This window comes from Heloderma suspectum, chromosome 3 (assembly GCF_057233095.1).
Source record: "Heloderma suspectum isolate Gila_16-S chromosome 3, 16-S_ref, whole genome shotgun sequence".
Lineage (NCBI taxonomy): Eukaryota > Metazoa > Chordata > Lepidosauria > Squamata > Helodermatidae > Heloderma > Heloderma suspectum.
Window position 1 is genome coordinate 204,122,948 of NC_139460.1, and position 144,179 is coordinate 204,267,126.

General features: G+C 46.3%; 1 long non-coding RNA gene across 1 annotated transcript; it reads left to right on the forward strand.

Moving 5' to 3' along the window:
- Positions 1 to 52,117: 52,117 nt before the first annotated feature.
- Positions 52,118 to 107,332, forward strand: LOC146350643 (uncharacterized). Its single transcript, XR_014788867.1, has 4 exons — positions 52,118 to 52,219; positions 52,714 to 52,774; positions 55,020 to 55,152; positions 106,325 to 107,332. It is a non-coding gene; the product is annotated as an uncharacterized LOC146350643 (long non-coding RNA).
- The last annotated feature ends 36,847 nt before the right edge of the window (positions 107,333 to 144,179 follow it).

The following is a 144,179-nucleotide window of genomic DNA, read 5'->3' on the forward strand; positions in this document are numbered from 1 at the left end:
TGATACATTCCTACGAACTGGAAAAGAACCAGGCCTAGTGATTGGCAGGCAGCCAGGCCAGCATAGATAACTTCCATCCCATCTACTGTGCCAACAGTAAGGGGGCTAACCTTGAGGTCTCGCCAGAGGCTTATCTAGCAGCCTCAAGCTTTCCTCAAGTTTCAACAGGATTGGCCCTGGGGAAAAAGTGTAACCACTAGAGAACAGGTCCAAACTGAACTCTAGACATAGGCAAGGGAATTTGCACACCACTAAACTCATCAATAGAACAATGGTCTTCTGCATTTCTAGTACAAAGTCCAGCAACAACTGGAGGGCCACACCATGCCCACCTCTGCTGTACATGAAGTAGGAGATGAGGAGTTGGCAAAGGGGAGTGGGTGGGTTGATTGGCCAGCTGAAGGCTGACATCAGCCTCCTTCCCTTTCCCTTAGCCAGCTGCCACATTCTCAATTCAGGGAGTCAGTGGAGGAGGGACATGGGTAGGGATGGCGGAGAATTCCACCACGGACTCCAATGAGGCCGTATTCTAAAGAATCTGGCCCCACGGAGTCCGTGGTGGAACAGAACACTCACCCCCACCACCCCGCGAAGTTCGCACTGGCCGGATCCTACCTGCCACCGGCTGGGTCCGGGTCCATCCGCTCACTCCGCTGCCATCTGCTGCCAGTCTGTGGATGCAAATGGCGTCCGGCATAGCGGACACCATTTGCGTCCCTGCTCTTTGCCATGATAGGCTACGTAAATCTTTACGTAACCTATCACACAAAGGGACAGGGATGCAAATGGTGTCTGCTATGCCATTTGCATCCCTGCTCTTTGCCGTGATAGGCTATGTAAAGATTTACGTAGCCTATTATGGCAAAGAGCAGGGACGCAAATGGCGTCCACTACGCCAGACACCATTTGCGTTCACAAACTAGGGATGTACGAATCACTTACCTGGTTCCGATCGGGGCATCCACTGGACGGGGAGGTGCTCCGTCCTTCCCCCCGGAATCCTTGATGGGGGGGCGATCCAATCCTCCCCCCGGAATCCTGCCTGGCCAGCTCTGCTCCGCGGCGGCTCCGTGGAACAGCCAGCCAAGGCCGTCAGCAGCCAGAGTTCCGGCAATGGACAGGCTGCTGTGGACGCGAATGGTGGCCACCATAGCAGCCACCATTTGCATTCTTCCAGGCTGCCATGATAGGCTACGTGAGTATTTATGTAGCCTATCACGGCATGCCCCCCCAAAATAACGGCATACGCAAATGGTGACGGCTACAGCGGCTGCCATTTGCGTTCCCTATTTTTCACCATTCTAGCCTACGTAAATATTTATGTAGGCAATTACGGCAAAAAAAAAAGGGAACTGCAAATATCATAGTGGGTGCTATTTGCGTTTCTTTTTCTTTTCGCCGTAAAAGCCTACGTAAATACTTACGTAGGCTAGAATGGTGAAAAATAGGGAACGCAAATGGCGGCCACTGTAGCCGCCGCCATTTGTGTAGGCTGGGTTTTTTTTGGGGGGGGGTAGCCGTGATAGGCTATGTAAATTCTTACGTAGCCTATCACAGCTTGAAGGACGGTAATGGCGGCCGCAGCAGCCTGGCCGCGGCCAGCCAGGAGACCAGCCGCCAGAGCCGCCGCTGCTGGAGCAGCCACCACTGCCAAATCTCCCTCATCCGCCCCAGGCAACTTCCATCCCGGGGGATTCCGTGGGGGGGGGCGGGGCGCAGGAGGCCATTCTGCCATGGATTCCAGTGAGGGTGGATTCTAAAGAATCCAGCCTCACTGGAATCTGTGGTGGAATTCTCTGCCATCCCTACCACAGACTGGCAGCAGACAGAAGTCCGGCAGTGTACGGACCTGGCCAGCAGCTCCATGGACTCACCACAGAGTGGAGCTGGCTAGGGAGGATTCCAGGGGGAGGAACAGATTGCCTCCCCCCCCTGCAGACCCCACAGCGGACTCAGATGAGTGGGGTTCATATACCCCTGCATGGGAGGCATGGTGTGAGGGTTGGGGGTCATGGAGGCAGCCAGAGAGAACTGAAGCAATGCAGAGCTTTTGGCCTGAACAATGCTACTCCCAGCAAAAGCATTGCTGGCTGGTGCCAAAGCATCAGGCAAGAGCCACCTGGCAGAGTCAGGGAATGCATCAGCACTCAGGAATCTTAGGGAGCATTTCCATTTTGCATACCCCATTCCACTCTCCACATGACCTCACACCACAATTACCTCATGCACCAGTCCTCTTGATGGATAGAAAGAGCAGTAGTTACACTTGCTGGCAGATAATAGTGGAGGAAAACCAGACCTTCTTTTCCCTGCCTAGGAGTGGGGGAGGAATCCATCTGAGTGGTCAAATCCACTGAGATTTTGGTGGCTCAGCCCCACAGACTCTGGCTCACTGGCCTGAAAGCTGGCCCAGCTCGACACAGGTTGAGTCAGGCCAGCTCGTGGGCCTCTGCCACCACCATTGCTGGCCACGCTGTATGCAAGTTTCTCCTTCTCCTTTTTGGGGCCCTGGGAGGGAGAAGGAGACATCTGTGCACAGTGACTCTGGCACCACAATTGCCCTCCACCACCAGCTGTGTGCTACTGCAGTGCCGTGTGGGGCCAAGCAGGGTGAAGGAGAGCCAAATGGCACAAAGCTGTGGAGGCTGGGAGTCCAGGAGTTCCAGTTGGGAGCCCATGGCTCAGCTCACAAATGCAAGCCAAGCTGGACATCTGTATCCCTATCCTCCTTTCAAAAAGACCCTCCTAATAAAAGAGTTCCTAACCAGGACTCCAGATAAATTCAACTTGAGCCAAGTATTGTAATTAAAATCATGTCTCTGTATTTTTTGCTCTAGAAGAGTTCAAGTGGAATAACCATCACCTCCTCCTTGGATATGGATATCTGCAGAAAAGTACATCATCTTCAGTGTCAAGGATTCATGCATGTCTCCCAAAACATTTTCCCCCATTGAACATACTCATAAAGAATGCCTTTCCTCGTCACCATTTCTGAAAAGTCATGCTTGAAAAAATGAGTCCTCCATGGATAGTGTGATAGATGTGTGTGTTCTACTAGGGTATCTGTCCTCAAAACAGGGAAAGCGCCCTCCCATTCATTCTTTGGGGCTTTGTATAACCGAATGAGAACAATGCTCACAAATGAAAATGTTTGAAATTAGAGATAACTGCTGAGAAGTTCCATGGATTTGATTCATGCCAAAATCATGTTTCTTTTCAATCCTGTCCAAGTTTTGCAGATCATCCAAAGCATAATAGTCAACATGAATCAAAGTTGCTTCCTCTTAGAAGGCAGCACACTTGGCTAGATCCTGCTGGAATCAGCATCAAAAGTAATCAATCACATCAGCATTTTATTAACGTTCCCCGAGAATTGCCTGAGCACATATTTCTATCGCCTTTTCATTTTCTATAGTTCCTTCCTCAGAACTCTCTATATTATATTATGGCCTGGCACAAAAAGGGATGGGCAAATGAGCAATGTTTGAACTCACCAAAATTGTCCAAACATCAGCTCAGTGCTTGTCTCTTCTCGATTTGTGCTTGCGTTTACGATCACTGTTGGTTTTGCCAGAATGGGAAAACTGCGCAAAATGAACAGCAATCAAATGGGAACACTGCAGAAAAAATCCCCAAATTTGCACATATGTCCAAAGATGTGCAAGTTTCCCCCATAGACTAAAGCTTGGGTGGTTTAAAAATGTGCACAAACTTGAATGGAGAAGCTTACGCAAATCGAACCCAAGCACGTTTGAGAATTTGCAAATATTTCCAGTGGGTGTGTTCTCCTGCTTGCGCTCACATTCAAGGTTGCCAATTCAGGCATGCATGCATATTTTGTGAGCAGAAATGAAATTCTCATAGATCTGTAAGCACAACCACAATGCTTATGTATGCTGCCTTCTCCTCTCCAGCAGGTGAATTTCACCCTCCCTTCCTTCTTTTAACACTCTTTATGGTGTAGTGTTATATCTCCACCAAGGTTAATGCTAATAATGATTATCTTCTAGGTAGGGTTTGCAAACCAACTTCAAACTCTGCCATAAAGCCAAACATGGTTAGCATTTGGTACAGACATGATGCTGCACCACACTTAACTCTGAAAAGAAAACAGAGGAGGCATTTCCATGGGAGCCTACCGAATGCTTCCTATTTCTTACAATTTGATTAAGAGATTGGGAAACGTCACGTCTGCAACAAGCCAATATCAATGTCTTCGGTAAGTGTTTTTTTTCATAGCTAAGGAGCACCAGGCTGTTTTTCCAGTCATTTCTCTTTGACTATCGCTTGGAATGTGCCTGCCGATGCACCAAACATCACAGCACATGCTACCAGTTTGAGAATGCCATTCTGTAAGGGTACGGGATACCCAGGGTGTTTTGAATGCTGTTTACCATGGTCACCAAATCTGTGGTTGGTAGTAAAACAAATCCTTTTCTTTTCTTTTTTTTACAACTTTGGCTTTTGGTGCATAGGTTACATTAGGGATGGATGAGCCCATCTCTGTCTGGGGTGGGGGAAGCTCGACAAACTGCCCCTCAGCTCACCCAGCCCAGGCCTGCTTGGCAAGCTTCCTTGCTTGCCCCGCCTGCCTGCGAGCTGCAAGAGCTGCCCCTCTTCCTCATGCTGGCTGTCAAGGGCCGGCACGGGGAAGGGGGGCCTGGGTGGCCAGCCCCCAACCTCTCGCCCTGTCCTTCTCAAGGGGAGGCCAGGGTGAGAGCGCTGGGGTGCCACCATCGCCCTTCTTTGTGGCGCCAGCTGTCAGGGGCTGGCACAGGGAAAAGGGGCCTGGGCAGCCAGCCCCCAGCCTCTTGCTCTGGCCTCCAGCAGGTGGGGGGGAAGAAGAGGATAGGTCCCTCCTTCTTCCCTCCATCCCCACCTGCTACACTGGCAGCGGCAAGGGACAAACTGGTCATTTTCCATAAGGCCAGGAAAACTGCCACTGTAGCAAGGATGGGGGAAGGAAGAGAGGTGCTGCCTTCTTCCCCTCTCCTTGCCGAGGAAGCAGGCACCCAAGGTCTTGCCCGACTCAGCACTCCATGAGTTCGGCAAGAGCTCAGGTCCACAAGCTGGTGTCCAGTAGGGATGTACGAAAGTCACTTACATGTTCGCGGATTATGTTGATGGTGGGGGGGAGGCGTTCCGTCCTTCCCCCCAGAATCCTTGCCAGGGGGGAGGTGCTCCGTTCCCCCCCCCCCGGAATCCTCCGCGGCCGGCTGTGCTCCGCGGCAGCTCTGTGGAGCAGCTGGCCAGGCCCGGCCAGGCCAGAGCCATCCACAGCCGGATTTCCGGCCATGGAGGGCTCTGGGGGGGGGGGAACACTTACGCAAATGGTGGCAGCTACGGCCACCGCCATTTGCGTTCCTTATTTTTGCCCTCTTAATCTACATAAATATTTACATAGACTGTGACAGCGAAAATCAAGGGGAACGCAAATAGCGTAGCGGGCGCTATTTGCATCCCTTTTTGATTCCCCATTTTAGCCTACATAAATATTTACGTAGGCTAAAATGGTGAATCAAAAAGGGATGCAAATAGTGCCTGCTACGCTATTTGCGTTCCCCTTGATTTTCGCCGTCATAGTCTATGTAAATATTTACGTAGATTAAGAGGGCAAAAATAAGGAATGCAAATGGCGGCGGCCGTAGCTGCCGCCATTTGTGTATGCAGTTTTTTTTTTAACCCACCCAGCCATGATAGGCTACTTAAAGATTTACGTAGCCTATCACGTCGTGTTTTTTAAAAAAAAAACCTAGTCATGATAGGCTACATAAATCTTTATGTAGCCTATCACGTCTTTCTTTTTCTTTCTTTTTTTTATTTTACAAGAGTGGAAATGGCGCCGCCAAAGCCGCCGCCGGAGCTGCCGCTGCCTGGAAGCCGCCGCCACCACCCCAGGTGAGTCTCGTCCCGGGGGGGGATCCGCGGGGGGGCGGGGGGTGGCAGGCCGTTCCGCCACGGAGTTCAGGGGTCCGAATGCACTGGCATTCGGCCTCACCGTGATCCGTGGCGGAATTCTCTGCCATCTCTAGGTGTCCAGGGGCCTGAACCAGCAACTACTTGCTTTGAGCCCCAACCAGACGCTCGCACCATCCCTAGATTACATCATCAACATTTGCCAGCTTGAAGAAAGGTATAAGTGCTTTCTCATGCACAAATCAATCAGAGTTGGAAACAGTACAGAGCTGAAAGATACTCAGCATTGCCTTGGGTAAACTGTGCTTCGCTCTCTTGAGTCACATAGTTATGAACCTCATTAAAAACTGTTTTCAGCTGGAAGTGCAAAGAGGAGTCACTGCATGCCCCTGAGACTGGTCTCAATTTGGAAACCCTCCAACTGTGCACCTTCCTTCCATCTCCTTTTCACTTTCCCAGCATTGTTTCCTCTGCCATCACCATGACATATTTGGCACGCTTTGCCTCATAGCTCCTCACAAAGTCTGTCAGCCTTCTCTCTAATTTCTTTCAAAGTAGAAACACAAATATTTACAATTTCTGCAGCTTCAGCCTAAATGCATCTCCTTGCTCAGTAGTGCTGAGTTGCCGGGAGCAAAAACAGACAGCACCTCCCTCACTGGAAGAGCTCTACCCACACAGTCGGTGTCGGCACATTGCCCTTGTAAAAGACACTGCTTCCGTTTTGAAGTCTGCTGGCACTACAGATTGTCTTGGAGGTTTTATAATTCAGAACATCCATTATCTTTTCAAAGTTCTGACACGTATCAGTAGCAGTGGCCAAATGGCCTGTGCATCTTAGCTCCAAAAGCTGTACCAGGGCATTGCCTGAGTAAACATATGGGGCACATGCACCCTGAAGCACCCCTGCAGATGGTTGACCCTTCTGATATACCACCTGAGCCATGAGGCTCAATGTGGCTCACGGTAAGGCTATTCCTGATTCATGCCATGAGAGGGATGACCCCGTTTTGTATGATTTAGGAGGAATGCATTGCTTTGGTGGGGATACCTTCATCTCAAGCTTTTTGCTCTGGGTCTTGCTCAGTTGTTCAAAGGAATTTGTACAACATCTATCCATTCCTTCATTACATTTCTATACCACCCACTAGCCAAAGTTCTTTACAAAGACGAAACCCCTAAAAATGCAATAAAGTAATGCAATATAAAACCATGGGCATACAAAATATAAAACGACTCTACACGATCAACAAGAAAATCTTTCAGTGCCACCATTAGCATATGCATAATGAGCCAGGGAGCCATGACCAGCACTGCCATGTACAGGCAGTTCATGTATTGCTAGGAACATTATGCACGCCACTATTTTGGTGATACCTATTTTTTTTCTGAATCTGCTCGGTAACTAATAGGGTGTGACACTCTTTCTCCACTGCTGACTACTGTTTCTCTTCCTCCCATGTACACATTGCAATAACATGAGATTTGGATGAGCGCTGCATGAAAAATCCTCTTTTGCTGTCTTGAGCAGTCTTCCAGTTATTACAACAAACACCATCAGAGAAAGGTGGTGCCCAGTTTTCCTCCTTTGTATATTTTCTGCAAGGGTAGCAGAAATCCTTGTCAATGAAAATTGAGTTTTCCAGCCAGGGATGTCCGTTGTACCAATTACAATTAAAGCATCACTCCTTGTCTCCAGTTTGGGATATTGGATCACTGAGGGGGTGCAGGTGTATAGGTTGTGTGCTATCTACTTTGGCACATTTTCCCTATGAATGTGATCTGTGGAATAATCATCTTCATCCCCATTGTACAGGACTTAGACTGTGTAGCAGAGCAGAAAGTTACTTGCTGAGAACCAAGCTTTATTAAAAAAAAAATACCTGTCCGTGAATGATAGAAGAAAACCCAAAGGGGGAACTGGAATTGTACACAATTTCAGTGGTTTAAAGCCGCCTGTACAGAGTAGGGATGGCGGAGAATTTCTCCCCGAAACTTCGGGGGGCCGAGCGCCAACGTGTTCGGCCCCCCGAACAAGTTTCAGGGAGAAATCCTCTGACCCCCCCACCCCCCGCACCCCCCCCCAGGACGGGACTTACCTTCACCGAATGTCCCTCCCGGCGGCGGGTCCGGCTGGCAGTTCGGCGGGTGTTCGAGCGGGGCATGTTCGCCGCCATTGCAATAAAAGAAAAAAAAACGCCCCCTGATAGGCTACGTGACGATTAACGTAGCCTATCACGGCTAGATTTGCAAAGTCAGCCGTGATAGCCTACGTCAATCATCACGTAGCCTATCACGGGTGACTTAAAAAAAAAAAGTGTGTACGGATAATGGCGGCCCCCATAGGGAGCCGCCATTCCCCTTCCTTATTTGGTCGCTGTAGTCTACGTAAAGATTTACGTAGACTACGGCGAAAATAAGGGCAACGCTATTTGCGTTGCCCTTATTTTCGCCATAGTCTACGTAAACATTTACGTAGACTACAGCGACTAAATAAGGAACGCGAATGGCGGCTCCCTATGGGGGCCGCCATTAGCGTACGCACTTTTTTTTTTTTTAAGTCACCCGTGATAGGCTACGTGACGATTGACGTAGCCTATCACGGCTGACTTTGCAGATCTAGCCATGATAGGCTACGTTAATCGTCACGTAGCCTATCGGGGGCGTTGTGTTTTTTTTCAAACTTTCGCGTTCGCGGCCGGGCGAGGAGGGAAGCCTCCTCCCCGGCCTGAATTTCGGCCGAGGCGAGGCAGGAAGCCACCCCCCGGCCTGAATTTCGGCCGGGGCAAGGCGGGAAGCCTCCCCCCCGGCCTGAACTTCGTGGGGGGAGCAGCGAAGCACCTCCCCCCCACCGCGAACGTCCTTCGACAACAGGTAAGGGACTTTCGTCCACCCCTAGTACAGAGTGCCCAAGAATCTGTACACAATACTGAGAGAGCCACCCACAGCCAGTCTATATAGACCAGGGGTGCGCAACCTTTACAGCCCCGTGGGCCACAAGTGATGCTGGGTCAGGGGCTGCACACATGCATGGGCATGCACAAGCACACACACATCCCTGTGATCCTGATACAGATCACTCTTTCCTCACTGCTAGCCCCAGCAGAAAAAAAGTGATCTTTATGAAGATTGCTGGAGGAGAGGGTGGAGAGCCTTCTCTCCAACCCCACCCCCAGCGATCCTGAAACAGACCACTCCAAAAGAGCAATTTGTATTGGGATCACTGGGGAGGAAATTCAGCTGTGGGGGGGCATCCTTGGGGGTCTCATTGAAGGCCTTGGGTGGGTGAATATGGTGCCCCCAAGCTGCAGGCTGTGCACCCATACTATGGACAATTCAACAAGGAAATTGTAAAAGGTAAGGTGAGAGAAGTCTCATGACCAATGAACCTATATTTTATAACACCTCCTCTGCCCTTCCTCTGTCCATCCTTGGAAGAGGAGGGGGAGAGAGCTCCCTTTCCCCCATCACACTGGCAGTGACAACAGGCTCAGCTAGCCAGCATTTTACTCTTCTGTCTGCTCTGCTTCTCCCCTGACTTCTCCTCTCCTTGGGGTTCCCCCACACTTCTGCCACTGGGCCACACACACAGCTCTTCCTCCTCCACCTGAGGTGAGCACAACACTGGGATCCTGGCTCACTCACAGTAGTGCAAGGGCTGGCCAAGGAAGGATCTCCAACTGTGTGGCATTAGAATTGGCTGCACTTCCTGTAGGAGCCACCTACTCAGATACTTCATGGTTGGAGATCTTGGCCTGATCCTTGCACTGCTGTGCGCAATCCAAGAGGAGCCCAACACTTGCATTGGGAGGGAAGGACTTGGAGATGCACATGGCCCAAGTGGCAACACCACTCACCCTGTGGGTAGGCAACTGAGAGCACCAGATGGGCCCAGAATCTGTTTATATGGCCCAGGTTGCATATACTTATATCAGGTCTTTTAATGGAATCAGGGTCTTTTAATGACAAACCACCACTAAGTTACAACTCCTTCCCCCATAGCTTGTAATGAAACTTTTCAATGCAAAGACAGTTTCCCCCCAACCCCATTGCCATCCCTGTGGCAGAATATTTCTCTTTTCCAAAGTGACACTGAATTCAGCAAACCAATAATTATCCTAGCCAATTATGCCAGGAAAATTGACTGCAGAGAAGTTGTGCCACTTGTTTCATCCATGTGACAGAAAGTTTCTCTCACCCTAGGTGAAGTGGAGTTCAGCCAGTCCAATGATCCTTTTAGGGATGTATGAAAGTGACTTACCTTTCGTGGATTATGTTGATGGTGGGGGGAGGGGTTCCGTCCTTCCCCCCAGAATCCTGGCCAGGGGGGAGGTGCTCCGTTCCTCCCCCCGGAATCCTCCAACGGCCGGCTGTGCTTCGTGACCATCCGCAGCTGGATTTCTGGCCGTGGAGGGCTCTGGGTAAAACAACAACAACAACCACATACGCAAATGGCAGCGGTTACAGCCGCCGCCATTTGCGTTCCTGCTTTTTGGCCACCTTAATCTATGTAAATATTTACGTAGACTATGACGGCGAAAATCAAGGGGAACGCAAGTAGCGTAGCGGGCGCTATTTGCGTCCCTTTTTCATTCACCGTTTTAGCCTACGTAAATCTTTACATAGGCTAAAATGGTGAATCAAAAGGGGATGCAAATAGCGCCCGCTACGCTATTTGCGTTCCCCTTGATTTTCGCCGTCATAGTCTACGTAAATATTTACGTAGTTTAAGACGGTAAAAAGAAGGAACGCAAATGGCGGCGGCCGTATCTGCCGCCATTTGCATATGCGTGTTGTTGTTGTTTTAAACCCACCCCCAACTATGATAGGCTATGTAAAGATTTACATAGCCTATCATGTCTTTTTTTTCTTTTTTTTTAAACCTAGCCATGATAGGCTACGTAAATCTTTACGTAGCCTATCACATCTTTTTTTTTTTTTTCACAAGCCTGGAAATGGCGGCAGCGGCAGCTGGTCGGAAGACCGCCCGCTGCCGGAGCCGCTGCCGGAGCCGCTGCCGGAGCCACTGCTGCCCGGAAGATCCGCCCCAGGTAAGTCTTGTCCTGGGGGGGATCTGTGGGGGGGGTGGCAGGCCGTTCCGCCACAGATTTCAGGGGGCCGAATGCACTGGCATTCGGCCTCACCGAGATCTGTGGCGGAATTCTCTGACATCCCTAGATCCTTTGTGGGGAAAACAAAATCCCAGTTCTTGCTGTTTGGACCAGGAAAGAGCTACAGTGTGTGTATATATATTAGTTAAGGAAAGCAATGGTAAAGCAAGAATTGTATCCTACAAAAGGCACCTGGGACCCTGAGGGGCAAAACAATGTGTTTTATGGACCTCAGTTTCAAGTATTTATTTATTTATTTATTTATTACATCAGCAAATCTGTTGCTTTGTTTCATCAAAGCAAACACAATGTCTGGAAGGAGTTCTGTCAAGGGACCCATCCCGCGAAATACCTCACGTCTTTTTTGTTTTGTTTTCCTGTCTTCCTTAAATATTTCATACTGATCACAAATTAAAAGACAAGTAATGAGCAAAATAACACACTTGGGATGTCAATCTTCTTTGCATCCAAGTTGTTGCTAAGAGTAGAACAAGGCATGTCAATGCAAACTAGGCCACCACCAAAAACAGCAATGCCATACTGAGGTCCCATATATCTGTGGATGGAACTAAGTATGGAGCAGTAAAGAGCAGAGGGCCACAGGCCTTCTGAGCTCAAGATCAGTTGAGGTGGGGCACCTGAAGGTCTAATCTTGAGGAGGAATCCAAGGTACCTGTGGAATGGCAGCAGACTCAGAGCCAGCAGGTCAGGATCAAGGAGACAGAAGATGCCACTCTAGGACAGGGGTGCAGATCTTCAGGCCCAAGGGCCAAAACTGGCCCACTTGGGGTCCCAATGCAGCCATCCAGGGTTCCACAAAGGCTTCCACCCTATTTTCCCTCACTGTCACTGTTGTGCAGTCTCCCCCACCCCCTTAGAAAGGTTGAAACGCCTCTCCTAAGGCTTAGTTACTGGCAGGAAGAACGTCATGCTAAAATATGCTGCTATTTTGGCCACACCCCTTTTGCCATCTGCCCTACCCATCACTAGAATGTGGCCCCTGAGGGCGTCTCCAAAATGGAATTTGGCCTTTCAGCTGAAAGAGGTTCAACACCCATGCTTTAGAATCTGTATTTTAAACTCCTGTACTGCTGCTAGGTTTTATTGTGGTTGTATTGTTATATTGTGGTTTTAATGTTCTATATATTTTAAATTGTTTTATTGTGTGTTGTTTGGTTTTAGTTTTTGTGAACCGCCCAGAGAGCTTCGGCTATTGGGCGGTATAGAAATAAATAAATAAATAAATAAATAGAATTTGTCTCTCTGCTCACCAAGCTGGAAAGAGTCCACATGATTCTACTTAAGTGAGGCTGACTCTGTCACCTAGAGATCCTTTGGGCCCTACTGATACAAAATGCCGGTGCTTTGCCTTAGCTGCTGGATGACAGCCTGGTGTCAGACACAGAAGACAGTATTGTTGCCTGGGGAAAGCCCCAGCCTAACCTGGAATGGAAGCCTTTATTCCTCTTCCATGTCAGGGCAAACCAATGACTGGTCTGGGTTGCAGGAACATCCCAGAGCCTTGGAAAACTTCACAGCCTAAGGAGCATGCCAGCCTGCTGCCCATGTGGTTTTACCACACATGGGGCATCAGTATGCAGATGTGTAGCTTCTCAGTTCTATCTTGGCAACTGATAACAAAGCATAACGGTAGGGATATTCACACAATGCCTCTGCATATGTCCACCAAATGCATGAGGGGGGTGGCATCATTCTTGCTACCCTCACCTGCTGGGTGCCAACAGTATGGGTAAATGTCTCCTCCACCCCACCCCCCGATGGCTAAGAGAAGCTTTGGGAGGATTTAAGTTGGGGAAATGGATTCGCATCATGGCCCAATGCAAATCAAGAATAGACATCAGGAGATCCGATTGTGGATATCCCATGTAGTTTGGCTCTTAGTCACTCGCTGCACAGAAGATAAAGGATGATGAAGCAATTTTCACGTGGGAGGCTGACGTTTCCTCTCTTGCACTGTTTATGTGACTGCCTTATCACTGTCAATGCAGACGGGAAGCAGAGCGCTCTTTGTGATGAGAATGAATATGATCTCTAGCCAATGTTAGGTTTCTAACCAACAGTAGTTTTTACATTCGCATTACAGACTCATTGGGGCAAAGGGCCATTCAAGCCTCACGCAAGAACATCTCCAATGAAATGGTTAAGGGGCAGTGCCAATAAGCTGAAAAGCTGTTTCAAAGAAGCTGGGCCCATGACACTGCACCAAGTTCCATGCTGCCAGAGGCAGGACAGCCAGATATTGTTTGATCAAAACGAGTTCGACCACCTGCTCAGTGGTGTGTACAACTCTCTTGTTGTACAAACACAGAAAGTCTTTTATTGATTGCCCCAGTTTCTAGCACTGTCTGTATCACTCCCATCTGGGTATCCTTCGCATATACGAGGCTCCCCTATACCAGAGACAATCCCCTTAGGCTGTCTTTTAAGCCAGGTTAAGACAATTGGACCTCCTGTCCTTTTGGAAGGAAAGGATGGTAGATGCTGTGGTAGATGAGATTTCTCTTCTCACCACTCCCAATATGGAGGACGTCCCTTTGGATGCCCATATCCTCTCCCACAGGGTCCCTTTAAAACACCAGCACTGCTCACTTTCACCCCTGCCTTGGTAAGGTTGACACTGTCATGGGTATAAGGTGCTCTCCATATCATCTTTCTCCCTCCTAGCACACTGCTGTTGCTTCTTACTAGGCCTTTCCCTTTGTTTGTGGGCTCTTTCTTCTTCACATTCTTCTGCCCTGGTTTTCTGTCTGTGGAAACTCAGCTGATGCTTAACCTGCTCTGCCCTTCTACTGTTTCATTCTTCTTTCCTCTCTCCATGGTTCTTCAGTTCTGGCTCCTCCTCCAAGCCTGCCTGACCTAGGCCCAGGCCAGGAAGTCTCCTCCACTGGAGAAGAGTCTGAGGCAGAAGGCCCTGCCCCCGACTCCAGCATCCCCATCGGCACACATTACAGCCCTGCAGGGGCCACACCAGGCCCTTCGGCAACAGTGGCCCTTGAGGCACCCATGGACAGGCCTCTTGATGAACTGACCTCACTCATGGAATCAGAGGAGGAAGCTGAATGACCACCCAGCCCTAGAGAGCATTGGACTGCATTGACAGGTGCAGTCGCAGTGACCTCCTGTCAGCAAAGCACACTCTTGAGGGCCCAAAGAATACTGTCCCCTTGGAAGTAGGAGTGCTTATCAGAAGTAGGAAGGTCCTTAAGAGTATGGGACTTCTCAGGAGCAGGAAGTCTGGTGGACTCAGTTTTTACTGTTTGCAGCTGGGTCTGGGTGAGGCTCAGGACCAGGCTATATAAGCCCTCATTTCCAGCCTGTCTGCTGCTGGAACAGTACAAGCCCTATGCCATGTAAGCCTCAGCTGTACTGCCCATGCATTTGACTGCCAACTTTGCCTTGATCCTGAGGTCATCCTCATCTCTTTGTTTTCTCCTTTGTCTTTGACCCTGGCTTTGCTGAACAACCCAGCCATGGGCCAAGCTCAAGCAGGACAAGCCTAGTTCACCCAGAGCTCCTCCCATGTCATTCCCAGCTACTTTCCTCACTATGCCCTTACTTGCCTTCTCCTAAGGAAGGATGGATGCACCTCCGTCCACTCCCTTCAGGTGGGTGTCAAGCCATCCTCGCTGCCCTGCCTGTGCAAACTGCGCTGCGGGAGTTGGAGGACAGCTCGGCAATCAGCCAAGAAGCACTGCAAGGCTGTCTATCTGTTACTGAGCTCCAATTGTACACAGAAGTCACAGCTTGGGTTACTTCAGCCCTTTACACTGCAATCTTGAGTCATTGCCCCTTTAAGGCAGGCATAGATCCCACTTTACATATGTGGAAGAAACCAAGCCATGCTTGTGCACACAGCTGCAGCTCAGCAAGGGGATGGGTAGCCTCACAGCACTTCCTGCTGGTCACTGAGCAGACAAGTGCCCCCGCAGCCCCGTGAGCAGGGTCCGGGTGGCCAGACAGGGTGGGGGGAGTGCAATGGATTCCTGTGCCATCCCTACCTCCTCCTTACTATTACCCTGCCACTTCGGTCTCTTTCCATTCTAAACTTGCCTCCCTGAACAATTGTTGGTCAATGTAAAAAAGCCTCCTGGCCAGCAAGTGGCCATGCCTCCTTGCCTCTCCCTACTGTAGCTTCTGCCTAGTTCTGCACTGGGGTCAGCAAACCCTCATTGCTTGGCCTGCCTGTGGCCATCAAGGTCTGCCACCACTCTGGTACAGCTTTTGCACTGGGATGGCAATGTGGGGGCAGCCCCCAGCCCCAACCCCTGAAAAAGGGCAAGAAAGTGATACTGGTCCTGAGAAGTAGCGATGATTCAAAATCCACATTTCCTAGCTCGAAATGACAGTTCTTGGCAGGCCCCTTATGCTCACCTCAATACAAGGCAAGCATTACAAAATTCTTCTCTGACTCAGATTAAAATATGAGCCAGAAAGTAACTTATACAGTATCAGCCATGGGAAACTGTTCAAGTAGCCCATGGGATCATGCTCTGATGGTTTTTCCATATAAGCTAGCCATTTTCCTTGGTTTGGATTCTGATGTGACCAGTGCTTAGGGATGGCAGAGAATTTCTCCCCGAATCTTCGAGAGGCCGAATGCCAACGCATTTGGCCCCCCGAAATTGGTGGGGAAATTCTCTGCCGGCCCCCCGCACCCCCCCGGGATGGACCTTACCTCCTGCGAATGTCCCTTCCGGCGGTGGGTCCCGGCGGCATTTCGGCGACATTTCGGCGGGGGAGGTGGCAGCAGCCAGTCTCCCGACTGGCTGCTGCCGCCGCCATTACAAAATAAAAAACTAAAAACACACACACACACACACACCCCGTGATAGGCTACGTGATGATTTACATAGCCTATCCAGGGATGGCAGAGAATTTATCCCCAAATCTTCGGGAGGCCGAATGCCAACGCATTCGGCCCCCCGAAATTGGTGGGGAAATTCTCTGCCGGCCCCCTGCACCCCTCCGGGATGGGACTTACCTCCTGCGAATGTCCGTCCTGGCGGCGGGTCCCGGCGGCGGTTCGGCAGCGGTTTGGCAGGGGCGGGGGCAGGGGCCGGTCTCCCGACCGGCTGCCGCCGCCGCCATTACAAAATAAAAAACTAAAAAAACACACACAAACACTCCCGTGATAGGCTACGTGACGATTTACGTAGCCTATCACGGCTAGATTTCCAAAGTCAGCCATGATAGGCTACGTAAAACATCACGTAGCCTATCACGGGTGACTTTGGGAAAAAAAACGCATACGCAAATGGCGGCGGCCCATGGGTGCCACCATTTGCATTCCTTATTTTGGCACGTCTAGTCTACGTAAACATTTACGTAGACTACGGCGAAAATAAGGGCACGCTATTTGCGTTGCCCTTATTTTCGCCATAGTCTACGTAAATCTATGTAGACTAGATGTGCCAAAATAAGGAACGCAAATGGCGGCGCCCATGGGCTGCTGCCATTTGCGTACGCGCTTTTTTTTTCCCCAAAAGTCACCCGTGATAGGCTTCATGACGATTAACGTAGCCTATCATGGCTGACTTTGCAAATCTAGCCGTGATAGGCTACGTTAATCGTTACGTAGCCTATCACGGGTTTTTGTTTTGTTTTGTTTCTTTACTTTTTCTTTCACAGCCAGGGAGATTGGGCGCTTCTCCCTGGCCTGAATTTCGGCTGGGCGAGGCGGGGTGCCTCCCCCCCCGCCTGAACTTTGAGGGGAGAAGCGAAGTGCCTCTCCCCCACCGTGAAAAAAGCTTCAGGACAAGGTAAGTCCCTTTCTTACATCCGTACCTGTGCTCTCTCACAGGAACATAATTAGAGTTCTTCTGGATCAGATCAAAGGCCTGTCTAACTCAAATCCACTTTTAAAGCCTTCTTAAGTCGACGGCTACCCTCACATTTTGCGATAGCAAATCCCATAATTTAACTATGTGGTGTGTGTGAAGAAGCATGCAAGCTATGACTCAACGCATCACCGAAGGGGACCGTGTGCTGAATCACAGCTTGCTGAACTCAGGGAAATGGCCCCTTCAACAAGCTAGGAACAAGTAGGGATGGCGGAGAATTTCTCCCTGAATCTTCAGGGGGCCGAGCACCAGCACATTCAGCCCCCCAAAATCGGTGGTGAAATTCTCCGCCCCCCCACCCCCCCGGGATGGGACTTACCTTTGGCGAATGTCCCTCCCGGCGGCGGGTCCCGGCGGCAGTTCGTCGGCCTTTCGTCGGGGGCAGGGGCAGCAGCCGGTCTTCCGACCGGCTGCCACTGCCGCCATTACAAGGTAAAGTGTTAAAAAAAAACCAACAACCCGTGATAGGTTACGTAACGATTAACGTAGCCTATCATGGCTAGATTTCCAAAGTCAGCCGTGATAGGCTACGTAAATCGTTACGTAGCCTATCACGGCTGACTTTGGAAAAAAAAAAAAAGCGCATACGCAAATGGTGGCGGGCTATGGGCGCCGCCATTTGTGTTCCTTATTTGGTCCCAGTAGTCTACATAAAGATTTACGTAGTGCTGTAACTTCTCCATGATTCCACACATGCTTGGCCTCTCCCAGCCCCCCTCCAGGGCATTGCACCCCCCAAAGCCCAGGCAGTTTGGCCCACCGGCTTGGATGCTAGGCACTGGTGAAATTTGAGTTTTTCCAGGAAAACTCCCAAAGCAAAGAGCTGTAACTTCTCCCTGTTTCCATGGATGTGCGTGACACCTGGTCCCCTCCCAGCCCCTCTCGAGGGCATCCCACTTGTAAAATTCCAGGCACTTCAGCTCACTGGCTTATGAGCAAGGTGCAGGTGAAATTTGAGTTTTTCCAGGAAAACTCCCAAAGCAAAGAGCTGTAACTTCTCCCCATCTCTGCCCCTGCCAACACTCTGAAGATGCCTCATATTGCACTGAATTGCTTTGCCACACAGTGGACTGTTACTGGAATAAGAAGGTAATTAATATACAGTAAATACTATGTGTCTCGTGCCTTTTAAACATTGCCTTGAAATGTGAATGTATAAGTATTGGTGGAACTACAACCTAGCATGCACACACACATGGACACAGACACACAAGAGCTAAAGAAAAGCAGAACTACCTAAGCAAATGACAGGTGTCTTTAATTTATCATTTTATATTTCATGTTCTTTTAGGGAAGGCAGGATAACTTCAAGAAATACAGGGCAACGGTGCAGGCGATTAGATAACACCAAATCAAACCCTGGTTTTTGTTTTTTAAATCCTTCTTTAATTTCTGTTTGAGGAATATCAACACAGAGAAGACACAGACAGTTCATTTCAGCACGCGGGGGGCGGGGGACAACAAACACTACACACATAGGCTGTTATAATATGCCTTTCTTTAAGAATTTAGAAAGAAAGAAAAGACTAAATGTTTGAATATGACTTAAAGGGGGGGGACATGCCCAGAAATCAATGTTTGTTTTTAAAAATCGAAATAAGACTGGACTTATAAAAATCTAAAAGACACAGAGTTGACTGACAAAAATGACAAGGAAATAGAACGGAGAAAGCAGAAGTAAGGGTCAATATTACACAACAAATGCAGCCTTTTCTGGAGTCCAAAACTGAGATGAACAAACAAGCACAGCAATGGTGGGGGAGGGGGAGCATAGCAGCAACTTGCAAGGAAAAGCTATGCTAGTTTGAAAAAATATGGAACGGAGAGGTGGATCTAGGGATGTATGAAAATCCCCTCACCTGGCTCCGCCGGGTTCTGCTGGGGGGGGAGGCTCTCCATCCCTCCCCCCGGAATCCTTGCCGGGGGGGAGGAGCTCCGCACCTCCCCCCCGGAATCCTGGCCAGCTGGCTCCACTCTGCGGGGATTCCGCGGAGCCGCCAGCCAGCTCTGCCAGCAGCCGGACATCTGGCCACTGGCTAGCAGGGACGCAAATGGCAGTGGCCATAGCCGCCGCCGTTTACATCCCTGTAGTCAGCTGTGATAGGCTACGTAAAGACTTACATAGCCTATCATGGCTGGCTTAAAAACAAACAAACACGCGTACACAAAAGGCAGCGGCTACAGCCGCTGCCATTTGCGTTCCTTATTTTTGGCTGTCTTAGTCTACGTAAATATTTACATAGACTAAGACGGCGAAAATAAGGGGGAATGCAAATAGCGTCTGCTACCCTTATAAATATTTATGTAGACTAAGACAGCGAAAAATTAGGAACGCAAATGGCGGCGGCCATAGCCGCCACCATTTGCGTACACTTTTTTTTTTTAAGCCAGATGTGATAGGTACATAAGTCTTTACGTAGCCTATCACGAATGGGAAGAGAGAAAAAAAAAGACTGCAAATGGCGGCGGCGGCATGACATTCTGAAGACCAGCCGCTGCCTCCGCCGAAGCTGCCGCTGGAGCTGCTGCCATCTGGAACATCTGCCCCAGGTAAGTCTCGTCCGAGGGGGGGATCTGCGGGGGGTGGGGGGGTGGCAGGCCATTTCACCACGGAGTTTGGGGGGCCGAATGCACTGGCATTTGGCCTCACTGAGATCCGTGGCAGAATTCTCTGACATCCCTAGGTGAATCTAATCAAATACAAATAACAAAGCAGTTGGAGATCTGGGAGAAAGCAGCTGGAACAGGAGCTGCAAAAGACACTGTCCCAATGGGGATGGACAATCAAGGAGTGAGGGAAGGGAATGCTCCCAGTACAACCAAGCCGTTTCCTTTTAATTTTAATTCTGAGGAAAGCCTAATGGTGATAAAAAAAATGAAGAAATAGAAGGAACAACTCCAAGGAATGCACTCACGTGCACACACACGCACCCTTTCGCCAAAGTATATATACCCCTTCATCCACTGCTCTCTCTGATTGGAGACTGCTAGCATCAGTTCTGGCTGAGGGTTACTATTCGCCAACGCACACTCTCTCCTCCTCCTGTGCTCACCTTCCTGCCTCCCCCCACCTTCCCATGTCCACTCGCCTTCTCCCTCCTCCTCTTCATGCCCCTCATGTGAACGTTGAGAAGATACATTTTGGAGACAGCCTGTCTGGACTGCTGAGGCATTCAGTAGACCTCCAAATATACGAGGCAGAGGAGGCACTTCGTGGGGGGGGGTGCTTCGGTACTGCTCTGACCCACCTCGTATCATGAGGCTTTTGGTCTAAAACAGCCCACTTTGCCTTGTTATGTGGGCTTCGTAACGAGGCGGTTCACAGCCCTAATAAATAAGTTGCTAGGCCTATAAGCCTGTGAAGAACAGGCTTCTTACCATTACAGACAGAGATATAAACAGCTTGGCTCTTTATTCCTTGAAACCCTCTGGAGCAGCCCAGGAGACATCAAGAAAAGTAATTCCTTCACCAGCAAACCTACCGAAAAGCAACCTTTTCAATATATGCTGAATTTGCTTGCAATGAAATTGGGGAAAAGGATCAGAAAAGGGCAACTAATGCTGTAGTCTGATGCCCATTTGCCTGAGAGCACCCCTATTGCATACAGTGGGATTTAGTTCTGAGTGAACAACTAAGATTGTGCTATAAAATGACCAAAGGGTCAGAGTATATTCCATACAAGGAAAGGCTAAAGTGTTTGGGGCTTGTTAGTTTACACACACCCCAAATTTAATGAGGGGTAGGGATGGTGGAGAATTTCTCCCCGAATCTTAGGGAGGCTGAGCGCCGACGCATTCGGCCCCCCGAAGTTGGTTGGGAAATTCTCCGCCGGCCCCCCGCTCCCTCAGGACGGGACTTACCTTCGGCAAATGTCCCTCTCGGCGGGGGGTCCCGGCGGCAGTTCGGCGGCGGTTCGTTGTGGGCGGGGGCAGCGGCCGGTCTCCCAACCGGCTGCCGCCGCCGCCATTGCAAAAAAAAAAAAACTAAAGTAAAAAAAAAAAAAACCGTGATAGGCTACGTAACGATTTACGTAGCCTATCACGGCTAGATTTCCAAAGTCAGCCATGATAGGCTACGTAAATCGTCACGTAGCCTATCACGGCTGACTTTGAAAAAAAAAAAGTGCGTACACAAATGGCGGCGCCCATGGGGCGCTGCCATTTGCGTTCCTTATTTTGGCACGTCTAGTCTACGTAAAGATTTACATAGACTACGGCGAAAATAAGGGCACGCTATTTGCGTTACCCTTATTTTCGCCGTAGTCTACGTAAATCTTTACGTAGACTAGACGTGCCAAAATAAGGAATGCAAATGGCAGCGCCCCATGGGCGCCGCCATTTGCATACATGCTTTTTTTTCCCCCTAAAGTCACCCGTGATAGGCTACGTGACGATTTACGTAGCCTATCATGGCTGACTTTGGAAATCTAGCCGTGATAAGCTACGTAAATTGTCACGTAGCCTATCACGGGTTTTTTTTTTTTTTTTTTACTTTTTGTTTCGCGGCCGGGGAGACGGGGCGCTTCTCCCCGGCCTGAATTTCGGCTGGGCGAGGCCGGATGCCTCCCCCCCCTTGCCTGAACTTCAGGGGGAAAAGCGAAGCTCCTCCCCCCCACTGCGAAGCCAAGCTGCGAAAAGGTAAGTGACTTTCGTACATCCCTAATGAGGGGGGAATGATAAAATGTTAAAGGATGTACAATTATGAGTGGTGTAGAGGAAGTAAATAGGGAGAATGTTCTTGTCCTCTCTTATAATATTAAAATACAGGTCCATCTAGCAATGTGCGCGTCAGTAAAGCCTGAGCTCACAGAAGTTCTCCAAATTCCATCTTGAAGCTCGTTCTGACTTGAGTCTGTATCAGATTGTGCACAGGGGCAGCAGATGAGGGCATGAAAATTGTATTTTCATACTATTTTTCAAAAGGTACACATCCATTGTGCACATTTTTTAAACGCATGCATTCCCCCATTGATTCATGCATATTCATGCATATTTGTCAAAACCACAGATTTTTACGCACATTTTTCAAATGTACATATGCTTTAGAATGCATTTTTTTCAGTCAGCAAATCATGTTGCATGCTCAGGTGTGTACTGACTGCAGATTGCGTCCAAGTCCGTGTTCGGTCTGGAAGGTGCAAACTGGGTAAATTCTGATTAAAAATGAACTGAAACAAATGTCTCATACACCCCTAGGTCCATCCAATGGAATCTACGGGTAGTACCAGTAGATTTAAAAAGGGATGTTGGAGAATTCCGCCACAGACTCCAGTGAGGCCCGAAACTTTAGAATCCTTCCCGCTCGAGTCTCTGGCAGAATGGCTCCCCCCCCGCCACCCCCCGAAATCCCCCCCAGGACAGACCTACCTGGTGGCGGATGCGGCAGTGGATACAGAGGCAGCGGATGCGGCAGCGGCGGCTCCGGCTCGTCTTCCGGCTGCTGCTGGACTGCTGTGGCTGCAAATGGCAGCCGTCATAGCGGCTGCCATTTCCATGCCTGCATTAGTTACTTACTTACTAAATACTTACGTAGCCTATCATGGCAAAGAGCAGGGGTGCAAATGGCGGCCGATACGCCACTTGTGCCCCTGCTCTTTGTCATAATACTTTCGTAGCCTATCATGGCTTAATGCAAGGATGCAAATGGCAGCTGCTATGACGGCCACTATTTGCAGCTGCAACAGCCTGGCTGCAGCCGGATGTCTGGCTAGGGATGTCAGAGAATTCCTCTACGGATCTCAGTGCGGCCGAATGCCAGTGCATTTGGCCCCCCGAAATCTGTGGCGGAACGGCCTGCCCCCCCACCCCCCCACGGATCCCCCCCAGGATGAGACTTACCTAGGGTGGATGTTCCGGGCGGCAGTGGCTCCGGCGGTAGCGGCAGCGGCTGCGGCGGCTGGTCTTCTGAGCGGCTGTTGCCGCTGCAATTTGCATTCTTGTCTTTTTTGTTGTGTGTTTTTTGACAGAGACGTGATAGGCTACGTAAAGACCTATGTATCCTATCACGGCTGGGTTAAAAAAAAAAGTGCATATGCAAATGGCAGCGGCTACGGCCACCACCATTTGCGTTCCTTATTTTTCTCTGTCTTAGTCTACGTAATTATTTACGTAGACTATTATGGCGAAAATAAAGGGGAACGCAAATAGCGTAGTGGGCGCTATTTGCATCCCTTTTTGATTTGCTGTTTTAGCCTACATAAATATTTACGTATTTACAAATATATGCGCACGCGGGTTTTCCCCCCCCCCCCAGAGCCCTCTGCAGCCGGAAATCCGGCTGTGGACGGCTCTGGCCTGGGCCTGGCCGGCTGCTCTGTGGAGCCACTGCAGAGCACAGCCGACCCTCGAGGATTCCAGAGGGGAGGAACGGATTGCGTCCCCCCCCCGTCGAGGATTCCAGGGGGAGGGACAATGCCTCCCCCCCCATGAACATAATCCACGGAAAGGTAAGTGACTTTTGTACATCCCTACGTCTGGCTGTGGCCGGCCCTGGCCAGTGGCTCTGCGGCCTTGCCAAGGAGCGGAGTCTGCTGGGGAGGATTCCGAGGGGAGGGACGGATCACCTCACCCCCACCACTGAAGCCCTGGACCGGAACCAGGTAAGGGATTCGTACTTCGCTAGATTTAAAACAGAAGAAAAGGGATTACTTCTTCACACAATGCATATTAATTACTTAGATCCCCACCTTGACAGGGCAGTTGACGGACAGGAGATAATGGGATTGTGGGAAGCTGACTTTTGTGGCACTGGCATGGGCAATCAGAAGATAATGGCGATGGCCCTAGGACTCACACAGAAACCCTGGGTGTGGGCTCCTCTGAGAGCAGGGACTTCATATTCTTACATACTTTACACCAGATTCCCCAAACTAGTTTCGTCCAGATGTGTTGGGCGACAGCTTCCATCACCTGCAAGCCAGCATGGCCATTGGCCATACTGGCTGGGGATGATGGGGGTTGAAGCCCAATGCATCTTGAAGACATCAGGTTGGGGAAGGTTGGCTTAAACACTTTATATGCCTTAAAGATAAGCCCTTGTAGATGTAATAGTGTGCCTTGAATTTTGATCAAGAAACATAGAGTGCCTCAGTTAGTCTGCGAAACATGGCAAAGCATGGCACTCTTATCAGGGGCAATCCCATTCAGCTTTGACCCCCCCCCCGATGATATACAGGCTGTGGCATCATATTTAATTGAGATTTTATTGTTTATCATTGTTTTATTTATTGTTCGGTGGCATTTTATTGTGTGTGTATTTTAATCTTGTGAACCATTTTGGGATTTTTTAAAAAAATGAAAAGTGGTATAGATATTTTCTGCAAGAAAATTATAAAATAAAATAAATATTGACAGACTGAATAAGGAAAGACTCACCAGGGTCCCCTGGTGCAGCCCACACTATAACTAGTGATGCTGCCAAAACTCAAAATTAGATGTGGCGAAGGGGCTTGCATAACTCAGTGAAGCCATAAGCTATGCTGTGCAGGGCCACCCAAGACAGACAGGTCATGGTGGAGAGTTCTGACAAAATGTGGTCCACTGGAGAAGGAAATGGCAACCCACTCCAGTATTCTTGCCAAGAAAACCCCATGGAACGAATCACAAGGCTAAAAGAGATGACGCCAGAAGATGAGCCCCTCAGGTCGGAAGGTGTCCAATATACTATTGGGGAAGAGCAGAGGGAATTTCCAAGTAGCACCAGAAAGAGTGAAGTGGCTGGGCCAAAGCCAAAAGGACACTCAGCTGTGGAAGTGTCTGGTGGTGAAAAGAAAGTCCAATGCTGTAAAGAACAATATTGTTTAGGAACCTGGAATGTAAGATCAATGAATCAAGGTAAGCTGGAGGTGGTCAAACATGAGATGGCAAGATTGAACATCGACATCTTGGGAATCAGCGAACTCAAAAGGGCAGGCATGGGCGAATTTAATTCAGGTGACCATTATATCTACTACTGTGGGCAAGAATCCCTTAGAAGAAATGGAGTAGCACTCATAGTCAACAAAAGGGTGGGAAAAGCAGTACTGGGGTACAATCTCAAAAATGATAGAATGATCTCAGTACGAATCCAAGGCAAACCATTCAGCATCACAGTAATTCAAGTCTATGCCCCAACCACTGAGGCCGAAGATGCAGAGGCTGATCAGTTCTATGAAGACCTACAACACCTTCTAGAACTAACACCAAAAAAAGATGTCCTCTTCATCATAGGGGACTGGAATGCTAAAGTAGGAAGTCAAGAAATCACCAGGATAACAGGCAAGCATGGCCTTGGTGTACAAAATGAAGCAGGACAAAGGCTAATAGAGTTTTGTCAAGACAACACGCTGATCATAGCAAACACTCTTTTCCAACAGCACGAGAGGCGACTGTACACATGGACATCACCAGATGGTCAATATCGAAATCAGATTGATTATGGACTTTGCAGCCAAAGATGGAGAAGCTCTATACAGTCAGTAAAAAACAAGACCTGGAGCTGACTGTGGCTCAGATCATGAGCTTCTTGTTGCAAACTTTCGGCTTAAATTGAAGAACGTAGGGAAAACCACTAAACCATTCAGGGATGACCTAAATCATATCCCTTATCAATATACAGTGGAGGTGAGGAATAGATATCGAGGATTAGACCTGATAGACAGAGTGCCTGAGGAACTATGGACGGAGGTCCGTAACATTGTTCAGGAGGCAGCAACTCAATCCATCCCAAGGAAAAAGAAATGCAAGAAAGCAAAGTGGCTGTCTGATGAGGCTTTACAAGAAGTAGCTAAGGAAAGAAGGGAAGCAAAAAGCAAGGGAGAAAGGGGAAGATATATCCAACTGAATGCAGAGTTCCAGAGAATAGCAAGGAGAGACAAGAAGGCCTTCTTAAATGAACAATGCAAAGAAATCGAGGAAAACAACGGAATGGGAAAGACTAGAAGTCTTTTCAAGAAAATTGGAGATCTCAAGGGAACGTTTTGTGCAAAGACGGACATGATAAAGGATAAAGAAGGCAGGGACCTAACAGAAGCAGATGAGATTAAGAAGAGGTGGCAAGAATACACAGAAGAACTATACAGGAAAGATCTTAATGTCCCTGATAGCCATGATAGTGCGGTCACTGAACTTGAGCCGGACATCCTCGAGAGTGAAGTCAAGTGGGCCTTAGGAAGCATTACTAACAACAAAGCTGGCAGAGATGACAGTATTCCAGCTGAGCTATTTAAAATCCTAAAAGATGATAATGTTAAAGCGCTGCACTCAATATGCCAACAAATATGGAACACTCAGCAGTGGCCACAAGACTGGAAAATGTCAGTTTACATTCCAATTCCAAAGAAGGGCAATGCCAAAGAGTGCTCAAACTACTGCACAATTGTGCTCATTTCACATGCCAGCAAGGTGATGCTCAAAATCCTACAAGCTTGGCTTCAGCAGTATGTGAACCGAGAACTACTGGAAATACAAGCTGGGTTTTGAAGAGGCAGAGGAACTAGAGATCAAATCGCCAGTATTCACCGGTTTATGGAGAAAGCAAGAGAATTCCAGAAAAACATCTATTTCTGCTTCATTGACTTCACTAAAGCCTTTGATTGTGTGGATCACAACAAACTGTGACAAATTCTTAAAGTGATGGGAGTACCAGACCACCTTACCTGTCTCCTGAGAAACCTGTACGAGGGTCAAGAAGCAACAGTAAGAACCAGACATGGAACAACCGATCAGTTCAAAAATGGGAAAGGAGTACGACAAGGCTGTATATTGTCACCCTGCTAATTTAATTTATATGCAGAGTACATCTTGAGAAACGCTGGGTTGGATGAATCACAGGCCAGAATTAAGATTGCCAGGAGAACTATCAACAACCTCAGATACGCAGACGATACCACCCTAATGGCGGAAAGCGAAGAGGATCTCAAGAGCCTCTTGTTGAGGGTGAAAGAGGAGAGTGCAAAAGCTGGTTTGAAACTCAACATTAAAAAAACGAAGATCATGGCATCTGGCCCCATCACTTCCTGGCATATAGAAGGAGAAGAAATGGAAGCAGTGACAGATTTTACTTTCTTGGGCTCCAAGATCACTGCAGACAGTGACTGTAGCCATGAAATTAAAAGGCGCTTGCTCTTTGGGAGGAAAGCTATGGCCAACCTAGACAGCATAGTAAGAAGCAGAGACATCACCTTGCCGACAAACGTCCGTCTAATCAAAGCTATGGTTTTCCCATTAGCAATGTATGGCTGTGAGAGCTGGACTATAAGGAAGGCTGAGCACCGAAGAATTGATGCTTTTGAACTGTGGTGCTGGAGAAGACTCTTACGAGTCCCCTGGACTGCAAGGAGGTCCAATCAGTCCATCCTAAAGGAAATCAACCCTGAGTGCTCATTGGAAGGACAGATACTGAAGCTGGAGCTCCAATATTTTGGCCACCTAATGCGAAGAGAAAACTCCCTGGAAAAGACCCTGATGCTGGGAAAGACTGAAGGCAAAAGGAGAAGGGGACGGCAGAGGATGAGATGGCTAGATAGCATCACCGATGCAACGAATATGAATTTGAGCACACTGTGGGAGAGAGTGCAGGACAGGAAGGCCTGGCGTGCTATGGTCCATGGGGTCACGAAGAGTCGGACACGACTTAATGACTGAACAACAACAACAAGTCAAATCTGGCATGTTTGTAATTATCAAATGAATACTGAGACCTAATTTCGATACAACAAACTTCTTTGTTGTTGTTGTTGTTATTCAGACTGAGTTAATTTCTGTTTTCTGTCTTTGCCCTGGTTGGGGTGGGGGAGTTGTCAGTGAATGAAATATGAATAATGACAGGGTCAGTTTATCTGTTATTAACTATAATAAGCAGGCAGCACTCACTATGCTGGCTAGGGCTGATGGACTTGTAGGCCAAAACATCTGGAGGACCAGATGTTGCTCACTCCTGGTCTAGTACACATGGCCCCATCATGGTGGGGTGCAAGGAGACAACTTCAACTGGGCTACCCTGGAGTTTGAAAAGGGATGCCCCGCATTGCTCTGGAACTTGGTTGAGAATATCTATAACTATAACTATATCTATATCTATCTTTGTGTTTAGAGACATGTGTCCCAAGCAGTCATGGTAACAGTGTTTAGTGAAATGTGTGCCCAGTATTAATCAGGGGCGGGATAGGAGGGAAGGGATCCTGTACCCCAGGAGTCAGTTTGGGGGGGGAAACACTGGCAGACAGACCAACAAATACAGGTAAGAGGGATTCAGGTGTAAAATAGCAAACCCGTTTCTTTAAAAAGAAAAGTGATATTTGATTTTGAAATAAAGGAGAAAATATATAGGCAGCAAAAAGGAAGGACATCACATAACATAGACGAAGATGTTTAATTAAGAGAAAAAAAGGATATGAAGCTCACTAATTGGAGTCCTTAAAATAATTAATGGGGCTGTGGGACAAAACAAAAACAGCTTGATTTGTTTTGAATGTACAGAAATTTGATTACTGTTGCAGAAAGCAATACCCTAAAATGAACCCCAAACTCTTTCAGTTCCTCTCCTGTGACATCCACTTGACTTAGATAATCTACTCATTAGGTGAAAACCCATTAGGCATACCCACCCCCAGCAGTATGACCCCAGCTATACTTCCTATGCCGCTTCTAGCCTGACATCCACTACTTCCATAAATACCTCCTGATGGTTGATTCACAGAACGGCAGTGACACCTGCCTCAGAAGTCATTGTGCTGCTCCCCCAGGCTGAGGAATAATGTGACAACCATTGGTGTTGTAGGAGAAAGGGAGAAAGGGAGCAAATACTTTACAGTATAAAAGTGATGGTGCTACAAACAGAACTGTCATGTGAGGAAGAAAGAGAATGTGTTACGGTGCAGCGGGAAGAAAATGAGGGTACTGGTGAATGCGTGGATGAAGCTCAGGGGAAAAACCTCATCTGATATGGCTTCTGTCAACCCCTGAATGAGCAGAAGAATGGCTCATGGTTGAAAATGGCTAAACAGAGCTATTTGTTTTGGGTAGACATTTCAGTATTTATAGGAACTAGGGATGTACGAAAGTCACTTGCCTTTTCGAAGGGTGACATTCGTGGGGGGGGGAGGCGCTCCGTCCCTCCCCCTGAAATTCTGGCCGGGGGAGAGGCGATCCGTCCCTCCCCCCCAAAATTCTGGCCGGCCGGCTCCGCTCCGCAGGGATTCTGCAGAGCCGCTGGCCGGCTCCGCCAGCAGCCGGACATCCAGCCACTGGCTAGCAGGAACGCAAATGGCGGCGGCCGTAGCTGCCGCCGTTTGCATATGGATGGGGGAGAATTTCTCCCTGAAACTTCGGGGGGCTGAGTGCCAACGCATTCGGTCCTCCAAAGGTTCGGGGAGAAATTCTCCGCCCCCCCGCCCCCCCCCCGGGATGGGACTTACCTTTCACGAACGTCGCTCCCGGCGGCGGGTCCTGGCGGCGGTTCGGCAGGTCTTCGTCAGGGGCGGGGGCAGCAGCCGGTCTTTTGACCAGCTGCCACCGCCGCCATTCCAAGAAAAGTAAAAAAAAAAACCCGCCCCTGTGATAGGCTACGTAACAATTAACGTAGCCTATCACAGCTAGATTTCCAAAGTCAGCCGTGATAGGCTACGTTATTCGTCACGTAGCCTATCACGGGTGACTTTAAAAAAAAAAAGCGCGTACACTAATGGCGGCCCCCATAGGGAGCCGCCATTTGCGTTCCTTCTTTGGTCCCTGTAGTCTACGTAAAGATTTACGTAGACTACGGAGAAAATAAGGGCAACGCTATTTGCGTACGCGCTTTTTTTTTTTCCAAAGTCACCCGTAATAGGCTACGTGACGATTAACGTAGCCTATCACGGCTGACTTTGCAGATCTAGCCATGATAGGCTACGTAAATCGTTACATAGCCTATCACGGGGCTTTTTTTTTTTCTTTTGAAGTTCACGGCTGGGGAGACGGGGCACTTCTCCCCAGCCTGAATTTCGGCCAGGTGAGGCGGGAAGCCTCCCCTCCGGCCTGAATTTTGGCCGGGCGAGTCAGGAATCCTCCCCCCCTGGGCCTGAACTTCGGGCGGAGAAGCGAAGCGCCTCCCCCCCACCGTGAAGCAAGCTGCGAGACCAGGTAAGTGACTTTCGTACATCCCTAAGTTTGCCTCCCTGCAGTCAGCCATGATAGGCTACATAAATGTTTACATAGCCTATCACGGCTGATTTAAAAGAAAAAGAAACGCGCGTACGCAAATGGTGGCACCCATGGACGCCGCCATTTGCGTTCCTTATTTTGGCACGTCTTAGTCTACGTAAACATTTACGTAGACTAAGATGGCGAAAATAAGGGGAACGCCAATAGCATAGCGTTTACGCTATTGGCGTTCCCCTTATTTTCGCTGGCTTAGTCTACGTAAATGTTTACATAGCCTAAGACGTGCCAAAATAAGGAACGCAAATGGCGGCGCCCATGGGCGCCGCCATTTGCGTACACGCATTTTCTTTTATTCTTTTAAATCAGCTGTGATAGGCTACGTAAACATTTACGTAGCCTATCACGGTGTTTTTTAAAAATCTAGCCGTGATAGGCTACGTAAATCTTTATGTAGCCTATCACGTTTTTTTGGGGGGGGGTTAAGTGGAAATGGCGGTGGCCACCACCAGTCGGAGGAATGGCCGGCGCCCTCGCCCCCGCCGAACCGCCGCCGCAGCCGCTGCCGCCAGGAAGATTCACCCAAGGTAAGTCCCGTCCCGGGCAGGGCGGGGGGGCAGACCATTCTGCCACCGATTTTGCGGGGCCGAATGCACTGGCATTCGGCCTCCCCGAGATTCGTGGCGAAATTCTGACATCCCTAATAGGAACACTGTGTATGTTTGTATATACATCGTAAGTGCACCACCTTTTGGGCCATGGGAGCCACATGTGATGCTGGTCCAGTGGTTGGAGGTCACACATGTGTACCTACAGATGTGCATGCATGCACACACACAAACACGCACACATGCACATGCATATGAGGCCTTCTAACTGGTATTGTTAAGAACTGTGCAATCGTTAATACACCTTCCTGCATGGCCAACTATAATTTTAAACATCTGATATAAGTGCATTTAAAACTGAATTTTCTGTGGTGGCAGGTGATCATGGGTGGCCACATATAAGACCCTGAGGGCCACATGGGGCCTGCAGGTTATGCATGTCTGATCTACATGATTATGCAATTATAGGAAAAAAGTGAAGTCAGATAACCTAGTTCTATGCTCCACTAGCAACAGCAGAAAACAGAATTCTGTGATGTAAACTGGTTCTATTGCCTGCACTGGTATGGCATACAGCAGCTACACTGGATTGCCATCTGTTGGGGATAGGGATTTGTGAATCAGCAAAACTCGAGTTTGCCGAAGTTCTCCAGATTCCACCTCAAAGCTCATTCCGACTCGAGCCCCTATCAGATTGTGAACTTTGTGTCTGTGGGGGGGGGTCTTTTCTTTTTGGGCACATCTTTGAAATGTACGCATTCTTCTCCCATGGATTAAAGCATACTGGTGCGCATTTTCAAAAGTATGCATTTTAATGCACATTTTCCAAATCTATACATGCTGTCAAATGCATTTGGGGGGACCGTGAATCACATTGCAAGCTTGGAAATGTACAGACTTTAACTACAGCTTGCCTCCAAAGCCATGTTTGGTCCAGAAGGTGCAAAGTGGGTCAATCCTGGTAAAAAATGGACTGAAATGAATTTCTCATCTATCCCTAGCTGGGGATGCTCTAGTTCTGCATTTCCAGCATTAAGCAGGGGATTAGACTAGCCTACAAGGCCCCATCTAACTCTGTGATTCTACTGGACCCCCTCTCCCTTGTGGTGCTATATGTATTTTGTCAGGAACCTCTGAAGATTTAGGAGTGAGCGCAGGGGGGCAGCAGTTTCACCAGTGATGCCACGCTCCCCATCCCAAAGACAGTTGAAATAGCACTCTTTCCTCTTACATAAGACAATTTTGCCCTGGAAGGTACTGCTGTTGTGTGGGAGGATAGAGTGGGTAACTTTAAAGGCAAATGGGGCAGAGCTGATCCACCAGGCTGGGATTAGAAAAGCGCAAAACTCACCCTAAAACATTTCACTAGTCATATCAAAACTGTTCATAGTTTTCCCTTGATGGTGTAGGCTAAAACGGAGAAAAATAGGGAACGCAAATGGCAGCCGCCGTAGCTGCTGCCATTGCGTATGCTTTTTTTTTTTTTTTTTTTTGCTTGCCATGATAGGCTACTTAAATATTTATGTAGCCTATCACAGCAAACAGCAGATGCAAATGGCGGCTGCAGCAGCCGGTCGAAAGACCAGCCGCCGCCGCTGGAGCCGCCGCCACCACCACCGCCACCATCGCTGCCGGAGCCGCCACCGCCGGAGCATCCGCCCCAGGTAAGCTTCGTCGCGGGGGGAATTTGTGGGGGGTGGGAGGCCGTTCCACCATGGATTTCGGTGAAATCTGTGGCGGAATTCTCCGCCATCCCTAGATGGTCCTTAAATGTTTCATCTGACAGAGAAAGCCCGAATGCTTCTCAAGTCTGGCTTTAGGTGAAAAATGAAGGGAAATGAAGGGTGCAACCATATTGGGATGCCCATCAGCCTCTGAATTCAAAGCCTGACAGGCATCCTGTGCAGAGTGGGAGGGGTGTGGAGGTGACATTTGCCTCTGTGCTCCCGCACTCTGCATTTTTGCTAGACGGGCTTTTTGCTTGACTAGCTGTGGCTTTCCAGAGCAGGAGGGAAGATGCTGGGGAGGCTGGAGGATTACTTTGTAAACTGGCATCCCCAGTCACCTCCCTTGCCTGCCCACAGAACTGCTCCATTTCCCTCCTCTCTGAGGTTGCTTTCTCTGGCTGGGGGTGGGGAAGGGGTAGGGAGCTCAGACTCCTGTGTCTGGGGTTGGAGTACTATCTCTGATCTTGGATCCAGGGATTCCAAACTATCTTATGGATCCCCAGTTGCTGTCTAGGGGGCAGTTTTGATAAGAGTAGTTTAATGTTTCAGGATAGGTTTTACACACACACACACACACACACACACACAGGCACACACACACACACAGAGCTAACTTTCACCAGTGTTATTAAACTCCTTTGGCCTCCCTCAAAATCTTTCAGATGGCTTGCATGAGAAGGAAACTCAACATTCACTTTGTATTTTGCTTTTGGCAAAATCTGGTGACAAAGCAAGGTTACAAAAGATGTCACACCTCCTGTTATGGATTGATGGACTCACCCACACACCCACCAAGCACAGGTGCTTGCCGAGCTGCTGCTGCTGCCTGGCCCTACTGGCCAGGCCACATGAGACCTGGGGGGCTCGGCAAGCAGTCTGGAAACCTCCTACAGCTGCCTATATTTAATGTTGCACACAATGGCGGCCATCCCGGCCATTTCTGCAACATTAGAGGGGTAAAGGGCCCTTTTTCACCTCTAATGTTGTGGAGATGGCCCTGTATGGCCACCATTGTGCATAACATTATATATACAAAAACTACAGAGCCCCCATCCTGCGTAAAAATGGTGGTTCACAGCAAGGAGTTGACAGCCATGGAGCGCTCCCAGATTGCACCGCACTCAATGAGCATGCACCCTGTGGCTCAGTGAGCTGGGTCTGGGGGTCTGGGCACGGGGGAGTCTGCTGGACTCCCAGACCCAGACGGGTGCTCACAACATCCCTACTGTTATCCAAGCTCTTGACGTTCTCTGAAGTGTCTCAAAGGATTTACTGGAGGAGAAGAACCGCCCGCTCCTTCAAAACAACAACAACACTTCAACTTGTTCTTTAGGCAGAAACTCTTAAGTGAGGTAGAACAGTGCTTTAGCCTCTGTAGTAGTAGAACTAGGGATGGGTGAGAATTTTGTTGGGTTCACATTTTGACGTGACCTTACTCAATTCACACCCTCTAAACCAAATCACGAACCAGTATGCAATCACAAGCCCAAATGCCTTGCTCTTTTCCAAATACCTTGCTCAAAGTCCAGCATTTTTTTAAAAAAAGAAAATGCACACAAAAATGTGTCTGTTAGGGGGGGAAAAAATCCACATAACAGCCTATGGAAAGAAATGAGTTTGTTTCCAAAATGCACACAAGAAATGCATACAGCTGGGAAAATGGGCACAAACATGCCTGCATTTTTGAGGCGGTGGATTTCATGTTGAGTAATTCTCAGCTTGATATGGAAATGGGACAGGATGAGTTTAGCTGTGGAAATCTGACAAGCTAATCAGAAATGGACTTGACAGAACTGCCCATCCCTAAGGAGAACTAGGCAGTAAAAGCTGCAGGAAGTTGAGGTTGCATGACCCTGGTTCAAGTTCAGTTCAGCAAGCCTAGCCTTGTGCCTTCCCTTCCTTTGCTGTTTGTCATCATCATTCATATGAGCCATACCTCAGCCATTACATACTAATGTTAGGAAAAGCCACTGGTCTTTCAGCTTTGATCAGGGAATATGACATATAGGTGCTCTTGCAGAGGTTCTGACCTCCTCCTCCTCCTCCTCCTCCTCTCCTTTCTTCTTTCTTTCTTTCTTTCTTTCTTGTGGCTCTTCCTTCCAACATCTTTTCCTGAGGTGGAATAACATCCTGTGTGATGCCATTTTGTGTGATGTCCCCCAACGCTGTCATTTCAGATGTTGTAAAATCCTGTAAACAAGAGAAGTGGGCAGGTTGGTGGGGAGGAGATGAAAGGCCAACTCCCCCCCCCCCCCGAATAAAGGGAATTTCACCAAACACTAACAAGGGCCAGGCATCCTTCTTTTATTTTCTAGGTATCTCAAGTTTCTCTTAGGGATTTGTCAGAAAAACCAACATGGTCACTGCACGCATCCCTTTGGCGCCTGTTGAATGAGGGCTTGTAAAGGGTGGTTACGTAGGCATGGAGGTATGCTTTTTGTAACTAGATTATTGAATGCAAGAAAAGCCCTGCTGGATCACACCAAGGGTCCATCTAGTTCAGCATTCTGTTCACACAGTGGCCAAGCTGCCCAGGGGAAACCCACAAGCAGGACATGAGTGCAACAGCACCCTTCTGCCCATGTTCCCCAGCAGCTGGTGTGCACAGGAATACTTGAGCCCCTTTCACATTTATACATTGGGCAATGATGAATGTGTGGGGATAAGGGCAACAGTCTCTGCTTCTAAGCACTGTGGATTCATTACATATGAAGAGGACCCTTGTGTATATAGCTGTATATGTGGGGGGCTCTCTTCACATATTATAATGAATACATGCATGGGCTGGGCAGAGCCTGCCACCACAGTGCCACCCACCCACTGCACACCTTCGTTGCCCCTCTAATGAATGCCTGACAAGGGCTTTGAAGATGGGCACCCGAATGTGTGAACTAACTCCACTGAGAAACATTAGGTGTGATTGCTGGCCCACCTATGCATGGACCTGCTTGACAACTCTGTGCTCAGCTATCATACACATGATGAGTGAAGGTGTGAGCTGACTCCATGAAAAAAAACATTATGTTTTCAGTGATGCATGGCAATTTGGAAGTTCTGACTCTGGAATTCAATCTATGATGGCCTGTTCACTCTCTCAAGTTATCACTTAAGCCAAGAACGTCAAAAGAGCCCTACCTGCTGCCACTGTAATCTTGTTTTGTTTGATCCAACTCTGGTCACAGATAACTAATCTTAGGCCACAATAAGTGGTCCTGGTTAGGGATGTTGAAGATGTTGTGGTGGTGGTGTTCATCATCATCATCATCATCATCTCTTTCCATCCACATCTAAACATGCAACAAATCAGTTTGGCGGGGTCTAAATGAGCATTGCACTATGAATGCAGTGTGCCTGTAGATCAGAAGTGAAGAACCTCTGGTCCTTGGGAGTCCTTATCTGGCCCTCCATCATTACCCCTAAGGTCATGCCTCCTTCTGCTGCCCTTATTTCCCTGACCACCAACTGTTTGGTGGTTTCCTGGCTTTTGTGCCATTTTTTCCCCATTCTAAGAGGTCGGAATGCTTCTCCTAAGACTTACCTACTGGCATTAAGAGCTTTAAGCTAGAATATGCTGCCCCTGCCCCTTTGCCTCTAATGTCACATAGCACTGGAATGCAGCCCCTGAGAGATTCTCTGGAATTGAATTTGGCCTTGGGCTGATAGAGGTTCTGCACCCCTTGTCTAGATGCACAACTGAATGGGCACCAGATGTGTATGCACTTAACCTGCTTCCATAAACTTCCATAAACTGTTTCCTCACCACCACCCATTTTCATCCTGAAAATGTACCCCCCATACACACACGGTTTGTTTGTTTTTAAATGTCTCAATTGATTACAATGGAGGCATTTTTCTTTTTTTAACACCCCCCCCCCCCGTTAGGGGTGGAATTTTGGAATGAAAATCAGGCGGAGCTTATCCCTCCTGGAGTGCCACACTCCCAATCCATATCAGGGCCACATGTATTTCTCTGAAGTAAATAAACCAGTCACCAATACCTTTGCTATGCATGAGTATAAGAAGACTTAGTTTGGCCTTCATATAGACATGTATAGGAAATCAGACTATGATTTTGATGGAATAGCATTTCCGGGTTCGACACTGCTTGCCTAGACTTGCCAATTGCCACAGGGAGAAGCAAACCCTGGTTCACACATGAACCCAGCCAACAATCCCTTTTCCCCAGTAGAGAAGAAGGAGGAGGATGAACCCACACACATTACAGATGCGTGCCATGGGAATGTTATTAGAGGTCCAGGCACATGGAGGTCTGATTCATTCAAAGTTCAGGGGAAAGATCATGTCAACAGCCATTCTGTACATATGGGTCTTTTGGAGGAGCAGCCACACATCACACATGACATTGTGTACAGGTGGAGTGGAGTGTACCACCACTCCACCACTATGGAAAGAGGCAAGTTGGTGGTGAAGGTATGTTACCCAGCAAGCATGATTACATTAGCCATACTTGGGGGCAGGTTATTGACTTTACTAATAGCCCCCCCCCCCCGAGTCCCAAGAGCTTGGGTGGGTAACTACCCTTAAAGGTGACCTTAAAATAATGTATATAAATGAATATAAAAGAGATGTTTAAAACTAGCACACAGCTGACTTTTCATGAGTTTAATTTTTTGTCTCAAAAAATTTACATGAATGATGATGGATAACTTTTGTTCAAACAGCTAAACAAATAGGGATGGGGGAATGAGCAATGTCCGAATTCTCCAAGATTCTCTCCACATCAGCTCACTGCTCGTCTTTCTTTGATTTGTACTCAGATTTGCAATGGCTGCTTGTTTTGCATGAATAGGGAAATTGTGCAATATGAACAGCTATTGAAGGTGATGTACAAGCAATTCCCAAATTTGTATGAATTTCCACACTTGTGTAAATTGCCCCTGTAGAGTAAAGCATGGGTGATTTGGAATGTGTGCCTTTTAAGAGAAAGTTATTTTGAGAAAGTTATACATTTTTCAAGTACACATTTTGTGGACATAAAGGCAAATTTGGGGATGTGCAAACATGTTCAGAGGAAGTGTGCTCCCATTCATGTTTGCATTTGGGGATGTGAATGGGGCATTTTCAAGTTATTTGCCATCTGAAATAAAATTCTCATACATCCCAGCAAATCACATGATATTGGAAGTGTTTAATGTTGGTTTCATCCCAATCCTGGATACTAATGATAGCTCGCAGAGAGGAGCGCTAATTCCCCCAAAGGCTAATTTTTAATGCTCGGTGAAATTGTGCAAATCTGAAAGCTTCCAAGCCTTTGGGGCAAAGATGAACAATCCCTCCACTGGTCTTTGGCAGCCTTTGCATATTTCCTTGTAGTGTCCGGAATTTGGATGAAAGATAAACAATATTTTAAGAGGGCAGTCAGAAGCTGTGATGAGCCCCCTATATTCTGATGTAGCTCAACAGTGCCACCTAGAGTGGCTGGGATTTCTGCACCCCATGGTAAGGCCTAAATCACTGGATATCTTGAGCTTTGTCTCTGAATAAACATCTAGAACTTATGCTCTTATTCACAGTGGTTCATCTGTTGGGAAGCAGACAGCTCTTTTGACATATGAGTACAGAGTTGTTATTAAGCAGGTGGACCCAGCCCCTAAATAATTTTCTGATCAGCTGGTTCAACAGCTGCCATCAGAACTTGCACTTTTTATCATATTGGGCAAAACAGCTGTCCATCTCTGCTAGGAACCTGTTTTTACTGATCTCAGATTCCTCTAAATATATGAGACTTACCCCTCAGCCTCTGTCTTCCTGGTAACATCTATCCAGGAGTCCAAAGACACTCTTTCTCAAATGCTCTTATCTGCAAGGAACTCTGCAGATGGCCTGAAACTCAAGACCCTACTCAAGCAGAAAAACTGTGCTAGGTAAGTTAGATTGACTTTATTGGTTTTAATTTAGAATTCTCTGTGCATGATCATTGCCATCCTTTTGGTCTTCCCTTCCCCCTTTTTTCCAAATATATTTTTCTTTAGACATTTCGCTGCATTGCTTTAACAGGAAATTTCTCACTCAAACATTCCCTATAGCCTTCCGTTGTACGGTTGCTAAACTACTCCTTGTAGCTACTCCTTAGGCTATTTCACAAAGTTTTGTTAAGTTCATTGTCTTCTGGTCTTTTGGACAAGAAGTTTGAGGTGCCTTTCTTTTTATTTCATTCTAAAGCTGGGCTGAAGGAAGGGGTCTTTGGCAATAGGTCTTAGAATCTCCTGATATAGCTGGACAGCCTACGTAGTGCAGGCAAGGACCAGCCTGTGTGTGCAGCCTGTCAGCAATTATTTGGGAAATGGGGAACCCTTTGTAAAGAATTAGATTCATCTGTACAGAAAGTCATCTCTCTCTCCCAGATCCATAACCAGTGGTGCAGCTAGGGCTGAACTTGGGGCCAAAGTCCAGGGCCATACCCCCCTCCCAATAATAACATAAGAAGAGCCATGCTGGATCAGACCAAGGGTCCATCTAGTCCAGCATTCTGTTCCAGCTGCTGACAGGAAACCCACAAGCAGGACACAAGTGCAACAGTACCCTCCTGCCCAAGTTCCCCAGCAACTGGTGTGCATAGGCATATTGCCTCTGATACCTGAGGTAGCATATAGCCATCAGGACTAGAAGCCATTGATAGCCTCCTCCTTCAGGAATTTGTCTAACCCTCTCTGAAAGCCATCCAAACTGGCAGCTATCACTACATCTTGTAGTAGAGAATCCCATAGTTTAACTATGTGCTGTGTGAAGGAGTACTGTCTTTTATCTGTCCTGAATATCCTAGGGATGGCGGAGAATTTCTCCCCGAAACTTCGGGGGGCCGAGCGCCAACGTGTTCGGCCCCCCGAACAAGTTTCGGGGAGAAATCCTCCGCACCCCCCCCCCCGCACCCTGCACCCCCCCCCCGGGACGGGACTTACCTTCGCCAAATGTCCCTCCCGGTGGCGGGTCCGGCCAGCGGTTCGGCAGGTGTTCATGCGGGGCGGAAGCGGCAGCTGGTCTTTCGACCGGCTGCCACCGCCGCCATTGCAATAAAAGAAAAAAAAAAAACGCCCCCATGATAGGCTACGTGACGATTAACGTAGCCTATCACGGCTAGATTTGCAAAGTCAGCCGTGATAGCCTACGTAAATCATCACGTAGCCTATCACAGGTGACTTTAAAAAAAAAAAAAAGCACGTACGGATAATGGCAGCCCCTATAGGGAGCCGCCATTCCCGTTCCTTATTTGGTTGCTGTAGTCTACGTAAAGATTTACGTAGACTACAGCGACCAAATAAGGAACGTGAATGGCAGCTCCCTATGGGGGCCGCCATTAGCGTACGCGCTTTTTTTTTTTTAAGTCACCCGTGACAGGCTACGTGATGATTAACGTAGCCTATCATGGCTGACTTTGCAGATCTAGCCGTGATAGGCTATGTTAATCGTCACGTAGCCTATCACAGGGGCATTTAAAAAAAAAAAAACTTTCGAGTTCGCGGCTGGGCGAGGCGGGAAGCCTCCTCCCCGGCCTGCATTTCAGCCGGGGCGAGGCGGGAAGCCTCCCCCCTGGCCTGAATTTCGGCCGGGGTGAGGCGGGAAGCCTCCCCCCCGGCCTGAACTTCGCGGGGGGAGCAGCGAAGCGCCTCCCCCCACCCTGAACAAGCTTCAACGAAAGGTAAGTGACTTTCGTCCACCCCTAGAATATCCCACCAATTAGTTTCATGGGATGACCTCAGGTTCTGTTATTATGAGAGGGCCTATCCACTTTTTCTACACCGTGCATAATTTTTACGCCTCTATCATGTCTCCCCTGACTCTTCTTTTTTCCAAATGAAATGGTCACAGATGTTGTAACTTTTCCTCATAGGGGAGTTGCTCCAGCCCCTTAACCATACTAATCACCTTTATCTGCACTTTTCCCAATTCTGCAATATCCCTTTTAGATGCAGTGACCAGAACTGTACACCATATTCCAAGTGTGATCTCCCAAGGAGCAGCACATTATGAAAGTATCAGGGCAGCAGAAGCAAACTCCATTTTATTCCTGTAGTCATGATGGTGCTATATAGGGATGGACAGGGAACCCCCTCCAGGTTCTCTGGGTGCCCCCCAAGCCCCTGCTTCTGCTCGTGCACCTCTGGACCTGTGCCCAACACCCACGCCCTTGCTGAGCTCCCCACACTCACCCTTGGCCCATCTGGTGATGTTTGTGGCTGCCATTTTGTGAAAAAATGTCAGGCACAGATATGCACACATTTGCTCTTATGCAAAATGGTGTTGTGAATTGTTGATATACACAAGGTTACAGGCATAACTGGCCCATTTCAATGGCTGGATGGGCCTGGGGTGAGTGTGCATAGCTCAGTGAGCAGGGGCAGGGGGCAGGCAGGGCAGGGGGGTCAGCAGGTGAAGCTCGGGGCAGTTGGTGGGGGGGGTGTCTGCCGGATTCCTGGACCTGATTGGGCACCTCCACCAGCCCTAGTGTTATATCATTTGACTGGAGATATATGAGAAATTAGTTTCAGTTCATTTTTGATCAGGATTTACCTAGTTTGCACCTTCTGGACCAAACACGGACTCAGAACCACTCTGCAATCAAAGTCCAAACCTTTCCAAGTTTGCAATGTGATTTGCAGACCAAGAAAAATGTGTACGATTGCATGCATACATTTGAAAAATGCCATGAAAACATGCATACTTTTGAAAAATGTGCACAAATACACTTTAGTCAATGGGAGAAGAATGTATACATTTTGAAGATGCACACAATTAATGTGTGCATTTGGAAAAAATACAGACAAAATACACGTGGATTTTCATGTGAAAAGAAAAGAAAAAAACAAAGCTTGCAATCTGATACGGACTTGAGTTGGAATGACCTTTGAGATGGAATTTGGAGAATTTCAGTGAGTTTGAATTTTACTGATTTGCAAATCCCTACATTTGAGTTTAAAATGCAAAATTTCCCATGCTCAAGAGTATTTTGTTTTTTAAACCAGGACTGGTAAACAGTTTGCTGTTATTATTCTAAAAATACAAGGAAAGTAGAAGCAGTTTTAAAGAGCAGAATGGTGGTTGGAAGGGAGGAAAGAGAAATACTGGTTGTTTGCTTTCTTCGCAACTGAAGTAATAATACACATAGTTATCTGAAAACCCCTTTCATAAGATCATTATGTCCAGGGTCTTAAATTACCTATCTGCACTACTGTCCATAACAAAAGCCCACATACACACAATGGAGGTCCTTTTTGACAATAGCAAAAATGAAACTAAAAACTAAAAAGTCACCATATAATCAGTTGTAATTACGACCCTAGAACCACAATTACAGTGATTAAAGGTGCAATCATATACATGTTTAGACAGAAAAAAAGTCCTACAACTGCTGGGAGTTGTAGGGCTTTTTCTAACTAAACATGCATAGGATTGAGCTCTTCCTCTGAGGCTTGATACTAAAAGCCAGTTTAAATGGAAACATCTTACACCACTTCCCGAAGATGCTTAGACTCCAGTTTTGACTAGCTCTAGGAGAAGGTTATTCTGGTTGAAGTGCAGATACTGAGAATATTGCCTTACAGTCCAAACAGTGCATAGCCAATAAAGTTAAGAGGGCCTTTCTTATCCATCTTAGAGGTTGCAATGGACTATGGGGATGGTGGCATTCCTGGGTAGGTGTGGCAGGGGCCATTTGGGTTAGAATTAGGGTGGCCAGTTACACATAGCCAAAAAAGAGGACTAAAGAGGACAGTGATTTGCATATTTCTACATGCTAACATATATGTATAGTTGCAAATTAAGAAATAATCATTGTAATTTAAATACAAATGCAGTACATCTCAACATGGTGTGGAAGGCTGTGACCAGGTGACCTGTGTGTCTGCCTGTTCAGCCTGCCGCCCAGGTGCTAACTGCTGATGGGCAACGATTCTGATGGTTCTTTGTCTTTAAACCGGAATTGGACAGGGCAGCCCTTCAAACAGAGGATGGTCCTCTGCAAAAGAGAACACATGGCCACCCTACTTTCCATCCCATGATTTCTCTAATTAGGCTTTTGTATTGTTGTTGTTGGCCAGAACCCTGGATTCAGAAGCTAGGAAATTCTGTTTCTTTGGTTGCCTCCCTGGAACAGCAAAAACCAGAGTGGAGACATGAAGCACTTTGCAGGCCACAAGCAATGCCTGGTGGTCACCAGTTGTGCAGGCTTCTTCTGACAAAAGATTTTTTAAAAAATCACTGTGTTGGACCCTCAACTCTCGCCGGCGTTCCATTCAGATGGAGTTGTTTTTTGAAATGGAAGCAATGTTCACAAAATTAAGCCTTTTCTAAAGTTCAAACGCAGCTTTAAATACTCCAGGCCCATTGTGCTCTTTTCCAGGATGGAAACGGGCTGGGAGCGGCTATTATGTGCTGATGCTCTGCATATTATGCTCTGCATATTTTTCTGCTCCTTGCCTCAGCGGATAATGCGGTGCTTGACTGCACAACTTTATCAAGGAAATGCTACCAAACAGAAAGGCTCTTTATCAGTTCCCTGCAACGTTTGTCGCTTTCAACCACAGGGGCGGGTGGTAAATGGCTCCCAGTTATAGTGTCATTAGAAAGCTATAAGGCTCTTAATTTATAGCCCTAATCGGTGAGCAAGCTGATAAACCAGGGACTACTCTTAAGGTTTTTATTCTACCCATTCTCACACACCCGAGATCTTCCTTATCCCAAGCTTGATGTGTTTGTTTCCTTGGAAACCAGTGTACAATACCTGACACGGAAAAATCGGACTCTCAAACTATGTTTGTAGAGAGGAGGTGCTTTAAGAGACTCATGAGAGAGAAGGTTTGTTGCTTTTTCTGCTCATTGGAGAGAGCAGAAAAATGTGATTGAGGGGGAAAAAAATTCATGCAATAGGCTATGCCATTTGCATCCAGAGACAGTCCCCCTCAGCCAGCGATACAGCAACGGTGGCTGTATCGCTGGCACTCTGGATCTGGCCAGCGGCTCCGCAGGATCGCCTGCGATAGCTCCGCAGGATCGCAAGCAGGATCTGGCTGAAGAGGATTCCAGAGGGAGGCGGAGGTAAGTGCTCCATTCTGCCATGGACTCAGGGGGGGGGGATTCTTTAGAATCCAGCCTCATTGGGGTCCGTGGCGGAATTCTCCGCCATCCCTAAAGACAGGGCACTGTGGCATCACGCTGATGCCGCCTGCCTGTAGGAGAGGGACAGGGCACTGTGGCATCATGCTGATGCCACCTGCCTGTAGGAGAGGGACAAGGCACTGTGGCATCACGCTGATGCCGCCTGCCTGTAGGAGAGGGACAGGGCACTGTGGCATCATGCTGATGCCACCTGCCTGTAGGAGAGGGACAAGGCACTGTGGCATCACGCTGATGCCGCCTGCCTGTAGGAGAGGGACAGGGCACTGCGGCATCACACTGATGCTGCCTCCCTGCCTGTAGGACTAGCCATTATGGCTTCATGCTGGTGATTCTGCCTGCCTGAAGGGGAAAAACTGGCCATATTGACCTCATACTGATGTTGCCTGCCAAAAGACTCACCCCTGCTCCCTCATGCTCAAGCTGACCACCTGTTCCCCAGATAGCCATGCCCTCTTCCTTTACCCCCTCACCTGCCCAGCCAGTTTGTTATTATGTACGTCATTTCCCTCCTCCCCACCGCCTAGTCACATTTGACTTAAGCTAAGTATCAAACATTTCTAGGATTGTTTGCTTCTGATTAATATAGTATGGTATCTGTCTGACTGTGTGCATGTGTGTGTGTGTGTGTGTGTGTGTGTGAGAGAGAGAGAGAGAGAGAGAGAGAGAGAGAGACTGTTACACGCACACACCATGTACAAGCATGATGCTAGTGTGCATCTCCAAATTTGAGTAAAACGTTATCTACTCCATCAAGGATGAAGCAAGAGCATGGCACAGCTTGTGTTGACCCCAATGCAGTTCTCGGGAGGAGAGACAGAGGCTGTGGATCAGTTGTCCCTTCCAATTCGTTTTAAAGGTTCATGGCCTCTGGATCAGTCTGTCTGAAATCTGGCAAGCTTCCTTCCTTCAGAAGGGACTACTATGCCTGCCAATTTCATACAATTTTGCCAAGGGAGAAAAAATAGCCATTTGTTTATTCCCCAATTATAGTCACAAGGAAGGAACACAGCCCAAACCTTGGAAACCTGAAGTGAGGTTCCACCTCAGATACGGAACAAAGTGGGTGTCACCTGAAGCAGCCCAAAGTGAAGCGGCCCCCTGTCCAAAGCACTGGAGTGGGTTCTAAAGTGATTTATCTTCCCCTGTGAACATTCCTACCAGAGAATTATAATTCATTCAGTTTAACAGTGCAATTCTATACATGTCTACTTGGAATTAAGTCCCACTGAATTTAATGGGTCTTACTCCAAAGCAATTGGTTATACTAAGCAGGAGTAGGCAACCTTTCTGGGCCCATGGACACATTTGAGAAGCTGTCCTGGGCACCAACACCAAATGGCTGCCGCAGGTGGTGTGGCTGGTCACAAAGGACAAGTAAACTGCCCAAAAGCAAAGGTGGAGTCTAAAACCCAGTCCACAGTGCCAACAGAACCCTATTTTGCAGAAGGCAAACTCTATCCCTCTCCCCACATCCTCTGCCAGTGAGAGATCACTCTCCCCATTTCTTTTTATTTCACACTCTGACTCACCAACCATAGATTCATTCTCTCTCTCTCTCTCTCTCCCTCTCTCTCTTACACACACACACACATGCACACACCATCTGTCCAATATGCATGTATGCATACATCCATGCATAAACACACATCCCCCCTTCTCCTTCTAACTGCAAGCACAAGAAAAGCACCCACCCACACACAATTTTTCAGGTTGCCTTCAAAATCCCCCCCAGCCCTTTCTTTTTCACTCCCTCCCCCAAACATGCAGTCCCCATCAATTCAGATGTACAAGCATCCACCCCTCCCCACCTGCCAGGTTGCTTCCAGCTTGCTCCACCAGCCCCCACTGGCTTCCTGGTGGTTTCCCTGACTCCCCAGCTGGCTTTCCACTACTCTTCCCAGCCCCCTGCTGCTCTCTATATCTCTCTGCAGCTACCCAGACATAAGTACGAGAGCCAGCATGGTGTAGTGGTGAGAGTGCTGGACTGGGAGCTGTGAGATCCAGGTTCTAGTCAGCCATGGAAGCTCACTGCGTGACTTTGGGCCAGTCACAGACTCTCAGCCCAACCTACCTCACAGGGTTGTTGTGAGGATAAAATGGAGAGGAGGAGAATGTAAGCCGCCTTGGGTTCCTTGCAAGAGGGAAAAAGGCAGGATATAAATGCAATAAATAAATACATAAAAACATAAAAGATATGAGCCCCTCCCCCCTTTCTTTGGTGGCTGGGCATGCTGCAGAGGAGAGCAATAGCTTATGGCTGCCCACCATCTTCACTTCTGAAGAAATGCCTCTGAGCTCCACATGTGGCCCAGAGCTATTTATGGGAAATAAAGACAGCAGTGGCTGGAGAACCTCATTTGGCTGTGAAGTGATCCCACCTGCCAGTGATAAAATAAAATAAAATAAAAGTGTCACTGCACCCAAGAAAGGTGTCTGGAGGTGCAGTGGTGCCCATGGGCACCATGTTGTATACCCCGAGGATAGAGGATTGCAGCCCCTGGCTGGACATAAACCTTCCTGAACTGAGTAAATATGCTTAGGATCGCAGCATGCATCAGTGCTGTAGATGTGTGCCAGCCTTGCTTAGTTTGCCATTATGTCCCTGATTTCCTTTTCTAAGTCAAGCTAGGGATGGGGGAGAATTTCTCCCCAAAACTTCGGGGGGCTGAGTGCCAATGCATTCGGTCCTCAAAGGTTGTTCGGGGAGAAATTCTCTGCCACCCCGCCCCCCCCCCGGGATGGGACTTACCTTTCACGAATGTCCCTCCCAGCGGCGGGTCCCAGCGGCGGTTCGGCAGGTCTTCGTCAGGGGCGGGGGCGGCAGCTGGTCTTTCGACCGGCTGCCACCGCCACCATTACAAGAAAAGTAAAAAAAAAAAAACGCCCCTGTGATAGGCTACGTAACGATTAACATAGCCTATCACGGCTAGATTGCAAAGTCAGCCATGATAGGCTACGTAAATCATCACGTAGCCTACCACGGGTGACTTTAAAAAAAAAAAAAAAGCTCGTACGCTAATGGTGGCCCCCATAGGGAGCCACCATTCGCGTTCCTTATTTGGTCCCTGTAGTCTACGTAAAGATTTATGTAGACTACGGTGAAAATAAGGGCAACGCAAATAGCGTTGCCCTTATTTTCACCATAGTCTACGTAAATCTTTACGTAGACTACAGGGACCAAATAAGGAACGCGAATGGTGGCTCCCTATGGGGGCCGCCATTTGCGTAAGCTCTTTTTTTTTTTTTTCAAAGTCACCCGTGATAGGCTACGTGACGATTAACATAGCCTATCACAGCTGACTTTGCAGATCTAGCCGTGATAGGCTACGTTAATCGTTACGTAGCCTATCACAGGGGCGTTTTTTCTTTTCTTTTGAAGTTCGCGGCCGGGGAGACGGGGCGCTTCTCCCCAGCCTGAATTTCGGCCGGGCGAGGCGGGAAGCCTCCCCCCGGCCTGAATTTCGGCCAGGCGAGGCGGGAAGCCTCCCCCCCTGCCTGAACTTTGGGGGGAGCAGCAAAGTGCCTCCCCCCCACCACGAAGCAAGCTGCGAGACCAGGTAAGTGACTTTCGTACACTCCTAAGTCAAGCCTAATTCCCTGTTTTCTGCCAGGTTTGCTTCAGCTGCTTTGTCCCTATTGTTCTTTTAAAAGTTGGGGGAGGAGAACTGAAAGTCATCCTCACAGGGATGGTGAACTGAAAGCAGCTTTGATGGTGGCATGTTGGCTGCGGATGTGCTATTGTGTGTGTGTGTGTGGTACTCACTCTTCTGGATCGTGACCTATATGTACATGGGAAAAATGTCTTTTTCATTGCTTGCCTTAGTGAAAAAGTCACTGCACATGGCTGCTTTCAATTACTTAGCTTGACCTTGCTTTGGAACAAAGGTGAGAGCGTACCATGTAGTGATATAAGTGAATGTTCCACCTTGAAGGACTATAGGCTATTCTGTGTGATTCTTAGACAACACCCAGAGCTTACTGAACAGTAAAGGATTTCCTCTGGCAACTGCCTCTTTATGGGCAAAGCAAATGAATGGCTATGGAAGAGGCTGGACTGACAGCTTGAGAAAATGGCTATCTTCCATCTGTCCACATTAAATGGATTGCACAGTTACTGGGACTGCCTGCCCACCTGTGTATCCTAGTCTGCTATCATACATCAGCCTTTACTCAGAGGGAAACTCTCTTGCATAGAGTGATTAGTTCTATCCCCAAACCCATTAGAGTCAATGATAGCACACAGGGGACTACAAGGGCATTTAAGTGCTTTACTGGAGGAGGCCCAAATGCAGGATGAGCATTTCATTGTTTCTAGGCAACTGGGGTAATGGCTTATTTGATAAGGTTAAATGTCCACTGGGGAATGCACTGATCTATTGATTTTAACCATTTCCAGCAAATAAAGGGTGGATGGCAAGATCCTTGCATCACTAGGTTCTTGCTCAGATAGTATCCTTGATTCCCTAGAGCTTTTGTTCCCTGCCTCAACCTTTTTTCATTCATTTATTTTGTTCTGTTTTCTTTCCTTACAACAGGTAATACAAGTGTTAGTTTTCCTGTTCATGCATTATAGACACATTCAGGCTGCAATCCTGTATACACTTACTTAGGAGTAAGCCCCACTGAATACATGGGACTTATTTCTGAATAGACAAGTGTAGGATTGCTCCACAAAGGATAGCCATGATGCGTCAACTTCCAGTGTATAAACCATATATTCAGTGTGATGGATAGATATCCCAAACAGGCAGCAGCAGGATTGAGAACATCATTATTAAATCTAGGGATGTGAGAACCCCCCGCTGCCCCCCCCTTCATTGAAGTACACAAGCGATGGGCAGTTGCCTTCGATTGTCCCACGAACTGTTTGCGGCTTTGCTGTTTTTGCCCAAAAAAGTTTTTGTTTTTACTCAGGAACCCTTTTGAGCAAAAAAGGGCAAGTTCCCACACAAAGCCTGGAATCTGTGCACTTTTAAATCTCTGAAATGCTCACATTCAGTTACATCTACGCAACATTTGTATACAGTATTGAGATCCTGCCCTGCTGCTGACAGAGACACCCCATCCCCCAAGCAAAACAAATAAGCTGATGATGTGTGTTGGGCAGGCCCCCCGTGTTTCCCAATTGAGCAATGATCTTTCCATCATGTAGTGAATGAATCCGACTATTTTTCATTCTGTAAGCCATTAGCATGATGACTCACTCATTGATTCTGCCTGCCTCTCCTCTCCTCTCCTTTGTTTTGCTAATGCTGGGCACTTGAGGCTTTTGTTGTCTGAGAACATGCACAATTATATGCTGGGGTCTGGTCACTTCAATGCTGCTATGGCAGATTAGCAGACAGACATGGGAATTTTTTTTTGTACTAGCTCCTGTCCTGTCTGCAGAAGAGGGCTTATTGCTTTATGCTTTTGTTTGGAGGATGCTGCTCTTACAAATTGTAGCTTCCTCTCCACCCCTACTTTTCCTTCTGTGTGTGTGTGTGTGTAGGCTTCAGGCTACATTTGCTAATTCCCCCAGAAGGCAACTTATTTGAGTCACTGTAAACCTCAGAAAATGTGCCACTGTGATGTGGCAACCTCTCTCCAACAGGAGGGGGAAGGGGAAGGTGCTTCACTGGGACTTGGCTACATGGGGCAAACCACTGGTAAAGCAGGGATATTTGGAGGGAGCTCAGAGAGGAAAAAAGCAGCAGTAGTTCCATCCATCATCAGAATGAGTTTCCTGAAAAGAAGGCTGCTAGCTAGGATGAGGCTTTCTGAAATTTAAAGCTGATCTCGGGAAGAAATGATGTTGATGCAGAAAGAGAGATGACCATGTTGGACTAGGAGTCAGGAGACCCGGGTTCTAGAACTTCTAGTCCCCACTCGGCCATGGAAACTCACTGGGTGACTTTGGGCCAGTCACAGACACTCAGCCCAACCAACCTCACAGGTTTGTTGTTGTGAGGATAAAATGGAGAGGAGGATTATGTACGCCGCCTTGGGTTCTTTAAGGAGGGGAAAAGGCAGCATATAACTGTAATAAATAACAAAAGAAGAAAGATTTGAAAGAGCCAAAGTCCTCTTGCAAGAGTGAGGCCTCTGTGGAAGCAGGTGGAGGGTGGCCTTGATCACTTCTCTCAATCAGCACACCTTTTTTTGGTTCATTAGGTAGAATGTGGGAAGACCCACTCACCTCTCCCTTGTTTTAAGAATGCATTTCCATGATAAAGGACAGGCCGGGGCAGGTGACTCTGTACCTCATTCATTCTCTTTAGCTGACTGCCTGGGGGCTGGGGATAAGGTCAGTCAGAGATTCATTCCCATGCCTGGCTGTGGAAAAGGCAGCGGGGAGGGGACTTATTTAGGCATGCTGTGGTGTCTGAATGAAAGATGTGCCTTTCCCTCTTCTATTCCTACCAAGCATTATCTCTGCTTGAGGTACACAACTGTACACAACTGCAGTCCCTTTCGGTTTACCCATTCTGCAATTAGCATATGTGCAGGCTGCGTTATGGCTACGGTATAGCTTGTTGTCTCATGTGTTCAAGTAGCATGTGTCCCCCGCCCCCCCTGCACATGCACACTCTCCATTGTGTAGTGTATTCTTCATGCAAACGTGGAGGAATTGCCCTTTGAAAAATACAGCTAGTTGGAAGCACTGCCTCTCAAAGCATGTTGACTTGAGAGAAAAAATGCCATGCAAAGCGTTACATGCTGCCTCCCAACCCAGGATCAAAGCTTCTAGCTGCAGTAGCATAGTGTTCTCAGCTCTCTCTGTTGTACTACCAAACAAATACAGGATTGTCTTTTCATAACAGTGGGTGGCCTCTGTTTTGTGGGAACATTGGAAACTTCTTCCCATTCCTTAATTAACAGCACTCATTTCCCCTTCTCCTACTTACCTTGAACAGTCCAGGTACATTCTGTGTGTGATTGCTTGCCCAATAGTTATTGATGCAACCACGTCTTGTCCTGGCCCTGCCCCTGATGCAAAGTACTCATTTTCCCAGCATCTGCAACCTGAACTGGACCACTGCTATAGGTCCCCTTTACTCTTCCTTCTTTCAGGAATGCATTGTACACGGTCCTGATATTGCACAAATATTTTCAGTCAGAAAGGGCAAAATGCTGGTATCATGATTTCTATTTGTATTTTGTACCTCCTGAGCTAAAAGGCTGTTCTGAGGTGCCTATCTTCTCAGTACACTCTAAAAAGGCTATAGAAACATGACTGAATATTAGATAGAGAGCTAGGTTAAAACTCTAGTAAGCCATATTATTAATTCAATCATAATTGAATGCAATTATGACTCCTTACATATCCCCTTAAGTAAAAGAGCAAGGTTACATTTTGAAATGAAAGCTGAAGATTCAGGGAGGGGCCTGGAATATCCCTGAAAGGGACAGGCCCCTGGGGCTACAGCTCAGCTGGTCTTCCTTGGGAAAATACCTCTTATGTACTGTCATCCATCCTACCTATACAAGTGGCAGTATGTATGGAATGCTCCCTGTTTAGGATTGTAGCCACTCCATTCTACCCCCTCCCCATTTTCTGCTCCCCACAAACAGTCAGTCAGCATGCCATAGCCACTGAGCATGTACAGCCCTCATTGCGCTGTTGGGGTGGGGGTGCCTAAAATATTTAGGTTTCTTTCTTCCTAAATATTTTCTATACTTCTGCAAACCTCAGAAGGGTCCCTTCTGCAAGGTTCCTCCAGATAAGCCTGCTTGTACCTCCCTTTTGTGCCTGGGTGATGCAATTTTGGCTACATTGCTCACAGCCTGAACAAATAATCATAGAAGGAGTCATAGGTAGGGAACCAAAACCTATTTAGCTTTGCAAACAGTGCAATATATCTTCCCTACAGAGAGAATGGGCAAGATAGTTGGGTCATTAAAACAGTTTGGCTACATTTGTGGACCTCCCAGGGAGCTTTGGCTATGGGGCGTAGGGAAGTTGGAGAATTCCTCCACGGACTCTGGAGTCCATGGCAGAATGGACTACCCCCCTGCCACCCCTCGAAATCCCCCCAGAATGGACCTACCTGGTGGCGGTGGCAGATGCGGTCGTGGCAGCTCCGGGTCATCTTCCAGCCACTGCCAGGCTGCTGTGGCCACAAATGGCAGCTGTTGTAGCAGCCACCATTTGTGTCCATGCCTTAGGCCATCATAGGCTATGTAAATACTTACATAGCCTATCACGGCAAAGAGCAGGGGCGCAAATGGCGTAAATACTTACATAGCCTATCACGGCTAAGGCACGGACGCAAATGGCGTCCACAGCACGGCAGCAGTGGCCGGAAGTCAGAAGGCTTTGCCGCGGAGCAGAGCCAGCTGGGGAGGATTCCGGGGGGGAGGGACGGATCGCCTCCCCCTCCCCCAGAGGATGCCCCAGACCGGAACCGGGTAAATGATCCACTCACCCCTAATTGGATGGTATGGAAATATAATAAATGAAATGAAATAAGTAACGATACTCATAGCCTGAACACTGGAAATAGAGGGAATGATAGCAGAGGACAGAAACCTATTTAATCAAGCAAAACGATCTATGTTCCTCCTTACAAAGAGAATGTAGAGATGGTTCCACATGGAATTGTCCTAGCACAACCAGTCAAAAGAAATTGTGCAGCTACTCTGTCTTTTCCTCCTTAATTAAGTTTTTGTGGAAAGAAAAGAAGATGGAAGATGCAGTGGGAAAACACTGGAGGGTCCAAGATGAAGATGAAGTTGTCTGTACCCACTGAAATTCCCTAAATAAGGTGATTGCATGACAAAAGCCTTGTCTCAAAGCTCTATAAGGTACTTTGATAGTTACAATGTTTTTAGCAAATCTGTAGTGGATTAATATAAAAGTATCAAAGTTTTTACAAGTATGTTGAATGTTAAGGTTGGTGTAGATGCCCTACTGAATAACGTGGCCAGATGCAAAACAAAGCAAGGCTCCTGCACTTTTAATAGTTCTGTGGAAGAGGGAATTTCAGCAGTGTTACTTGCATGATCACCTATACCTGCTGAAAGTCGCCTTCTACTCAGCCATTGAAAGGTGCTCTGTCCCCTTTGGCATCATCTGGCTTCCTTCCTGCTAGGATACTGCCTGTCCTGTGCCAGAAAGTGTATCAGCTGCTTTAGTTAGTGGGTTCTTGAGACACAGGCATGGCTAGAGCAGAGGGACTTGTTTGTTTCTCTGAGGAAAAAGGGGAAGGGAATGGTCTGTCTCACCTGCAGGGAATGACAGATTCTGATTTCCTTTCAGGGAAGTTTCCCATTTTCTGCATCCTAAGCCTGGATATTGGTGATCTCAATTTGAATTCAGGGTAAGCCATTTAACATCACAGTGATCCAAATATACGCCCCAACCACAGATGCTGAAGAAGCAGAACTAGATCAGTTCTATGAGGATCTGCAGCACCTACTGGATAGCAGGCCAAAAAAAGATGTTATTTTCATTACAGGAGACTGGAATGCTAAGGTGGGTAGTCAAACGACACCTGGAATTACAGGCAAGCATGGTCTGGGAGAACAAAATGAAGCAGGACATAGGCTGAGAGAATTTTGCCAAGACAACTCACTGTGCATAACAAACACTCTCTTCCAACAACCTAAGAGACGACTTTATACATGGACTTCACCAGATGGTCGACACCGAAATCAGATTGACTACATCCTTTGTAGCCAAAGGTGGCGGACATCTATGCAGTCAGTAAAAACAAGACCTGGAGCTGAAAGCAGTTCAGATCACGAACTTCTTATTGCACAATTTAGAATCAGAATAAAGAGAATAGGGAAGACCCACAGATAGGGATGGCGGAGAATTTCTCCACGAATCTCACGGAGGCCAAATGCCAATGAATTCGGCCCCCCGAAATTGGCAGTGAAATTCTCCGCCACCCCCCCGCCACCCCCCCGGGATGGGACTTACCTCCTGCGAATGTCCCTCTTGGCGGTGGTTCGGCAGGGGCGACAGCCGCCATTACAAAGTAAATGTAAAACACACATACACACACACACCCACATGATAGGCTACGTAACGATTTACATAGCCTATCATGGCTAGATTTCCAAAGTTAGCCATGATAGGCTATGTAAATCGTTACGTAGCCTATCACGGGTGACTTTGGGGGAAAAAAAAGCGCGTACGCAAATGGCGGCGTCCATGGGCGCCGCCATTTGCGTTCCTTATTTGGGCCCGGGTAGTCTACGTAAAGAGTTACGCTGCCAAAATTCAGGCCGGGGAGAAGCGCCCTGTCTCCCTGGTCGTGAAATAAAAAAGTAAATGTAAAAACACACACACACACACGTGATAGGCTACGTAACGACTTACGTAGCCTATCACGGCTAGATTTCCAAAGTCAGCCGTGATAGGCTACGTAAATCATTACATAGCCTATCACGGGTGACTTTGAAAAAAAAAAAGCACGTACGCAAATGGTGGCGCCCATGGGCGCCGCCATTTGCATTCCTTATTTGGGTCCGGGTAGTCTACGTAAAGATTTACGTAGACTACGGAGAAAATTAGGGCGTTGCCCTTATTTTCGCCGTAGTCTACGTAAATCTTTACGTAGACTACCCGGGCCCAAATAAGGAACGCAAATGGCGGCGCCCATGGGCGCCACCATTTGCGTACGCACTTTTTTTTTTTTTCAAAGTCACCCATGATAGGCTATGTAACGATTTACGTAGCCTATCACGGCTGACTTTGGAAATCTAGCCGTGATAGGCTACGTAAATCGTTACGTAGCCTATCACGTGTGTGTGTGTGTGTGTGTGTGTTTACATTTACTTTTTTATTTTGCGGCCGGGGAGACATGGCGCTTCTCCCCGGCCTGAATTTCGGCCGGGTGAGGTGGGGCGCCTCCCCCCTGGCCTGAACTTCAGGGGGAGAACCAAAGCGCATCCCCCCCACCGCGAAGCAAGCTGCGGGACCAGGTAAGGGACTTTCGTCCATCCTTACCCACAGATCAGTGAGATATGAGCTCACGAATATTCCTCATGAATATGCAGTAGGGATGTACGAAAGTCACTTACCTGGTCTCGCAGCTTGCTTCGCGGTGGGGGGGAGGCGCTTCGCTTCTCCCCCCGAAGTTCAGGCCGGGAGGGGGGCTTCCCGCCTCGCCCGGCCGAAATTCAGGCCAGGGGGAGGCTTCCCGCCTCGCCCGGCTGAAATTCAGGCCGGGGAGAAGCGCCCCGTCTCCCCGGCCGCGAACTTCAACAGAAAAGTAAAAAAAAAAAAAGCCCCGTGATAGGCTACGTGATGATTAACATAGCCTATCACAGCTAGATCTCCAAAGTCAGCCGTGATAGGCTAAGTTAATCGTCACGTAGCCTATCACGGGTGACTTAAAAAAAAAAGCGCGTACGCAAATGGCGGCCCCATGGGCGCCGCCATTTGCGTACGTGTTTTTTTTTTTTCAAAGTCACCCGTGATAGACTACGTGATGATTTACATAGCCTATCACGGCTGACTTTGGAAATATAGCCGTGACAGGCTACGTAAATTGTTACGTAGCCTATCACGGGTGTGGGTTTGTTTGTTTGTTTACTTTACTTTTTTTTTCACAGCCGAGTAGACGGGGCGCTCTCCCCGGCCTGAATTTCAGCCGGGCGAAGTGGGGCGCCTCCCCCCCTTCACCTGAACTTCGGGGGGAGAACCAAAGCGCCTCCCCCCCCATCGCGAAGCAAGCTGCAGGACCAGGTAAGTCCCTTTCGTCCATCCCTAGATTGCAACTTGTTTTTCAAAGTCAGTTTGGGATTCCAAAGTAATAAAGCGACCCTCTCATTCTAACTATGACAGCTGCTTTTGTATATTAAATTGCATGTACAAATGTACAAAACTGTAGTGAAGTTTCACTAATCTTATTCAAAATTCTTTTGGATTCCTGTGAAATCCTGTGAACATCAGAAAAAAACTTCCTGACTGTTGGAGCAATGAGACAATGAACGCAATTACCTAGTAGTGGGCTCTCCCACACTGGAGGGATTCAACATAGAGCTGGACAGCCAACTGTCAGGGATACTTTGACTTGGATTCCTGCATTGAGCAGGGGGTTGGACTTGGTGGTCTTATAGGTCCCTTCTAACCCTACTCTTCTCTGATTCTATGAAATTCCTCAGATGTTTCACCAAAGGAGGAATCTTCACATCCACTCTGAATGTCACTTTAGGCAAAATCCAGTAACAACGTAGGAATAACCTGAGAAATTTCATGTATCTTGCTGAAATACATTTGGCTTCCCTGAAAATTATTCAGGGCTCTGTGTATGTGTGTGAGAGGGAGAGGGGGAGGGAGGAAGCCAAATTCATTTTGCATTTTGTTTTTGCCTTAGACAAAATTTCAGAAGTAGTGTTTTAAATTTTCTCCTTGCCCTCCCTTCAGTATTCTCAAAAAGGCATCTATATTGACATTTTAGTAATAAACAAAGATATTTAAATGTAATGAAACCTTAAATCAGTTAAAAACAGTTCATTAATCAACTAAGGGTGCAATTCTAACTAGATAGGCAGCCGCCTCCAACCTCAGAGGCGACCGCCTATCCAAAGCAAGGCAGGAGAGGCACAGGGGGTTGGTTCCCTCCACGCCTCTTCTGCCTTGCTATTTTTCACTAGACAGCTGTTTTCAGCTGTCTAGCCACGGGGGGGGGGGGCGACTGTGAGAGGAAGCTGCCATACAACACATAGGATGTGTTGTGTGCACAGCTCCGCTCTCCTCGCCCTGGAACACTCCACAGCCCTGCCCCTTTTCAGTCGGTCCATGCTCCTCTTACAAGTGTGGAGGATGGGGCTTCTCTGCGCTGCCTCTGAGGCAGCGCAGATGAGGATGGCGGTCGGTTTTCCAGGAACCAGCCTCGGAGTGCGGGCTCCAAGGTCGATTCCCGGAAATAAGCATATCCTATGGCCCTCTAGACAGTGTCTAGCGGCCATAGGATTGCTCCCTAAATATCTTTAATTTGCCAACAACCCTAACACAGTCAGAGATACAGGTGTATAGATATGTAGGAATGTGTTTTCTGAGTCAACTGCACTGGATTTCTTCGTAATCTTCTTCAAAATGCATGAAAAGGGATATTTTTAAAAAGAGAATAAAACACAGATTCTCTTTAGAAAAAGGTACTGTTTGCTGAGGAGAGGGATGAGATTTCTTATGAAAGGAAGGGAGTTCAAATTGCACAGGAGTGTCTGGACAGAAAGACCCAAGCCCTGAGAAATTCTATAACAGCAGTGAACCTTACCACTGCGACAGTCATGAAAGCAAACAGCTGTATATAAAGACCCCATCACTACAATACCATGAAAGAAAGAACACTACCTTCTTTTATGTCCCACCTATGCCCTTCAGTGCCCTCACAGCTTTTTTTGGGGAAGATAAATCTATGTGTGCCAAGACTTTCCTGCCTTTCTCTTTAAGAATTTTGAGTTGTTCCTTCACATCTTGAGCCTGTAAGGTAATGCTTTGGGATGCACCAATCAGCAAAACTCAAGCTCCTTGAGGTTCTCCAAATTCTACCTCAGAGTTTGTTCCAACTCATATTATTATTTATTACATTTCTATACTGCCCCATAGCAGAAGCTCATATCTGCATCACATTGCAAGCTTTGTTTTTTTCTGTTCTTTTCACATTTATTCATTTTTTTCTCCCATTGATTAAAGTGTGTTGCGAACATTTTTCCAGTGTCCACTGTTTTTTCATGAGTATTTTTTCAAATGTATGCATTTTTGAATGCAGTTCTTTTTGTTCTGGGAAGCATTTCACAAGCTTGGAAATGAATGGATTTGACCATAGGTTGTGTTTGCTTCCAGGGTGTGCAAACTGGGTAAATGATGAAGATGATGATGATGATGATCTGAAAAGAATTTCTTATGCATCCCTAGTAATACTAGACTTGGATCTGGGAGACCTTGCTCCACATTCTGGTTCAACGTGGACTCAGTAGTTTACCTTGGTCATCACGTCACTTGCCCCAGTACTGGGATCTAACTGTGGTCTGATGCACATAAGCCCTCATTCATTTCACTGAGCTGAGCTGAGCTGAACTGAGTCATTCCACTTCTGCAGGGTGTCAGAGCACTTGTGTTGGGCACCAGTTCTGTAGGGTGCCCAACACAAGCCTGTGGAATCAGGTCAGCTGGCACTAATCCTGAGCTCCATACATACCACAGCTCCACACCCACTATCAATGTTGTTCTCAGTTGCATAATGCACCTACAGCACATTGCTGGTGTCCTTCCCAGAGGCAACAGGCTGGCTGCACTTGGAAGCACAATTCTGGATGAGATGAACCTGTGATCTGAAAACGAGGAAGGCAGTTTTTGTATGTATGTTTGCCAGCTTGCTTTCTGTCCCACTGACTGATTGCCACAGCTTTGTTATTATAACAAAGGATACAATTGGATACAACAAAGCTTAGCTACTGATGAATCCCCCCCCCCAATCCACAGTTGCACGATATCTCAGATCTGGCCCTCATGTGCTGGTTCTCCTATACCCAATGATGTTCCCATGCTAATGTGGCAAGAAATCCAGATGCCAACACAATAGACTAGTTGTAGTCTTGAGATCCATAGGCATAATGGAAAGTGCTCCAATAAGCACTGATTTATAGACCTGAGCTTTAAATCAATCTCTCAGTGTTGAATTTTAAAGCCAACATTGCCCTTCATAATCTTCCATCTCCTTCTCTACCATAAGCCAGTAATCTGATAAGATTATCCTCTCCCATCTCCCAAATTCCTCCATAATCTTTCTTTGCCTCAGTCAGAAATTCATGGGTTTGAATTGATAGGCACCTTTTTGTCTGATCAGCATTCTCTCTCTCTCTCTCTCTCTCTCTCTCTCTCTCTCTCTCTGTCTCTCTCTCTCTCTCGGTATGCAAATGTCTGCCAGAGCAAACAGACTTGGGAGGGCTCAATCACACAGGCAATGCTGCCGTTCTTTGTACTTACTCAGTGCTCTGGGCATGAGCTTCTTATCTCATACATCATTATTCCCAGCCTGCTGCTGTGATTCCACAGAGTCAACTCAGTTCCTTAATACAAATAGAAGTGGAAGCAAAATAGATGCTGTTGTTACTTCTGTTTCTGTGGCTTGGCACATTTTGTGGGCATATATTACACACACACACACACACACACACACACACTCAGCACTGCCATAACATAAGCGGCCTTACTTTGAAAATAAATTTGTCCAAATCCCAGGACAGGCGAGATTATTTAGCGATCCAAACTCTGGCTTATGCCACCTGAGATCGTCTTTGTCCATTCCTATATTCCTTTAAGAAATTATTCATTATACTTCTATCCTGTGTACTTTCATGGGGCATTTGGTGGTTTCCCATCCAAGCAGCAGTTCAGATCAGGTCTATAGCTGCTTAGCTTCAGCAATGCTGCAGCAACAAGTGCTTCCATAACATCTACTAGACCCTCTTCCCACACCCACTATATTTTTAGTTATCTTGCTTTGAGTATAATTTACAGATGTAATGTTTCATTAGAGGAGAAGGAAAAGTCTTCCAGTGAATATAAGGAACTGTAAAGCATTCAAAAATTAAGAACATGCATAACATAAAATCCCTAAAAGGCAATATGGGTAGAAATGGATTATAACTGAAATCAAAAGTTTTCTCCTCACCTTCAAGTCTCTGCATTTATTTTATTTACTTTAACAATGCTTATAAGACACCTGTAAGGGGACCCCTCCCCGCTTAGGAATCAGCAATAAGGCTAAAATAAGAGCCTAATACAAATATTAAAATCTAAGAACAAGCTAAAACAATTTCTATTTGGCAGTCCAACAGAACCCTTAGGAGAAAGTAATGGTTTCACCCTAGCATAGATAGATAGATGATAGATAGATAGATAGATAGATAGATAGATAGATAGATAGATAGATAGATAGATAGAGTGTGTGTGTATTTTTACTCACACACAATACCTAAGTATTTTTACTCACACACACACACACACACACACACACACACACATATAGTACTGCCCCCTCCCATCAATAGGAAAAACTCTCTGTTCACTTCTGCAGATATTTTTCTACCTTCCCACATGCTGGCATCACATGCTCAGTGAATAAAAATACCTATGTGAGTAAAAATACTTATGTGAAAGCAGATATGTGTTTTTCTCATTCCTGATCCAAAAAAATGTTGTTCATACGTATTTTTATTCACAGCTGAACTGCACATCATGTTTCTCCTTCTTTAAGCTATATTACGCAGATCTGAATTACTGTTATACATCATATGCATATGATTGTCCACAGTTGTCTTCACTACTCATTAACTTGTGCTTTCTTTTGTTGAGGGTGGGGGTAGATTTCATTAGGGATGTAGTGAACATTTGTTTCCTACTTCATGTTTGACGATCATCTCTCTGTTCGGCTCCCCGAACTGAAGTTCGCGAACCCCTCCTCGCCCGCCCCTGCTCCACTCCATTCGAGAGATTCCCATAGGGATGTTAGAGAATTCTGCCATGGATCCCAGGGGGGGCGAATTCCAGTGAATTCGGCCCCCTGGAATCTGTGGCGGAATGGAGCAACCCGCCCCACCTCCCTGCGAAAGCCCCGCGAAACGGAGCCTACCTGGCTGCGGCTGCAGCTTCGGCTCCGGCAGCGGTTCTGGCGGCGGCGGCTCCAGCTGCTGCCAGGCTGCTGTGGACACAAATGGCATCCTGAGTAGGGGATGCCATTTCCTTCCTATGGTAGCCCGTGATAGGCTACATAAATATTTACATAGCCTATGACGGCTAAAGTGGGAACGCAAATGGCGTAGGGGACGCCATTTGCATTCCCGCTTTAGCTGTCATAGGCTACGTAAATATTTATGTAGCCTATCATGGGCTACCATGGCATTGGGATGGAAATAGTGTCTCCTACTCAGGATGCCATTTGCATCCGCAGCAGCCTGGCAGCCTGGAGGACCTGCTGCGGGCTGGCCCGGCCAGTGGCTCTGCGGCCTGGCCACGGAGCGGAGCCGGCCGGGCAGGATTCTGGGGGGGAGGAACGGATCACCTCCCCCCCCATTGAGGATTTCAGGGGGAGGGATGGAGCACCTCCCCCCCCCACGGATGTCCCTGGATGAAACCAGGTAAGTGTTTCGTACATCCCTAGATTCCCATGAAGTCTCAAGCACTATGGTGATCCTGTTTGCCAGCTCCCCCCAGCTCTCACTGATGGTCTGTTTGGCGAATGGCTTCAGCAGCTATCTCTTCAGTTTTGCACATTTGCCCTTCTTTTTTTTGCAGTTGCCCCCGATGTGCGCATGTGCTTATATACGCATTTTTGGAGCAGGAAAAAAAAAGCACAGCTGCCAGGGCCCTTTTAGTTTTGCACAATCAATGAATTGAGAAATGGCACAGAGAGAGATCCAGAAAAAGATGCGAGCAAGCGACCCCCTTCCTACCTGAATGACGGTTGTTTCATTCAGATTGAAATGGGCCATTGCCCTCAATTTCTGAGTAACAATTAGAAAGTACTATTCCTTCAAAGTGGCAGATAGCCTTTGCTAGGAGATGTGCTATTATGTTGCAAATCTCTCCTAAAACTTAGTATTTAACTCCATCATTTGAGAGAATATGTTCCCAAGCAGAACAAACACAAAGAAATAGTTCCTTCATTCATAAATCAGATGAGAGCAAGCTAGCCCAAGAGGGAAATAAATAATTGTTTTACTGTGTGCTTTTTGGTTGTAATTTCTGTGAACGGCAGCCCAGAGAGCTTCAGCTCGTGGGCGGAATAGAAATGCAATACCCAAATAAATAGATAAATACATAAATAATAAAAGGGGCAGTGTGGTCTTGACCTCTTGGTTGTGTAGGATCATTTTGTGTATTTGTGTTTCGGCTTGGCCAGGGTGACCACTGGGCTGTGAGAGAACCAAAAGGACAGCCCAAGAAATATGCCCATGATGGTGATACCACTGTCATGCTAGAGGGAATTGTATGCTATATATATATCTGGAGAAATGGGAAGTTTCCTGTCCAGCTGCGGCAGGCATGGTGCTACACCTATGTAATTCTTTTCACCTCCTCCTTGCCAGTCATGCAGACTGGAAGTGCACACAAACCTCATTTTCAGCAATTATGCTTCTGGTATCAGTGCTGGAGAAATGCACACATACCTGATTTTACATATTTCTGCTTCTTGCATTTCTATGTGACTGTCGCAGTGTGGAAGCCATCAGAACCCCCGCCCCACCCCCCAAAACAAAGGTCACCATATCTCATAGGAATAGGGATGGCGGAGAATTTCTCCACGAATCTTTGGGAGGCCGAATGCCAATGCATTCGGCCCCCCGAAATTGGTGGGGAAATTCCCCGCCAGCCCCCCGCCCCCCCCAGGGATGGGACTTACCGTGGCCGAATGTCCCTCTCGGCAGCGGGTCCCAGCGGCGGGTTGGCAGCGTTTCGTTGGGGCGGGGGCAGCGGCCAGTATACTGACCGGCTGCCGCCGCCGCCATTGCAAAAAAAAAAAAAGTAAAAAACAAAACAAAACACCCGTGATAGGCTATGTAACGATTTATGTAGCCTATCATGGCTAGATTCCCAAAGTCAGCCGTGATAGGCTACGTAAATCATTACGTAGCCTATCACGGGTGACTTTGAAAAAAAAAAAAAGCGTGTATGCAAATGGCAGCGGCCCATGGGCACCGCCATTTGCGTTCCTTATTTTGGCACGTCTAGTCTATGTAAAGATTTACATAGACTACGGCGAAAATAAGGGAACGCTATTTGCGTTGCCCTTATTTTCGCCATAGTCTACGTAAATCTTTACGTAGACTACATGTGTCAAAATAAGGAACGCAAATGGCGGTCCCCATTGAAGCCGCCATTTGCGTACGCTAGGGATGGCAGAGAATTTCTCCCTGAATCTTCAGGGGGCTGAGCGCCAACGCATTCGGCCCCCTGAAATCAGCGGTGACATTCTCCGCCCCCCCGCCCCCCGCGGGACAGGACTTACCTTTGGCGAATGTCCATCCCGGTGGCGGATCCCGGCGGCGGTTCGGCAGCGGTTCGTCACAGGCGGGGGCGGTGGCCAGTCTCCCAACCGGCTGCCGCCGCCATCATTGCAAAAAAAAAAAAAAAGTAAAAAAAAAAACACACACTCATGCATAGGCTATGTAACGATTTACGTAGCCTATCACGGCTAGATTTCCAAAGTCAGCCGTGATAGGCTACGTAAATCATCACATAGCCTATCACGGGTGACTTTGGAAAAAAAAAAAGCGCATACGCAAATGGCAGCTCCCATGGGGACCGCCATTTGCGTTCCTTATTTTGGCACGTCTAGTCTACGTGAAGATTTACATAGACTACAGCGAAAATAAGGGCAACGCAAATAGCATTCCCTTAGTTTCGCCGTAGTCTCCGTAAATCTTTACGTAGACTAGACATGCCAAAATAAGGAACGCAAATGGCGGTGCCCATGGGCCGCCGCCATTTGCGTACGCGCTTTTTTTTTTCCAAAGTCACCCGTGATAGGCTACGTGACGATTTACGTAGCCTATCACGGCTGACTTTAGAAATCTAGCTGTGATAGGCTATGTAAATCATCACGTAGCCTATCACAGGGTCTTTTTTTTTTTTTACTTTTTGTTTCGCGGCCGGGGAGACGGGGCGCTTCTCCCTGGCCTGAATTTCGGCCGGACGAGGCGGGAAGCCTCCCCCCCTCGCCTGAACTTCGGGGGGAGAAGCAAAGCGCCTCCCCCCCACCGCGAAGCCAAGCTGCGAAAAGGTAAGTGACTTTCGTACATCCCTAGCGTACACACTTTTTTTTTTTCCTTCAAAGTCATCCGTGATAGGCTACGTAATGATTTACATAGCCTATCATGGCTGACTTTGGAAATCTAGCCATGATAGGCTACATAAATCGTTATGTAGCCTATCACGGGTGTGTGTGTGTGTTTTTGTTTTTGTTTTACTTTTTTTTTCACGGCCGGGTAGACGGGGCACTTCTACCCAGCCTGAATTTCAGCGGCGAGTGATGGGGCGCCTACCCCCCGGCCTGAATTTTGGCCGGGCAAGGCGGGGCGCCTCCTCTGTCTCGCCTGAACTTCGGGGGGAGAACCGAAGCACCTCCCCCCCACCACGAAGCAAGCTTTGAGAACAGGTAAGGGACTTTCGTCCATCTCTACATAGGAAACAGCTGGAAGACCTTAAATGAGTAGGAAGAATTGCCAGGCAGGGCTGGAGTTTCTTCTGGCCCACTGAATGTCCAGTGCATTTTTAAAAAGCTCTCCTCCCCCCCCCCATTTTCTCGTTATGATTTAACTGGAGCTGTACATATTGGAGTACTGTTGTGTGAAGAATTTAACCAGCAACACATCCCAATATTGATAACAGAAGACAGAAATGTGCTTTTTCTACACTGCAAGAATTACTCCAGCCCTCCTACCTCTGTGTTCTGAAAAGTATTCTCCTAGCCAATAACAAATAGCCAGATTGCTGCTGGACTGGGTATTTGGGTACTGTGGCATCTCACAAACATACACATACCCTCACTGCAGGCTGCCCTCACTCCCATTCCCACCACTGCCTGCCCTCAGCCAGGGAAATCTTAGGAAGCCTGGAATGTTTGCCTATCCAGGCTTGTTGTTTATTTGTTCAGTCGCTTCCGACTCTTAGTGACTTCATGGACCAGCCCATACCAGAGCTTCCTGTCGGCTGTCGCCACCCTCAGCTCCCCCAAGGTCGAGTCCGTCACCTCCAGAATATCATACATCCATCTTGCCCTTGGTCAGCCCCTCTTCCTTTTGCCTTCCACTTTCCCTAGCATCAGCATCTTCTCCAGGGTATCCTGTCTTCTCATTATGTGGCCAAAGTACTTCAGTTTTGCCTTTAAGATCATTCCCTCAAGTGAGCAGTCTGGCTTTATTTCCTGGAGTATGGACTGGTTTGATCTTCTTGCAGTCCAAGGCACTCTCAGAATTTTCCTCCAGCACCACAGTTCAAAAGCATCTATCTTCCTTCGCTCAGCCTTCCTTATGGTCCAGCTCTTGCAGCCATAGGTTACTACAGAGAATACCATTTCTTGAACTATGCGGACCTTTGTTGTCAGTGTGATGTCTCTGCTCTTCACTATTTTATCAAGATTTGTCATTGCTGTCCTCCCAAGAAATAAATGTCTTCTGATTTCCTGGCTGCAGTCAGCATCTGCAGTAATCTTTGCGCCTAGAAAGACAAAGTCTGTCACTGCCTCCATGTTTTCTCCTTCTATTTGCCAGTTATCAATCCAGCTGGTTGCCATAATCTGGGGGGGGGGGGTAGGTTTAACTGCAACCCAGCTTTTGCACTTTCTTCTTTCACCTTCATCATAAGGTTCCTCAGCTCTTCCTCGCTTTCAGCCATCAAAGTGGTATCATCTGCATATCGGAGATTGTTAATGTTTCTTCCAGCGACTTTAATTCAACCCTTGGCTTCATCAAGCCCAGCACGTTGCATGATGTGTTCTGCATACAGGTTGAATAGGTAGGGTGAGAGTATACAACCCTGCTGTACTCCTTTCCCAATCTTAAACCAGTCCATTGTTCCATAGTCTGTTCTTACCGTTGCTACTTTGTGGTTATACAGATTCCTCAGGAGGCAGACAAGATGACTTGGTATCCCCATACCACCACGAACTTGCCACCATTTGTTATGATCCACACAGTCAAAGGCTTTAGAATAATCAATAAAACAGAATTAGATGTTTTTCTGAAACTCCCTGGCTTTCTCCATTATCCAGTGGATATTGGCAATTTGGTCTCTAGTTCCTCTGCCTTTTCGAAACCCAGCTTGTACATCTGGCAATTCTCGTTCCATGAATTGCTGGAGTCTACCTTGCAAGTTCTTGAGCGTTACCTTACTGGCATGTGAAATAAGTGCCACTGTTCGATAGTTTGAACATTCTTTGGTGCTTCCCTTTTTTGGTATGGGGATATAGGTTGATTTTTTCCAATCTGTTGGCCATTCTTACATTTTCCAAATTTGCTGGCATATGGCATGCATCACCTTGACAGCATCATCTTGTTATTTATAATTTCTAGAACCCAATTTCAATTATTATGTGAATACAAATCCTATTTAAAAATAAAATGAAATTGTCAGTGTTCATGAAGTGTTCGTTTTCATGCAAGGTTGCATTCCATGTCCCTGCACTGAGCAGGGGGTTGGACTCAATGGTCTTATAGGCCCCTTCCAACCCCACTATTCTGTGATTCGATGATTCTAATGCAGGTGGTGCTTTGATGCAGTTTCCCAGATCCCATTAATGTGAGTCATGACTTGAGCAGAAACTGGGTTTTTGGTAGGGATGTACAAAAGTCACTTACCTATTCGTGGATTATGTTTATGGGGGGGAGGTGTTCCGTCCCTCCCCCCGGAATCCTGGATGGGGGGGAGGCACTCCGTTCCTCCCTCCCCGGAATCCTCTGCAGCCGGTTGTGCTCCGCGGCAGCTCCGCAGAGCAGCCGGCCAGCCCCAGCCAGACCAGAGCCATCCGCAGCCGGTTTTCCAGCCGTGGAAGGCTCTGGGTAAAACAAACAAACAAACAAAAAAAACCCCGCATATGCAAATGGCGGCGGCTACAGCTGCCGCCATTTGTGTTCCTTATTTTTGCCCTCTTAATCTACATAAATATTTACGTAGACTATGACGGCGAAAATAAAGGGGAACGCAAATAGCGTAGCGGGGGCTATTTGTCTCCCTTTTTGATTCCCCGTTTTAGCCTACATAAATATTTACATAGGCTAAAACGGGGAATCAAAAAGGGATGCAAATAGCGCCTGCTACGCTATTTGCGTTCCCCTTTATTTTCACCATCATAGCCTATGTAAATATTTACGTAGACTAAGACGGGCAAAAATAAGGAACGCAAATGGTGGCGGCCATAGCCGCCGCCATTTGCATATGCGGTTTGTTTGTTTTTTTTACCCACCCAGTCGTGATAGGCTACGTAAAGATTTCCGTAGCCTATCACCTCGTGTTTGTTTGTTTGTTTAAACCTAGCCATGATAGGCTATGTAAATCTTTATGTAGCCTATCACGTCTTTTTTTTTTTTTACAAGAACAAGAGTGGAAATGGTGGTGGCGGCAGCCACCGCCACCGAAGCCTCCCAGAAGATCCGCCCCAGGTGAGTCTCGTCCCGGGGAGGATCCGCGGGGTGGCGGCAGGCCATTCCGCCACAGATTTCGGGGGGCCAAATGCACTGGCATTCGGCCTCACTGAGATCAGTGGTGGAATTCTCTGCCATCCCTCGTTTTTGGTAGTGGATTTCCTCAATAGGAGTATACCATCATTCTACAGGATCACAGGAAAAGGGCAAAATATGATACTGGACACACATCACATTTTTTTGAAGCAAGCTTCTAGCCCTTATGGCTGCAAAAACAGATTTGAAAGTGAGTGGGTTAACACCTGACTAAATCTCAGAAGCCAGAGGGTTAGCTGAATCATATTTTTCAGGGGTTGCAAGTAGGGATGGGTAGAACCCCTACCTTTTGTTCCAGGGGAGTTCCTCAGGGGGGAGGTGATCCGTCCCTCCCCCTGGAATCCTCTTCAGCTGGCAACACTCTGTGGCAATTCCACGGAGCTGGCCGCCAGCTCCATATCACTGGCGATGCAGGCAGCTGACATTGCCGTGCCATATTGGCCTGACTCCAGACGCAAATGGCGTCTACTATGCCATTTGCGGCCATAAAGCTCTTAGATTAAGCTAAGTGCATCTGTAAATGGCTGCATTTAGCTTAAACTAAGGGCTTTACAGCCACAAATGGCATCCGCTACACCATTTGTGTCTGTGGTTTTTCCCACGATAGGCTAGCTTCAAAAGAATCTGTTCTCACTGGGGTCTCACTGACCACAGGTCACAAGAATCTGGTCTCACTGGCTATTTGCGTTGCCCTTATTTTCGCCGTAGTCTATGTAAAGATCTACCCGTGCCCAAATAAGGAACACAAATGGCGGCGCCCATGGGCGCCGCCATTTGCGTACGCACTTTTTTTCCCCCAAAGTCAGCCGTAATAGGCTACATAAAGATTTATGTAGCCTACCATGGCTGACTTTGAAAATCAAGCCGTGATAGGCTACGTAAATCTTTACGTAGCCTATCACATTTTTTTACTTTACTTTACTTTTTTCTTTTGTGGCCGGGGAGACGGGACGCTCCCCCCCGGCCAGAATTTTGGTGGGGAGGGGCGGGGCACCTCCCCACCCGCCAAGAATTTCAGGGGGAGAAACGAAGCGCCTCCCTCCCCCCCAAAAAAGCTGCGGGACCAGGTAAGGGACTTTCGTCCATCCCTAATATTTAGTGTAGAATATTACACGTGCCTGTAGGGTAGGCAGCTGTGCAGTGTGTATATGTGAGTGGGTAATAATACTCCATCCCACATCCAGGAGTGGGCAGACACTGCCGCACTGGAGAGGTGATCAGTAGGGATGTTGGAGAATTCCACCACAGACCCCAATGAGGCCGGATTCCAAGAATCTGGCCCCACTGGGGTCCATGGCGGAGTGGAGCACTCACCTCTGCACCCCTCCAGAATCCGACCAGGCCGGCTCCTCCATGCAGTGATCCTGCGGAGCTGGCCACCGGCTCCGCAGCACTGCTGATATGGCCGGCCACCATTGCTGTGCTGTATCACCATGCTAAGTCTGGATGCAAATGGCGTCCACTGCACCATTTTCATCCCTGTTTTCATGCAATAGGCTACACAAATATCTATGTAAATATAATTTGTGTAGCCTAGGGATGTCAGAGAATTCCACCATGGATCTCGGTGAGGCCAAATGCCAGTGCATTCAGCCTCCCGAAATCTGTGGCTGAACGAAGCCCCCCTGCCCTCCTATCCCGCAAAATGGGCCTGGAACGGAGCACCTACCTGCTGCCGTCTGTGCTGACTTGCGAATGGCGGCCACATCTGCGGCCGCCATTCGCTTCTTCCATATAGCCATGATAGGCTACGTAAATATTTACGTCGCCTATCACGGCTAATGCATGGACTCCATTTGCATCCCTGTGGAAGCTGTGATAGGCTACGTAAGTATTTACATAGCCTATCACGGCAAAATACAGGGACGCAAATGGCGGTGGCTACGGCAGCCGCCATTTGCATCCCTGCAGGCTGCCCAGCGGCCGGATGTCCAGCTGCAGGCAGCCCTGGCCGGCAGCTCTGCGGAATCTCCATGGAGTGGAGCCAGCCAGAGAGAATTTCGGGGGGAGGGACGGAGCACCTCCCCCACACCATGAATGTCACCCTTCAAAAAGGGAAGTGACTTTTGTACATCCCTAGCATAGCCTAGGGATGTACAAAATCCCCGAGATCCATGGCAGAACTTTCGTACATCCCTACTTATTTTTCGCCGTCTTAGTCTACGTAAATATTTACGTAGGCTAAAATGGCAAATCAAAAAGGGACACAAATAGCGCTCACTACGCTATTTGCATTCCCCTTTATTTTCACCGTCTTAGTCTATGTAAATATTTACGTAGACTAAGACGGCCAAAAATAAGGAATGCAAATGGCGGTGGCCGTAGCCGCCATTTGTGTACACGGAGTTATTTTTTTACCCAGAGCCCTCCGCAGCCGGAAATCCCAATAATGTCAAATTGAATAAACCATGGCTGGTCATGCAAGCAAGACCTCTTGAAATAACAATGTCTTCAGGAGGCACCGGAAGGAACATGACATTGGTGCCTGCCTGACCTCTAAAGGCAGGGAATTCCACAGGAAGGGGGCCAACACACAAATACGAAGTGGCTAGGCCTTTTTTCAGGATATATTTTCATTCCTTGGGCATTCTGTCGTTGAAATGTGGCTGGACTGGAGCAGTGGCAACCCCTTTTTCCTTCTTGTTAAAAGAAGAAAAAAGAAAAGCCTTCCCTCACCTAATATGTAAGGTAAATTGAAAATGCCTAGTGTAAATAGGGATGGCAGAGAATTCCGCCAGTGAGGCCGGCCCCCTGGAATCTGTGGCAGAATGGCCTCCTGCCCTCCCACCCCCCCACGGATTCCCCCCGGGACAGAACTTACCTGGGGCGGATGCGGTGGATTCGACAGCAGCGGCAGTGGTTCCAGCAGCAGCGGCTCCGGCGGCTGGTCTCCTGGCCGGCTGCGGCCAGGCTGCTGCGGCCACCATTGGCGTCCTTGCAGCTGTGATAGGCTACGTAAGTATTTACGTAGCCTATCACAACAAGCCCCCCCCAAAAAAACAGCGTATGCAAATGGCGGCGGCTACGGCGGCCGCCATTTGCATTCCCTATTTTTCACCATTCTAGCCTACGTAAATATTTACATAGGCTATTATGGTGAAAAAAGGGGAACACAAATAGCGTAGTGGGTGCTATTTGCGTTCCCCTTTTTTTTTGCCGTAATAGCCTACGTAAATATTTACATAGGCTAGAACAGCAAAAAATAGGGAACACAAATGGCAGCCGCCGTAGCCGCCACCATTTGCGTATGCTGGTTTTTGTTTTTTTGGGTTTTTTGGCTTGGTGTGATAGGCTACGTAAATACTTACGTAGCCTATCATGGCAGCTTGGCTGGACACAAATGGCGGCCGCTACAGAGGCCTCCATTTGCATCCGCAGCAGCATGTCCACGGCCAGAACTCCAGCTGCGGATGGCCCTGGCTGGCTGCTCTGTGATCTGGAAATCAGTAGGGGACAAAATAGCTGGTAAACAATAGATAAAGTAAGAAAGTAAGTACTTTCGTACATCCCTAAGTGTAAACATGGCAAGCATAGCATAAACTGTGAGTGAGCTCCCAGTACATTTGAACAGTGCTTTTTGTTCTTGGTAACATTGTAATCATGCAGTTATATTTTATTTTAACTTCTTATTGTAAACTGCCCTGGGATATATGTATAATATAAATATACTATAAATGTATAAATACAAATTTTATATGAACGGTGGCTTGCAAATACATTAAAACAAAGACATACACAAGCAAATAAATAAATACAATGTCTTATCAAGGATAGGAAATGAAGGGCACAATCCTATCAGGATAGGTGGCAGCCTCCGAACTCAGAGGCAACCGCCTATCCAATGCAAGGCAGGAGAGGTGCGGAGGGGATCATCCCCTCCACACTTCAGGTGTTCTGCATTCGTGGCTAGACAGCTGATTTCAGCTGTCTAGCCACGGGAAGGTGGAGCGGGGCAGGTGGACACTGGCCAACACATAGAACCGCATTTCTGCCCTCCCCGCCCCAGCATGCCCCCAGGAATGCCCTGTTTTCGCTGCTACATGCTCCTCGTCCGAGTGCAGAGCTCCGTTGATTAGTGGCCATAGGACTGCACCCTAAATCTCCCAAGACTAGGTCCAACAGTATTCACTTTGTCCCACTGATTGTCACTAGAGTTGCCATCCAAATTACCCCAAACTGAAATATGAATTAATGGGGGTTTCCTCTTTAGGCAGAACACCTGAAGAATTATGAGGAAAATCTATACAGTTTCGGTACGACAAGTAAAATTCTTCAGGGAGGGCATCACACATCCTTAGTTGCCACAGGATTTTGCCTACATTGAAATTAAAAACAAATTGGAAAGTTCTTGCTGTGGTGAAATATCTTAAGGAATTTTGAAGGAAGCCAGAAGGGTTTCAAAAAAGCTAGCAAAATTTTATCAGGGATGTTTTTGCAACTCCCTCTTTATTAACCATGATGGGAAGAAGGAATAAAGAAGTATTGCTTTTAGGCTTTCTAACTAGGTCTCTGGAATCTGAAAAATGTGATTCAGTCTAGATATAAGTTCTCTGGTTGCTGAATCAATCAGTGTCTTGGTAGTTTAAATTTTAATTAGACCTAGTGCCTAAAAAGAAAAAGAAAAAGGGAGAGTCTGGATAATAAAGCAAAAGACCAAGGGTAATCTTTCTTTTTCCTCTATATGACACAAGCTGTCAGGCTGATAGAAGATTCACTATGGCAAGGATGTAACAGCTTTTTCAAAGATATACCCCTCCCCCCCAAAAAAGTGATTTTCTCTCTCCTGAGTCAGACAGGAAATACAAAGATCACAAATCACAATGAATCGAAGGCTTGTCCTGCACCCTCGATTTGCTGCTGTAGAGTTCAGGAAGTGAACTTAGAGTAGGGAGATTCCTTTTTTCCATGGAAATTTTTGTGCTCAAAATGGGAAGCAGTGTCTTAAGCCAGAACTGTGTATCTTCCACAGTTTCACTGTTGAACCATGCAGTCATAGAAATTGCTATTGGATGCAGATTTCCAGTGTTCTGAGAATCTTTCCAGCATTCTGAGAATCTGAGCCTGGCTACATGTTACACTCTATCATCACATCAAAGGTGCATCCATGTTTAAGCTAGACTCTAACTGTTGAGAATTCTGAAGGGTTCCTGAGGACAGGAAGAGAAAGCTGGAGGCAACTGTGGGTTACTGGCTTTATGCTTACTTTATCTATTGTTTACCAGCTATTTTGTCCCCTACTGATTTCCAGAGCAGTAGTTTGTTGCAGCAAAAACAGCAGATAGTCTTGTGGGACCTTAAAGATTCACACATCTCTCATGGCATAAGCTTCATGGACTGGAGTCCACTTCATCAAAAGCACGAATGGTTTTCTTATGTTGGCAGGTGTACACGCATGTGGTTTGGAGGGAGACTGTGAGCAGTGAGGTCAGAGAGAAGTGAAATGCAAAACATACAAGACTATGAAAATCACACACACATATATTATGTACAGCTTAATTGTATGTCACATAATTACAGTGACCAAAGAGAAAGCAGTGTTGGTGATAGGGTGGCTACTTATGAATCATCAAAAAAGAGGAAATGCACCCAAACGAGGACAAAAGAGGACAGCAATTTGTATAAAATTTGCATATGTTCGTTTATATGTATAGATGCAAATTTAGAATTATTATGATGCATTATGATTTATTTATATAGCACTATTAATGTACATGGCACTGTACAGAATGAAACAATAAAACAAATCCCTGCCACAGAACCATGCATTCTAATAAATGGTTGGAATGTAAGTAGAAATCATTATAATATAAATAGAAATCTCACCATAGTGTGGAAGACTGTGACCAGGTGACCTCTGGGCCTACCCATTCAGTCTCCTTTTTAGGTGTTGCCAACTGTAGATGGCAACAGTTCTTATGGCTTTTTAACTTTGAATGGGAATTGGACAGGACAGCCCTTCAAATATAGGACTACCCTCTGTAAAAGAGAACATGTGGTCACTCTAGTTGATGATAATGCAGAAAATGTGACATTGGTCAGCTAATTAACACATGTAGTGGGATACTAGTGATTCTGGACAAATCTGCTGCAGACTCCAATGAGGTCAGATATCCTGTGGAGGCCACATTGGACTGGCTCCCCTTACCTGTCTGCCCCCCGGATGTTACATGGGGCAGTTGTCTGGCTTTAAAAAGGCAAGATGCAGTAATGGCAGCAAATTACACCAATTAGGCCTGAAATGTGCACAAATTACACAAATTGTGCCTTCAATTTGTGTAAATGTCAATTTATACAAATTTTAAAAACAACAGAAAATGCTCCTGAATCTCGGGAAAACACCGTGGCTCAGTGTGCAAATACAAGCCAAGTTGGGGGTGCTATGCAAATCCAGCAAGCCAGATTTCCCAGTGACCTGCCCCTGCCAGAAATTGGCGTTTCCATTTGTGTTGGGGCCTACATCGCAGGCCCTACATTGTAGGGATGTACGAAAGTCACTTACCTTTTCGAAGGGGGTGATTCGCGGTGGGGGGGAGGCGCTCCATCCCTCCCCCCAAAATTCTGGCCGGGGGGGAGGCGCTCCGTCCCTCCCCCCCCAAATTCTGGCTGGGGGGGGGAGGCGCTCCGTCCCTCCCCCCCCGAATCCTGGCCAGCCGGGTCTGCAAATGGTGGCGGCCATAGCCTCCGCCATTTGCATCCCTGCAGTCAGCCGTGATAGGCTACGTAAATGTTTATGTAGCCTATCACGGCTGATTTTAAAGAAGAAACAAACCCGCATATGCAAATGGCGGTGCCCATGGGCGCCGCCATTTGCATTCCTTATTTTGACACGTCTTAGTCTATGTAAACATTTACGTAGACTACGGCGAAAATAAGGGGAATGCAAATAGCGTAGACGCTACGCTATTTGTGTTCCCCTTATTTTGCCGTCTTAGTCTACGTAAACATTTACGTAGGGTAAGATGTGTCAAAATAAGGAACACAAATGGTGGCGCCCATGGGCGCCACCATTTGTGTACGCGCATTTTTTTCTTTTAAATCAGCCGTTGTAGGCTACGTAAACATTTATGTAGCCTATCACAGTATTGTTAAAAAATCTAGCCGTGATAGGCTACGTAAATCTTTACGTAGCCTATCACATGTTTTTTTTTTTTCTGGAAATGGTGGCGGCGGCAGCCAGTCGGAAGACCGGCCGCCGCAGCTGCTGCCACCGAACTGCCGCCGAACCGCCGCCGGAGCCACCGCCACCACCAGGAAGATTCGCCCAAGGTAAGTCCCGTCCCGGGGGGGCGGGGGGGCAGACCGTTTCGCCACCGATTTGGGGGGGCCGAATGCGCTGGCATTCGGCCTCCCCAAGATTTGTGGCGAAATTCTCTGACATCCCTACTACATTGTGGCCACCAGCAGTAGGGGCTGTGTGCACTCTGGAGCTGGCGGCATGCAGACTGGGACTGGTGGGCCTGCCTACCTGCATGAGGGCATGATTGGATCCTGTCCTCAGAGTGAGACAGAAAGCTCCACATGCTTTGTAAGCCATCTGATTCATTTAAATGGAGATGCAGGGACATCAATGCAGCAAGCTCCATCTTCTAACAAAATGGCCCAAAGAATGCCAGGCATACCTTTTTGATGAGTTATTCCAACTACCATTGTCCCCCGCTGAGGAGGTCAGCCCTGAAGCAGTGATCCAATATTTAGCTTTAGGAGTAGCTCAGCAACTCTTGCTAGGCAAGGACTCTGTTGCTATGGAAACGTCCCAGTGCTATATTACTAGACTTGAGTGAGCCGCTGCTGGTGTCCCTTTTGAGAACATTTCTGTTGATGAGAAATATGTAATCACTGATATATTGAATACCATCCAGGTAGGCTTTTGGGACAAATGGGCCCAAGTTGAACTGAATTCCCTAAAGCGTCAGTCTGCTAATGTAGAGGAAGAAGCTGCCCTAGTGGCATCTTATGTTGCCCCACCTATGAGGGAGCAATTTCTAATTATTGATAGCTTAAGGTACAGCAGCTTAAACTTCTAAACAAATCTTTATATAGCATACAAGCAAATAAGCTAGCTCGAGTGATGTTACATTAAATACCCCTCTTAAACTCATCAGCAGAGTAAACAGGCTCCCAAACACAGGGGAAAATAGCTTTGGTGTGTGAGAAGTCAATCCAGGACCAATTGGAACTAACCTTGGATGAATGGCAAAATCAGCCTGATGAGGACTGCATTGTATGAAAGGGGATATCATACAAAACAGGAACTCTGTATCCAGATATTAACATTGACAGAAGGCAACTTGACAGCCAGCCTATACTAGGTAAAAGCATTTTGGCAGCCTGGGAGAAAATGGAAAAGAGGAAAGATGGATGTCTTGCCAAAGATGGTCAGGTTGCCATGATGAGCAAGAAGCATTGTAAATTGATGACAAATTCTGCTATTTTTGAGGGGAGCTGTCTCTGAGCTTGGAGAGCAAAGTTATTAATATGGGAACTTCTCATCCCTCCAATGGAATATCCCAGGTTGGGGAAATAAGCTGCAGGAACAGGGCTTCTTTAAGTACCTTTCTCAGTTTCAGGCATTTGACTAATAGGAGATCTGGGCCCCCAAAAATGAGGTGCAGGGATTTAGAACATTTTCAGTGCCTGCAAAGAAGGAACAAAAGAAACAGAGGAGCAAAGATGGCCTAAGTTAGGTGTGTGTGTGTGTGTGTGTCTATCAACCAAAATGGAGATATCCAGCTATTTGAGAGCCAGTGTGGTGGAGTGGTTAGAGTGTTAGGCTGGGACTTGGCAGATCCTACCTCACAGGGTTGTTGTGAGGATAAAATGAAGAGGAGGATCTGATATATGGGGTACTATAGAATCCCATTTGGAAGCAATTAATCTGCACTTTCCCACATCTCTAATTATCATAATGGGAGTTTTTAATGCAAGATTGAGCAATGAGTGTGTAATAGCAAGGGAAAAACTTGGTTTGAGTATGGAAGACATAGCACATCTCCCAACTGGGCAATCCATGGATAAGCCAACAAATCATTCCAACATTTGCTTATTTAAGTTTATTTATAAGTTTACTCTGATTCTTTGTAATGGCACTGGGTCTGATAATTCAGCAGGTAATTTTACATTCTCCTCCTTAAAGGGCAGAAGTGTCATAGATTATGTTCTGATTAAACTGCAAATGTGCCTCTTACATAACGAATGTGGTGAGAGTTCAACCAGAAGTAAGCATCAGCCTTTGCTTATGGAGCTGGTAGGCTTTCATTTTATTACAAGGGAAATGGCCCAAGACCCCCCATATGTATAACAATGGAAGTGCAGTCTGAGATAGGACTTAAATATACAGTCAAAAGTAGAGAAGGCCCTATTAAGTGAACAGGAGATGCTTCTTAGAGCTAGACTTCTGGGGGCAGAGACTCAGAATCTGCTGCCCATTTACTATGCACTTGTGAAACACCTGGGCACTTTTTCCTTCAAGCCAAGTCATTATTGTTTGGGCTGGTTTGATTCGGAATGCAGAGCAATGAGATGTGAAACGTTGCTCCTTGAGCAGACAGGCCAGAGGCAGGGCTACCAACCCTCTGATGAGCACCATCTGTATAGAAAATTGCTTTAAAAAAAAAGCGCAGCCCTTTTCTATGCATAAAGTTCGTTAGACTAAGAATGGGCTGTAATCAATTATGACGCAATGACATTTTGGCAACTGGTGGCCTGCACTCTCAAGGAAATTAAACACACCTTGGATGTAGGGATGTCAGAGAAATCCACAATGGAACCAAATGAGTTCAGATTCTAATGACTCTGACCTATGGACTCCACAGCTGACCAGGTTTCTCTTGTTTGGCAGATTCTGCAGACTTGAGGACCATTTTTCTAACTTTTGGGGATTTTGCACAAATTTTGTTGTAGAAAAATATGCAAACTTTTAAAAAACCTGGCCAAAAATGCACATTTCCTCCATAGGCTGAAGCGTGAAAATATACATTCTGGGGGAATTTGCACAGTTTCACATGTGTGAATTTGTGCAACTGTGCTAGGGATGTCAGAGAATTCCGCCACGGACTCCAGTGAATTTTAAAGTATCCACCTCCCCCCCGGAATCTGTGGCGGAACAGACTTCCACCCCTTGCCACCCTGCGGAATTCCCCCAGGACAGAGCTTACCTGGGGCAGATGCAGAGGCTCTGGCAGTGGCAGCGGCTCCAGAGGGTCTCCTGGCCGGCTGCTGCCAGGCTGCTGTAGCCACAAATGGTGGCCGTCATAGTGGCCGCCATTTGCGTCCTTGCAGGCAGCTGTGATAGGCTACATAAGTATTTACATAGCCTATCATGGCAAAGAGCAGGGACGCAAATGGTGTAGCAGCCGCCATTTGCGTCCCTGCTCTTTGCCGTGATAGGCTATGTAAATACTTATGTAGCCTATCACAGCTGCCTGCAAGGATGCAAATGGCGGCCACTACGACGGCCTCCATTTGCAGCATCCGAAATTCTCCCCGGATGGACCCTACCTGCTGCCGGCAGGTCTGGGTCCGTCCGCTGCCGTCCGCTGCCGTCCGCTGCCCCCGTCTGCGAACGAAAATGGCGTCCAGCATAGCAGATGCCATTTGCATCCCTGCTCTTTGCCATGATAGGCTACATAAATATTTACATAGACTATCACTGCTAAAGCAGGGACACAAATGGTGTCCGCTGTGCTGGATGCCATTTGTGTCCGCAGACCAGGGCAGTGGACAGCAGCGGATGGCAGCAGACAGACCCGGACCGGTCAGTGGCAGGTAGGGTCCATCTGGGGAGAATTTCGCGGGGTGGCGGGGGGGAGTAGTCCGTTCCACCACAGACTCTGGGGGGGTGGATTCTAAAGAATCCGGCCTCGTTGGAGTCCATGGTGGATTTTTCCGCCATCCCTACCAGTGTTCATCACTGAAGTGAAATGGCTAATCCAAAGCCTACACAGGCAGAAGGCATGTGGGGAAGATATGTTCCCCACAGAGATGTGCATGGATATTTTGTATTGGTGGGCTACCGTACTACCAAAGTTTTTTACTTATATTAATTCTTCTGGCAGATTTCCTAGGGACTGGAAACAAAACATCAAAGTCCTAATTTTTAAGGAGAGAGATCAATGCCTCCTAGCTAATTACTGTCCAATTAGTCTTCTGGATGTCTCTTCCAAACTTTATACACATTACTAATTATGTAAGGCTGAGGATTGGGTGGATCAAAGCAAGATCATTAGGAATGAACAAGCAGGTTTCCATCATGGGAGGTCTTCTAGAGATCAGTGCTTTGTTTTAAATCACCTAAGATAGATATCTGCAGGTGCTGCTAAGAAGAACGTATATGCTGTTTTGGTAGATATGATTTCACCCTTGGATAGGATAAGTAGAGAGGTGCTTTGGTACAAACTATGGAGGCTTGGGATGGATAAGCATTTCCTCATCCTGATTAAGAACTTGTATATAGGAGCCACAATGTAAATAAAAGTAGACAGAGAAGACCAACTCTCAGAAGAAATTCTGTGAAGAAAAGGCTGTTCTGTTGGCTCCTTTTTGTTTAATAAATATGTGAATAATATTGTCCAACAATTTAACAAATTCAACTTCCCAGTGTCTGTAGGTGCACAGAAATAGGGATGTACAAACCCACCCCCATGGGATTGGGGAGCACCCACTGAAGCACCCCCCCTTGAGCTCCCCCCCCTTGGACCCGCACTCAAGCCCCCATGAGTTCAGTGAGCCAGTAGGGATGCTGGAGAAATTCGAGGCAGACTAAAATGAGCTCAGATTTCTAAGAATCTGACCTGCAGAATCCACTGCGGAGTGACCCCCTCTCATCCTTGCCCCCTCCTCACCCCGGAGCCTGATAAAGCCTGCCCTGCTGCCTAAAGACAGTGTTGGAAAGGTGCTAGGTGGGGAGAGACTGAATATACTAAAACTCTGAGTGTGTGTGGGCCTTGAAAGAGGAGAGGCAAACTTTACCTCCCCAAGTGAGAGACTGGAATGAGACATGAGAGACAGGATGGGGAAGGAAGTAACAGCAGAGACCCATGTGAGAGCAGGGAGGATGGCTGCCATGAATGGGGTGTGTGGCTCTTAACCAATGTGTGTTGGTTCGTTGTGGGGAATGCCATGCTGCCTTTGTGGAACTGAGATTTATTTGACCTTGTTCATAGTGCATTTTTATTTCTGTATTAGACTTTATTCTCTCCCTGGTTTAGTTTTAAACTGTTCAATGAGGTCAGTTTGTTTGTAGTGTTTTATACAAAGCTGTATGGATTGATACTATGGTTTCTTTATAACTGTTCCTCTTTCCCCCCTTTCCAATTATTATTTGTATTGCTGTTCATTTGATACTCTGAGATATGCTTCAGACAGACACAATTTTGTGGTAGTGACATACAAATAAACAGATGGTGATGATGAGTATATGTCAGAATACCACATTCTGGGAGACAAACAGCAGGGGAAGGAACTGTGCCTTTCTGCCCTGGTTGTGGCTTTCTGGAGACTTCTGGCAGGCCATGGTTGGGAGCAAGATGCTGGGTTAGAGGGATTCTTAGAGAGCAATCCTATAAGCATCTGCCCCAAATGATGGAGGGCTCTGATTTCAGAGCCCCCCATCCATCCATAGACCTTCCAGGCTCTTGCAAGCAGAGCGAGAGAGTGACAGAAGCTATTTTTGCCTCTCTGTCCCTTATTTGGGCACTTTTTGTTGGATGGGCCTCTGATCCCATCTAGTCTGCTTGCTCTGCCAGGGGTAGGGATAGGGCTAAGAGGCCAGTGGATCCATGGCCTTTCCCCTCCCTACCACCTGGCCTGCCCCCAACATACCCACTTCCTCCCTTGCCAGGCTTGGAGCCCTGACCTTGGGAGAGGGAGCCACCATAGAGCTTTCCATGGTGGCTGGGAGGGGCTTGGGCGGGTGCTGGTGGGATTTGCACACGTGGATCTCCTCCTGCAAGTTTGAGGGGGAGAGCCTCAGAGGGAGAGATCTGCAGCATCCTATGGCCCCTCAGACACTCTCTAAGGGCCATAGGATTGCTGTCTTACTCTGATCCATTGGGATTCTTCTTACATTCCAACTATGTTTTTTTCTTTCTTTTTTAATCTGTGGTATGAAGCAAAATGCAATGACTGTGTTACTTGTGTTCACTCCTTTCCTGACTGTTGTGCTATTGACCCTACAAGTATTAGCAGTAACAGGATAGGAAGGATGGGGGTAGGGAAATGCTTCTTATGACAAGCCCAGGAAGAGATCCATTCCACTAGAGTTGCTTCCTTTACTACATCCCTTGACCATGCTTGTCATCCAAGTTTCCCTCAGGCCTTGTGATATTTCGTTCAACATCGAGGAGCCTTCAGAAGACAAGGGAAAGGGAGGGAGAGAGGAAAGAGGCACTTGTAAAGTTTTTCACATGACCGTTTTCCTAGTACAAGAATGGGAAGGGAGGTCGCAAGGTACCTTGTACAAGCTTTCCAGGTGAGCTCAGTATCAGGTGTGGCTGCAAGGGATGAACTGTAGCCTTTTCAGAACATAAAGGAAGGTGAAAAAGATGATCACAAAGCATTGTGTAATCCAAGACAAAGTCACGATCTCCATCTCTCTTGTGCGACAGCAGAAACGCAGGCAGCAAAATTCATAGAGGAATCTTTTGTGTGTCTTCTTCCATGTTCCTTGCACTGATACTTTCTGTCCCAGCTCCTGTCAACCTGAGGGTGGGGGAGAAGTATAATGGGGAAGCAACAATCTGTAGCCCAGCTTTCCCTAAGCTGGTTCCCTCTAGACGCATTGGACTGCTACTGCACATGTCGGACTGCCACTCCAGCCAGAATGGCCACACTCAGTCTAACACTCAGGGCATGGTCTGAAGCCACATGAGGCAGCCACCTTGCTGAAGCTAAGCAGGTCTGAAAGCCAAGTAGGTCTGAGTCTGGTCAGTGCCTGGAGGGGAGACCGCCTGGGAACCACATGTAGCCACCTTCAGTTCCATGATGGAAGAAAGGTGGGATAGAAATGTAATAAATAAATAAATAATACATTTTGAGGGCACCAGATTGGGGAAAGCTGCAGTTGGCACTTGGCCTCCTCAAACAGCAGCAACTGCAAAGTCTCCTAGTTACTCAGAACAATAAACAAGCTTTTTTATTGTTATTATTTTTAGAAGTGAACACTATAGTTTCTCAAAACCCAGATCCAGGCTTGATCTTCACAAGCTTTGCTGGCCTACCTAATCTAGTATTCAACAAAACTGTCAGTTTCAGTTTCTCATTTTTCCCATGTTAAGTTTGTTCCATCCCATTTCTGCATCAGTTTTGCAACATACATACAAACATACATATAATCAGCATGAATATCCATATGCATTTTGTAGACATTTCTCCTAATAAGCACATTTTCTACTCCCACTTGCCTAATGTGCACATCTACTTCATGCAGTTTTTGTAATATAATGCAGTTTTGTACATTTTTCCCACTGGCATACATTTTTTGTATTCACTTTCCCTTAATATATGCAATTTGGTTGGAGAATTGCACTGCAAAATTCTGAAAAGGGTGAATATTGAAATAAACTGTGTTCCAGTGCGCATATTGATTTGGGAAGTGCAAATGTGCTAAGTTTGTATAAAGTTGGGTACTGAACACAATTCTCCCCCATCCTTATTCTAATCTTTTCTAGAAGCCATTGATAGGCCCATTCTCGACAGTTTAACTTTCATGGCTTTCCCTTTGATATTTATAGGTCATGATACAAAGAACTCTGTGTATATACCTAGGCATGGCAGAACCAGGGATATTTTCCAAACTTCAACTGCGAAGCTTGGTTCAGATCAGTCCCATTTCGTTTGCAACATGTTTGTTGGTTTGTTCGAATGGGAATAGTGCACATTGTGAATGGGAAAATGTGTATTTCGGTGCACATTTTTAAAAGTGCAGACTTTACTTCCATTGACTAAAGTGTGAAAAGGCATTAAAAAAAAAAAAGCATTTCAAAGTGTACATTTTAAAAAATGCATATTTTGATTTTTATCACAAGTTCGGGATTGCATAAACATCCCCCCCTCCCCATGCGCTCTTGTTGGCTTTTGTGTTTGGGATTGCAAACAGGGCGAGTCCAGATGATTTGCGAACTGAAACAATATTCTTGTACATTCCTACATGTTTCTAAAGTGCTTTTGTACCTGACCAAGGGTTGCTGAATTTCAGCAACTTTCAGCAATTTCAGCAAATTTCAGCAGCTCCTAATACTCATTTCAATAGGTCTACTTTAACATTGCATACAACCCAATATAACCATCGAGACTTATTCAGTTCTATGATAATAATACAGAAGTTCTTCCATTACTTGCCACTTTGATAAGTTTAACTTTCGGAAACACTTTTACCTTTTCCTTTTCTAATCTAACTGGTTGTTAACATTAGGAGCCTGAATCAGATTGCCAGTTGCCTGGTGGCCCTTAAATCCCTGAAATGGGCCCAAGTAGAAGTTGACATCAAGGGTACCATTTGGAGAAGATGGGGGCAGTTGTTCTCCTTCTGTTCCAGACCATACAAGATTATCACTCAGGAGCACCTGCATCCTTGGTTTTTATGTACCCTTCTCAATTTATTGTTCAGCATATTCAAAAGGAGGCCTTTGAATCCTGCTGTAAATCTTGATGACTCATAGAATCAATCATAGAATAGAAGGGTTGGAAGGGGCCTATAAAACCATCGAGTCCAAAGCCATGCACCACTGCTGCTGGATTCTGTCCTTCTTTCCAGAATCCTGACCTGGATTCCCTTGTTAACATGCACAAAAATGAAGAATTTCAAAAATAGTTTTGCCTTCACTCAAAATCCCTGTAGAATCTCTCCCTGAGTAGGATTCTCCACATTCACCTCAAATTTTGCTGTAGGTACCATTCCTTCAATGGCACTTAGGGACTTGTAGGAACCATGCACACATAAGCCCTGTTCAGATATCATGCCTGAATGGGCTATATCAATGCATGTAAGGGCCATGGGGATGTGTGTGTTGGCCCCACCCCCTCAGTTCCTGACCTTCCTGTGTTGAGGAAGTAGGTCTGATAAAGCAGACCTCCCCACACAAGGTGGCAAGGCCAGGCATGGAGGAAGCAGGGATGTGGATGTTGGGGGCAAGGTCAACATGCACAGTCCCTCAGCCCTCAGCCCTCAGCCCTGTTCAGACATTCATAAGGCCTGAATAGGGTTACACACAGAGAGAGCAATTTCAGTAATCCAATCAAATTTCTTTTATCTACAGATGTTTTATTTGTCCGGATGTCTGTCTCTCTTTCTGCTAAATATGCTGGCAATTTTGCAAGGCACCATTTGGAAAAGAACTGATGTGCATCTGACACTGACGATTTTTATTGGAGTTAGCACCACAATTTCCCCTAGAGCAAAATTCAAACCTAACGTAGGGATCTCTCCCCAGGCAAAACATCCAAGGAGTCTTAAGGAGGGGGAGGACAAAAAATGAACATAATGTGTCAAGAGAGTGGGTGTTCATGTAACATTTAAGTCTAAGTCAGGCGAACATCCCATAGGATCCAGATCAATGATACTATTAACACAGTGAACAGAGGGCCTTCTATAGTGGCACTCTATAGTTGCCCTCCTTGCCCACTCAGTTCTAGGGATGTATGATGTACTTTTTTATTTTGTAATGGCGGTGGCGGCAGCCGGTCAGGAGACCGGCCGCCGCCCCCACCCCCCACGAAACGCTGCCAAAACGCCACCAGAACCCGCTGCCGAGAGGGACATTCGCTGAAGGTAAGTCCCATCCCAGGGGGGGGAAGGGGGGTGGCGGAGAATTTCCCCAACACTTTCGGGGAGCTGAATGCCTCGGCGCTTGGCCTCCCAAAGATTCGTGGAGAAATTCTCCGCCATCCCTACTCAGTCCCCGACCTTCCTGTGCTGACTGGGGAGGTCTGCAGGGGGCTTACACTCATGTTCTCTCAAATGCAGGTAGATGCCTCCATGCCTTATCAGGGTTCACAATTGTATGCAGACGTCTATGCACATTCAAGTGAACATGAGCAGAATATAGGCAGGGGCAGATGAGTGAAGTTTGAACTTGCCAAGATTCTCTGAACATCAGCTCACTTCTCGTCTCTCCTTGATTTGCACGTGCTGCTCATTTTGCGCTAATGGGAAAATTGTGCAAAACAAACACCTATTGGACATGAAAGTTGGGCAAACAATTCCCAAATATGTGCAAATTTCCCAAGCGGGGTGATTCAAAATGTGGGCATTTTGAGAAAGTTGCACATTGTTCAAGTACACATTTTGCAAATGTGGAGGCAAGTTTGGGAATTCAAGAACATTTTCAAAGAAAATACGCTCCCATTTGTGTTTGCATTTGGGATTGCATATGGGGTATTTCTGAATGATTTGCAAACTGAAATGAAATTCTCATACTTCCCTACATAGGAAGTTGCTTTATACTGAGTCAGATTACCACTGATCCATCTGGCCCGGTATTGTTGTCATTGACAGGCAGCAGCTTTCCAGGGTTTCCAGCAGGATCTTTCCAGCCGTACCTGGAGACACTGGGGATTAAACTTGGGGCCTTCTGCATGCAGCAGCAGGTGCACTACCACTGAGCAACTTCACATATTTTGGTAAATGCTGATCAAAAATGAACTGAGCTTAATTTCTCACCCATCTGCACCAGCCAAATTTGATAGGTACATCAATTCCCAGCATGAAAGGACCCTGATGTACCTTCATGCCATATAGCTGTTAAAGATGAGCCTGCCAGAAAAAAGAGGTGGCAACTTTAATTCAGCTTTAACATAAGCCCTATTCAGATGTTCTGAACATGAATAGGGAAAATGCATGAGGAGAAGGAACACTCCAGCCCTGCCCCTCTTCTCCATCATGTTTGTTGCCCTCAACTCGTGAAAGGGTGACTGTCTGAACAGGAGAGCCTCCTATATTTGCAGAGGTTCTCCACATAAGCAGGAATGCTGATTTTCCACTGTTCTTGCTCATGTGGAGACCCTTCACAGATGCAGGAGGCTCTCCTCTTCAGACAGTTGCCCTCCAAAAGTTGAGGGCGAAAAACACAATGCAAGACAGGGATGAGGCTGGAGCTCTCCTTCTCCTCGTGCATTTTCCCTATTCAGTTTCAGAACACCTGAATAGGGCTGTAGTTGAATACACAGTGATTCAAATCTAGACTTTTAAGTAGGGATGTATGAAATCCCTTACCTCCAGTCCACTGGGGGTCTGTGGGGGGGGGAGGCGGTCCGTTCCTCCCTCCCGGAATCCTCGCCAGCCAGCTCCGCTCCACGGCAAGTCTGCGGAGCCACCAGCCAGCTCCGTTCCGCAAGCGATATGGCTGCCGTGCTATTGCAGTCTGTATAGCTGTCTGAGTGGAAAGAGGAAGTGATCTAGATGCAAATGGCAACCACTATGCCATTTGTGTCCCTGTTACTTCTCTCAATAGGATACGTAGGGATGTCAGAGAATTCCGCCATGGATCTCGGTGAGGCCAAATGCCAGTGCATTCAGCCCCCCAAAATCCGTGGTGGAACGAAGCCCCCCCACCCTGCAAAATGGGCCTAGAACAGAGTACCTACCTGCTGTCGTCCGCGCTGACTTGCAAACGGCGGCCGCGTCTGCGGCCACCATTCACTTCTTCCATATAGCCGTGATAGGCTACGTAAATACTTACGTAGCCTATCACAGCTTAACTAAGGAAATGCAAATGGCAGCAGCTATGGCGGCCGTCATTTGTGTTCCCTTTTTTTTGCTGTTTTAGCCTACGTAAATATTTACGTAGGCTATTACGGCGGGGAAAAAAGGGAACACAAATGGTGGCCACTACGCCATTTGCGTTCCTTTTTTTTTTTTTTTGCCGTAATAGCCTACGTAAATATTTACGTAGCTTCTCATGGCAAAATACAGGGACGCAAATGGCTGCAGCTATGGCTGCCGCCATTTGCGTCCCTGCAGGCTGCCCAGCGGCCGGATGTCTGGCTGTGGGCAGCCCCGCCTGGTGGCTTTGCGGAATTTCCATGGAGCGGAGCCGGCCAGAAAGAATGTTGGGGGGAATGTTGGCCTCCCCCCCACTGCGAATGTCACCCTTCGAAAAGGTAAGTCACTTCCATACATCCCTAAGGCTACGCATCTTTATTTATGTAGATATTTACGTAGCCTATCGCGTGAAAAAAAAAAAACAGGGATGCAAATGGCGTCCACTATGCCGTTTGCGTCCCTGTTGTTTCACGTGATAGGCTACATAAGTATCTACATAAATAAAGACGCATAGCCTATCATGAGAAGAAATGGGGACACAAATGGCGTAGTGGATGCCATTTGCGTCTGATCATTTCCTGGTTCTGCTCAGGACAGCGGAACGGAATCGGCCGGAAGGGAGATTTGGCCTGTTGCATCTGGGGTGGTAGGGGTAAGTACATTCATTCCACCATGGATTCTGGGGGCCCGAATTCACTGGAATTCAGCCTCATTTGAGTCCATGGCAGATTTCGCAGCCATCCCTACTTTTGAGAGCTAAGCACTCAAAGCCCTGGGCCTGGATGGAGGAATCTATCAGTTTCTCCCACATTTGATTATTTTAAAAACTCAAGTTCTTTTTGTCTCAAGCATGGAGAACTTTGCAAGTTTTGGTTAATTCTTATCAAACCCAGACTGAAACAAAGTTCTCGCTGATCCCTAAATCTGTGTAAATGTTCTCCCAGCCTACACATTTCTTATCCATGTCACTTTCACACACTTTTACACATAATTCTGTTCCATTCCATTGCAGTTTAAAGTTTTGTAAATTGTTTGTAGTCATTGATAAAAAGTGTGTGTGTGTGTGTGTGTGTGATATAAAACAAGCAAACAACATATTCTGTTATTGGGAAGGTATCAGCCCAGAGTCCAAGGAAGCTTTACCCTTATAATCTCCATGCTTGCAGATTGGGTTTAAAGCAGCCATTACCATCATTTGTCCAACTATGTGTTTTGATTCCTCATACCATATGGGGCACAGTGTGTTCAGTGAGTAGGGATGTGAGAGAATTTCGCCACGAATCTTGGGGAGGCCGAATGCCAGCGCATTCGGCCCTCCAAAATTGGTGGCAAAATGGTCTGCCCCCCCCGTCCTCCCCCGGGACTTACCTTGTGCGAATGTCCCTGGCAGCGGCAGCTCCGGCCGCGGTGCGGCGGCGGCTGGTCTTCTGACCGGCCACTGCCACCGCCATTTCCAGTTAAAAAAAAAAACACCAAAAAAAGTGATAGGCTACGTAAACATTTACGTAGCCTATCACGGCTAGATTTTAAAAAAAATACCATGATAGGCTACGTAAATGTTTACATAGCCTATCATGGCTGAGTGGGGGAAAAAAAACGGTGCGTACGCAAATGGCAGCGTTCCCCTTATTTTCGCTGTAGTCTGCGTAAAGGTTTATGTAGACTATATGTGCCAAAATAAGGAATGCAAATGTGCCAAAATAAGGCACGTTTATAAGGCAAAATAAGGCACGTTTATAAGGCAAAATAAGGCACGTTTATAAGGCACATTTACACGTGCCAAAATAAGGAACGCAAATGGCGGCGCCCATGGGCGCCACCATTTGCGTACGCACGGTTTTGTTTTTGTTTTTTCACTCAGCTGTGATAGGCTACATAAACATTTACGTAGCCTATCACAGCTGACTGCAGGGACGCAAACGGCGGCGGCTACGGCCGCCGCCATTTGCAGTCCCGGCAGAACAGGATTCGCGGCGGGAGGGATGGGGTGCCTCCCCGCCAGCCAGAATTTCAGGGGGGAGAGACGGGGCGCCTCCCCCCAGGCCAGAATTTCGGGGGGAGGGACGGAGCACCTCCCCCCCACTGCGAATCAACTTTCGTCAAAGGTAAGGGACTTTCATACATCCCTATGAGTGATCATTTTAACCACTATGAGATTCTAAAGTTCACCTTCATTCATTATGGTACATGCTCCTCTTGTGAAATTTGCTACCAAATAGAGTTATAATTAAGTGCTGCTATTAGGGAAAGATTACATTGGAATCTGAAGAAATTGCATCTATGGAAGCTCTACCTCCACTCCACTCCATTATTACTACTGCATTTAATCAACAATCTTTCATGTCAGTGAAAGAAAAAGAAGCAAACAAATGCTTTCCAGTGTAGATATAAAAAGCCTCTTAAATCAGGTATAAATATATGTTTGCCAGATTGGTAACAACTGAGGAAAGGAAAGGGAGGGGAGAGGGAGAGAGAGAGAGAAAGAAAGAGAAAGAGAGAGAAATGAACTACATGGTTTTTCAATGGTCATAGAAATGAGGAAAAACATTCTTTAAAAATAAGGAGTACCTTGTGGTGCATTTCTTTTTAAACATCACAAGCCACACAGCTCAATCAATTGCATGACTACTGGGATTGCCAAGACTTAAGCTTTGGCCCTGAGACTCAGGTTTTGGGATTCATTCTTAGGACCTCAAGTCAGGATCACAAGGTCAGTCTCAATTGTTTATTTCATGATTCCTCCCCTGCCCCCATTTTTCTGCATCTTCACATCTCAAGTACTACCCCTTTTCCACTGGGGCATGCTTCCAGGCTCAGTTCATATATCAGTCTGTTGACTCCCAAGAGTTGGCAACCATACGACATCACCAGGCCTCAGGCTTTGGGATGCTGTAGAGACATGGCAACCCTAAATGTTTACTCAGAAGTAAGTTTGCCTCATTCTCTGGGTGCTTTAGAATGTATTTTGAATTTCTTTTGGTGGTGTTTTTCAGCTTATCTTATTATGGCAAGGTGGCTGAGGGTGCTGGGCATGTTTTTCCCCTTTCCTTTTATGCAGAGTTATTTACATTTAATAGATGAATTAATTGGTTAAAAGGCAGGTGACTGATAAAAAAAAAAAAACTTTAATTGGTGGACAATCCCATTTTTTTTTCCTGAAATAGAAAGTCCTTGTATATGCAGCAGCATGTATTCAGAAACAGAATTCCATGGCCTTGTTTTACAGGAAGATCAAATATGAAAAGCTTAGTGATGTCTTATATTTCGTGAGAATTTAGTTGAAGGTATTTCTTCTCACATGATCTTTTGTACCCTGTGCTTCATATTCACTGCCCTGTGTGATCTTTGGTAGAATTACCAGTCCTGTTAGGAAATGTATGTGCGGAAATCTTGGTGCGGATTGCGTGACAGTACCAGATGATGAGTGGCATGGTTTATTTTTAACTCAGTCTTAAATAAAGACACAGAGAATGAAACATATCTTCTCCTAATTCATCTTTAGCTGCAGAATATTAAGAGAGCAATCCAGCAGATATTATACACTTTAAAGGGATTTGCCTTTTCTGAGTTTTTCTGCTAGTGTGGTCACATATGAATCACCAGAAAAAAAGGAGAGGAAATGCATCACTAAGAAAGAGGAGAAAAGGAGGCCCTGAATTGCATAATATTTGCACATGCTAATTTGTATGCATAGATACAATTTTAGAAATTATCATTATTGTTTAAATAGAAATACAGTACATCTCACCACAGTGTGGAAGACTGTGACCAGGTGACTTAGGTGCTTGTCTGCTTAATCTGCTAGCCAGGGGTAAACTGTAGACGGGCAACACTTCTTATCTTAAGTTATCTAAAAGTTCTTATTTCTAAACCAGGTTTGGACAGGACAACCTTTCAAACAGAGGAAGGTCCTCTGGCAGTGCTTCAAATAAAGGACTGTAAAAGAGGACACATGGCCACCCTATTTTCAATTGAGGGTACCATTTCTTTTCCTCCCACCTACTTTCTATCCAAAATGGGAAATGATCAAATATACTCTCATGAAAGAGTCACAGCCAGATGGACAGGCAGACATGCAGGTGTTGGGGACAGTGGGAAGGATCCAATTGTCCCTTGTGCACATGCACAGCCCCTATCCCGGGCAGCCACAATGTAGTGCTTCCAGGGGCAAGCCCCCAAATGAGTGGAATTGCACATTTTTGAAGGGGCATGTCACCCCCAGGGGAATTTCCACTCATTTCAAGGCACTACATTGTGGCCGCCAGAGGTAGGGGCCACACGCATACCATGACCGGAGGGCCTAGCCACCCACACAAGGGCACAATTGAATCCTGCCCAGTATCATAACAGATGATCTAGCAGCCACAGTATGAAAATTTGAAAAGCAGACAATGCATCTAAGGAAGTTCAACAAAGGTATTCGCTTTGGCCAACTTTTATTATCTCAGCAGGCATCACCAGATCACTAATGGAATGCATGTGCAATTGACAATGCAATTCGGTATTCCGGAGGATCTTTTGCTATATGAGAAATACGTCACCTTCATCTGTTCTGGGAGATAAATGTTGGAGCCTTTGTTGGTACGACCTGACCAATCACAGACAAAGCACTTGATTACAGAAAGCCTAACAATATCCAAATGTACAACAATAGATATTGGGTCTCCCTTCTCAGGAAAGACACAAAAGACATAATATGAATTAAAGGCACATCAGTGCTGGCAACAGAAGTGGGGAAAGGATTGGAAACAACAATCCAGTGGATATTAACTATATTTCACTTCTTGAAATATAATTGTGAGGAGTTTGGATGCTTGCTGCACCATGATTAATTCAACGCAGCTTCTTAGCTGGCCATTGTGCTCCATGTTTGCACTCAGTCTCAGGCCTGGCTCTGCCACAATGCCAGTTGGTATGACCGGTTGAGGTTGTGCAAAGCCCCGAGACGGAACTTTAACCCCAACCAAGAGAAGAGAGGCTAGCATCTTTGAGGAAATTATTTTCTTGGAGGGGGGGGGCATATTTTAAAAAAGAAGGGCAGTGAAAGGACTTACCTTTGTTGTTGTTTAAAAAAAATTACATTTTTTTAAAAAATTGGGAAAACAGATTAGAACTGAGTGACAAAATGAACACATGACCCACCTACCCCACCACCATCACACACAGTTAATGGACTGCAACCCAGCAAGCAATAATACAAGGATGTTGAACCTCGTGCCTGTGGGCCAAATCTGACCTTCCAAGGTTCCCCACAGGGCCATACCTCCTTCCACAGGCCCCACCCCTGTCTCCCAACTGCTGATTGTTTGGTGGTTTCCTGACTGCTCAATGTTCCCCCCCCCATTATGAAAGGCTGAAATGCCTCCCCTAAGTCTTAATTAGTAGTAGTAAGAGCTTTAAACTAAAATGTGCTTGTATTTTCAACCCCACTCCTTTGGCCCCACCTTGCCCCTGAAAGCTTATTAAAAATTGAATTCGCTGTCAAGTTGAAAGAAGTTCAACACTCTTGGAGTAGAAAAAAGAATCTGGAAGCAGCAGCAAGAAAGGGAGAAAAATAGGGGGATCTGTAGAAATGAAACATGGAGTGGGCAGGGCAAGAATCCATGTGAAACTGAGGGTGAAGAATTCATCTAAGTTGTGCCAGGGAAAGGTGAGGGGAGCCAGTCCCCACCCCACCCCCCACGATGTAGCTTGTCCGCACACTTGTTCCGTCCCATTGCTCATTTCCTCTGTGGCTGCTTGAAGGAAAGGCCTTTTTCACATACAAATTAGAACTGAATCATAGACTCACAATTAAGATAAGGCTGCAGTACTATGCATGCTTACTTTAAGAAAGGACAAATCTATTTCACACAAGTATTCACCCATAAGTCCTTTCTGTTCTTGTTCCACATCAATCTACAATTTAGTTTAAGAAAGAAAAATCTGCATGAAAATCTTCATTTAAAAACAAGTTTAAATAAACTTTATAAAAAGTATTTTCAACTAAATAGACATTTCTAACTAAGGGTGCAACCCTTGAGACAGAAAAAATTCCTACAACTCCCAGCATTCCTCAGCCAGTATGCATAGGATGGCACCTCAAATGTATCTTTTCTAAAGCACACATTTCTAAATGTATTTGGATAAGTCTTTTGAGCTGAGAACTGCATCAGTACATTTAGGAGTTGTAAAATCCAGTGGATAGCTCACTTCTGATCCACATGTTACTATAGGAGGCGTAGATCAGGTCATTTCATACTGGAATTCACAAAGTTTGAATTCCTCAAGCATCCCTAGTTTAAAAACTAACTCAAGATGACTTCAAAGAAAATATGCATGGGATGGGATTGTTAAGGTGAAATATGCCATTATTTCTCTTTCAAATCTTTAATATGGGGGAAAGTTCCATCACTCAAAATGCAGAAACTATGAGGAAATATGTTTGGAATTAATGTGAAATATACTGTTATTTCTCTTTCATAACTTTTAACATGTGGGGGGAAAGGTCCTGCATTCAAAATGCACTTAGTTCCTTCTGTGCCCCCTCCCATTTTTTTTTTCCTGGTGCTACCACTAGGAAGTAGGGATGGCTGGCTGAATCTATCCGTTTAACTTTCTCCCACATTTGAATTTTTTAAATCTCAAGCTATGGGAGAGATACATTGATTCTTTATGCAGTACTGTGTGGGAAGAGGATGATGCTCAGCATTTGAGCACCCTCTTTGTCACAGCCTTTCCCATGGTCAATGGTCAGGGATGATGGGTGTTGTAGACCAACAACATCTGAAGATCCAAGGTTGGGAAAGATTGCTCTACCAGAATTTCCTTGGAATTATGCAAAGCCACCCAAAACAGAGGATCCAAAAAGCACTTTGAGGCAGGGAAAATGGTGCTTAGATAGTTTGGGATCCCATCTTTCATAATACCTTATGGGATTCACACACACACACACACACACACAACTGCTAAGAGTATAACTAAGGTTCTAATTATATCTAGTGCTTTCTTCTGAGCTTGAATTATCTTACGTCTCTCAGCAAAGAATGGGCTTCTTCACACTGAGCTTTTATCCTGTGATTGAGATTGCTTCTTCATGGAAGTTAGTGGGCTCTTTACATGATGCCGTGATAATTCAAGGTGCCTCCTGCACTAAATGCCCTTTGTTCTCGTTTTTAAATAGATCGCAGATAATGAGCTATCAAACTACCCTGTTGTGTTCCACTTCAGTTTCCTCCGTGAAAAGAGTAAAAGCAGCAAGAAGAGGAGCGAGATCAATGAAAGATAATGGAAGACTCAGATATGGGGAGAAGGAGGGGGAAGGGGGTGGGGGAAAAGGTGCTTGTGATCCTGCATTTAAAACAGAAGCAGAAAGCTCCGTTTTAAATGCAGGATTTTAGGATGGTGTAGAGATGCTCAAAGTCCCACCAATCTCTGAGGAACATGATTTATTCAGACATTATGTTACAAACTTGATAACTGGAAAACAGCTTGAAAATGTGGCTCCAGGACAAAAAAAAGGGGTGGGGACAAGATTGAAAAAGAAGAACATGAAATCAAAATAAGGATTCAAATACAGTTACATAGAAGTGGAACTAATCTAATGGTGTATGGCATTTTGAAGCAACACTCACCACATTAGGCCAATTTTGAGAGGTGGCTTAGTTCTTGCTTTAAATAAAAAGTGAAATCATCTCACATTAGGGGGAGTTTTAGACTAAACACTGCTATGTCCAGAGGTCAGTAGAAATGTAATATCAAAATTCATGGAGAGAAGTTGTATGGATTCCTAAACCAATTCTGAGTTCTTGCCTGACTTATAATTTCTTTTGGAGATTTATTTTAATAGTTTCTCCTGCCATAAATTCTTTCAGAAGGAAGAATGAAATATAACACTGCTGATATCCCTGTTCAGCCCTGAAGCTCTGTGACTGGCCTTGGGCAAGCCACTACTTCCCTACTTCAGAGGTGTTGCTCTGAGAATAAAATTAAACAAAGATTGAGGGCGGGGGGCGGGGGTTACAAGGAGGGAAGGGCTTTGCACTTTCTGCTGCTAGTTAACTCAGTACTGTTAGAGTTCATATTGCATCTTCTTGCTGAGAAAACCCCAGCTCTGTTGAATGTCTGCCTGCCTTAAAACTTGTAAAGGTACAGGAGTCTCACCAGGAAATGAATAAATCGTGACTACCCTGATTATCATTTCTCTCTTGTCTCTCCACCCCTGCCCCCTTTTGAGGCCTTTGTTTCCTTTCCCTTCACCTTTGTAATTCTCTGCATAGGGACAGTTGACACTAATGGCAGCATTTGGCCCTATTACATGTGATCACTGTGTGTGTGTGTGTGTGTGTGTATCAATTACCAAACAAAATACAAGTAGTTGCATTGTCCCTTATTGCATATTCATGTTTGCATCATCATCATCATCTCAGTCCAACTATGTCCAAAATTCTTTCAAACTGCCAATAATGCTCCAATATTTTTACTCCCAAATTTTAATTCTTGGCATGTCTTTCTGTTCGAAATTGTCAAGCTACAAAACTTTTTGCTACCATCAGTAATGAGATATTTATTTATTTATTTATTTATTGCATTTATACCCCGCCTTTCTCCCTCTCGCAAGGAACTCAAGGCGGCTTACATTATCCTCCTCCTCACCGATGTATCCTCACAACAACAACCCTGTGAGGTAGGTTGGGCTGAGAGTCTGTGACTGGCCCAAAGTCACCCAGTGAGCTTCCATGGCCAAGTGGGGACTAGAACCCGGATCTCCCGGCTCCCAGTCCGTCACTCTCACCACTACACTACACTGGCTCTCATATTAAATTAATCCAGTGTTTTGTTCTACGATCTTGCAAAAATTCAAGTTTTAATTGTGGAGGGAGCAATCCTATGCAGATCGATGGTTGCCTCCAAACCCAGGGGCGACTGCCTATCCAGTGCAGTGTGGGAGGAGTGGTGAGGAGCAGATCTCTTCCCCACTCCCGCCACCCTGCTTTTGCGGCTAGACAGCCGATTTCAGCTGTCTAGCCTCGGGACCTCAGAGTGTGTGGTGGGGAGGCCGGACAACACATAGGAAGTGTCATACCAGCACTTCCAACCTCCCCGCCCTGCCCTGTCTCCAGGAATGCCCCATCTCCCCCACTCCATGCTGCTCTTCCAAGCATGGAGCACAGAGCCAATCCACACTGCCTACGAGGTGGAGTGGGAGGGGGTGGAGGTCGGGTCTCCGGGAACTGACCAATCCTATGGCTGTCTAGCCCCTGACTAGTGACCACAGGATTGCGCCTTTAGGGTCTAGTAGAGTTGAATCAGGACGGGGGAGAAACTGGTTTCATTTGCATTTTAATGTGAACTTAGTTTTGCACTTTCAAACCAATGCATGACCCCAAACTCAGTTATACTTCAAAATCCACAATTCTCTGAATTTTTCCATGGATTTCTCCAATTTTAAATTTAAAAAAATGTGTGCAAAGATACATTTATTAGGGGAAAGTGTACACAAAAGGGTGTACATATATTCGTGAAGCTAACATTACAAACATATTATATTAGAAAATTGATTGCAAAAATGTTTATATTAAACAAAATTGCATACAAAATGCATGTATTAGGAGAAATGAGTACAAAAATGTTTACATATTTTCATGAGAACTTTAAAAATATCTCACAGTTTAGGATGAACTGAACTTAAGACTGGGAAAATGAGAAAAGGAGAGAAACCAGAATCGACAAATTCATCCGACCCTAGTAAAATATCATTTATTTATTTGATCTTATCAATAATCTGTCCCCAGTAATACTGAATATAAAGACAATGCCACCACAGATGTACTTAATCACTATGATGTTCACATCTCCAGCAGTCTGTACTTTCCTAATTTCATAAGGGTGTTCAGATCAAAGAAATAGACCGTATTCAAGTTCATGGTGATCATATGCAGGTCCAGTTCATACCATACACCTTTCAACTCGTCAGGAAAAGCACAGACTCCCCAAGCATTGGGTAAATGTACCCATAGCCTGTAGACACGATTACTGCCACTAGTGTGAATCAGTCGGTGTCAACCTGCCAGTGCAAGCCCTCTGGGTCAAGAATATATACTTTGTGTTCGCAGAACTCATCATGCACACTGTGGGCACTAAATAAACCCCAAAATGGTATAGTACTAAACTAAAATGCTAAGCTTTATTTTTGTTGACAGATAGCATTAGCATACACAGTGGCTGAATGCATGCTTTAATTTGACCCACCAGCTGGTAAAAAGGAACTAAAAAAAAAAAAGAAGAGGTTGAATCCATTTCTCCCTGTTGAAATTGCATACAAATGAATAGCAAACCAGGCTTTCAGTTTAATTCATTCATCTTGGAAGACAGTGAGAAACCTTATCACTACCTTTAAATCTACCTAGGGGTGGACGAAACTCACTTACCTGTCCTTAAAGTTTTTCGCGGTGGGGGGGAGGTGCTTCGCTGCTCCCCCCATGAAGTTCAGGCCGGGGGGGGGAGGCTTCCCGCCTCGCCTGGCCAAAATTCAGGCCGGGGGGGAGGCTTCCTACCTCGCCCGGCCGAAATTCAGGCCGGGGAGGAGGCGCCTCACCTCGCCCGGCCGCGAACTCAAAAGTTTTTTTTTAAAAAAATAAATGCCTCCGTGATAGGCTACGTGACGATTAACGTAGCCTATCACGGCTAGATCTGCAAAGTCAGCCATGATAGGCTACGTTAATCATCACGTAGCCTATCACGGGTGACTTTAAAAAAAAAAAGCGCGTACGCAAATGGCGGCCCCCATAGGGAGCCGCCATTCTCGTTCCTTATTTGGTCACTGTGGTCTACGTAAAGATTTACGTAGACTACGGTGACCAAATAAGGAACAGGAATGGTGGCTCCCTATGGGGGCCGCCATTATCCGTACGCGCTTTTTTTTTTTAAGTCACCCGTGATAGGCTACGAGACGATTTACGTAGCCTATCACGGCTGACTTTGCAAATCTAGCCGTGATAGGCTACGTTAATCGTCACGTAGCCTATCACGGGGGCGTTTTTGTTTTTTTTTCTTTGATTGGAATGGCGGCGGCGGCAGCCGGTCGAAAGACCGGCTGCCGCTCCCGCCCCGGACAAACACCCGCCGAACCACCGGCCGGACCCGCCGCCGGGAGGGACATTTGGCAAAGGTAAGTCCCGTCCTGGGGGGGGGGGCGGGGGGCAGGGGGGCAGAGAATTTCTCCCCGAAACTTGTTCGGGGGGGCCGAACACGTTGGCGCTCGGCCCCCCGAAGTTTCGGGGAGAAATTCTCCACCATCCCTAAATCTACCAGGCTGATGATTCAAGTACCTAAATTGTATTTGTGATCTCCTGTGCTGCTTCCAAAGGATAAGAGACAGAAAAGCTACGATTTACTTCAAATCTAGGGATGTACGAAAGTCACTTACCTTTTCGCGGATGTGATTCGCGGTGGGGGGGAAGGCGGTCCATTCCTCCCCCCGGAATCCTCAACGGGGGGGAGGAGATCCGGTCCTCCCCCCCCCAGAATCCTGCCCGGCCAGCTCTGCTCCACAGCGGCTCTGTCGAGCAGCCGGCCAGGGCCGTCTGCAGCCAGAGTTCCGGCCGCGGACGGGGTGCTGCAGACGCAAATGGCAGCCACCGTAGCAGCTGCCATTTGCGTCCAGCCAGGCAGCCATGATAGGCTACATAAGTATTTATGTAGCCTATCACGGCAAGCAAAAAGGAAAAAAAAAAAACAGCATACGCAAATGGTGGTGGCTATAGCAGCTGCCATTTGCGTTCCCTACTTTTCACTGTTTTATCCTACGTAAATATCTATGTAGGCTATTATGGCAGGAAAAAAAAGGAACGCAAATAGTGTAGCAGGCGCCATTTGCATTCCTTTTTTGTTTCGCTGTTTTAGCCTATGTAAATATTTACGTAAGCTATTACGGTGAAAAAAAGGAATGCAAATAGCGCCCACTACAGTGCAGATTGCAAAATGTGCGTAAAAATGAGCATATTTGAAAAAGTGTGTACAAAAATACATATATTTTGAAAAAAAAATCCACAAAAACACTTCATTTAATGTAAAATTGCTTGCGAAAAATGCATGCAAAATGCATGCAAAAATAAGTATGAATTTTTGTATGGACTAAAATAAAATAAAAAATCTCAATCTGATGCAGAAATGGGATGGGACATATTTAAAGTGAAAAAATGAGGACCTGAGCCAGGTGCTTGGTGCTTCTGAGACTGAACCGTATCAGTGATCATGCTCAAAGTGCTGAGAGCTCCTCTGGCATTGAAGTCGCCAGGCTGGTAACAAACGCTTGTCCAGGTTCGTTACTTAACAAACAGGATAATAGCATATTTATATTTCCTACAGCTATCTACCAGAAATGTTGCTACTGGTTTCTGGAACATTTCTTGTTCTGGCCTGTTGTTGACATCTTTTTATTTCCCTGCCTATAAAATGGTTCTGTATTTGCAGCTACTGTAGCCTAGTTACTGGCTGCTAGATCCCACAGTTTTTCTTCTTACTGCACTCTCTGAGCTTTCTATCAAGTTCAACCACCATTAATAGAAAAACCAGCAGTTAAAAATGTTCCAGGGGTGGGAAACAACAGCAAACTACACACTGGATGGTGGAGGCTTCTCCGTTGGAGGGACGTACATTAAAAGCTGAATTGGATTTGTCAAGATTGGCATGGTATTTCATACTAGTTATTGCCTCTCTCTCTCTCTCTCTCATATTCACACACACACACACACACACACACAGAGGGAGAGAGAGGGAGAGAAAGAATTCAATCATAATTAATTTCAAGAGCTAGGATATCTCTACTTCAATTTCATCTTAAGTTCTAACCATGCAGACTTCATGATTTCAACATTGTCAGCCTTTCCCACATTTTATTCTCCGACAACACATGCAAGAACATACACACAGGGGGGTTTGTTGTTGTTGTTGTTGTTTGTTTTGTTTTATTTAGCATCTTGCCTGATGAAGAGATCTGGACATCTCTCAAAAGATTCCAAATTTTTGGTGACCTTTGAGTTGGTCTGCGAAATACATTACCCTAAAATGGGTTTGGGGATTTCTACTACCCATGTATATCTTGATACTGGATTCCTATTAATTCTCATGAAACAGTCAAGGTAGAATATCACAAAGCGATTTGGTGGAAGCATGTGCCAGTTATCTGCCACTTCTTATGTAAGGGCTGAAGCCATTCTCTAGATCACCCCTGCTCTAGATTGTTTGAGACAAAGGCCCAGGAGGCACATCATTGTGGTTTCCTGTGAACTCCTGAGGAGCATGCATCAGACTCATTGCCACAGGTTGCACTTGTGTGAACTAGTTAGGGATGCTGGAGAAATTCGAGATGGACTAAAATGAGCTCGGATTTCTAAGAATCCGTCCTGCAGAATCCACTGTGGAGTGACCACCTCAGGCTGAGCGGAGTCTGTAGACTTTCAGATGTGTTTTTTTTTTTTACTTTCCCAAAGTTTATGCATATTTATTCATAGGAAAATACACACGTTTCTGGTGAGGAAAAGTTGAATGGAACGGGGGCCAATATGCTAAATGTTACCTATTAAGGTAAATTAAGTAAATTATTATGAAACCTCTTACGTAATTATTTGTGTATTTTTCTGCATGATGGAAAAAAAATTCACATCCATCTGTGAGCGGACGATGGAACAAAAAGCGCCTGACAAACGGCAAAACACTCTTGGAGCAGATTTTACACAGTCTGTACATCCTTAGAGCTGGTGCAACCATGTGGGGACTGTACACATTGTCACCATGATTTCTGCTACAGTTGGGGTGGTCATGTGGCCTACTTTACAGAGGGCAGTCCTCTATTTGAAGGCATCCTCTATTTGAAGGCTGTCCAATCCATGTCCAGTTTAGAAATCATAAGAAGGGGAGCAGGGGCCTTGAAGCTGACCATCCACCGTTTGCACCTGGACAGCAGACTCAGCAGGCAGGGACACAAGTCAGCTGGTCACAGTCTTCCCCACTATTGGGGGATATATTGTATTTCTATTGAAATTATAGCAATGGTTCCTAAATTTGCACTTATGCATATGCAAGTGTTATGCAACTCTCTTTCCCCTCTTGTCCTCCTTTTTGATGATGCATTTCCTCTTTTTTGGCAATGTGTAAGTGGCTACCCTAGCTAAAGCAACAGCACAAAATTTGCAAATGTTATTGAAGAGACGGTGGCAGATGCCCACACAGTACTCATGGGGAGGTTCACACAAATGTTGTCTCTATCTTACTGCACCCCAGCCACAAGCCTATGTAAGTGGCATATAATGGTAAAGCTTTGCCTGGACTGTACCTCAGGCTGTAAGTGATGGTTTGTATATTTCCACAATAATTAGATATTATGGGGAGCAGATGGGAAAGAAAAGAAATATGTCATTCCATTTGTTTTCATTATTAAAAAAATCTTTCATTTTGTTCCTAGTTCATTAGAATTACACATGTTTTCTTCCTGATTCAGAACTAGTTCATTCATTACTGTAATTCCCATGTGTTTTTGTTAGCCACTGATTTCAATGGGGGTCCCAGCCAGTCTTCTGCTGCCTGTAATTTCAGTGTTACTTTTCATGAGTCCACCTAAGGAGGAGGAGGAATAGTAGCAGTAGTAGTACTGATGGGCAAACTTACCTCAAGTGGGTTCATTATTTCCTTGGAAAGTAATGAATTCATCTGTTTTTATGCATGCACGATATCAAACTGCGTCTTGGGAGCTGTCATTTGGAACCATGTAATACATCATGACATTATGTGTCACCACATTCTCTACTCCTTCCTGTCTGGTTGTTTACTCCTTGCCTGCCTGATAATCAGCTCTAACTCTTCTCTGTATCAGAAGGGAAATGGCTGAGGTTGCAGCTCACCTTCACTGTTGCTGCATCCTCCATGAATATATTATCTTTGCCACTGTCCCCCTCCCAGGGACATATATTGTTCCAGAAAGTTTAGTTAATGCCTGAGTATGCAACAAATACATCTACCAAACTCCACCATGCCAGCCAGCCAGACCACCCTGTGCCAAGCCATGGTGGCCTCCTCCTACTTGGGTCCCCCTTCCAGTATTCCTCTCACAAACAGACCCTAGTGTCACCCACCAGCACCAACTAAAGTACACTTTTACTTACCAAACAAGTAAAAAAGGCCTTTCACTAAAGTGTTAAAGTAGGGATGTCACAAGAGTCCGCTGGGGTGTGTGGAGTCCAATGGAATCCCCCTCACCCAACTCCCAGGCCCCACTCTCTAAACCATGGGGCACTCATGGACCCACTGGGTGAGTGCCCTGCATGTCAATGAGTGCCAGCAGCTGCCCTGTCCTCCTAGCAAGCCACCATTGTGTGCAACAATGGTGACCTCGGAGCTTCCAGGAAGGGAATGTTGCATAATTGGTGGCTGTAAAGGGCCCATTTATGCAACATTACAGGTGTGAATGCTCCATTCATGCCCGCAGTATTGTGTAAATAGGTCCTTTACAGCCAATTGCACAGCATTACCTACCCAGAAGCACCTGAGCCGCCATTGTTGTGCACAATGGTGGCTTGCTAGGAGGACGGGTGGCCCCATGGCTTTGTCAGGCACTCAACTCGCTGGGCTGTGATGATGCTGAAGCAGGGGTGGAGAGTGGTAGCAGTGGCTCGGCGAGCAGCCGATGAAGCCAGGCATGGGTGAGTCCATCCATCCCTTGTTTAAATTGAGATCATCACATTTCCTAAAGAAAGAACAGGGCTAAACTAACCAACTCAGCACATGTGCAAAAATGGCATAGTTTAGATGCAGACTGCGCATGCTCCAAAGCTCACAGTCAATTCTGAAAGTAATAGCGAATTTGAAAGACAGCAGTCCAGGCTTGCTAAAAAGGTGAGCATTATGAATGCAAACATTTCAGCCAATGACTAATTCTGAAATTCAGTGGCATCACTAATAATAATAACTATTATTGTTATCATCATCATTATTATGGATTTCTTTCAAATGAGAAGTGGTATATAAATATTGTTCATAAATAAATAAAAAAAATATGAAATACTTTTGAAATGTTCCTTCTTCCTGTTTGGAGTAAACACCAAGCATTCTCTTTGCTGATATACAGCTGAAATAAGTTTTCTGAGTGACAATTACTGATCTTTGCAGGATATCAAGTGTTCAGAGACATCCAAATGGAATAATAGTTTCAAGAAGAAAAAGGAGCAACCACCTTTGATGGAACAAAAGATAAAGCATCCATGCTAAGGCAGAAACAAATTTACAGTTTCACTGCTAGGAAAAATAGATTGTAATAGAAGTTTAGAACTGATATTTTTCACTGTTATTTCATAAAGCAGTTGCTGAGACTAGGAATCCTGGCAAATCAAAAAGTAGCAGGTCCTTCCAGATGCAGAGCTGTAAACGCTACAGATAACTCTTCTAGATAAGACTTGTGCAGACAAGAGAAGATCACATGAAGACAGTTTTCTAAAAAATTTATATGAATTACCCATCAAACAAGAGCAGACTAATAGCTTGGCTAATGCGAGTCCCTTATGTGAATACTGGAGCTTAGGAAATTCAGCTATTCCCCCCAACCTCACCCGCCCCAGCTGCCAGGAATATATATTGAAATTGTAAACTGAACTGGCTTCAGTCATGCATATTCTCCATTTATGCTTTGCTTTTTTCTCCAGGAATTAATTTTATCTATCTATCTATCTATCTATCTATCTATCTATCTATCTATCTATCTGGACATTTGAGCCTATTAGTAATGCAAATGAATACAAAATGAAAATGACAAGCTGACTTTCATCAGTTTTCAGAAAGCGGTTTTTCAACCAGACAGCATCCAGGACATGCTTGTAGTCCAATCATCTTGCTTATCACAGAATAAGTATCATAGATGTCACTCATTTGCTGCTAGAAAAATGGTATTACTGGAACTCAGGTTTGCCTGGCAACCTGACCACTCAAACAGGACATAGGGTCTGACTCCAAATTAGGTGTTTCCTTCCCACACCAACATTATCCCTCCCTGGGGTGGGGACCATCAGTGCTGACATAGGGAGGCACCACATCATTCAAGTGTAGGGGTGTGTGAATCAGCAAAACTTGAGCTCGCCAAAAGTCTCCAAGTTCCATTTCAAAGCTCATTCCAACTAGAGATGTTACAGGAGTTTGAGAGGGGAGTGGAGTCCGGCAGACTGGGTGGTGGCTCAGCATCCCCCTCTGGCTCAGAAGCAGAACTGACCACTTTTTTTGGGGGGGGGGAGATCTGAAGTCCTCTCTTCTGAGGGCCCAGGAGTTTCTTGCTCAGCCCCAGGATCCCCTGAAGCATCTGGTTCCTCAGGGGCATTTGACTTAGAAGGTTCCAGATCACAATGCACCACAATGGTGCACAACATTGCACTCCCCCCCGCCGCATGCTGTTGTGCAGTAGCACATCTTTAGTCCTTGTCCTATCCATTCTTTCACTTATATTGCAGTTCTATACATGTCAGCTCAGAGGTAAGACCCACTGAGTTTTGTGTGGCTTAGCCCTAGCTAAGAGGGTATAATATTACAAACTCAATTTGCTAAAAGGAAAGATGCTTTAAGATTCTTTACCTGTGGCAGGGGGTTGGACTAGATGACCTTGAAGGACGTTTCCAACTTTATCATTCTCTGTGGATGGCATTGGCTGCCACTTGGGTACTGGTAACATGAAATGGTAGCTTAATGGTAGCATGGCTGGCTAGGGAAGGCTCGGAGTTGTAGGCCTTTTTTCTGTCTCAACAGGCATAGGATTGTGCCCTAAATTGTATGATAGCTTCAGTTGCATAGACTCCAAAGTTTCATAGACTCTGTGCAACTGAAGTGAACAGACAAATCTGGGACTTAAGTCCACTACTCTGGCACTGGAAAGGAAAGGAAAGGTTCCTCCTGTGCAAGCACCGGGTCATTACTGACCCCTAGAGGGCCTCCACTTACGCTGGCGTTTTCATGGCAGACTATATAGCGGGGTGGTTTGCCATTTCCTTCCCAGTCATGACTACCTTTCCCCCAGCAAGCTGGGTACTCATTTTACCAACCTCGGAAGGATGGAAGGCTGAATCGAACTGAGCTGGCTACCTGGGACCCAGCTTCCGTTGGGATCGAACTCAGGTCATGGGGAGAGTTCCAGTTGCAATACTGCCGCCTACCACTGACAGTCATCCAACTCCAAGGTAGTGGTGACACAGCATAGGATACCATCACATATAGCCTAAATAGCATGTCTGGTACGGGTGTGTCCCCTAACAGCTGTAATATCCTGGCATTTTGGAGCTTGAGTGAACATAGAAAGCCCTTAACATAACATGTTCAACTAAAGAACTATTTTTTGTTAATTAAATTCCAATATATCCAATTTACTAAATATACATTTCTTAGATTATATTGTATACACATTAACAGATCAAGATAAATGGGAATAACAACTTCTGCCTGCCATCTGCTAGCAGAATGAAACATAATGGTTCGGGGCTAACATATACAGGGATGCTATTTTGATGTCCTGTGGGGTCTTACTACACAGAAATAGCTTCTTTCACTGCTGTTCAAATGCCATCAAGAATAGAGTGAACTCCTAAAGGACTGGGTGGACTGATGGCCATATAAATGGTTTTATAAATGGGAAAAAGCATTTCATCTGAATACAAATTCCATTTAGATCAGGGCTAGTGCTATGCCAAAATCTGTCCTCCAAATTCCTGAAAGTTTTCTTCCCCCACAAAAGAAGCTTCTGTTTTTTCTGCCTCATTCTCAAGGCACTTTTGAATTTCTTTTGGTGGTGTTTTGAGCTTATCTTATCATTACCTTGAACATATTGTTGCAAGGTGACAAGGGTGCTGTGTGTGTCCCTCCCCCCTTTCTAATATGCATCTTTCTATCACTCTGCAGCCTTCTTGGCTGCCTGCACTTCCAGATCTGAAAAGAAAAGAAAACTGTGGAAGGAGATAGCTAAAGACATCTTCCCCTGGGCTTTAATTGAAGCTCAGGAAGCCAGGGAGGCTTCCCAAAGAGATAACTGTACAATGAAAAACACTCATACATAGGGATGGCGGAGAATTTCTCCACGAATCTCCGGGAGGCCGAATGCCAACGCATTTGGCCCCCCGAAATTGGTGGTGAAATTCTCCACCGGCCCCCTGCCCCCCCCCAGGATGGGACTTACCTTGTGCGAATGTCCCTCTCGGCCGCGGGTCCCGGCGGCGGTTCAGCGGCGGTTCGGCGGGGGCGGGGGCAGCGGCTGGTCTTCTGACCGTCCGCCGCCGCCGCCATTGAAAAATAAAAAAGGAAAGTAAAAAAACAACAACACACACCTGTGATAGGCTACGTAAAGATTTACGTAGCCTATCACGGCTAGATTTCCAAAGTCAGCCGTGATAGGCTATGTAAATCGTCACGTAGCCTATCACGGGTGACTTTGAAAAAAAAAAAAGTGTGTACGCACTCCACACTACCAATATCTGTGTAGGGATGTCAGAGAATTTCACCACGAATCTCGAGGAGGCCGAATGCCAGCGCATTCAGCCTCCTGAAATCAGTGGTGAAATGGTCTGCCCCCCCCCGCCCCCCTGGGACGGGACTTACCTTGGGCGAATCCTCCTGGCGGTGGTGGCTCCAGTTGCGGTTTGGCTGCATTTCGGCGGCGGCTGTGGCGGCTGCGGCAGCCAGTCTTCCGACCGGCTGCCGCCGCCGCCATTTCCAAATAATAAAAAAACAAAACTGATAGGCTACATAAAGATTTACATAGCCTTTCACGGCTAAATTTTAAAAAACACTGTGATAGGCTACGTAAATGTTTACGTAGCCTATCATGGCTGGGTAAAAAAACAAAAACAAAAACCGCGCGTATGTAAATGCGTTCCTTATTTTGATATGTCTAGTCTACATAAACATTTATGTAGACTATGCCAAAAATAAGGGGAACGCAAATAGCGTAGCGTCTATGCTATTTGCGTTCCCCTTATTTTCGCCGTAGTCTGTGTAAATGTTTACGTAGACTACACGTACCGAAATAAGGAACACAAATGGCGGCGCCCATGGGCGCCGCCATTTGCGTACGCGCAGTTTTGGTTTTTGTTTTTTTACTCAGCCGTGATTGGCTACATAAACATTTATGTTTATAACATCCAGCATTTTACCCATATATCAGACAGAGAGAGAGAGAGAAGGAATTAGCCCTGTATTTAAGAAGATGTTTGATAATCATATTTGGCATACTCTTTGACCTAAAAAGACTTCCCAAGTAAATGTGCTTTGTGCTGATGTGGACTATCCTGGACATGCTCTGTTTCATGTTTACTCTAATAAAAGCCATTCAATTGGTCAAAAGGCATGATCGCCACCCCTCCAAATGCATGTCTATCAGGTGAGTGTGTGTGTGTATTTCTGCAAAACTGTCACACAAGGAATTATGCCACTGAATTATTCCATCTTACTTTACACTGGACAAGGGAGAAGGCTCTCTGTATCTTTAGGAGCCTGTATCATGAACTGCAAGCTTTCCACACTACCCGCTTTGCTTTAATTTTCTGCTTATGCAGGAAATCAGGGATGACTCTAGTGTCCTTAAGCCAGCTGAACTCTCTGCAGCACCTTTATTTTTATTGCCTGCACTAAAACCATTTCCAGAGGCAATAAAACCAGTGGCAATTGGAGAGAAGGCAACATGATACCTAGCAGTCTGGTCCCTTCATTTCCATGTGCTCCCTCTAACAAGGTCCTTAGTAGAAAAACAGCCAAGCATTTCCAGAGGCTTCTGGCTTCCTCAGCATTCACCGTGATAGGATGCAATTTCCAAGTTTCTTGAAGTGCTGTTATTGACACAGACTGAACGGTTGTTTTCCTGCTGACTGATTTATATGTTGGAGGTGATATGAGCCTTATTGCTTGTCTGTTCTTTTTTTAGATTTCTTGATCTATGACGACTCATGAGCAACTTCACTGAGGTGTGGAAGAACCTCCAGGGAGGACTATTTTGCAATCAATAACGTATCAGAGGCACATGCATGAATAAACCAGCGAACAAATGTGTTCCTCCAGTTTGGACTTCATTATCTTGCTTTAAATTGCCAAGCTGGTTTTTATGTTATCGTTCGTAAAATAACAATTATTAGAGTGTACAGACAGCCACATGTTCTGACTCTGTGGGTGCAAAGCCCACCAACTTCAGTAGACGGTTCTCATATTATGGGGTGTGTTTTTTGTTTTGTTTTTTAAAAAAACCTTATGATAAATATAGTCCAATTTTGGAATCACAGGCATGTACTATTCAGATGGTAGCTAGCTGCATTTATGAAATGATATTTTACAGTGATTTCTGGCTTCTGGGAACCATTTCTGCAACAGCATGTCTGCTGAGGAATCTCTGCACATGTTGCCAGGGAAGCTCTTTCTTTTGCAGAGGCTTCTGGGAAGTGCTGTAAGGTGCATACTCTGCTCACACAAGGCACTAACCAGCAGAGCTGGCCCAAACCATTTTGCTGCCTAAGGTGAAGAACAAGATGGTGCCTCCACCCCATGCCACATACAGATGGCAACCAGAGTAGCTGCTGAATCTTTCTTCAATGCTGGTGATAGGACAAGGGTTAGCTTTGAGTGTGGAGGAAAGGCTTCATGGCACACACAACTTTGTCCTTCAACAGAGGGAATGGCTGTGGAGAGGCTGCCATAGCTACCTCCGTCTACACACCTAGCATATGCAACCAGAGGTGACCACCTCACTCTACCTCATGGTAGGGCTGGTGCTACTAGGCAGGCCTGGAAGTCCTGAATATTACTCAGCAGAAAATACGTGTATGCGGGTTTCCTATGGAGCCATCACTATATGCATATGTACATATTTTATTGTCATAGTCTCACACTCTTATTAAGTGGAAAGATCCAAAAATATTCAAAATAAATAAAATACATATTTCTTCATTTATTTTATATGTGTACGGTCACCCAATAACACATGTTGAGGGTCCTCTTAGCTTGCTGCCCCTGACCTTCTTGTGACCTCCTCCCATGCATAGTGAGAACAGTGTCATGGTTGAAGTGGTAGACCCCTTTGCTTGTCCTGGGGTCCTAGGAAATGCCCAACCACAGCACCCTCTGCAGGTGTTCCTGAATATTCAGAGTCCTAAGTCCCACACTGACACTCCTATATCACCACAATACCAAACACTTTATTGGATAAGACGGGATAACATTTATAGAGTTCTGGAACATAAGGAATTGTAACACATGTTAATGCTCAGCATTTCAGGAACATCTACAAAACACTTCTACCAAAAAATAATTTGTCCTACAATCCATCCAGGAAGAACACAATGAAGGCTTCTTATTAGGGATGATCACTCCATTTTGCACACAAAACCAAGACACTGAAATTATGCAACTGAAATTACATATATGTAATGTTCTTTGAGTATTCAAAGTGCTTTCATGTATTCTCTGAGTAACCTTTGCAATGACCCTCTAAGGTAGGTCAATATTATCATCCCCGTACTGATAGGGTAGAGTAATGCCAGAATGAGGATGTGAAAGATAATGTGTTGTCTAAGACCACCGAATTAGTTCATGGCCAAAGTGACATTCAAACCAGGGAATTCCCAGCTCACAGCTAGGGGTGGATGGACTCACCGGAGTCCATGCTCAGGGGGTGCTTGAGCAGCCACCACTTGCCCAGGTGAGCCAGGCTGCACAAGCCCCTGGAGAGCTCGGAAAGCTGGGAGCGCACCACAGCTGCCTGCTCCTCCATGGGAGCCGCCATCTTACGCAAGATGGAGCTCTATATTTCCATATATTTACTGTCGCACACAACTGTCCATCAAGGGCCATTTCCACAACAATAGAGGCCGCTCATATTGTGGAAATGGCCCTTTACAGCTGCCGTTGTGTACAACAGTAAATATGTGAAAATATAGAGCCCCATCTTGTGTAAAAGGTGCCAGCTTGAAAGGAAGATGGGTGGCTGCCAGGCATGAGCAGATGGGTCCAGTAAGTTCTGGCCATTCACGAGACTCGGTAGGCAGGGGCAGCAGCTTGCCAAGCTGGATTGGGGGCAGGGCAAGCAGGGGGAATCTGACAGATGCCCAGACCAAGATGGGCACCTGCACCATCTCTACTCACAGCTCATGATCTTTGCCATTAGGTTTCACCAGTTTTCAAACTGAAGAGAATGTGAGTTCTCTTATGGGATTTTTTCCCCCATTAAATTATATTTCCACATACCTTTTGCCTCAACAATGAATTGTTACAGCGATGCTTTTGATTGATAATCATGTTTCTGAATACCATAATTATGAAAACAAGTCTAAAGGTGAATGTATGTGAGCAATATTTAATGAGAAAATGTTCATAAATACACAGCAAGTACTTCTTCATAAATGCATCCTAATTAACAATATCAAGGTAGTTGCTCCTACATATAAAGAGTCACCCCATGACTTATTTCATAATACCAATCTGCTCACTATCAGGGTTCACCCAAGACTTGAGAGATCCAAATATGAGATTAATAATGTAAGTTGAACAGTTTTCTTGTGTCCCTGAACTTCTGGACAGCTTTAGACAAGGGTAGAGTGATATACTTGGCTCAGGATGTGACTTTGAGAGAGGCCATGATATGCTAAACCCCCATATCACAACAGTAAGTTGACATTCATTCTCAAGAGTTGATCCAAGATGTTTTGTTGCCTGGAGTGAGCAGCAAAAGGTACACGCACCCCCTCAACTTCTGCATACTACCCAATGCCAGCCAAGTTATTTTTGCACCTGAGGCAGAAAATCTCACAACCACCTCTCCCCATCCCTGGCAGTAAAAATGTAATGATAATAAATTAAAATAACTATCCATTTTCTGCCCATTTGTGACATCCAAAATCAACTCTCTCAGACAGCAGTATCTCATTACCTAATGGTAGGGCCGGCTGTCATTCTTAAGTCACCACAGAGTCAGGCCCGGGCTAGGGTTGTAAGTGCTGCACCCAAATCCTTTTGTGAAACATATATTCTCTGAATCAGGATCCTTGAGGCCAATTGCTAGACATTGCAGAAGACAGAAGGTAATGCTCTATTAAACCAGCAAGGGCAAAAGGCCAGGCTCCTGCTATTATAAAAAGCCTCTGGACTGGTCAGCTTTAGTATGTCTTCCAATTGCAGGAGCTAATATTCCCTTCTCTGCTTGCAGAGGGGTTTGAGACTTGAGTGTAAAGTCTCAGGCTGCTCCTTGGCCAGGTCCTAACCTCACAGTATGAGATATCTAGTTCAGACCAGTGGAGGCTGGTGGCTCTGATTTTGGTGGGGCAGTTGATCCATTCCAGGTTTCAGTGAGAACCACCCAGAACTGTAAAGGAGCTAACCAAGGTTCTGAAACTATTTTGGGGATAGTGTTCAGCACCCTGGATGGCTCCTTTAGACATCCGGCTGGTTCTGACTGAAACCTGGAATGGATCAATTGCCCCACCAAAATCCGGGCCATCAGCCTCCACTGGTTCAGACCCTAGTGTACCTCACAGATACTTTCCCAACTCAGCTAACTACAACAACAACAACAACAACAACAACAATCCCAGCAGTTTGGCGATGCCCTGAATACTTTTGTGTGCAAATTTCATGGAACAGCTTCAGTGTTAAGACTGGGAACTATAAGAGAAATGAATGATTAGTCATGCTGATGTTCAGTTTTAAAAAGTAAGAAAAAGTGTCCTCCGCTTGGTGCGTGACTGGGAATTTGCAGAGCTCACCTACAACAACACCTACAATTTAATATTTCGTGCTGATAAGGGACCCATCTAAATGTTAATCTCATTCATGGTAGTAATAATTACATTTCTCCTTTCAACAATGTGATTTCTTTCTTTCTAAAGGTAAGGTCGGGGGGAAGGGGAGGGAAATCTGTTCTGTCAGATTCATTCAAGGAAAGTTACTTAAAATAAACAGCTGAAGCACTCTTACATCCACAAAAATATTTCAAATGTATAATTTTAGACCACTGCCAGAAAGTGACAAGTGTCTGTTTTCATTAAAATCTTCAAGAACACTCATCTAATTGACAGGCTTTGCAAGATACAGTGAAACTATACACAGCGTTTTGTGTTACCATGACAACTGAGCCCCCAATGGCTTGAGCAATGATTTGTTCAAATGACTTATATTCAAGTGAAATGACTCACCTTTCACTGGAATTTACCAAGGTTTCCAGGCCTTGAAGTGTTCAGAGGTCCAGGAAAATAATCTTTTTTAAATCCTTCACCTTCCTAGTTTACATTTATTGGATTCTGTTCATAAAAAATACATTTTTAAAAAGAGATAGGGTCACGTGACAATGACGCTGACCCTAGACCAGCCCGCCAGGCCTGTCCAACCTGTGACTCACCAAGCCAAATGCAGTCCACCAGCTAGGAATGGCGGCCTACCAGCGGCTCAGCTGAATTGTCTACTTTTTGCCACCTGTCTGGGAGTGCCAAAATGGGGAATGGTAGGTAGGCTATTAAGAACCTGATAGGCCACAAAATATGTTTGGTAAGCAGTGTTGGTCTGTGCAGGTCTGCCTTCAATATTAGTGTAGCTAGGAACCAAATGGGTCCACTCTCACTTGTTTCACAATTTCTCTGTTCCTCCATGATTTTTTTTCTGGATCTGCCATAATGCTTAGAAATATATATATATATATATATATATATTCAACATTTCACCAGCATTTCAAATGCCACAATTCAAATTTTCATGCAAAATTTTAGCATCCAGAAGCCAACTTCAGTTTTGGAATGTGAACATTTACATAAGCATTTAAAGTGCTTGGCAGCACACACAAGTGATTCTCTTGAGTTCGGTGGGGCTTACTCACAGATAGGGATGGATGAACCCCCAACATCCACTCTGGCAGGCAGGCATCCACTGTGGGGAAATCCAGGCTGCTTGGGCCCCTCTGGATTTCCCCAGAGCCCAAGTGTGCCCACCAGATTTTACGGGGAGGCTCTCCAGAATTATAAAAGGTGCAAATAGGCTAATGGTGGCTGCCATTAGCTTACTGCGTGAAAATTATAGCTGTAATTGGTATATTTTATGCCACTTGTAGCCGTAAAGCACTTACTTCTATGTAAATTAAAGCCATTTTATGCTGCAATTCAGGTAAGTAAGTGTTTTACAGCTGCAAATGGTGTAAAATATGCCAATTATGGCTGTAATTTTCCCACCATAGGAAAATGGCAACCACCATTAGCCTATTGCACATTTTATAAGGCCAGAGAGTTGCCCTGTAGGAAATCTGAAAAACCCAGAGGTAGGGATGTACGAAAGTCACTTACAGTTCCGCGTAGGGATGTACGAAAGTGACTTACCTTTCTGCGGATTATGTTGATGGTGCGGGGGGAGGCGTTCCGTCCCTCTCCCCGGAATCCTCGACAGGGGGGGAGGCGATCCGTTCCTCCCTCCCAGAATCCTCCACGGCCAGATGTGCTCCGCGGCAGCTCCGCGGAGCAGCCGGCCAGGCCCAGGCCAGAGCCATCTGCAGCCAGATTTCCGGCAGCGAAGGGCTCTGGGTAAAAAACAACAACAACCGTGTACGCAGCTACGGCCACCGCCATTTGCGTTCCTTATTTTTGGCCGTCTTAGTCTACGTAAATATTTACGTCATAGCTGCTGCCATTTCATACGCGTTTTTTTTTTAACCCAGCTATGATAGGCTATGTAAATCTTTACATAGCCTATCACATCTTGTAAAAAAAAAAAAACAACCTGACAAGACTGCAAATGGCGGTGGCGGCAGCCGGTCAGAAGACCAGCCGCTGCCACTGAAGCCGCCGCCGGACCCACCGCCGCCTGGAACATCAGCCCCAGGTAAGTCTTGTTCTGGGGGGGATCCATGGGGGGGGCGTGGCAGGCCGTTCCACCATGGAGTTCGGGGGGGGCGAATGCACTGGTATTTGGCCTCACCAAGATCCGTGGCGGAATTCTCTGACATCCCTAGTCTTGCGGATCTGATTCGCGGTTGGGGGGGAGGCACTCCATCCCTCCCCACGGAATCCTGCCCAGCCAGCTCCGCTCTGTGGGGATTCCGCAGAGCCGCCGGCCGGCTCTGCCTGCAGCTGGACATCCGGCCAGTGGGCAGCAGGGACACAAATGGCGGTGGCCATAGCCGCCACCATTTGCATCCCTGTACTTAACTGTGATAGGCTAGGTAAATATTTACGTAGCCTATCACAGCAAAGTAAAAAAAAATGCATATGCAAATGATGGCGGCTATGGCCGCCGCCATTTGTATTTGCTATTTTTCGCCGTTCTAGCCTATGTAAATATTTACGTAGGCTAGAACGGCGAAAAACAGCGAACACAAATGGCGGCTGCTGTAGCCGCTGCCATTTGTGTACGCTATGCCCAGCCAGGAGACCAGCCGCCGGTGCCCCCGCTGCCGCAGCTGCCCCCGCCACAACTGCCGCCCCCACCCCCGCCCCCCACCGCACCTGCCGCCCCCGCACCTTCTGCTGGACCCGCCACCGCTGCACCTGCCGCCCCGCCGCTGCCCCCAGTCACCGCACCTGTTGCCCCCGCCGCCGCACCTTCCGCCGGACCCGCCATCACTGCACCTGCCACCCCGCCACTGCAACCCCCGCCGCCACACCTTCCGCCGCACTCCCTGCCACCACAACTGCTGCTCTGCCGCTGCTGCACCTTCTGCCCCACCACCCACCACCGCCGCCGCCCCTGCTGCCCCTGCACCTTCCACCGCCACTACCGCGCCACCGCACCTTCTGCTGCCACCACCACCACCGCACCTTCCTTCGCCCCCGCCGCCACCACACCTGCTGCCGCTGCTGCCGCACCACTGCCACCACACCCGCCGCCAAAGCTGCCACTGCATCCGCCACATCCTCCCCAGGTAAGTGCTGTCCTGGGTCGTTCCGTGGGGTTCCGCGGGGCGGGCGGGGGGGCAGGAGGCCATTCCGCCATGGATTCCGGTGGGCTGAATGCCAGTGCATTTGGTCTCACTGGAATCCATGGCAGAATTCTCCGCCATCCCTACCCAGAGGTGAGTGGAGCTGGTCCACTGTGGACTCCGCAGGTCAGATTCTTGGAAATCTGGCCTCATTGGAGTCTGCAGCGGATTTCTCCAGCATCCTACTCACAGGTAAGCATGTAGGATTGCAGCCCGAGGCTCGAACTCAATGGGACTTAGGGCTGTATCCAGTGTTAGTCCTACTTAGAATAGCCCTATTGAAACGAATGGGACTTAAGTTAGACTAACAACAGTTGATACAACCCATTGGATACAATCCTTATTTTTTAGTAGATACGCATAGGAATAAGGTGCTAGAATTATTGGTGTATCTTGCTTAGGAATAAATGAATCAGTCAATTTCAGTTTCTCTTTCCCATCTTTGTTCATTTCTTCCTGTTTCAGCATCAGTTTGCAAAACCTTCTTTTTAAAAACGTGTGCATTTTTGTGTGCATTTTTCCTATTAGAGACATCTTCATATGCAATTACACTGAATATACATATTTATTCAAGTGGTTTCCATTAACATTATGCTGTTTTGTATGTGTTTTATACTAATATATGCATTTTTGTGCACATTTGTGCCTGATATATGCATTTCTTTTTTGTCCGCACTTGCCCCTATTATGACTTTTTATTATTATTATTATTATTATTATTATTATTATTACTTTTTCTTGCATTTTTCCCTCTTTGGCTAAATGTCTTAAAAAATTCTAAGACAAGCAAATACTGAAGCATAAATGCATCCCAGTGTGGATATTTATTTAGGAAGTGTGAATTTGTTAAGTTCATGACAAAATGCAAAGTGAGCAATTCCCTCACTCCCATCTATAATCTTCCTCTTCCTCTTCTTCCTTGGTAGGATCAAATAAGAAAACCTGAAAGCTATTAACTGTCCAACCCTACTAGATACCTCAATAGCATTACATGCCAACTGTCACATACAATGATCTATTGTGGAAACCACACAGTGCCAGATGTCATTAAGAAATGAAATGTTCAGTGAATATTTGGCAAACATTTTAATATTTTTAGAATACCCAGTGAACTTCAAAGATGTACATAGGAAAACTTTGAGGAGCATTTTCTGAGCAAATTAACTCAACTGGGGATTTTACTCATCTTATTGAAACAACCTTTTGCTTCCCTCAGTGTTCCTTGGGTGTTTCTCCTAAACAGGAGCCACCAGAGTCATCACAAAATAAGTGAAATGAATTCCCAGAAGTTATCAACCTTGACTGCTTTGAAGAACATGTCTTCAGCATGAGAACACCCAGCTCTAAGAGTTAGAGGATGAGACCCCAGGCATAGCACAGCTGGATTAGAAACTGGCATAAAGGTTTTCTGTATGTCCCAGTAGAGATGTGCAGAACCCCCTGAGAAATGTCAATAGTCTCCTCTAGGGATGTACAAGAATTTTGTTTCAGTTCGCAAATCATCTGAACTTGCCCTGTTCTCAACTGCAAATTCAAACAAGAGTGCATTTTCTCAAAAAAAAAAAAATGTTCACACATTTCCCCGAACTTGCAATACACTTTGAAATGTGCATATTTTTTAAAATACACATTTTCACACTTCGGTCAACTGGGAGAAATTCACATGGAAATGTGCACTTTTTTCCCATTTGAAATGTGCACTTTTTCTGTTCAAACTTGCATTGTGCTGCACTTTTTGGCCTATTTATTTTTGACCTTTCATTGGGGGTGGAGGATGAAAAACAATTGCACTGGAACATTGTGGGAAGAGGTGAGAATTTCTCTGAAATTTCTCAGGGTGCAGGGCTTGAGTGCTTACCTTACTGTAAGGAAGTGGCTGAGGGGTTCATAGGTGCTCGTTCTTTCACTACCCCCCCTTTCTGTCCTCACAGCCCCTCCAGCTCCTTGAGTTTCTCAGAAAGCCCCCTGGAGCTAGATAGATAGTGACCCTGGGATAGATGGTGACCCTGGCAGTGAGAGAGTGCTGGAGGGGAGCTTGCTGGATGCTTGGCGCAGATGCAGGGAGCGACGACAGATGGAGGGCACAGAAAGGAGGCGTAGTGCTCGTTTGGCGCGCAAACAACAGTCGCATCCTGAGGACCCAAGGGAAAGAGGGAGGATCTCTCCCTAGCCCATAAGTTCAGGGTCTTCCTGTGATTCTCCTTCAAATGGGGACCAACTGCCTTACCTGGAGCTTAGGCTACTCTGCTATCTTTCCCCAGTGCTGTTCCTTGCTTTGTCGCTAGTGATTAGTATCTGAAAGAGTCATAAAGGAATAAAGGAATAAAGTCTCAGAAAGAATCCTCATCATCTGTGTCCTGAGTTGGCTATTGGTGGGGACTGCAAGAGGCAGCTAGGGCGCTCCTGACAGCCATGGTCTACAGGAATTTGATCTCCCTCTCTACGCTTCCCATTCATTTGAGTGCAGATCTTGAGAGTCTGTACCTTATGTTGGGTACCTGGGACAGATTAGCAATTCTGCTGGTGTACCACACACCCCGCTGCCCACCAGACTCTCTGCCTGAGCTGACAGAGGTGGTCTCGGATTTGGTGTTGAGAATCCCTAGGATGATGCTCCCAAGGAATCTCAATTTCCATGCCAAGGCCGCTGTATCTGGGGCGGCTCAGGACTTCATGGCCGCCATGACAACCATGGGGCAGTTCCAACATGTCATTGGCCCAACACATGTAAAAGGACACACATTCAATCTGGTTTTCTTGACTGGACACATGAGGATGGTGATCTGAAAATGGGGGAATTAACATCTGCCCCTTGTCACGGTCAGATCACGTCCTGCTTGTCGTGCCTTCCTCGGACTCCTCCAAGGATGAAGGGGAATGGCAGGCTCCAGACCCAGGGGAAGGGACCAGCACAGAAGGAGCCTGAGCCCCCTCAACCTCTGTGGAGGTTCCAGGTCCAGCTGCAGTCTCCCCAGACAATTTGGAGGGTGAAATTATGAAATGCCACTGACCCCTGCAGAGGGAAGGCATCTGCATCTCTGGGAGCAGCGTAGGCGAGCCTCTGTCCGTTTAAGACAGAGAGGCTCTCAGAGGCAGGAGGACTGATTGGATGCAGCTGCCTCAAGTCGTGGCCATTAGAAGGGGTTGGCAGGCTGGGGTTGAAGAAGCAATGTTGCGTCACACGCTGGATCTCAGAAATAGCCCAGCTACAGTTATCCATGCTCTGCTAACCAATCATCTGGATTACTGCAATGTGTTATATGTGGGGCTGCCTTCAAAAACAGTCTGGAAACTTCAGCTAGTCAAAATAGGGCAGCAAGATTTCTAACAGGGACTGACCAAAGAGATCCCATTACGCCAGTACTTTTCCAGCTGCCCTGGCTGCCAGTCCATTTCTGAGGCCAATTCAGAATGCTGGTATTAACATTCAAAGCCCTTAATGGCTTTGGGCCGGGTTATCAGAAGGATCGCCTCCTCCCTTATGTGCCTGTCTAGACCCTAAGATCATCCTCAGCACCCCTTCTCCGTGAGCCCCTGCCAAAGGAAGTGAGGTGGGTGATTACCAGGAAGAGGGCCTTTTCTGCTGTAGCAACCTGGAGATGGAATGAGCTTCCTAGAGAGGTTCGCCTGGTACCTATATTACACTCCTTCTAGCGCCAGGTGAAGACCTTTTTATTCTCCCAGTGTTTTAGCATTTTAGCTTCCTAATCTTTTTGCTCTGGTGTTTTAAATCTGTATTTTAAATCTCTGCATTGCTGCTAGGTTTTATTCTTGTTGTATTGTTATATTGTGGTTTTAATGCTTTTATATTTTATATTGTTTTATCTTGCATTTTTTTATTTTAATTTTTGTGAACCTCCCAGAGAGCTTCAGCTATTGGGCAGTATGAAATGAATGAATGAATAAATAAATAAATAAAAATGAGTTCAGCAAGCCCCCAAAGCGCTGGATTTCCCTGCAATTGACATCTCTTGTCAGGGATGGGCAACTTGTGGTCCTCCAGATGTTTTGGCCTACAACATCCATGAGCCCTCACCATTGGCTGTGCTGGCTAGGGCTGATGGGAGATGTTCTAAGTGCAGTAGGGACAATGGAGAAATCCACCATGGACTCCGATGAGGCCGGATTCCCAAGAATCTGACTTCTGAAGACTGTAGCAGGCAACCCCCTGCCTTAACTGGAGCATCCACCAGAGTTCACAGGGTGGCTCTCCAGCTGTCTAAATGTTGTGATAGGCTAATGGTGGCCACCATTAGCCTACCGTGGGAAAATTACAGCCGTAAATTGTATAGTTTTACAGCATTTGCAGCTGTACAGCACTTCCTTTTATATAAATTGTGGCCATAAAGCGCTTTCTGGCCACAATGCATGTAGAAGGAAATGCTTTATGGCTGCAAATACCATAAAACTATGCAATTTAAGGCTGTAATTTTCCCACAGTAAGCTAATAGTGGCCACCATTAGCCTATTGTGCCATTTAGACAGCTGGAGAGCCATGCCGCAAAGTCTGGTGGATGCGCCTGGGCTCCGGGGAAATCCACGGGGCCCTAAGCAGCCTGGATTTTCCTGCAGCAGATGCCCCCCCCAACTGGTCACTGGGGGGTTTGTTGTTGTTGTTGTTCAGTCGTTCAGTTGTGTCCGACTCTTCGTGACCCCATGGACCATAGCACGCCAGGCCTTCCTGTCCTGCGCTCTCTCCCGGAGCGTGCTCAAGTTCATATTCATTGCATCCGTGATGCTATCTAGCCATCTCATCCTCTGCCGTCCCCTTCTCCTTTTGCCTTCAGTCTTTCCCAGCATCAGGGTCTTTTCCAGGGAGTTTTCTCTTCGCATTAGGTGGCCAAAATATTGGAGCTTCAGCTTCATTATCTGTCCTTCCAAAGAGCACTCAGGGTTGATTTCCTTTAGGATGGACTGATTTGACCTCCTTGCAGTCCAGGGCACTCGTAAGAGTCTTCTCCAGCACCACAGTTCGAAAGCATCAATTCTTCGGCGCTCAGCCTTCCTTATAGTCCAGCTCTCACAGCCATACATTACTACTGGGAAAACCATAGCTTTGATTAGACGGACCTTTGTCGGCAAGGTGATGTCTCTGCTTCTTACTATGCTGTCTAGCTTTGCCATAGCTTTCCTCCCAAGGAGCAAGCGTCTTTTAATTTCATGGCTACACTCACCGTCTGCGGTGATCTTGGAGCCCAAGAAAGTAAAATCTGTCACTGCTTCCATTTCTTCCCCTTCTATATGCCAGGAAGTGATAGGGCCAGATGCCATGATCTTCGTTTTTTTAATGCTGAGTTTCAAACCAGCTTTTGCACTCTCCTCTTTCACCCTCAACAAGAGGCTCTTGAGATCCTCTTCGCTTTCTGCCATTAGGGTGGTATCGTCTGCATATCGGAGGTTGTTGATAATTCTCCAGGCAATCTTAATTCCGATCTCTGATTCATCCAACCCGGCATTTCTCATGATGTACTCTGCATATAAGTTAAATAAGCAGGGTGACAATATGCAGCCTTGTCGTACTCCTTTCCCAATTTTGAACCACTCGGTTGTTCCATGTCTGGTTCTTACTGTTGCTTCTTGACCCTCGTACAGGTTTCTCAGGAGACAGGTAAGGTGGTCTGGTACTCCCATCACTTTCAGAATTTGCCACAGTTTGTTGTGATCCACACAATCAAAGGCTTTAGCGTAGTCAATGAAGCAGAAATAGACGTTTTTCTGGAATTCTCTTGCTTTCTCCATGATGCAGCGAATGTTGGCGATTTGATCTCTAGTTCCTCTGCCTGTTCTAAACCCAGCTTGTACTTCCGGTAGTTCTCGGTTCGCATACTGCTGAAGCCTAGCTTGTAGGATTTTGAGCATCACCTTGCTGGCATGTGAAATGAGCGCAATTGTGCGGTAGTTTGAACACTCTTTGGCGTTGCCCTTCTTTGGAATTGGAATGTAAACTGACCTTTTCCAGTCTTGTGGCCACTGTTGAGTGTTCCAGATTTGTTGGCATATTGAATGCAGCACTTTAACAGCATCAACTTTTAGGATTTTAAATAGCTCAGCTGGAATACTGTCATCTCCGCTAGCTTTGTTGTTAGTAATGCTTCCTAAGGCCCACTTGACTTCACTCTCTAGGATGTCCGGCTCAAGTTCAGTGACCGCACTATCATGGCTATCAGGGACATTCAAATCTTTCCTGTATAGTTCTTCTGTGTATTCTTGCCACCTCTTCTTAATCTCATCTGCTTCTGTTAGGTCCCTGCCTTCTTTGTCCTTGATCATGCCCGTCTTTGCACAAAACGTTCCCTTGAGATCTCCAATTTTCTTGAAGAGATCTCTAGTCTTTCCCATTCTGTTGTTTTCCTCGATTTCTTTGCATTGTTCATTTAAGAAGGCCTTCTTGTCTCTCCTTGCTATTCTCTGGAACTCTGCATTCAGTTGGGTATATCTTCCCCTTTCTCCCTTGCTTTTCGCTTCCCTTCTTTCGTGAGCTACTTGTAAAGCCTCATCAGACAGCCACTTGGCTTTCTTGCATTTCTTTTTCTTTGGGACGGATTTCGTTGCTGCCTCCTGAACAATGTTACGGCCCTCCGTCCATAGTTCCTCAGGCACTCTGTCTATCAGGTCTAATCCCTGAAATCTATTCCTCACCTCCACTGTATATTCATCAGGGATATGATTTAGGTCATACCTGAAAGGTTTAGTGGCTTTCCCTACGTTCTTCAATTTAAGCCGAAATTTTGCAAGAAGCAGCTCATGATCTGAGCCACAGTCAGCTCCAGGTCTTGTTTTTACTGACTGTATGGAGCTTCTCCATCTTTGGCTGCAAAGGACATAATCAATCTGATTTCGATATTGACCATCTGGTGACGTCCATGTGTAGAGTCGCCTCTTGTGCTGTTGGAAAAGAGTGTTTGCTATGATCAGCATGTTCTCTTGGCAAAACTCTATTAGCTTTTGTCCTGCTTCATTTTGTACACCAAGGCCATGCCTGCCTGTTATCCCGGTGATTTCTTGACTTCCTACTTTAGCATTCCAATCCCCTATGATGAAGAGGACATCTTTTTTTGGTGTTAGTTCTAGAAGGTGTTGTAGGTCTTCATAGAACCGATCAACCTCAGCTTCTTCGGCCTCAGTGGTTGGGGCATAGACTTGAATTACTGTGATGTTGAATGGTTTGCCTTGGATTCGTACTGAGATCATTCTATCATTTTTAAGATTGTACCCCAGTACTGCTTTTCCCACCCTTTTATTGACTATGAGTGCTACTCCATTTCTTCTAAGGGATTCTTGCCCACAATAGTAGATATGATGGTCACCTGAATTAAATTCGCCCATGCCTGTCCATTTGAGTTCGCTGACTCCCAAGATGTTGATGTTCAATCTTGCCATCTCATGTTTGATCACTGGGGGGTTTGCCCATCCCTAAAGTGCAGGACTTCTTATTTATATTTATATTGTTTTCTTCCTCACCCCATATACCTCTCGAAGAATTCTTACACATCCTGACATTTGTTTTCCTCTTCTCCTCTTGAGCTTAACTTCTCTTGTTCTCCTCTTCTCTCCCCATGCACTGCCTGTGCCAATTCTTTCATCCCTCTCTCCTGCTGGAAGTACTGGGTGGGCTGCAGTACTGAGGTCTACCTTAAAGCAGGTGGAGACCCACTGATGGCCCCCAGGCCACAGTTTGAGAAATGTTGCAGTAAATTCTTTATTTATTTATTTTGTTTATTTATTTCATTTCTATACCGCCCAATAGCCGAAGCTCTCTATTGAGAACATCTTAGTCACAGAAAAGGGAAAATGTGGGCTCTTTCTTCATGTAAGATATTTTTTAAGTTCTTTCCTCCCTCCTATGCCACTATCTCTAAGTGTTCAGCTTGGACCAACACATAAATCAAGGAGGAAAACTCCAAGAAGAAATGACATGCGTACATCTTCCTGTTTGCTCATCTTGCTACTTACTCCGAGTAGATTGTTTGGCATGGTGGTAATAGATGGTATCAGTTAATTGAATCAGTCACTGTCCATTTACCTCTGCATCCTTGATAGGATCAGCAAATTCTTCCCAAGATTCAGACTTGTTTTAGAAATAAGATGAAGCACTAAAATGTAATGTTTGCTCCCTAGTGGGCATATTCCAAAAGGAAGGCAAGCAAGGAAATGTTTCTGCTTTAAAAGCACTAAATGTAATTTGGGCCCCAGATCTTAACAACTTTTGATTGTTTGGGTGGTTATAGTGGCATACAATGTTTAACTAGTAAACTGGGGCAAAGTCAACTTTAGATATCTAATTGCACCCCTTCTCTGTTGGTCCTGCTGTATTCTATCATCCATTCTCTAGTAACCTCTTCACAGATAGAATACTGGAATGTACTCTGCTAGGTCATCCTATAAAGATAGTTCAAAAGCTTCAGCTGATGCAGCATACTTGTCTGTTGTGTTGAGTGGGGCTACAGTTTGGATTTCAAAAATTCTAGAGCATGAGTGGGGAACACGTGGCCCTCCACATGTCATTGGCCTGCAACTCTCAGCATCCCTCACTGTTGGCTATGCTGGCTAGGGCTGGTGGGAGTTGTAGTCCAGCAACAACTGGAGAACCACATATTCCCCACCCCTGTGCTAATGCCTGATGGGGGCCAGAAGGTGGAGCTTATGGCATCTCAGAGGGTGAAGTCTGCGGTAGATTAGAGGCAGAGGACTCTGATGCATCATGGGCAAAACAAAGCTTCCTGTTTTCTACTGTAGTTAATCTTGGCAGCCATGGTGGCTTGACTCTGCACTTGATGGTATTCACACTACGCATGTATAGGTACCAAGTCTGGCCATTGCTCCATCAAGTTCAGCACTGTCTACAGTGACTGCTAGCTGCTCTCCAGGATGAGACAGGAGTCTTTCCCAGCCACACCTAGAGATGCCAGGGATTGAACTTAAGGCCTTTTGTGTGTGAACCATGTGCTCTACCACTGACCTATGGCCCTTCCTCTGAACCTACTTGCCCTGCACAGTCCATTAGCATTATATGGTGGCCTGTGGCATTCTTCCTGCCTACCCAGGACTGCCAGAGGGGTATGTGTCAAGTAGGGATGGACAAATGAGCGGTGTTTGAGCTCGCATGGTTCTCTGAACATAAGCGCACTGCTTGTCTCTCCTCACTTCGCACGTGCGTTAGCAATCGCTGCTTGTTTCGCATGAACGGGAAAATGCTGCAAAATGAACAGCTGTTGAATGTAAAAGTTGTGCAAGTGGTTCCCAAAATTGCTGCACAAATTTCCTCTGTAGACTGAAGTGTGGAGACTTAAAATGCGCACATTTTGAGGAAGTGGCACATTTTGAGCAAGTTGTGAATTTTGAGAAAGCTATGCATTTTTCAAGTATGCATTTTGTGGGCATGACGGCAAGTCTGGGGACTTGCAAACATTTTCAGAGAAAATGTGCTCCCGTTTGTGTTTGCATTCATGTTTGGGATTGTGAATGAGGCATTTAGTGATCTGTGAACTGAAATAAAATTCTCATAAATCCCTCGTGTCAAGCACCTGGCAGGTCCAATAAATGGCTGTGGAGAAGCTGTATTCATCTTGGCAGATTACGAGTCATGCAGCACTGCCAGAGACCATACTTTTGTTGTGCCTGAGGGGTGGAAATATGCTTTTCCTTGAACCTCATATGAGTACAGCATAGGATGTACTTATAACATCCCCACCATACGGCTCTTTCTTCCATGCACTGCTCTCTCTCTCTCTCATTATTTGTAGCCTTCACAGTTGTTAGGAAACATGGTTTTGAAACAAGACTAGTTGACAGTGCAAGCAGGGCATAGTTTATAACTCCCAGAACTACAGAAAACAGCTGTATGCAAGCATAAACGCAGAAGAGCTGTCTGTCTGAAAACAACTCCGCGTTACTATCAGCCCAATTCTCAGTTGTAAATAAAGCCCCAATCGTTCCAGTCTTGTCAAGCCCAGAGGCCATAACATCAGCTTTAACTAGTTATCTGGGAATTTCTCCAGCACAGGAGCAATCATTGCATGGTAGAAAGCTCACCGAGTGAATCTCTGCAAATTCCTCAGAGGGTGGCAAGAGAAGGGTGGGGGGAAGGAGTGAGACATATTGACTGTTTCTGGCTCCTGAAGTGACCCCTTGGTTTGATGGGAAGCCTAGTGTAAGAGAAAGACCAAATCTCCAGTTGCGATAACTCTGGGATGGCCAACTGCTGACCCATAAAACAGTATTACCGGCTGCCCCAGCATTTGCACAAAGGTTCTGTATCCAGAAAACATGCATTCTGTGGTCTGCTACTAGTGAGGCAGCTTTGGATATTTTTATGAGCTGTTCCTAATGGATTCCTGCGATATCAGCTCCCAGTTTCTGCAGGGGGTGGGCTGGTACTGCAAGCAAGAGCCAGGACATAAGGATAGAGATGCTCTGCTGTTCATGCCAATGTGTTGGTCCATTTCTACACTAAGTAGGCTCCGAAGCAAGGTCACCCCCATGCTTGACATTGGCATGCTCTGTGCACATGATGGATGCCAATCTTTTATATGGCCAGCAAGCGGGGGGGGGGGGCTTGTAAAAGTGTAAAGCAGATGTTGTTAAGATGTAAAGCAGAAGTTCCTTCCAATCCTCAGACCAGGGGCATAAATGATGACGGTGATTATGATAATGGTTTGTTTGAACAAAGGCAGCTGAAGGAGCAGCACTGCCCTGGACCAACTGTAGGACTAAGGCTGCAATCCTATGCACACTTACCTGGGAGCAAGCCCCACTGAACCCAGTGAGACTTCCTTCTGAGTCAGTCACCTTCACCACTGTCCATGCCTAAAGCTCTTGCAGCAGAGGAACTGAATCAGTGAGTAAGGAAAACATGAAAGCATTCAGAGTCAGAGGGCCCACACCTTCCAATCTTAGAGGGGCAAACCCAGCAGGAATGGGGTTGCTTGCTATACTGTCCCCACTTCAGTGCTGATTCTGGGGACACAAGGACATTCCAGTCATGGACACTGACCTGCTTGTGACAAATCCATCTGCCAAATCCGGTGTGTGGTAGGGAGGAGTTCTGAGTTGTGGAATGGTGGGATTAGGATGGACAGAATGGAAAGGAAGAGATGAATTTAAGTTATGTATCAATAGTGCACAGAAAAGAAATAGAAAGGAAGAAATAAGGAAGTGAATCGACTGTAATTGCTTAGAGATCTTAGGAAATCAAGCAGTATACAATAATTTAAATAAAACCAATTAATAAACAGAATGCATGAGTTTTGTTGCATGTTCAAAAGAAAGGGCTATCCCCCACCAGCAGACATCATCCCTGAGATTTCAAGTTTTCTTTCCAACGTGACAGCACGCTCTTTGAAAATATAGTAGAAATGAAATTCTCAGTAATAACTCATTTGATCCAGAGTCTATAGTGTATAATCATGTACAGTGCTTACATGGAGAGTTGGTTTGGTGCTAACATGCTGAAGAAAAAGCACAGGAAGCTGGAATACCAGATACTTCCAAAATTCAGGTATCTGTGTTTTTTCTAATCCCTCCTCCATACACACAAGCCTTGCCAAACTTATAATACACAATGGACCGTTTGCACCTGGATAGCAGTAAACATCTATCTTGGGGAACATCTGTTATCAAAATTATACACAAGCTGGCCAACATCAATGGCACATTCATGGAGAGTCACTATAATTTCACAGAATTTACAAGTAGCCATGAAATGCATTTCAAAGAGCTTCCATTTTGGATACACACAAAGGATAGATCAGCAGGTCCTGGCTTCAGACAAGATCTGATATACAAGGGTGCCATTTCCATAGAGCAGGATAAACGGAACTCACCTGAGGTGGATAAGATTAACAGCAAGGTTCAGAAGGTCCAAGACTACACTGCAAGAAAACACCAACACATTGTATAAGCGTATATGGTTTATGAGCACATATCTTCTTTTTTTATATTGCATAAGAACTACAGGAATGTCCTTGACACCATTCAGACATGCACTGCCATCACCCCTTTATTAAGCAAAAGAGATTTGTGCATTTGGCATAAATGGCATGTATGTCGAGCACAGTTAGGCCCATTTCATTGTTGCTAACAATTGTCAATATGCAGCTGCGGAACCAGTGAGTTGGCTAGACATATAGGCTTGTCTAAGATACATATAGGTTTGCATCCAAAAGTTCTATTCCTCTGACTGAAGTAGCTCACTCTGGGGGAAGGGAACCCTTGGGTGAGATCCATTGCTATTCTTCAGGAATGGGGATACACGATCTCAAATAGGAGGAAGGGGGGGGGCCTTCCTGCCCTGCCCTGATCAAATGATATCCTGGGTCTGTTTGCTGAATGGCTGGAAATGGAGTTTAGTATTATATCTATCTATCTATCTATCTATCTATCTATCTATCTATCATCTATCAATACACACACACACACACACACACATATACATACATGGTTACCAGGGCATTGTACAACATCATTTGAGACCTGTGGAGCATAGGAAGCTGCCTTATACTGAGTTGTGGCTATTTGCCCTTTTACTACAGTATTGTCTGCTCTGGAAGCAGCTCTGAGAAGTCTCAGGCACGTGATCTTTCACAAATCCTGCTACCAAATCCTTTTCTGTGAAGAATGCTGGGTACCGAACTGGGGAACTTCTGCATGCAAAACATGTTCTCTACCTCTGAGCTATGGCTCCTCCCCAAACAGTGGATATCCAGTTCACGGAGGGAATGGATAGATATCCACAAGCACTACTTAGGCCTGCTTCTGTCATACATATACTTCCTGAGCCATGCATAATTACACTGGAATGCACATGTACTATGAATATACCCCCAGCTGGCTCCAGAAGGCCAGGAATTTGTCAGAGCAGAAGGACTAGCAAAAAGCCCACTCTTCTAACAGCACTGCCCTTCTCACTCTGCTGGACTGCCCAAGAAGATAAGAGGCAACATGAGATAATTCTTCATTTGTATGTCCCACCCTCTTCTGGGTTAAAGGGTGCATGGAGAGTGCCTTGTTCAAGGATGCCCAAATTCCTGGTGCCAGAGCCGGCATGAAATGTAGGCAGTGGAAGGAATCACAAAGTTGAAGAAACCCAGGGTATATGGTCCAGCATAGGGACCTGACATCCTTAAATCTGGATGCCTAAATACCTCCTTGCTGTTGCTGTTGTTGTTTTTCAATGAACACATCTCTATGTTACCCTTGTGATTCCTTTCAACCCTAATGGTATTAAAATAGCTACAGAGCAATTATGTGACATACAAGAATAAACCTGCCTGCTGCTATATTCTCTCCTATCACCATAAAAATACCAGTCATTTCTCATTTATTAAAATATATATATATATACACACACACACACACACACATATATATATATATATATATATATATATATATACATTCTGTTTGCAAAGATCAACAGTTTAAGAAATGAGAGGTGATATAATCAAGGAAGCATTTGATTAAAAGAGAGTGATGGAAATTCACAAATGTAAAGCGCTAAGAAGATTTTGTTACATTCCCAGCATGCAGCTCTGAGTACATTCACGTTTCTGCATGAGGAAGAGGTATAGCTCGCCAAAGATGGGCCTAAATCTGGGAACAGATTATTTCAGTGCCAATATTCCTAATGTAACAGTTCACATTAACAGTATTAGTCGGCAGGGCCAGCTCAAGACAGTTTGCTGCCTGTGGCAGAATTGCAACCCTGCCCCCTCCTGCTGCTGCCAAGCTGCATAGGGCTGGAAGCTCAAGTGATTTTGGCACCTGAGGCAGAACATCCCATAAGCCCCTCTCCCTAGCAGTAAAAATACAGCAATAATAAATTAACAGTGCAATCCTATAGATGTATACTTAGAAGTAAGACCCATTGAGTTCAATGCAACTTACTCCCAGGTAAGTGTGTATAGGATTGCAGCCTAAGGGCACAAACCTATGCATGTTTAGACAGAAAAAAATCACAGAGCTCCCAACATTCCCCAGCCAGCGTAGCATAGCTGGCTGGGGAATGCTGGGAGTTGTAGGACATTTTTTCTATCTAAACATGCATAGGCTTGCCCCCTAAATAACTAACAAAGTGCTGCCCTTTCATGACACTCAGAATCAGCTGCCTGAGGTGGCTGCTTCGCTCTGCCTAAAGACAGGGCCAGCCCTGTGTCAGCACAACTTGTGAGACTTTTGACTTAATTCCCTGAATAGATATTCTAAGCTAAGGGTCAGCAATTGGATGTGTGTATGTGGCCTGAGGAAAGCTTCCAGCTGGCTTACTAACATGATTCTTTATTCTAGCCTGCTGTCATGTAATTTTATTGCACTGTTTTATAATCATTTTTTTTATCTGCTGCTGTTATTTTGATGTTACTTAATATTGTTGTTTTATAGTTTTAATAGCTTCTAATTTTATCATATTGTTGTTTGTTTTACCAGTTGGTTTGTAAGCCACTGTAGGGAGGTGAATGAGGGAAGCTGGTGGCTATTTTTGCAAGGCAGGATGGCAATCTATTAAACAAACAAATAAACAAAAGGAAGAATAAAGCTATCCATTTTCCATCACTTGCAGGCTGACAGCTGCATTTTCAGGTAGAGCTCACTGCTGTACCTATAACTTTAGAGTTGGCTTCATCCTGACTGGCCCCAGCAAGGGAAGCTGTTAGCCCATTTCTAGGCTACCATATAGATCTCCTGTTGTTTCCTGTTGTAACCTGGACACAGAAAGAAGATGCTTTTCTGGTTGCCTAGCAGCTGTTCATGCTACCTCCCATTCTCCCTCCCACTTAAATGACTTTGACACTGCCTGAAATTGACTATACATTTATAGCAGCAATGGCAACTGCCAGCTACAACAGGAATTGATTTTAACCCACCAGCAAACTTAAAATGTGAGTTTCATAATCTTGACCCTCCCCTGGCTGAAGCGAATGAGTAATCTAACAGGGAAAATGGAATAAGCTATCTGAGACATGAGAGGAGAAGCAGCTGAGAACAGAATTGTAGACACCCCAGGCATGGAGGTTGTCAGGCCGAAGAGGACGGTTAACAGTAGGGCTGCGCACCACTTCATTCCTAATCCCAAATAACGAAGTGAAGCGGGGTGCTTCAGGGGTACCTCATCATGGTCAGAATTAGATCAGAATAGCAAGGTGCCCAGAAGTGAAGCGGGTCATCTACGAGGCTCCTTGGCCTGCCTCATGTATTTAGAGCTCTTCTGATGCGTTCTGATCAGCCCAGACAGCATGTCTCCAAAATGTAACAACTTGTGAAAGATCGGGGAGGGGGGAGGGGGGAGTGAGTGAGTGAGCTTTGGTGAATGGCCAAATTAGAGCTGAACTTAACCCAGCAGTTCCCAACCAGTGACAGTGGTGGAGCCGGAGAGGAATACTGGATATATTTTGGTGAAAAAAGTGTACGTTTGCTCATTGGAGAGTGAGAGCTAGGTGGCTGGTTGGGTTACTGACAGGGCTCTGTTTGTTTGTTAAGTTTGGTTAGATCAGGGGTGGTGGTGTATGTGCAGCTTCTTCTTATTCTTTCCCACCCAGTCCTTCTCCATTCAACTCTTCTTTCTTTTCTAGATAATTTATTTTAAAACAAACATTTACTTAATTAGGTCGCTTCTTCTTGGTTTGTTCTTTTGCTCCCCCACTTCTTATTATTTAACTATTTAGATTTTTCTTTCTTTCTAAATTCTTTATTTAAAAAAGAAGAAATATTATTAGTAGCCTACCCATGCCTTGCCTTATTGTTGGTGCCCCCCCTTCTCAAGTCAACTCTTTCTTCAGGTAGATCCACATATATGTTTTCTTTTCTTTTCTTTGCTTGCTCTTGGCTTTCTTGCCCCCCCCCCCACTTTTCAGTTCCTGTATTTCTTTCTACCCTTCCCATTTTTGAACCATATTTTTTCCTTTAAAAAATTAAATATAAAATAAATCCTTTTCTTCACTTGTAGGTAGTTCTGTCTTTACTTTTCTTTTGCTCTTTTGTGTCTGTGTCTGGGTGTGTGTGCTTGGGTTGTGGTCAGGCGAAGCACTACACACATCCACATTGCAATACAGGGGGCAAAGCACTTAGGGATGGACGGAAGTCACTTACCTGTCCTCGAAGCTTTTCGCGGTGGGGGGGAGGCGCTTCGCTGCTCCCCCCGTGAAGTTCAGGCCGGGGGGGAGGCTTCCCGCCTCACCCGGCCGAAATTCAGGCCGGGGAGGAGGCGCCTCGCCTCTCCCGGCTGCGAACTAAAAAGTTAAAACAAAAACAAAATGCCCCCGTGATAGGCTACGTGACAATTAACGTAGCCTATCACGGCTAGATCTGCAAAGTCAGCTGTGATAGGCTACGTAAATCGTCACGTAGCCTATCACGGGTGACTTTAAAAAAAAAAAAAGCACGTACGGAAATGGCGGCCCCCATAGGGAGCCGCCATTCGCGTTCCTTATTTGGTCGCTGTAGTCTACGTAAATCTTTACGTAGACTACGGCGAAAATAAGGGCAACGCAAATAGCGTTGCCCTTATTTTTGCCGTAGTCTACGTAAAGATTTACGTAGACTACAGCGACCAAATAAGGAACGCGAATGGCGGCTCCCTATGGGGGCCGCCATTAGCCGTACGCTTTTTTTTTTTTTTTAAGTCACCCGTGATAGGCTACGTGACGATTTACATAGCCTATCACGGCTGACTTTGCAGATCTAGCCGTGATAGACTATGTTAATCGTCACGTAGCCTATCACGGGGGCGGTTTTTTTTTTCTTTTATTGGAATGGCGGCGGCGGCAGCCGGTTGAAAGACCGGCTGCCCCTCCCACCCCGGACGAAGACCCGCTGAACCGCCGGCTGGACCCGCCGCCGGGAGGGACATTTGCCAAAGGTAAGTCCTGTCCCGGGGGGGTGCGGGGGGCGGGGGGGTGGAGAATTTCTCCCCGAAACTTGTTCGGGGGGCCGAACACGTTGGCGCTCAGCCCCCCGAAGTTTCGGGGAGAAATTCTCCGCCAAACCTAAAAGCACTACACACATATTTATTAACTTAAAATATACAATAAATATAAAATATTCATTTTGTGTGTGCTTAAAAAAAAAAAGCACATTGCTACAAAAACTACTTTGCCAGCGTCCCTGCCAGTGTTCCCAGGTAACGTGTTTTCAGCCGAACAGAGGTCATCCACTGTGAAGCTGAATAGAAAAATAGTACTAGGGGAGCGTGGTTATTTGCACTTCAAAGAAACCTACAGCAGAGATTAGGGATAGTGACCTCCTCTGCTTCAACACCTAATTTCTCTGATTATATTATCCCTTCTGCGCTTGTTTTGAGTTTCTGAGAACAGCACATTTCACCTGTGCATAGCACAAAAACCACTGGGCCAAACTGACTGAAATTTGGCAGGTGGGATCCCTTCTATGGGGGCTTCTGGATACCCAGATTTCAAGTACATCTATGGAAACAATGAAAAGTTATGGCTCTTTGCTTTGGGAGTTTTTTGTTGAAAAAATAAAATTTTAACTCCACCTAGTGCAAAAGCTACTAAGCAAAACTGGCTGAAATGTATCAGGTGGAATCCCCTCCTTAGGGGCTGTGAGGTTTCCAGATTTAATGCATTTATCATGAAAACTGAAACAGTTATGGCCATTTGTGTTTTCCAATGCAAGTCAATGGGAAAACATCAAAAACAAGTGATTCGGATATCCAAATCTCGCTTCGGATTCTGATCCAAGTCGAAGCGGATAGGGTCTGAATTGGTCCAAAGCAAAGCAGGGCCACTTTGGAAGGTCCAAATTGGCATGCAAAGCAAACTAGGGGATCCATCCGCAGCCCTACTTAACAGTGTGAAGGAAACAGATGTCAGAGAGAAGGGGGCAGAATTAGGGATGTGAGAGAAATCCGCTGCAGATACAAATAAGGCTGGATTCTTTGGAATACGGCCTCAGGAATCTGCAGCGGATTGGGACCATTTACCTCTGCTCCAGGAGGACTGGAGGCGGAATGGCACTAGGCTGCTTCTTGACAGCCAGATCCATTTGCCTCCTCCCTGCTAATCGCCATGTCTTTAAAAAACAAAAATGGCCAACGGCAGGATGTGCCCACATATACACAAAATAGAGCTGTGAATCTTGCATATAAGCCTATGGATAAATAGACTTAGATGCAAGATCCATGGCTTTAGTTGCATCTAAGTCTATGGGCACATCCTGCCGATCGCCTTTTCTTTTCTTTTTTTTAAGACATGGCGATCAGCAGGGAGGAAGCGAATGGATCTGGCCAGCAAGAGGGAAGGTAAGTGGCCCCCAAGCCAGTTCCCTCCCCCAAATCCTCATGGAGTGGAGCCAGTCCGGAGGATCCCAGCGGGGAGGAACAGATCGCCTCCCCCCCCCATGGATTCCCCACCAGAATGGATGGTGGGGAATCTATACACCCCTAGGCAGAATAGCAACCTTTAGATTTGAAAGTGAGAAGGTCATTCATAATTTTAATGCGGATAATTTCTACCAAAGCCAAATTCAAAGAGATCAAGAGAGGAACTGGAAATGAGGTCATGGCAAGAGAAATAAACAGCAGAACGTATTTGTTTGTTTGTTTGTTTGTTTTTCCTGTCATTATGTGTCTAGTTTTTCCAGTGCCTGAAAACAATAATAAACTCCCCCTTTTAATGACATATACAAAGCCAATAATTTTCAACATCCCCTGGGCCTGTGGGATTAACTTTCCCCCTCAATCCCTGTCTTTACATAGCATGGAGTGAGTTTTGCTGTTGCTGCTGGCTTCAAAGGAAACAATACTAGGTGAATTTGCAGAGTTGGAGGCAAAAAGAAATACGGTTATAAACATCTCCTGCAGAGTACATTATGCCTCAAGCTTTGTAGGTGCCTTTTAACTTCTCAGTTTTAATTGTCAGTCTGAGATGGCCAGAAATAGGCAGACATCCTATGCCAACAATGCCATACGATTGCTCCTGTAATGTGTAGAAGGATGGGCTCATAATGACCTTGGATTCTTCAAAGCAGCTGAATAGTTATCCAGAGCCTACCATGACAGGACTTCTAGGAACAAATTAATATTGGAAATGGAGGAAATTAGTATTGAATGATAGGCAGAGAGCGGGAGTGTGGAAATGGGTTGTTTGGCTCTATGGAGCCTCTTATTTACTTTCATGCACAAAGAAGAGACAGACATTCCACACATGTGAGCTTTTCTGATACTGAGGAATTTACATATTGCTCCTTCCCATTTCCCTTCATCACAACCTGCATTCCCTTCACTTATCTTGGCACTGGTTCCAAGTCCACTGTCAGCCCTTCCCTGATAATTGGGGCTCCTGGTTTCTAACACTTGTGTCCCCTCCTCTTTCTGGTGGCAGGATGATTTGGCCACATGACTCATTGGTCTTTCAGATGCTGCCCATTTCCATTATCAGCAAGTATTCTCCCTTCTTGGATGTTGTATTGATGGCTCTACCAGCTATGTCCAAAGCTATTGGTGGGCAGCCAACTGTGCCCCTGAGTGGACACAACCAGTAGGATCTTATTTCGGCAGGATGCAACTCAAGATACTGGCTTCCCTTATTCTTCAAGCATGGCAGGCTCAATACTGTTTTCGTACTAGGGATGTACGAAAGTCACCTTTTCGAAGGGTGACATTCACGGTGGGGGGGAGGCGCTCCGTCCCTCCCCCTGAAATTCTGGCCGGGGGGAGGCACTCTGTCCCTCCCCCCTGAAATTCTGCTGGGGGGGAGGCGTGCCGTCCCTCCCCCCCCGAATCCTGGCCGGCCAGCTCTACAAATGGCAGCGGCCGTAGCCACCGCCGTTTGCGTCCCTGCAGTCAGCCGTGATAGGCTACGTAAATGTTTACATAGCCTATCACGGCTGCTTTAAAACAAAACAAAAAACCACGCGTACGCAAATGGCAGCGGCCATGGCCACGGCCACCACCCTTTACGTTCCCTATTTTGGCACGTCTTAGTCTACGTAAACATTTACGTAGGGATGGCGGAGAATTTCTCCCCGAAACTTCAGGGGGGCGAGCGCCAACGTGTTCAGCCTCCCGAACAAGTTTCGGGGAGAAATCCTCCGCACCCCCCCGCACCCCGCACCCCCCCCCCGGGACGGGACTTACCTTCCCTGAATGTCCCTCCCGGCGGCGGGTCCGGCTGGCGGTTCGTCCGGTGTTCGAGCGGGGCGGGAGCGGCAGCCGGTCTTTCGACCGGCTGCCACCCCCGCCATTGCAATCAAAGAAAAAAACAAAAAAAGTCCCCTGAGAGGCTACGTGACGATTCACATAGCCTATCACGGCTAGATTTGCAAAGTCAGCCGTGATAGGCTACGTGAATCGTCACGTAGCCTATCACGGGTGACTTAAAAAAAAAAAAAAAGTGTGTACGGATAATGGCGGCCCCCATAGGGAGCCACCATTCCTGTTCCTTATTTGGTCGCTGTAGTCTACGTAAATGTTTACGTAGACTACGGCGAAAATAAGGGCAACGCCAGGGGGGCACAGCAGCACCAAGCCCATCCCCCGCCCCTGCCAAGACCCCAAAGATGCCTCATATTGGGCTGGCTTGCTTTGCATCACACACTGTAGTATTATGTTATTTATATCATAGCTGTTAATGTGTGTAGTGCTTTGCCCACTGTTTTTGGAAATGTGGACTGTGTACTCCTTTGACACACACTATTTGCTTGTCCACACAGCACAAGCACACACATACACACACACACACACACAAAGGAAAAGCAAACACTAAACTACAAGCAGGGGGGACTAACTATAATCCTAACAGAAAATAAAGGTATTTTTAATTTTTAAAAAATTGTTTAGGGAAAAGAGATCAAAAAAGGGAAGGGAAGGAATACAGGTATTGAGAAGGGGAGGTAGAGGGGAGCCAAGAATAAGGAAATGAACAAATAAACACACACAGAGAGAGAGAGAGACAGAATCAAAGTAGGGGCAAACTAATCATTGAGATAGAATTTGAAAAGGTGTGGGGGGAGGGATCGGGAGGCTACTCACTCATCAGGCAGCTCGTGCACCCCAATGGATCACCTTGCACCCCCCTGGGGTGTGTGCACCCTACTTTGGAGACCACTGCTGTAGCTTCTAGTCCTCTCCTCTCCAGTTACACCACCTTTCTCACAATGAGCAAACAGAGGCTGACTCACAGCAAAGCTCACTCCCTCTCTCCTTCTCCTCTGTCTCCTCTCCCCTCCCCACTCCTGGTGGCTGGATCTCTCTAAAATTGATACATTTGGTGCCTCCGTCTCCTCTCACCTTCCCCCCTCCCTCCTCCTCCCACTCTGTGTGATCTTTCACAAGTTGATACATTTTGGAAACAGCCTGTCTGGCTGCTCAGAAGGCATAAGAAGAGCTCCGAATATACAAGACAGACCAAGGCACTTCATAGGTGACCTGCTTTGGTTTGGAGCACCTTGGTGCTGTTCTGATCAGAGCAAGGCAAGGCACCTCCAAATCAGCCCACTTTGCCTTGTCATTCAGACTTCAGACAGAAGCGGTGCACAACCCTACTGAAAAGCATAATAAGCAGCACTTATATTTATTGAAAATGTTTTCTCTCTCTCTCTCTCTCTCTCTCACACACACACACACACACGTGTGTGTGTGTGTGTGTGTGTGTGTATATATATATATATATATATATATATATATATATATCCTGATATCCATTTAACAGCACAGCTACTGGTGAGGGTGGAAGCCAAAACATTTAGCTTAAATATATGTTTTGAATATCCTGTTGTTAGTCATTCTGTCATTCTTTCCTTACATATTTTATATTAAGACTGACTGCATCCACAGTGGATCCAGGGCCTCGTTTTGCTGTTGTGCCGCTTTACACCACCCTCTCTCTCAATCTCTCTCTCTCTCTCTCTCTCTCTATATATATATATATATATATATATATATACACACACACACACACAGACACACACACACTCATTTGATGGCAGAACATATACTTGATTGTATATGTACTTGATACTAGGGCTGTGCACCGCTTCGGTCTGAAGCCCGAATAGTGAGTCGAAGCGGGCTGCTTCAAAGGTGCCTCAGTGTGATACGAGGTGGATCAGAACAGCATTGAGGTGCCCCGAACTGAAGCGACTCGTCTACAAGGTGCCTCATCCACCTCAGTGATTCAGTGCTGTTATGATGCATTCTGAGCAGCCCAGACAGCCTGGCACCGAATGTATCAACTTGACAGAGATCTGGGAGGGGGGAAGAGGAGGAGGAGGAGGAGGATGGAGGGAGCTTTGGCAAATGCAACTCTAGTTGCCAAATCAGGGCTGAATGTAACCCAGCCATCTCCAATCAGACACAGTGGTGAGGAAGGGGGGAAGACTGGATAAAACTACTGAAAAACAGCTGCATTTCAGAGACAGAGATCACTCTGGTGGTGATACTTAGGGATGTGAGAACCCACCCCCATCTGGGTTCTCTGGAGCCCGCCCAGCCCCTGCCCCCACTTGGTTGGTGGCCCGCAACTTACCCGGACCCATCTGCTGAGCATCCGCCTCTGCCGCCATCACCATGTTCTTAACAAACATGGTGATCGGAAGTCTACATGCACATGGACTTATATGCAAAAAGTGCTGAGAATCGGCCAGGCAGGAGGAGGAGGAGGCATGGTGCACACTCCAGCAGCTAGCCATCTCCTACTTGTGAGCAGGAGATGGCTAGTGGTTGGGGTGCTGGCCAAGGCCCTCTCCTGCCTGGTTGGCTGTCAAGGATAGTCGGCCAGACAGGAGGAGGTGGAGGAGGCACAGCACACGCCCCAGCCGCTAGCCTCTCCTACGCGCAAGCATGAGATGGCTAGCAGTCCTTGACAGCTGACCAGGCAGGAGGAGAAGATGCAGGGCTGAGAGGTCCCCACATTTCATGCACTTCTGAGGAAAGAGTGAAAAGTTAGAGCTCTTTGCTTTGAGAGTTTTCCTTGAAAAAAAAAAAATCAAATTTAACCTGCACCTAGTTGTATGCCCCGGCCATGGGCTGCTAAGGTTTGGAGGTGCCAAGATAATGATAAGCCAGACCCAGGTTTGCTTACAAGGAGCCTTTATTGAGTACTTACAGCACACAGGCATACACAGTGGTTGGATCAGAGAGTTTCTCTGAACTGATCCAACCACTGGGTACACCTGTGTATTGTAAGTACTCAATAAAGGCTCCTTGTAAGCAAACCTGGATCTGGCTTATCATTATCTCGGCACCTCCAAACCTTAGCAGCCCACAGCTGTGCTAAACACGAAAAGTATTGGGCCAAACTATCTGAAATTTGGCAAGTGGGATCTCATCCATGGGGCAGTATGTGTCAAGAAAACTGAAAATGTTACAGCCATTTGTGTTTTCCAATGCAAGTCAATGGAAAAATGTCAAAACTGAGTGTTTCAGACATCCGAATCTCACTTCAGATTCAGATCTGAGTCGAAGCGGATGGGGTCCAAATTGGTCCAAGTCAAAGCAGGGCCGATTTGGATGGGCTGAAGTGGCGTCTGAAGCAAGTGGGGGGTCAGTGGGGGGTCAGTGAACAGCCCTACTTGATACATCTCCTAAAGCAGCAAGTTCCTCAAGGTTGGTAGCACAACTGAACAAAGCCTGCTCCATGGCCATGCAGGTTTCAACCCTTGTAAGTGGAGGGACATGGGCAGACTCATGCCTGCTGACCTGAGAAGGGTGTGTGTGAGAGAGAAAGAGAGGGGGAGAGGAAGGTGAAGGGGAGGGAAAGAAGTCACTCGATAAAGAAGCCTTCTCCAACCTGGTGCCCTCCAGATTATTTCACAACAACTCCCATAATGCCTTCTCATTGGCCATGCTGGCTGGATCTAATAGGAGTTGAAGTCCAAAACATATGGGAGGTAACAGGTTGGGGAAGGCTACACTAAAATATGCTGGCTCCAGGCCATTCGGGGCTTTAAATGTGAGAACAAATGACTTATGTTAGTAGTGTATCAACTTGCAGGCCTCAAGCTGTCCATTTCCAAAGCAGCTTTGCTACCAGGTGAAGCATTCACAAAGCACTAGGGGGCTTGTTTGTTGTTACACATGGAGAGAACAAAGCAGAAAATGGAGAAAGGATTTCCTGGCTACATTAACTTGCCAAATCTTCAGAATCAGTTCTTCTCATCCATGCAACACCTAAGAGCACTGGCAATTACCGTCGATCCAAATTAGAGCTGCAATACTCCTGCAACCAGGGGCATTTTAAACTCAAACAAACACAAGCCCAAAGCCTCATTATTGATCACTGCTATTAGCATCTCGTCCCATAGTGGGGCCACATCATTTAAACCTTCCCATTAAGGCACCACAAATGTTTTCTTTTCTTCTTCTTCTTCTTTTCCAAAGCAGGGCATCCATGCAATTATTGCGCCAAGTGGGAGGTAGAAATGTAATTATGTAAGCTAAGTAAATTAAGAAGCTTGCATGGTTCATTATAGGGAGTTCTTTTTTATTATTTTTCTTTTTGGTCAGCACTTCAGATCAGCAGCTGGTGCAAAAATTCCCTTTCCATTAAAACAAGTTGATTCTAGTCTTGGAAGGCAGAGCACTCCAAATGCCAATTAAAAGCTCTCCCCTTCACTCTGACGTTCTCAAATTGATTTCCCTTGTCTCCCTTTCCCCTTCACACCTTTTCTCCTTCGTGTGTACACTGTCAGGCTGAAACCAGGGCCTGCAGCTTTTATTGTATGTACATTGATGCTGCACAGCCTTCCCCAACTTGGGCCCCTCCACTTGGGTTGGACTACAGCTCCCATCAGCCCCAGCCAGCATGGCAAATTGTTAGGGATAATGGGAAATGTAGTCTGAATCTGGAAGGGCCCTGGGTTGGGAAAGACTGCTGTAGGTGCTCTAGAAATAAATATATGACCAATCTGTAGCCAGTTTTGGCAGGGCAATAAATCCATTCTGGGTTTCTGTCAGAACCAGTCAGAACTCTAAAGAAGCTATCCAAGTTGCTGAACCCTATCCCTTCAATAGGTTCAGCATCTTGAATAGCTCCTTTAGAGTTCTGGCTGGTCCTGACTGAAACCCAGGATGGATTTACAGCCCACCGGAATCGGAGCAACCAGTCTCCACTGGCCCCACCATCCAAACATTCTACCATACTCTGTTGTGAATGAGGGTGGAGTGATGCAGATATCGGCTGGCTGCAATCAAATGTCATTTTGTACACAGTTGTCAGTTTACGAGGTCACCAAGTCCAGGGGACGGGGTTCGGTCTTACACGCCAACGGTGTCCCCAAGTGATCTTTTATTGACTCCACCAAACTAGGGACAAGAGAAGAATGTCAGAAACAGCAAGGACAGACATGAAACTGCCCCAGTTCAGAAATGCTGTAGCCATTATGAACTGAGCCCTACCCGCTTCTACACTTCAGTTTGATTCAGTCATAATGCCTCCTTGCCAACCCTTGGTAAGCTGGGGAAAGTGGGGATGAAGGAGGGTAATGGGCACCTTACTAGATTGCAGTGATGGGTGAGCTCCCCTAGACTAGGTCTTTTCGAGTAGAACTCTGAGGAAAAAAATCTGAGCTTCTTCCAAAAATTCTCCAAAATAAAAAAAACCACAAATTAAAAAATTAAAAACTACTCTGCACCGACTCTCATTCTTTCCTATGGGGAAAAGGAAAGCACTTCATTTAGGGCAGTGTCACCACTGCTGCAGTGGCAATGAAACTTGCCCACTAACCCTTGACAGGATGTGACATGTGTGGATGTGACAGGATGTGATAGGATGTGACTCTCCACCAACATTGGAGATGCAATATTTGGCCCTCTTCTCTGTCAATTTGGCCCTTTTCTCTGTCCCTGCACACCATAATGATGGGCACTTTATTGTCATTTTCATCCACGTTACTAAGGATCTTTTATTTATTTTTATAAACATGTATGCTTTTTAGGTCTGGGGTATTGTTCACACAGTTTCAAGGAAGGCACATTTCATGTATCTTCAAATTGGGGTATGATTTGAGGGTAACCATTTAATCCAATTTGGGAGGTGGGGGCTTAGTGTACCAGGGCTTCCTTTTCCATTTTAAAAGCTGCTGTTTGTGAGGGCAGAGATGGCGACAGCAGGTTCCACTTGCCACAGCATTTAAAACTAAAGCTGCAGCAGCCAGAGGAAGAGCTTTGACCATTACCATGTTTCACCCTTCAGCATGCTCCTAGAATCATCCTCTTCTATGGAAAGTGCTCCATCTGAAATTGGATGAACCGGATTGGCTCCTCCCCTCATATTATAACCAAAATGGTGCCCCAAATTCACCACCAGTTTAATTAACCCAGAGTTAGGTCTATTAACAAAACAAAGAACATACAAGTGTATTTAATGGGCTGGATCCGGATGAAACCATACTTAGAGTAGACAAGTCCCATTGATTTCATTGGGTCTACCCTAAGCATGACTAAGTGGATCCAATCCAATCTGAGGAAGAAGACAGTGAAAGTATCCATTCTAACTCAGCCTTCCCAACCTACCTCCCACCAGATGTTTTGGACTACATTTCTCAGCATTCCTGACCACTGGCCATGTTGTCTGGGGATGATAAGTGTTGTAGTCCAACACATCTGAAGGGCACCAGGTTGGGGAAGGCTGTTTTAACATCTGATACTTGCTGATGAAGCAGGCAAGTAAGCTATATTTTATGTAGCTGCAGAAGATCAATAGTAAGAAGCAATGGCTGAGTCAGAAAACAAATCTCTCTCTCTGCCATCCTGGCAGAAGATACAGCATAGAAAGATGTACCAGGGAACATAGTATCTGCTAACCCAAAATGAAGACCCCCTAACACAAGACTTCATTGTCTACTTACAGGAAGGAACAATTTGCCTTAAAAATAGAGGGAATTAAATAACCAGCCTTTGGATCCCCATTCTTTGAGGGTTGTTGTTGTTCAGTCGTTCAGTCATGTCCGACTCTTCGTGACCCCATGGACCATAGCACGCCAGGCCTTCCTGTCCTGCACTCTCTACCAGAGTGTGCTCAAGTTCATATTCATTGCATCGGTGATGCTATCTAGCCATCTCATCCTCTGCCGTCCCCTTCTCCTTTTGCCTTCAGTCTTTCCCAGAATCAGGGTCTTTTCCAGAGAGTTTTCTCTTCGCATTAGGTGGCCAAAATATCTGAGCTTCAGCTTCAGTATTTATTTATTTATTTATTTCATTTCTATACCGCCCAATAGCCGAAGTATCTGTCCTTCCAATGAGCACTCAGGGTTGATTTCCTTTAGGATGGACTGATTTGACCTCCTTGCAGTCCAGGGGACTCGTAAGAGTCTTCTCCAGCACCACAGTTTGAAGGCATCGATTCTTCGGCGCTCAGCCTTCCTTATAGTCCAGCTCTCACAGCCATACATTACTACTGGGAAAACCATAGCTTTGATTAGATGGACCTTTGTCGGCAAGGTGATGTCTCTGCTTCTTACTATGCTGTCTAGGTTTGCCATACCTTTCCTCCCAAGGAGCAAGCGTCTTTTAATTTCATGGCTACAGTCACCGTCTGCGGTGATCTTGGAGCCCAAGAAAGTAAACTCTGTCACTGCTTCCATTTTTTCCCCTTCTATATGCCAGGAAGTGATAGGGCCAGATGCCATGATCTTCGTTTTTTTAATGTTGAGTTTCAAACCAGCTTTGCACTCTCCACTCTCACCCTCAACAAGAGGCTCTTTAGATCCTCTTCGTTTTCTGCCATTAGGGTGGTATTGTCTGCATATCTGAGGTTGTTGATAATTCTCCCAGCAATCTTAATTCCGACCTGTGATTCATCCAACCCGGCGTTTCTCATGATGTACTCTGCATATAAGTTAAATAAGCAGGGTGACAATATGCAGCCTTGTCGTACACCTTTCCCAATTTTGAACCACTCGGTTGTTCCATGTCTGGTTCTTACTGTTGCTTCTTGACCCTCGTACAGGTTTCTCAGGAGACAGGTAAGGTGGTCTGGTACTCCCATCACTTTCAGAATTTGCCATAGTTTGTTGTGATCCACACAATCAAAGGCTTTAGTGTAGTCAATGAAGCAGAAATAGACGTTTTTCTGGAAATCTCTTGCTTTCTCCATGATGCAGCGAATGTTGGCGATTTGATCTCTAGTTCCTCTGCCTCTTCGAAACCCAGCTTGTACTTCCGGTAGTTCTCAGTTCGCATACTGCTGAAGCCTAGCTTGTAGGATTTTGAGCATCACCTTGCTGGCATGTGAAATGAGCGCAATTGTGCGGTAGTTTGAACACTCTTTGGCGTTGCCCTTCTTTGGAATTGGAATGTAAACTGACCTTTTCCAGTCTTGTGGCCACTGTTGAGTGTTCCAAATTTGTTGGCATATTGAGTGCAGCACTTTAACAGCATCATCTTTTAGGATTTTAAATAGCTCAGCTGGAATACTGTCATCTCCGCTAGCTTTGTTGTTAGTAATACATCCTAAGGCCCACTTGACTTCACTCTCTAGGATGTCCAGCTCAAGTTCAGTGACCGCACTATCATGGCTATCAGGGACATTCAAATCTTTCCTGTATAGTTCTTCTGTGTATTCTTGCCACCTCTTCTTAATCTCATCTGCTTCTGTTAGGTCCCTGCCTTCTTTGTCCTTTATCATGCCCGTCTTTGCACAAAACGTTCCCTTGATATCTCCAATTTTCTTGAAAAGATCTCTAGTCTTTTCCATTCTCTTGTTTTCCTCGATTTTCAGAAGGCCTTCTTGTCTCTCCTTGCTATTCTCTGGAACTCTGCATTCAGTTGGATATATCTTCCCCTTTCTCCCTTGCTTTTTGCTTCCCTTCTTTCCTCAGCTACTTGTAAAGCCTCATCAGACAGCCACTTTGCTTTCTTGCATTTCTTTTTCTTTGGGATGGATTGAGTTGCTGCCTCCTGAACATTGTTATGGACCTCCGTCCATAGTTCCTCAGGCACTCTGTCTATCAGGTCTAATCCCTGAAATCTATTCCTCACCTCCACTGTATATTCATAAGGGATATGATTTAGGTCATACTTGAATGGTTTAGTGGTTTTCCCTACGTTCTTCAATTTAAGCCGAAATTTTGCAACAAGAAGCTCATGATCTGAGCCACAGTCAGCTCCAGGTCTTGTTTTGACTGACTGTATAGAGCTTCTCCATCTTTGGCTGCAAAGGACATAATCAATCTGATTTCGATATTGACAATCTGGTGATGTCCATGTGTAGAGTCGTCTCTTGTGCTGTTGGAAAAGAGTGTTTGCTATGATCAGCGTGTTCTCTTGGCAAAACTCTATTAGCTTTTGTCCTGCTTCATTTTGTACACCAAGGCCATGCCTGCCTATTATCCCAGTGATTTCTTGACTTCCTACTTTAGTATTCCAGTCCCCTATGATGAAGAGTCGGACACGACTGAACAACAACAAATGATGAAGAGGACATCTTTTTTTGGTGTTAGTTCTAGAAGGTGTTGTAGGTCTTCATAGAACCGATCAACCTCAGCTTCTTTGGCATCAGTGGTTTAGGCATAGACTTGTATTACTGTGATGCTGAATGGTTTGCCTTGGATTCATACTGAGATCATTCTATCATTTTTAAGATTGTACCCCAGTACTGCTTTTCCCACCTTTTTGTTGACTATGAGTGCTACTCCATTTCTTCTAAGAGATTCTTGCCCACAATAGTAGATATGATGGTCACCTGAATTAAATTCGCCCATGCCTGTCCATTTTAGTTCGCTGATTCCCAAGATGTCAATGTTCAGTCTCGCCATCTCATGTTTGACCACCTCCAGCTTACCTTGATTCATTGATCTGACATTCCAGGTTCCTAAACAATATTGTTCTTTACAGCATCGGATTTTCTTTTCACCACCAGACACATCCACAGCTGAGTGTCCTTTCGGCTTTGGCCCAGCCGCTTCACTCTTTCTGGCGCTACTTGGAAATACCCTCTGCTCTTCCCCAGTAGTATATTGGACACCGTCCGACCTGAGGGGCTCATCTTCCGGCATCGTATCTTTTAGCCTTGTGATACGTTCCATGGGGTTTTCTTGGCAAGAATACTGGAGTGGGTTGCCATTTCCTTCTCCAGTGGACCACATTTTGTCAGAACTCTCTGCCATGACCTGTCCATCTTGGGTGGCCCTGCACGGCATAGCTTATGGCTTCACTGAGTTACACAAGCCCCTTCGCCACAACAAGGCAGTGATCCATGAAGGGGTCTTTGAGGGTAGGTGGACACATTTGAAATTCTGAGACTGCGTTGTGGGCATTCTTACAAAAGGGCTGCCATTGGGTGCTTTCCCATTCATAAAATGGCTGCCATGGGGCAATGTTTGGTCACAAAACACCCATTTGCCAAAAGGCAAGCTGGTCAGGCTAAAAGAAAAGTAACTAAGGGAGCAAGCCTATGGCTGCTAGTCAGTGGCTAGGCAGCCATAGGATATCTGGTTTTCCGGGAACTGACTTTGGAGCCCATGTTCTGAGGTCGGCTCCCAGAGAACCAATCTTGACCCCTTCCGCACTGCCTCACAGGCAGCGTGGAACAGCCCCATGCTCTGCACTCCACAGAGGAGCATGGAGCAGCCAAAACAGGGCTTTCTGGGGGTGTTCCAGGGTGGGGAAGGTGGAAATGCTGGGACAACATATCCTATGTGTCATCCAGCAGCCTTCTCCCCCACGCCGCCTTCCTGTGGCTAGACAGATGAAATTGGCTGTCTAGCCGCAAATGCAGGGCAGGAGAAGGGTGGAGGGAACCATCCCCTCTGTGCTTCTCCTGCCTTGGATTGGATAGGCGGTCACCTCCAAGTTCGGAGGTGTCCACCTATCCCCATAGGATTGTACCCTAACCCTAGTTGCAAGGCAGAGGTGGGTTCTGAGTTCCAAAACACAAAACCACCCCTTTGAACC